This window comes from Bufo gargarizans, chromosome 3 (assembly GCF_014858855.1).
Source record: "Bufo gargarizans isolate SCDJY-AF-19 chromosome 3, ASM1485885v1, whole genome shotgun sequence".
NCBI classification, from domain to species: Eukaryota; Metazoa; Chordata; class Amphibia; order Anura; family Bufonidae; genus Bufo; species Bufo gargarizans.
The window spans coordinates 467,296,110-467,440,288 of NC_058082.1; the positions used below are offsets into that span (position 1 = coordinate 467,296,110).

At 44.0% G+C, this 144,179-nt stretch overlaps 1 protein-coding gene across 1 annotated transcript; it reads right to left on the reverse strand.

Annotated features, from left to right (window-relative positions):
• Positions 1-23,128: 23,128 nt before the first annotated feature.
• LOC122932391 (peroxisomal sarcosine oxidase-like) lies at positions 23,129-91,974 on the reverse strand. Its single transcript, XM_044286764.1, has 7 exons — positions 91,829-91,974; positions 43,759-43,972; positions 42,342-42,524; positions 36,357-36,509; positions 30,292-30,450; positions 24,333-24,408; positions 23,129-23,544 (listed from the first exon to the last, which is right to left on the reverse strand). The coding sequence occupies exons 1-7, from the start codon at positions 91,891-91,893 to the stop codon at positions 23,429-23,431; spliced, it is 966 nt and encodes a 321-aa protein (XP_044142699.1). The 5' UTR covers positions 91,894-91,974; the 3' UTR covers positions 23,129-23,428.
• Positions 91,975-144,179: the final 52,205 nt, after the last annotated feature.

Here is a 144,179-nt window from a genome sequence, read left to right on the forward strand (position 1 = left end):
CGATCTGAATTTCAGGATAAATTCGATTTGCCGCGAAGCAGAATTTCCTCATGCTTCATGGTAGAGAATCGATTTAACCTGAAATAGTGTAAAAAATAAAATAAAAATTATACTTACCTCCTCCTTTTGCTCGCGACTTGCCATCTACCGCCATCTTGATTGAAGATCTTGGCCGAAATCCTGTGCGCGGTGACATATGATGTCTCCACGCCAGCTGGTGTGACGACGTAATCTAGGCCCGCGCAAAATTTCACTCTAGATCTTCAAGCATGATGGCAGTGTAAATTTCACACCGTTTTTATTCTCAGATGCCTCAGATCATGTATGAACGTGGCATCTGAGGGGTACAATGATGGGGAGCAGTGCTTTCGCAGCTCCCTGTCATTACACCCGCCACTTACAAAAAAATGTGCTTCATGACGAAGTAATACTTCAAAAAAATTATTTCTTTTTTATTCAGAAAAGCAGCCAAATCGAATTTCCCAATAGTTCACTCATCACTAGTTGTCATCCATTTGAGCCATTTCCGTCCTGCATGCAGTACTTTTTTTCCTGTCTAAAAAATAGGATCTCAGACAGAAATGGTTCAAACGAATGACAACTGATACATCAGGATCCGGTTTTTTTTTCCAGGATGTTTTTTTTTTTTCCCTCTCTCTCTTCTGAAGGATCAGAAGAATGCAAAGCTGATATGATGTGATGTGAATGCACCCTTAAGTGTTAGGGGTTGGATCTTCCCAGAAAAAGGCATGGCCTAAGATGTTCCAAAAATGTCAGCCAACCAAGGGTCGGTATAGAGTCAGAGAATTGTGTCTGTCTCTGCACCCGATTTATCATACAGCCTGAGCCCCTGCCCCACAGTATTTTTTATGGCTTTTTAATTATTTATTTTTTAAATTCAGACAATTTTTAACATACATTTTTGAAGTCCTATAAAGAAGCCTACGGGAAGGCCATATTAAAAGATTGGATATTTTGACAGTAGTAGATGCAAAGAAGAATATAGAAGTATACATCTTTCCATTAAATTTGCCCTGTGCTTACAATCAAAATACTTTTGTAACATATTGACCAAATCTACGGTGTGTGAATAAGGTCTAAAGGGGTTGTCCACTCCTTTACAAGTGATGGACTATCCTCAGCATAGATCATCACTGTCTGATTGGCAGGGGTCTGACACCCCCCCCTGCTGAGCTGTTCTGCAGTAGCTCTACACAGCTCTGTCCATTGTATTGGAGTAGGTTACTGCAGTGCTGTCCCCATTGAAGTGAATGGTAACAGTTCTGCAGTAACCAGCTCCATTCATTGCACAAGAGAGTGAGCTGTGTAGTTTGGCACCGGAGACTATTGAAGCTACTGAACAGCTGATTGCTGTTGTTGGAGTCCCACCAATCAGATCACCTGGAAAGGAGTGGAGACCCCCTTTAAAGAGAGTCTGTCACTGTGAAAGTCACTATTAGACCAGACACAATGCCTTGTAGGGCTAGTTCAGATGAATGTAATGATACCTTTAACTTAGAGATCTATTGTTTCATTCTAGAGAAAAAGTACATTTAATCCATATACTGGCGCCTCTTTATATTTTTGGCGGATCCACCGTCAGCACACTGGGTTATTAAGACTGGCATCTAAAATGCGCTCTTAATACATGGCCCTCATAGTGTATTTCTGATAGACTCCAATGCTAATGCATTGAAGTCTATGAGAGAAGCAATCTAATGATTATTTGTTATATTTTCCTATGGAAAGTATTAAAAAGTGTAAAAATAGAAAAAAAATCAAATCACCCCCTTTCTCCAAAATCAAAATACATGAACAGTAAAAAAAAAAAACGGGCCACATGCGAAAACGCCTGTACTATTAAAATATAAACATACTACGGCAAACAGCAAAATGAAAAAAAGTCTAAATGGCCAACTTGCTGTTTTTTGGTTGCTTCACCTTCCACAAAAAAATGAATAAAAAGTGATCAAAAAGTCATACACACCCCAAAATGGTATCAATAAAAAGTACATATTGACCCAACTAAAAATTAGCCCTCACACAGCTCTGTACACATAAAAACAAAAACATTATCGGGGTCAGAATAAGCAAAAAGCAGACTGCAAATGCATCTGGAGCAAATGCATCCAACACTCACCTGGGATGACTGCCTTACGAAGGCACCTGGCCTCCTATCACCGAGCCCAGTGGGAGCAACACCGTCAGAACCCACAAAGCCACACTCCCAGCGCTCTACGTCCTGCCTCTTCTCCTTCTCCTCTCTCCTCCCATTTGTCCTCAACTCCACCTTCCACCGTGCCGTCATTGCGATCATCTGGCAAAAGGCAGGCTTCCGTGGCCCAAATGTTCGAACGTAAAAAGTTAATGACGCCGGATAACCCTCTTGCCCAACGGCTGACCGCAGGCTTGTCGGAACTGCTAGCCTGCCAACCACCTCTATATAAACTGGTGGACTCGGAGGCCTTTAAAAAATTTGTGGCCATTGGCACACTGCAATGAAGGTCCCCAGAAGCGTGCATTACGTCGTGTCATTGATCAAGCCGTCGAGGAACAGGAGCTGGAAGATGAGGAAGTCGCAATGCTGAAATAATTCCCAGGGGGGCTACTCCATCTGAGACAAGTCAGCAGGAATCTGAAGAGGAGTCAGAGGAGGATGGTGCCTGGGGGGAGGAAGAGGAGGAGGAGCAAGAAGAGCAGGCTTTAAACTTTTCGGGGATCCCTGGTGTTGTCCATGGATGGGGGGAGGTGACAGAGAACGATATTCTCCTGGGCGATGAGCAGGATGGTGTTGTCCATGGATGGGGGAGAAGACCGAGGATGACATTCTCCTGGGCGATGAGCAGGAGCCAGGGCGCTCCACCGCTTCCAATTTAGTGCAAATGGGGGCTTTCATGCTCCAGCGTTTGAAGAGGGACCCACGTATAAAAAGCATAAAGGGCAAGGATCAGTACTGGGTGGAAACATACTTAGACCCCGGGTACAAACACAAAATGGCGGACATGTTACCATCATCACAGAGGGCTGTCAGAATGCAGCAGTTCCAGGCCTTGCTGCGAGAGATGCTGCATTATGCTGTTGCGGGCGCTGGCAGAGGAATTTCCTCCCACCCAACCCATCGACAGCTGCCCTCTGGATCCATCCTCAGGGAACGCCTAGACCGACAGGTGTCCGACTACATTGGGCTATCGGCCGATGTGGACGCTCTGAGAAGTGAGGAACTCCTTGACTACTGGGTGTGCAGTCTTGACCTGTGACTACTGTGGGTGTGCAGTCTTGACCTGTGGACGCTCTGAGAAGTGAGGAACTCCTTGACTACTGGGTGTGCAGTCTTGACCTGTGGCCAGAGCTGGCACAATTTGCCATGGAACACCCAGAACAATAAATGGTCCCTGTCTTGTTTAAATACACCGGCATCAAAGGCGTTTTCTGTCCAGTGAATGCCTAATATTTGGGGCCAGGGAGGAATTCAACACCTGTGGTGACCATGTGTTATCGAATTTCAACTATTATCATTTGGGGTGTTTTCAAGAGGGGGGGGATTTCGTTAGCCATTTTTTTATCCAATTTAAAATTTTTAGTTCTTTTAAACATATGTATTTTACATGTATTTGTACTGGCCTGCAGTAAAATGTATATACAATGACCATCTAATATACCTCCAGTCCACCGGCCTGCAGTAAAATTGATATCCATTGGCCGTCTAATATACTTTCAGCCACATAATCGCTTGATGTCCATGTTGTGGGACGATTTGTGCACTTCTAGTAAGTATTTGGTGGCTGCAAATATGACCTGAAGGTTTTTTAGGTTCGCCTACCATTGAAGTGAATAGGGCTCACCGCGAACTTGCGGTTCACGAACATTTGATCGCATTCGCAAATCGTCCTGGCCGATGTTCGTCCATCACTACTGATCAGGCCTATACAAAACTGTTGGGATAATCCTACTCTGTAACATACCTCCTAACTGTGCCTTTTGCTGCTGTATAAACTTCTACTCCCATTATCTGTTCAGTAAAGAGAGGTTTTATTTATTGCACCTACCCTTGGCCATTCCCTGGCCCTCACTCTTCCTGACCTCCAGCCTTGCACACTTCCAAACATCTACCATCAAGGGCACCCCAACTATGATCATACAGGAGCCACGGAGAGTTAGGAAGTGCCCGAGAGAAGAAAGGGTGTGCTCCCCATGCACCCGACTGAAGACTGCCACCGTAACATAGTACATAACATAGTAACATAGCACATAATTCCGAAAAAAGACATTTGTCCATCCAGTTCGGCATGTCATCCTGCAAGTTGATCCAGAGGAAGGCAAAAAAAAAAACTGTGAGGTAGAAGCCAATTTTACCCACTTTAGGAGAATAAAAAATTCCTTCCCGACTCCAATCAGGCAATCAGAATAACTCCTTGGATCAACGAGTCCTCTCTAGTAGCTATAGCCTGTAATATTATTACGCTCCAGAAATACATCCAGGCCCCTCTTGAATTCCTTTATTGTACTCACAATCACCACCTCCTCAGGCAGAGAGTTCCATAGTCTCACTGCTCTTACCATAAAGAATCCTCTTCTATGTTTGTGTACAAACCTTCTTTCCTCCAGACGCAGAGGATGTCCCCTCGTCACAGTCAAAGTCCTGGGGATAAATAGATGATGGGAGAGATCTCTGTGCTGACCCCTGATATATTTATACATAGTAATTAGATCTCCCTTTAGTCTTTTTCTAAAGTGAATAACCCTAATTTTGATAATCTTTCAGGGTACTGTAGTTGCCCCATTCCAGTTATTACTTTAGTTGCCCTCCTCTGGACCCGCTCCAGCACTGCTATGTCTGCCGTGTTTACAGGAGCCCAGAACTGTACACAGTACTCCATGTGTGGTCTGACTAGCGATTTGTAAAGTGATAGGACTATTTTCTTATCACGAGCATCTATGCCCCTTTTGATGCAACCTATTATCTTATTGGCCTTGGCAGCAGCTGCCTGACACTGGTTTTTGCAGCTTAGTTTGCTGTTTATTAAAATTCCTAGATCCTTTTCCATGTCAGTGTTACCAAGTGTTTTACCATATAGTATGTACGGGTGACTTGCATTATTCCTTCCCATGTGCATAACCTTACATTTGCCAGTGTTAAACCTCATCTGTCACTTATCTGCCCAAGCCTCCAATCTATCCAGATCCCTCTGTAGTAGTATACTGTCCTCTTCAGTGTTAATTACTTTACACAGTTACTGTTGATACTTTACTATGCAAGCCTTCTACAAGATCATTAATAAATATATTGAAGAGAATAGGGCCCAATACTGACCCCTGAGGTACCCCACTAATGACAGTGACCCAATCTGAGTGTGTACCGTTAATAACCACCCTCTGTTTTCTATCATTGAGCCAGTTACTTACCCACTTACAGACATTTTCTCCCAGTCTAAGCACTCTCATTTTATATACTAACCTTTTATGTGGTACAGTGTGAAATGCTTTGGAGAAGTCCAGATATACGACATCCATTGATTTGCCGCTGTCAAGTCTAGAACTTACCTCCTCATAGAAACTGATGAAATTAGTTTGGCATGACCGATCCCTCATGAAGCCATGCTGATATGGCGTTATTTGATTATTTTCATTGAGATGCTCTAAGATAGCATCTCTTAGAAAACCTTCAAACTGTTTACCCACAACAGATGTTAAACTTACCGGCCTATAGTTTTCAGGCTCTGTTTTTGGACCCTTTTTAAATATTGGCACCGCATTTGCCATGCGCCAATCCTGTGCAACATTCCCTGTCAGTATAGAGTCCACAAATGTCAGAAATAAGGGTCTGGCTATGACATTACTTAAATCCCTTAGGATACGGGGGTGTATGCCATCTGGTCCTGGCGATTTGTCTATTTTAATCTTTTTAAGTCGCTGTTGTACTTCTTCCTGGGTCAGACAGGACACTTTTAATGGGGAATTTATTTTTACATTCTGCATGTCATCTGACAGTTCATTTTCCTCAGTGAACACATTGGAGAAAAAAATATTTAACAGTTTTGCTTTCTCCTTGTAGCTCTCTGCGACTCCCCCCTCATTACTCTTTAAAGGGCCAACACCTTCAGATTTATACTTTTTAACATTTATATAATTGAAGAACATTTTAGGGTTAGTTTTACTCACTTTGGCAATTAATCTCTCGGTCTCTAGATTGGCCGCTTTTATTTGTTTTTTACATGTTCTTTTTTTTCCTTATAGTTTTTTTTAGTGCTTCCGTGCTACTCTCCTGTTTTAGTGATTTATATGCTTTCTTTTTGTCATTTATTGCTTTCTTTACAGTTCTATTTATCCACATTGGTTTCTTTTTGTTCCTTAACCTTTTATTCCCATACGGTATATACCTCTCACAATGAGATTTTAGGATGCTATTAAAGATATCCCATTTTCTGGCTGTATTTTTATTTTTGAGGACTTTGTCCCAGTTAGTTAGGCCTATGGCCTCTCTTAGTTGGCTACATTTAGCTTTTTTGAAGTTTGGTATTTTTGTTCCTCCCTGTAGAAATGCTCTTTTGAATGATAATTGTAAAGTTATTACTTTATGTTCACTATTTCCCAGGTGTCCCCCAATCTACACTTCTGTTGTTCTGTCAGGCCTATTGGTTAATACTAAGTACTGTATGGGCGTTTCTCTAGTCGGGTCCTGAACCAGTTGGGAGAGGTAATTGTCTTTGGTTATTGCCAAGAACCTGTTTCCTTTATGAGATATACAATTTTCAGTTTCCCAGTCTATATCTGGGTAGTTGAAGTCCCCCATAATAACCACCTCATTATGATTTGCCGCCTTGTCTATCTCGTTTAGTAGTAGATTTTCTGTGGACTCTGGAATATTGGGTGGTTTATAGTAAACTCCTATTAGTAATTTATTATTGTTTTTAACTCCAAGTATCTCTACCCACAGTGACTCCACATATTCATGTCCCTCACATACAGTGGGGGAAATAATTATTTGACCCCTCACTGATTTTGTAAGTTTGTCCAATGACAAAGAAATGAAAAGTCTCAGAACAGTATCATTTCAATGGTAGGTTTATTGTAACAGTGGCAGATAGCACATCAAAAGGAAAATCGAAAAAATAACTTTAAATAAAAGATAGCAACTGATTTGCATTTCATTGAGTGAAATAAGTATTTGAACCCCTACCAACCATTAAGAGTTCTGGCTCCCACAGAGTGGTTAGACACTTCTACTCAATTAGTCACCCTCATTAAGGACACCTGTCTTAACTAGTCACCTGTATAAAAGACACCTGTCCACAGAATCAATCAATCAAGCAGACTCCAAACTCTCCAACATGGGAAAGACCAAAGAGCTGTCCAAGGATGTCAGAGACAAAATTGTAGACCTGCACAAGGCTGGAATGGGCTACAAAACCATTAGCAAGAAGCTGGGAGAGAAGGTGACAACTGTTGGTGCGATTGTTCGAAAATGGAAGGAGCACAAAATGACCATCAATCGACCTCGCTCTGGGGCTCCACGCAAGATCTCACCTCGTGGGGTGTCAATGGTTCTGAGAAAGGTGAAAAAGCATCCTAGAACTACACGGGAGGAGTTAGTTAATGACCTCAAATTAGCAGGGACCACAGTCACCAAGAAAACCATTGGAAACACATTACACCGCAATGGATTAAAATCCTGCAGGGCTCGCAAGGTCCCCCTGCTCAGGAAGGCACATGTGCAGGCCCGTCTGAAGTTTGCCAATGAACACCTGAATGATTCAGAGAGTGACTGGGAGAAGGTGCTGTGGTCTGATGAGACCAAAATAGAGCTCTTTGGCATTAACTCAACTCGCTGTGTTTGGAGGAAGAAAAATGCTGCCTATGACCCCCAAAACACCGTCCCCACCGTCAAGCATGGGGGTGGAAACATTTTGCTTTGGGGGTGTTTTTCTGCTAAGGGCACAGGACAACTTATTCGCATAAACGGGAAAATGGACGGAGCCATGTATCGTGAAATCCTGAGCGACAACCTCCTTCCCTCTGCCAGGAAACTGAAAATGGGTCGTGGATGGGTGTTCCAGCACGACAATGACCCAAAACATACAGCAAAGGCAACAAAGGAGTGGCTCAAGAAGAAGCACATTAAGGTCATGGAGTGGCCTAGTCAGTCTCCGGACCTTAATCCAATCGAAAACCTATGGAGGGAGCTCAAGCTCAGAGTTGCACAGAGACAGCCTCGAAACCTTAGGGATTTAGAGATGATCTGCAAAGAGGAGTGGACCAACATTCCTCCTAAAATGTGCGCAAACTTGGTCATCAATTACAAGAAACGTTTGACCTCTGTGCTTGCAAACAAGGGTTTTTCCACCAAGTATTAAGTCTTTTTTTGTTAGAGGGTTCAAATACTTATTTCACTCAATGAAATGCAAATCAGTTGCTATCTTTTATTTAAAGTTATTTTTTCGATTTTCCTTTTGAGGTGCTATCTGCCACTGTTACAATAAACCTACCATTGAAATGATACTGTTCTGAGACTTTTCATTTCTTTGTCATTGGACAAACTTACAAAATCAGTGAGGGGTCAAATAATTATTTCCCCCACTGTATATCTTCACGGAGTTTGGGCTTTCGACTTTACATAAAGGCAAACCCCTCCCCCTCTCCGGTTTTGACGATCCTTTCTAAACAGACTGTAACCTTTTACATTAATTGCCCAGTCATAGCTATCATCCAGCCATGTCTCAGTTATTCCCACTATGTCATAGTTCTCCTCACACATCACTAATGCCAGCTCCCCAGTTTTATTAGTCAGGCTTCTGGCCTTAGTATACATACATTTGAGAGGTTTAGGTATATTTTTTACCCTACATCTTTCCTTCTGAACTGTTCTAGTCTACTTCTATCTGTGTTACCACTATTCCTCTCGTTTTCCTCACAGCACTCTGCACTGGATGGCATTGGTGAAAACTCTGATGCCGTCAGTTTAACTCCTTAGATAGGGAGATCAATGATGACTGCGGCATCTAAGTGATTTACAGAGTGAGGGGCTCCCTCTCTCAACCCATCTGCTCCCTGCGATGCGATTGCTGGATGTCGATGGTTGCTGTGGTCTACCAGTTATGGAAGTCTGTCAGCCCCAGCCCCAGGTTGGTTCTAATAGGTGAAGTGTCAGCGTTAAACAGACACTTACAATGCATCACAATACAGTATATATTGTGATGCATTGTAAACGTTATGAGCCCCTTAAAAGTTGAATTCCCCTGGTGTGACTTATATAAAAAGTAAAAATTAAAATTAAATAGCATGTTTTATAAAAATAAAAGTTTTAAGTGTAAAAAAATCCTTTCCCCTCATCAAACCTTTTACTATTGCAAAAAAAATTGAAAGAAAATTTAAAAAAGACATATTTGGTATCATGTGTCCTTAAAGGGATATTCCCATCTTGCCATTTCATCCTCAACTTTAGCCAAGCCCTGGAGTTCACTTCCTGGTTTGCTGCTTCTAAGGCTGGGCGGGCTTAGGCAGTTTAAGTGAAGGCCAGCCACACCTCTTTATGACAAAGTGCCCAAAAACTATTCCAGTAAAATCCACACTCCAATGACCGTGTGGTGCTTCTTCCCTTCTGAGCCCTACTGTGTGCCCATGTAGCAGTTTATGACCACTTATAGGGTGTTTCTGTAAACTGCAGAATCATGGTTATCAATAGGGATGAGCGAACTCGAACTGTATAGTTCGGGTTCGTACCGAATTTTGGGGTGTCCGTGACACGGACCCGAACATTTTCGTAAAAGTCCGGGTTCGGGTTCGGTGTTCGTCGCTTTCTTGGCGCTTTTGTGACGCTTTCTTGGCGCTTTTTGAAAGGCTGCAAAGCAGCCAATCAACAAGCGTCATACTACTTGCCCCAAGAGGCCATCACAGCCATGCCTACTATTGGCATGGCTGTGATTGGCCAGAGCACCATGTGACCCAGCCTCTATTTAAGCTGGAGTCACATAGCGCCGCCCGTCACTCTGCTCTGATTAGCGTAGGGAGAGGTTGCGGCTGCGACAGTAGGGCGAGATTAGGCAGATTAACTCCTCCAAAGGACTTGATTAACTGATCGATCTGCAGCTGTGGATCATTGAGCTGCTGATCCTCAATTGCTCACTGTTTTTAGGCTGCCCAGACCGTTTGTCAGTCACATTTTTCTGGGGTGATCGGCGGCCATTTTGTGTCTTGTGGTGCGCCAGCACAAGCTGCGACCAAGTGCATTTAACCCTCAATGGTGTGGTTGTTTTTTGGCTAAAGCCTACATCAGGGTGAAGCTGTCACACCAAGTGCATTTAACCAGCAATAGTCTGTTTATTTTTTGGCCATATACTACATCAGGGGCAAGCTGCGCCTGTCACCAAGTGCATTTAACCCTCAATGGTGCGTTTGTTTTTTGGCTAAAGCCTACATCAGGGTGAAGCTGTCACACCAAGTGCATTTAACCAGCAATAGTCTGTTTATTTTTTGGCCATATACTACATCAGGGGCAAGCTGCGCCTGTCACCAAGTGCATTTAACCCTCAATGGTGCGTTTGTTTTTTGGCTAAAGCCTACATCAGGGTGAAGCTGTCACACCAAGTGCATTTAACCAGCAATAGTCTGTTTATTTTTTGGCCATATACTACATCAGGGGCAAGCTGCGCCCGTCACCAAGTGCATTAAACCCTCAGTAGTGTGGTTGGTCAAGCTATCACACCAAGTGCAATTAACCAGCAATAGTCTGTTCATTTTTTGGCCATATACTACATCAGGGGCAAGCTGCGCCCGTCACCAAGTGCATTTAACCCTCAGTAGTGTGGTTGGTCAAGCTGTGACACCAAGTGCATTTAACCAGCAATAGTCTGTTCATTTTTTGGCCATATACTACATCAGGGGCAAGCTGCGCCCGTCACCAAGTGCATTTAACCCTCAGTAGTGTGGTTGGTCAAGCTATCACACCAAGTGCATTTAACCAGCAATAGTCTGTTCACTTTTTGGCCATATACTACATCAGGGGCAAGCTGCGCCCGTCACCAAGTGCATTTAACCCTCAGTAGTGTGGTTGGTCAAGCTGTGACACCAAGTGCATTTAACCAGCAATAATCTGTTTATTTTTTGGCCATATACTACATCAGGGGCAAGCTGCGCCCGTCACCAAGTGCATTTAACCCTCAGTAGTGTGGTTGGTCAAGCTGTGACACCAAGTGCATTTAACCAGCAATAGTCTGTTTATTTTTTGGCCATATACTACATCAGGGGCAAGCTGCGCCAGTCACCAAGTGCATTTAACCCTCAGTAGTGTGGTTGGTCAAGCTGTGACACCAAGTGCATTTAACCAGCAATAGTCTGTTCATTTTTTGGCCATATACTACATCAGGGGCAAGCTGCGCCCGTCACCAAGTGCATTTAACCCTCAGTAGTGTGGTTGGTCAAGCTATCACACCAAGTGCATCTAACCAGCAATAGTCTGTTCATTTTTTGGCCATATACCAAATTAAGGGGCAAGCTGCGCCCGTCACCAAGTGCATTTAACCAGCAATAGTCTGTTCATTTTTTGGCCATATACTACATCAGGGGCAAGCTGCGCCCGTCACCAAGTGCATTTAACCCTCAGTAGTGTGGTTGGTCAAGCTATCACACCAAGTGCATTTAACCAGCAATAGTCTGTTCATTTTTTGGCCATATACTAAATCAGGGGCAAGCTGCGCCCGTCACCAAGTGCATTTAACCAGCAATAGTCTGTTCATTTTTTGGCCATATACTACATCAGGGGCAAGCTGCGCCCGTCACCAAGTGCATTTAACCCTCAGTAGTGTGGTTGGTCAAGCTGTGACACCAAGTGCTTTTAACCAGCAATAGTCTGTTCATTTTTTGGCCATATACTACATCAGGGGCAAGCTGCGCCCGTCACCAAGTGCATTTAACCAGCAATAGTGTGGTTATTTTTTGGCCATATCCCAGTCTAATTCTGTCACTAAATCCATACCGGTCACCCAGCGCCTAAATACTAGGCCTCAAATTTATATCCCGCTAAATCTGTCGTTATCGCTGTACTGTTGTGGCTGGGCAAGTTATTTAGTGTCCGTCAAAGCACATTTTTTGTTCTGGGTTGAAATACAATTCCCAATTTAGCAATTTCATAATTTAGTGGTTTCTGCTATATCAGAGCTATTTGAAATCTATCCCTAAAAGGGTATATAATATTCAAGGTGCACATAGGGTCATTCAGAATAACTTCACACACACACGCTACTGTGCATATCCCAGTCTAATTCTGTCACTAAATCCATACCGGTCACCCAGCGCCTAAATACTAGGCCTCAAATTTATATCCCGCTAAATCTGTCGTTACCGCTGTCCTGTTGTGGCTGGGCAAGTTATTTAGTGTCCGTCAAAGCACATTTTTTGTTCTGGGTTGAAATACAATTCCCAATTTAGCAATTTCATAATTTAGTGGTTTCTGCTATATCAGAGCTATTTGAAATCTATCCCTAAAAGGGTATATAATATTCAAGGTGCACATAGGGTCATTCAGAATAACTTCACACACACACGCTACTGTGCATATCCCAGTCTAATTCTGTCACTAAATCCATACCGGTCACCCAGCGCCTAAATACTAGGCCTCAAATTTATATCCCGCTAAATCTCTCGTTACCGCTGTCCTGTTGTGGCTGGGAAAGTTATTTAGTGTCCGTCAAAGCACATTTTTTGTTCTGGGTTGAAATACAATTCCCAATTTAGCAATTTCATAATTTAGTGGTTTCTGCTATATCAGAGCTATTTGAAATCTATCCCTAAAAGGGTATATAATATTCAAGGTGCACATAGGGTCATTCAGAATAACTTCACACACACACGCTACTGTGCATTTCCAAGTCCAATTCTGTTAGTAAATCCATACCGGTCACCCAGCGCCTAAATACTAGGCCTCAAATTTATATCCCGCTAAATCTCTCGTTACCGCTGTCCTGTTGTGGCTGGGAAAGTTATTTAGTGTCCGTCAAAGCACATTTTTTGTTCTGGGTTGAAATACAATTCCCAATTTAGCAATTTCATAATTTAGTGGTTTCTGCTATATCAGAGCTATTTGAAATCTATCCCTAAAAGGGTATATAATATTCAAGGTGCACATAGGGTCATTCAGAATAACTTCACACACACACGCTACTGTGCATATCCCAGTCTAATTCTGTCACTAAATCCATACCGGTCACCCAGCGCCTAAATACTAGGCCTCAAATTTATATCCCGCTAAATCTCTCGTTACCGCTGTCCTGTTGTGGCTGGGAAAGTTATTTAGTGTCCGTCAAAGCACATTTTTTGTTCTGGGTTGAAATACAATTCCCAATTTAGCAATTTCATAATTTAGTGGTTTCTGCTATATCAGAGCTATTTGAAATCTATCCCTAAAAGGATATATAATATTCAAGGTGCACATAGGGTCATTCAGAATAACTTCACACACACACGCTACTGTGCATATCCCAGTCTAATTCTGTCACTAAATCCATACCGGTCACCCAGCGCCTAAATACTAGGCCTCAAATTTATATCCCGCTAAATCTCTCGTTACCGCTGTCCTGTTGTGGCTGGGAAAGTTATTTAGTGTCCGTCAAAGCACATTTTTTGTTCTGGGTTGAAATACAATTCCCAATTTAGCAATTTCATAATTTAGTGGTTTCTGCTATATCAGAGCTATTTGAAATCTATCCCTAAAAGGGTATATAATATTCAAGGTGCACATAGGGTCATTCAGAATAACTTCACACACCCGCTACTGTGCATTTCCAAGTCTAATTCTGTCACTAAACCCATACCTGTAACCCAGCGCCTAAATACTAGGCCTCAAATTTATATCCAGCTGAATTTGAATACAATACATTGGGCCAAATAATATTTTTGTTGTTGTGGTGAACGATAACAATGAGGAAAACATCTAGTAAGGGACGCGGACATGGTCGTGGTGGTGTTAGTGGACCCTCTGGTGCTGGGAGAGGACGTGGCCGTTCTGCCACATCCACACGTCCTAGTGTACCAACTACCTCAGGTCCCAGTAGCCGCCAGAATTTACAGCGATATATGGTGGGGCCCAATGCCATTCTAAGGATGGTAAGGCCTGAGCAGGTACAGGCATTAGTCAATTGGGTGGCCGACAGTGGATCCAGCACGTTCACATTATCTCCCACCCAGTCTTCTGCAGAAAGCGCACAGATGGCGCCTGAAAACCAAGCCCATCAGTCTGTCACATCACCCCCATGCATACCAGGGAAACTGTCTCAGCCTCAAGTTATGCAGCAGTCTCTTATGCTGTTTGAAGATTCCGCTGGCAGGGTTTCCCAAGGGCATCCACCTAGCCCTTCCCCAGCGGTGAAAGACATAGAATGCACTGACGCACAACCACTTATGTTTCCTGATGATGAGGACATGGGAATACCACCTCAGCATGTCTCTGATGATGACGAAACACAGGAGCCAACTGCTGCGTCTTTCTGCAGTGTGCAGACTGAACAGGAGGTCAGGGATCAAGACTGGGTGGAAGACGATGCAGGGGACGATGAGGTCCTAGACCCCACATGGAATGAAGGTCGTGCCACTGACTTTCACAGTTCGGAGGAAGAGGCAGTGGTGAGACCGAGCCAACAGCGTAGCAAAAGAGGGAGCAGTGGGCAAAAGCAGAACACCCGCCGCCAAGAGACTTCGCCTGCTACTGACCGCCGCCATCTGGGACCGAGCACCCCAAAGGCAGCTTCAAGGAGTTCCCTGGCATGGCACTTCTTCAAACAATGTGCTGACGACAAGACCCGAGTGGTTTGCACGCTGTGCCATCAGAGCCTGAAGCGAGGCATTAACGTTCTGAACCTGAGCACAACCTGCATGAGCAGGCACCTGCATGCAAAGCATGAACTGCAGTGGAGTAAACACCTTAAAACCAAGGAAGTCACTCAGGCTCCCCCTGCTACCTCTTCTGCTGCTGCCGCCTCGGCCTATTCTGCTGCTGCCGCCTCGGCCTCTTCCTCCGCCTCTGGAGGAACGTTGGCACCTGCCGCCCAGCAAACAGGGGATGTACCACCAACACCACCACCACCACCTCCGTCACCAAGCGTCTCAACCATGTCACACGCCAGCGTTCAGCTCTCCATCTCACAAACATTTGATAGAAAGCGTAAATTCCCACCTAGCCACCCTCGATTCCTGGCCCTGAATGCCAGCATTTCTAAACTACTGGCCTATGAAATGCTGTCATTTAGGCTGGTGGACACAGACAGCTTCAAACAGCTCATGTCGCTTGCTGTCCCACAGTATGTTGTTCCCAGCCGGCACTACTTCTCCAAGAGAGCCGTGCCTTCCCTGCACAACCAAGTATCCGATAAAATCAAGTGTGCACTGCGCAACGCCATCTGTAGCAAGGTCCACCTAACCACAGATACGTGGACCAGTAAGCACGGCCAGGGACGCTATATCTCCCTAACTGCACACTGGGTAAATGTAGTGGCAGCTGGGCCCCAGGCGGAGAGCTGTTTGGCGCACGTCCTTCCGCCGCCAAGGATCGCAGGGCAACATTCTTTGCCTCCTGTTGCCACCTCCTCCTTCTCGGCTTCCTCCTCCTCTTCTTCCACCTGCTCATCCAGTCAGCCACACACCTTCACCACCAACTTCAGCACAGCCCGGGGTAAACGTCAGCAGGCCATTCTGAAACTCATATGTTTGGGGGACAGGCCCCACACCGCACAGGAGTTGTGGCGGGGTATAGAACAACAGACCGACGAGTGGTTGCTGCCGGTGAGCCTCAAGCCCGGCCTGGTGGTGTGTGATAATGGGCGAAATCTCGTTGCAGCTCTGGGACTAGCCAATTTGACGCACATCCCTTGCTTGGCGCATGTGCTGAATTTGGTGGTGCAGAAGTTCATTCACAACTACCCCGACATGTCAGAGCTGCTGCATAAAGTGCGGGCCGTCTGTTCGCGCTTCCGGCGTTCACATCCTGCTGCTGCTCGCCTGTCTGCGCTACAGCGTAACTTCGGCCTTCCCGCTCACCGCCTCATATGCGACGTGCCCACCAGGTGGAACTCCACCTTGCACATGCTGGACAGACTGTGCGAGCAGCAGCAGGCCATAGTGGAGTTTCAGCTGCAGCACGCACGGGTCAGTCGCACTACAGAACAGCACCACTTCACCACCAATGACTGGGCCTCCATGCGAGACCTGTGTGCCCTGTTGCGCTGTTTCGAGTACTCCACCAACATGGCCAGTGGCGATGACGCCGTTATCAGCGTTACAATACCACTTCTATGTCTCCTTGAGAAAACACTTAGGGCGATGATGCAAGAGGAGGTGGCCCAGGAGGAGGAGGAGGAGGAGGAGGAAGAGGGGTCATTTTTAGCACTTTCAGGCCAGTCTCTTCGAAGTGACTCAGAGGGAGGTTTTTGGCAACAGCAGAGGCCAGGTACAAATGTGGCCAGACAGGGCCCACTACTGGAGGACGAGGAGGACGAGGATGAGGAGGAGGTGGAGTAGGATGAGGATGAAGCATGGTCACAGCGGGGTGGCACCCAACGCAGCTCGGGTCCATCACTGGTGCGTGGCTGGGGGGAAAGGCAGGACGATGACGATACGCCTCCCACAGAGGACAGCTTGTCCTTACCCCTGGGCAGCCTGGCACACATGAGCGACTACATGCTGCAGTGCCTGCGCAACGACAGCAGAGTTTCCCACATTTTAACCTGTGCGGACTACTGGGTTGCCACCCTGCTGGATCCACGCTACAAAGACAATGTGCCCACCTTACTTCCTGCACTGGAGCGTGATAGGAAGATGCGCGAGTACAAGCGCACGTTGGTAGACGCGCTACTGAGAGCATTCCCAAATGTCACAGGGGAACAAGTGGAAGCCCAAGGCCAAGGCAGAGGAGGAGCAAGTGGTCGCCAAGGCAGCTGTGTCAATGCCAGCTCCTTTGAGGGCAGGGTTAGCATGGCAGAGATGTGGAAAACTTTTGTCAACACGCCACAGCTAACTGCACCACCACCTGATACGCAACGTGTTAGCAGGAGGCAACATTTCACTAACATGGTGGAACAGTACATGTGCACACCCCTCCACGTACTGACTGATGGTTCGGCCCCATTCAACTTCTGGGTCTCTAAATTGTCCACGTGGCCAGAGCTAGCCTTTTATGCCTTGGAGGTGCTGGCCTGCCCGGCAGCCAGCGTTTTGTCTGAACGTGTATTCAGCACGGCAGGGGGCGTCATTACAGACAAACGCAGCCGCCTGTCTACAGCCAATGTGGACAAGCTGACGTTCATAAAAATGAACCAGGCATGGATCCCACAGGATCTGTCCGTCCCTTGTCCAGATTAGACATTAACTACCTCCCCTTAACCATATATTATTGGACTCCACGGCACTTCCTCATTCAATCCTATTTTTATTTTCATTTTACCATTATATTGCGAGGCTACCCAAAGTTGAATGAACCTCTCCTCTGTCTGGGTGCCGGGGCCTAAATATATGCCAATGGACTGTTCCAATGTTGGGTGACGTGAAGCCTCATTCTCTGCTATGACATGCAAACTAATTCTCTGCTGACATGAAGCCAGATTGTCTGTTACGGGACCTCTCTCCTCTGCCTGTGTGCTGGGCCTAAATATATGCCAATGGACTGTTGCAGTGGTGGCTGACGTGAAGCCTCATTCTCTGCTATGACATGCAGACTAATTCTCTGCTGACATGAAGCCAGATTGTCTGTTACGGGACCTCTCTCCTCTGCCTGTGTGCTGGGCCTAAATATATGCCAATGGACTGTTGCAGTGGTGGCTGACGTGATGCCTCATTCTCTGCTATGACATGCAAACTAATTCTCTGCTGACATGAAGCCAGATTGTCTGTTACGGGACCTCTCTCCTCTGCCTGTGTGCTGGGCCTAAATATATGCCAATGGACTGTTGCAGTGGTGGCTGACGTGAAGCCTGATTCTCTGCTATGACATGCAGACTGATTCTCTGCTGACATGAAGCCAGATTGTCTGTTACGGGACCTCTCTCCTCTGCCTGTGTGCTGGGCCTAAATATATGCCAATGGACTGTTGCAGTGGTGGCTGACGTGAAGCCTCATTCTCTGCTATGACATGCAAACTAATTCTCTGCTGACATGAAGCCATATTGTCTGTTACGGGACCTCTCTCCTCTGCCTGTGTGCTGGGCCTAAATATATGCCAATGGACTGTTGCAGTGGTGGCTGACGTGAAGCCTCATTCTCTGCTATGACATGCAGACTGATTCTCTGCTGACATGAAGCCAGATTGTCTGTTACGGGACCTCTCTCCTCTGCCTGTGTGCTGGGCCTAAATATATGCCAATGGACTGTTGCAGTGGTGGCTGACGTGAAGCCTCATTCTCTGCTATGACATGCAAACTAATTCTCTGCTGACATGAAGCCAGATTGTCTGTTACGGGACCTCTCTCCTCTGCCTGTGTGCTGGGCCTAAATATATGCCAATGGACTGTTGCAGTGGTGGCTGACGTGAAGCCTCATTCTCTGCTATGACATGCAGACTGATTCTCTGCTGACATGAAGCCAGATTGTCTGTTACGGGACCTCTCTCCTCTGCCTGTGTGCTGGGCCTAAATATATGCCAATGGACTGTTGCAGTGGTGGCTGACGTGAAGCCTCATTCTCTGCTATGACATGCAGACTAATTCTCTGCTGACATGAAGCCAGATTGTCTGTTACGGGACCTCTCTCCTCTGCCTGTGTGCTGGGCCTAAATATATGCCAATGGACTGTTGCAGTGGTGGCTGACGTGAAGCCTGATTCTCTGCTATGACATGCAGACTGATTCTCTGCTGACATGAAGCCAGATTGTCTGTTACGGGACCTCTCTCCTCTGCCTGTGTGCTGGGCCTAAATATATGCCAATGGACTGTTGCAGTGGTGGCTGACGTGAAGCCTCATTCTCTGCTATGACATGCAAACTAATTCTCTGCTGACATGAAGCCAGATTGTCTGTTACGGGACCTCTCTCCTCTGCCTGGGTGCTGGGCCTAAATATATGCCAATGGACTGTTGCAGTGGTGGCTGACGTGAAGCCTCATTCTCTGCTATGACATGAAGACTGATTCTCTGCTGACATGAAGCCAGATTGTCTGTTACGGGACCTCTCTCCTCTGCCTGTGTGCTGGGCCTAAATATATGCCAATGGACTGTTGCAGTGGTGGCTGACGTGAAGCCTCATTCTCTGCTATGACATGCAGACTAATTCTCTGCTGACATGAAGCCAGATTCTCTGTTACGGGACCTCTCTCCTCTGCCTGGGTTCCGGGGCCTAAATATCTGAGAATGGACTGTTCCAGTGGTGGGTGACGGGAAGCCAGATTCTCTGCTATGGGACCTCTCTCCAATTGATTTTGGTTAATTTTTATTTATTAAATTTTTATTTTAATTCATTTCCCTATCCACATTTGTTTGCAGGGGATTTACCTACATGTTGCTGCCTTTTGCAGCCCTCTAGCCCTTTCCTGGGCTGTTTTACAGCCGTTTTAGTGCCGAAAAGTTCGGGTCCCCATTGACTTCAATGGGGTTCGGGTTCGGGACGAAGTTCGGATCGGGTTCGGATCCCGAACCCGAACATTTCCGGGAAGTTCGGCCGAACTTCTCGAACCCGAACATCCAGGTGTTCGCTCAACTCTAGTTATCAATATTAATTACAATCGGCTGTGCATTAATTTTTGGAAAACACCTGTGGCGTCAAAATTCTCACACCACCCCATGGTAAATTCTGTAAGGGGTGTGGTTTCCTAAATGAGGTCAGTTGTAGGGGGATTTTTTTAAATTTAACCTCTGCCGTCTCTGCAGTTGTCGTCCAGTGCTGTATAAATCACCACAATGTACTTTCTTCTTCTACAGTATGGCCACACAGCAGTTTAACTGAATAGGGGTTATTGTCATAGTCAAGTAAAATTATGGTACAAAATTTGGGGTGCATTTTCTCCTATTACCACACCGTCACTCTTCCATCCTCTCTCCCTCTGGGTGTCGATTATTTACTGAACCCCTGGCTCATCCACCCAGTTCATTAATCACTTTGCTGCCTGGCTGCCACACTTCTTGTCCTCAGAACTACTGAATCTCATTATAGACGACTTTAACATCCCCATAAACAGCCCTATGTTCCCATTTCTAACTTCCTCTTTTGTACTTTCAAAACTTCAAACTCTCAGACGCATAAAGAAGGTAACACACATGACCTGGTCTTTTTCCGACTATGCTCTATTTTCAACTTTCCTCTCCCGCATTCTGACCACAACCATCTCTCTTTCACTGTCACAAGTCCTCATCTCAGCACACTCCTACTTATCACTCATTCAGAAAATCTACATGCCACTAACAAACTTACAGACTCTCTTCAGTTATCACTGTTCCCAATCTCTTCCCTCTCCTGTCCATAAATTGCTGCAAAACACTATAATGACACCCACAGAAGCACCCTAGATGAAGTAGTGCCCCCTACAGTCAAAAACCTCCAAAAAGAGACAAAAGCAACCCTGGCTTACACCTCACACTTGCTTTCTCCAGTGATGCTCCAGAAGTGCTGAACGCCTATGGAGAAAAACACATGCCACAAGATTTCTTCCATTACAAATTTATGTTGACTGCTTAGAATTCTACCTTTCACCTCGTAAAACAGACATACTTCATGACTCTGATCTCACTATCCCATAATCCCAAAAAGTCTATGGCACATTTCACTCCTTTCTAAGTCCAAAAGTGCAGGTGCCTAGTACAGACCTCTGTGCTGAAGATCTAGCTACTTCAAAGAGAAAATATGAAATATACATTAGGAAATCAGTTCCCAGCCCCTAAATGTCATTGATCCCTCCCCTTCACTGCCCAGTTATAGAAGGATAAGTTTACAGGCTCCTCTCTTCTTCTCACCCCACCACATGCACCACTGACCCTATTCCCTCACACATCCTACAGACTCTCTGCCCAGCTGTCACCACTCAGCTAAAATCTTCAATCTCTCTTTCTCTTCTGGTATCTTTCCCGCTTGTTTCATACATTCTGTCATAACCATTATAAAAATAAAAAAAACTTCTCTTCACCTGTTCTGTGAAACTAACTATAGATCTGTCTCTAATCTCCCCTTCATCTCTAAACTCCTGGAGCTTTTGGGCTCACCATGCTCCAACCTATCGGCATTAAGGACACTGTTCTCTCTTGGTTTGCTTCCTATGTCTCTGGGCACTCCTTCAGTGTGTCATTTGCTGGTTCTACTTCCCCTCCTCTCCCTCTCGCTGTTGGTTTTCTCAGGGTTCAGTCCTCTCCTCTTTTCTCTCTACACAGCCCAATTGGACAGACTATTAGTAGATTTGGTTTTCACTACCATCTCTTTGCTGATGACATACACTTCATCCCGTGACATCACCCCTGCTATTCTACAAAACACCAGTGACTATCTGTCCACTGTCTCTAACATCATGTTTGCCCTCTATCTGAAACTGAATCTTTTCAAAACTGAACTTGTGGTGTTTTCTTCATCTACTTATCTACCTTAACCTAATATCTCCATCTCAGTGTGTCACTATTATCATGCCTAGGCAGCATGCTCGCTGTCTCTGTGTTATGTTTAATACTGATCTTTCCTTTACCTCCTCTTACTCTCGTCTCCAAGACTTCTCTAGATCTGCAGCAGTTCTCTGGAATGCCCTACCCCAAGCTATTAGGTTAATTCATAACATCCACAGTTTTAGGTGCTCCCTATCACATCCCCTGATCTAACTTTCTGCCATTCACCCCCCCCCCCCCTCCCCGATCATACCTTCAGCATCATTCTTTTGAACCCGATCCATTGGCAAATATCCACACCCCATGCACTCAGAAGCACTACAGATATCGTCTGGTGACTGGCTCATGCAGCCTTATATTTACTCCCCTAGTGTGTTAAGATGGCTGGAATATTGTACAAATCAATCCCTTATTACCTTCTGTGTCACTCCTATCTCCTTAAAGATTGTAAGCTCTTGCAAGCAGGTTCCTCACTCCTCTTGTTTTAGTTGTTGACTTGTTTGTTGCTATGTTATTTATGACTCTGTACATGAACCCTCGATTGTAAAGCGCTGTGGAATATGTTGGCACTGTATAAATAAAGATTATTATTATTGTGAAAATGAAACATTTTAAGCTAAAACTACCAATAGTTGAAATAAAATGCAATTTTTCATTTAATAACCCAATAAAATAAAAAATTCTGTGAAACACCTTTGGGGTCAAGGCAATCACTATACCTCTAGGTGAATTCCTTAAAGGGTTTAGTTTCAAAATGGGGTGAATATTTGGAGTTTTGTACTGGTACCTCCGGGACTCTGAAAACATGACAGTGTCAAACAAGCATTCCAATGAAATCTGCATGCCAAAAGTCCTGCGCTGGGCCCATGCAGCAATTAACGACCACATATGGGGTCTGACCATACTCAGGAGAAAATGGGTAACAAATTGTGGGGTTCTTTGTTTCCGTTACCTATTGTATATATTGACAATCTATATTGACAAAGCAAAATGTTATTGTAATTTTTTTTTTTTTCACAGCCAAGTATTTCTAAATTCTTGGAAATGCTTATGGAGTCAAAACACTCACTACACCCCTTGATAAATTCCTTGAGGGGTGTAGTTTCCAAAATAGGGTACATTTTTGGGGTTTTCCACCTTAGGGTTACCTGAGTCCCTTCAAATGGAACATGGTGCCCTAAAACTATTCAAGCAAAATCTGCCCTCCAAAAACCATATGGTGCTCCGTCTCTTCTGAGCCCTGCTGTGACTATAGAATCATGTTAATCAATATTGAATTTTTTTTTGTTTTTAACCTTTGCTTTGTTACAAGAAATTGTCCAATTTTAAATAAGTGTTTTTAATTGGTATATAGACTACTTAATGGATTATTGGGAAAGTGTTTTAGTTTGGTATTGATATTTATATCTTGCGTCACTCATATCTTTAATAGAATTAATACAGTACTATATTCTGTGTGGCACAGTACTAGCTTATGTATATCAAAACTGGCTTGCATACTTCAAAAGGATTGGGACCTCTGTTTTAGCTCTGATATGGTCTGTACACCGTTAGCAAAGAGAAAAATCTAATTCAGTTTTAGTCAGTATGTAGTTTATTTTTTCAGAAAATATTTTATTAATCATATAAGTATTGAAATGTCTGTTATTCACTAATCACAAATTTTGGAGACATGAAAACTCTATAGATGATTACAAGTTATAGTGTCGTCAACATGTTATCAGATATTATATGTCATCTTGAAAGCCATCATCATGGTTGCTTCTCTGTGCTGGGTTGTTATACATGTAGTTAGTTGTGCCTCTGGATATCATTCATTAATCTTAAATCAAAAATTCATCTTTTCTACTTCTGTTCTTAGTATTGCTTTATAAAAGTGAATCTATTGGTTCTTGAATCGACTTATATGGAACGGCTTGAGATCATATAGTGGCTGCTTCCCAATGCTGAGCTCACATAAGATCTTCCCAACCAGTGGCGAAAGTTTGAAACCATGACCTGTTACAAAAGAGCAAATGTTACAAAATTCTTCATGCACTTTAAGAAATATATGCAGAGTGTTTTTTTCTAGGACAGCCTCTGAGGGTTTAGTTCATAACCTCCTTTGAACCTCAAAGGAAGAGGTCATGTTCTGTCCCTAACAGTATGTGAACCGACCCTACCATGCAATTCACTGCAGTCCTAGAGTGTGTCCATGACCACCCAAAGCCTTTTATCCTAAGACACATGGGTTTGAATAGAGTCAAAATATGTCCCCTCATGAACCTATGATAGCAAAAGCGAAATATGCTGTGACATAAGATATAAAAGACTGAGTTACATTGTCAAGACCAAGACTCTATCCAGAATGATCCATTTTGGAGTGGGGACAACTCCACTGTTAGGCAGAAGTACTGCAGGGGAACAACAGGGACAAAATCTCTTGACCTGACCCCCATTACCACCCCGAGCCTTCAGCCATCACCTGGGATAAATGCACATTGTGAAAATTTTAAGAAACATACTCTGTATATGATTTCATGAACTGCCATCTAATCGAGACTAACAAATCTCCATGACATACTGGTTCATCCTAGCTCAATATCTAGTATCTACTATGAGATCTCTGCTTATCTGTAATTGTATATGGGTGCTTTAAGTATTTTTTTTTTAATCAAAAGTCAATTTGAATTAGGTGCCTTTTGTGGATTTGCAGTAAAATAAATCGACTGACACTAAGAAGAGGAATATCCTAGTAATATCCTAGTTATCTGTGACAATCTAAGATTCAGGACATTATCTCTTACCTGAAAATCCAGATCCTATGACAATGTTTTTGTGGACAGGATGGTAGTCCAAAATAAAATTGCAGTCTGGCGTATTCTAGGAAAGGAAAGGTTATTTAAAATCAGTGAGATAAAAGTTATATAGTATGTGTGTCCAGATAGACGTGTATCTGTGTGTATGTGTGTAAGGGGACTTAAATGGATTTCATATTGTATCACTTTGATTTAATTAACTACTTATTGCATTCAGTAAGAAAATGATATGCACCAAATTTATCACAGTCCTAGCTTTTTAGGATTAACCCCAGCTGTAATCATTGCAGATAGCCATGACCATGATATATAGATGTTGGATCTATATACTTGGCAGACAAATCTTAGACCTTATTCACATATCTGTGTCCATTTTTTATCCATAATAAAACGGTCAGTGTTTAATCCAAGATGTCTGTGAAAGGCTTATTTTTGGTCTCTGTGTCCATTTATTGCCCACCATGTGTTATACATATTCCACGTGCACTGCTAGGCTAAAAAAAAAAAAAGGTGTTTCCAGAGGATCTCCTTCCAATGGTCAGTGAAAAACACTGACAAAACATGGATGCTATCTGTCAGTGGTTTTCATAGATCCATATACTTGAATGGGTGTGTTTGGTCTGGACCAAAGTAATGTATGTCTTCATGGTTTTTCCACCCATGAAATACAAGGAGGTGTGAATGAACAGATTCAAATCAATGGATCTGACGGACCTTAATCACTGACGTGTGGAAAAGCCGTTAGGACTGATAAAAGATGGAGCTCAAGGTAGCATTTATTGTAAACGATGAGGTTGTAAAAACTGTATTACTTTGCACAATCTAGCAGGCGATTGTCGGGAGGGAAGCGTATCTTGCTCGTTAGTGGAGGAGACCCCTGCTATTACATGAAACAATCCCCTCCACAGCATGGGAAGGAGTGATCGTTATGCCATCGCTTGTCCCCATGCTGTCTAGTTGTTTACTGGCAGCAGATCGCGGTTACACAGCATGATCTGCTGCCAGTAAACGAGGATTTTTAAGCATGCTGAAAGCTTTAGATTGCCAGATGAGTGTTTGATCATTTATTGGGTAATCAGCGGCAGTATTGTTAACAATTGTTCCTGTGAACACTGGTTAACGATAAACTGGCCGACAATTGGCTAGTCTAATACAGCCATAACATTTCAGTTGACAGGAGTCCTTCATAGGCAACTCTGTGTGACCTGAAACATTTTTATTGATACAAATGTAGTGAGGCACAAGTCTTTTAAAGGGAGTCTGTCACCATGATCGTGGACCATTACCTGCAGTATTACATCAGTAGTACTCCAGATATGGAGTCAAGGTCAACATTCCATTCCCCCAAGGTGAGTGGTCAAAGTTGAGCTAAAATACACAGTCTGGACTGCTGTGTCGTGCTAACATAATGGAAAGGACTCCTGTGTGCATGCACAGCAGTCCTGACAATTTATTTCAGTGCATCTTTGAGCGCTGACAGTGGGGTAACGGGGGCCAGTAGGAAAATAAAATAAAGGGATCTGGAATACTTATGTGTTGTACTACTTATATAGTACTGTAGATAATAGTCCAAAATAGGGTTGACAGATTCCCTTTATACCAATGCCTTATGTACAGTATGCAACATAGAGGTAGGTATACTATAAATTATGCTGAGAAGCAGTTATTAGATAAAAGCATAGTATTCAGGATGTGCGATCCAGTTTCACTCTTATATTTTACATGTCCTGTAGAATCTATTCTTTTTTCGCCCTCTGGTATCCGCACTCCTCCCCATTCGGCCCAGGTAATTTTAATTAGCAGGAGACTGCATAAGGGTGTATAAATTCCTACTACCTCTCAGTTGGAGTTCCTGAGAGCATGTGATAAGGTGAGCTTTGACAACTGTTCACATGGTGCAGTGCTGTGCGGCGGCCATTGTTGCTCTGGTGCTGTGCTGGTGGGTCCCAGTGCCAGGGTGGCTCTGCCAGACAACAGGGGCATTGTTTGGCTGCTGGCCTGCTGCCTATTAGTGCAGTGCTGCGGCGCCGGTGGTTGCCGCACAGCGCCGCGCCAAATTTAGAGTAGGTTCCCACTCGAGGAGGCAACCTTGTCATGGTGAGTGGGCCTATGCTTTCTGATCAAATTGTATACCAATGCCTCATGTACAGTATGCAACATAGGGGTAGGTATACTATAAATTGCGCTGAGAAGTGATGTTAATTATGCTAAGAAGCAGTTATTAGATAAAAACATAGTATTGAGGATGTGCCATTCAGTTTCACTCTTATATTTTACAAATTCCCTTTAAGGCGTGCACCGTATATGCTCTTGTCATTGTCCTGTGCTGTGCTGCTGACATCTTACATTTAAACCTTAGAATTATCCAATCAGAGCAGTCGAGGCTTCTGTAGATGCTGTGTCCCCTCATTGTTCACATATGCACAGCAGCTATGCCATATGCCTGGTACTGAAGCTTGTCCAATTCATACGCAAGCCTTACAGCATGCTGATCACTCGGGTCCTAGAGGTTGGACTACTACTAATCAAACACTAACAATAGAATTAACATTAATGGGGTTGTCCAGTCTACTAAAAAGTTACAGCAATGTTGTTTTGTCTTAATAGAAAACTCTTACCCATCAGACTTTATTATTAGTTTTGGATCTGACACTGCCGCGATCAGCAGGGGGAAAGACGGGAGGAGGATGGGGATGAAGTTGTAGTAGTAGTTCATTGTGGCTGTCCTCACTTCAATGCTTCCTGGGGCTGTGCAGTGAATAGAGGATGCACCCTTTCTTCCTTTGGGGTATACATTTGTATTGGGACTCCTGCCTGGTGATGGCCAGACAGGACACCCTGGTAATGCAGGCAATGCAATGGTGACATAAGTGCAGATGTTGAGAGCAAGGCAACAAGGAGTCCAGTGTAAGATAGCAATGAGCGGGAGGTGCCATATTCGATTTCGCGATATTTCGCGAATATTCGTCAAAATCGAATATTCGCAATTATTTAATTTATCACGAATAATATGCGATTAAATTAATTGTGCGATTATTTTTATTTTTTTCTGTATAAGGCAATGTTCCTATGACTATGGCTAGGCTAATATGTGTATTTTACGAATATTCTTAATATTGCTCTAACATCGTCTTTTAGAATATTCGGAATATTCTAAAAGACGAAGTTAGAGCAATATTACGAATATTCGTAAAATGCACATATAGACTGTAATTTAGCTAATATAGTGCTATAATCTTTTTTTTTTTGTCAAATTTTTTTTGCCTCTTCTGAACTTCAGTTTTGGAAAATATATACACTATTAAAAAAATTATTATAGCACTATATTAGCTAAATTACAGTCTATATGTGTATTTTACGAATTTTCGTAATATTGCTCTAACTTCGTCTTTTAGAATATTACGAATATATTGCTGCTATATTCCATATTAGGCTAGAATTAACGAATATGGAATATAGCAGTACTAACTACTAAGTTGAAATCGCCATGCGATTACTTCGAGTTATATTAATCGCATCGCGATTTCAACTTGCTGCTGCTGGGTCTCAACTAAACCAGGTCCAAGTTGAAATCGCAATGCGATTAATTCAAGTTGCGATTTCAACTTAGCACTGCTATATTCCATATTAGGCTAACTAATATGGAATATAGCAGTGCTAAGTTGAAATCGCAATTCGATTATTATAACTTGAATTAATCGAATTGCGATTTCAACGTAATTCTCAAAATCCGACAGTACATTCTAGTATATGGTGACGTTCCCATGGTGATGGGGACGCTCCATGAGCACGGAAGTCGGCAGAAGCGGCAACGGGCACTGACTGGAGCAGCCAGGAAGCCAGGAATTCTAAGGACAGGTAAGAACAACTTTAGGGAAGTGGGAAAGAAAAAAATATAACAATAAAAAAAAAAAAAAAAGAATATTCGATTTCGCGAATATATAGAAATATATTCTAAATATTCGCGAAAGCTCAAAGTTATGATATTCGAGAAAAAAATTCGCAATTTGAATATTCACGCTCAACACTAGTGTAAGATAACAAGTCCAACAACTTTACTGAGGTATTCTTAGCAAATAACACTTGTCAGGATATACACACACAATCTTTCCAAGGCTAAATAGGGGAAAGTCGGCTATATTGTCTCTCTGTATTAAATCCAGACAATTTTCCAAATTGTCCATAGGTGTCCTGTTACCATAGACAGGGAAACACACACGCATAGTGAGCCCTAACTGGAAAACAACCTGCCTACTTGCAATGCAAGCCCTAAGCAGCAAGTCAACAACCATCCCTATGCTGGTTAAGTGCAGGAAGAAAGTCCAAGCACCCGTGGTAAAAACTGCAGGGACCTGTTCACACAGACAAACACACAGAGAATGGTCATACAGAAATGGGTCAAAACCAGGAAGACAACACAGTACCAAATCACAGCATGGAAAGGTAGTCAAAAATAGCCAAGCCAAAGGTCAAAACCAGACAGTTATCAATGTACAAAATCACTAGACAGAAGGAGGTAAAAGGCAAGCTGAAGTCAAATACAAACCAACAATCCACAATCCACAACACGCACAGGAGCAACCGGAGCAGAGAAAGGAAAAACCTATAACTTGCAAGGGTGTATTGCCTGCAGGGGATTTAAATAAAGCACTGAGTAACTGCATCAGAACCTGACAGGTTAAGGGACTCAGCGCCCCATTGGACCAGAATACAGGTAGTCCTGAGATAGGCAGGTTGAGCAGTCACACAGCTTGCATCATAAACATACACAGGTGATAGCTATGACTCATTAGTCTTCCCCAGTGAGCAAATGCTGCGGGGAGGAACAGAGCAAGTGGTCTGTTGATAGGGACATGCTCGCGTCATCAGGAGAAATGGCTTAGGTGGTAAGCCACTAGGGTGCAAGGCTTAGGCAGCAGGGGGCATGGCCTGGACTGCATGTTAACAGGGCATAGCTCGGCATCACATCTCACTCATCGCGGCCGCGTTGCAGCCACAGAGCAAGTCGCTGGAGCTGGCCAGGTAAGTTAATGACACGTGCACTTCCATTCTCATTGAAACTGCAGTTCCTACTGTGGTGTGCAGATCTTGGATCAAATGGGCAATCGCTCTCCTAGGTTTGGTGAGTGCAGAAGCAATATATCCTTTTCACAAGCAACAAAGTCAAAAGCATACATGTGTGTTACCCTTGCTATCCGACACTGTCCCTTATGGTCATAAATAACCTATAGTTTCTTTGCTTCCTTCTCTCAGAGGTTTGGCGCTTGGTTTCACCATGGAGGACACCTTGTAGTAGGCCTCACACTGCACAGACCCATGCAGCTCCTCAGACTTCAGCTGCCAAGGCAAGATTCACTGGCTGATGCTATCAAACTACACAGCTCCTCCCTCAGCTCTTGGAATCATATAACACAGATTTGAAAATACACTAACCCTTAGTTGTAGATATTCACCCCTTTAGCAGTGAATTAACTGATCCCCAAGATGTCCCATCTGCCCATCACATTATCTCTCCTCCAGCTTGGCTCCACCTGGGTTGCCTCACCCTCTTAAATGGAACATGATCACTGACGAAACTGTCTGTATGATGAATGCTGCCCCAGGCAAAGAGACACATTGCATGCTCATTTCTTCAGTAAAAGCACACTATAGTGCACCAAATGACCACTGCTTCATTTACTAATCCGAAGACTGCACTACTGATCCCATTCCATCTAAGTGGTGATGGTAGAAGCCAGAAGTGAGATCACATTATCAGCAGATGGGACACCTTGTCACAACACTAGAGGCTGTACTCTTCCGGTCACGTGACCCTCAGGGACAACAGGGATCAGAGTAAAAACTGATTGGCATTACTTCTCTATGATGCTGACAGACCGGACAACCACTTTAAAATCTTGATTTTAATAGAAGCTTAAATTCCACAAATTCAATAGCATATACTCACCGTATACATACACTGTTCTATCACGGCAGGCTCGGGGTGCAAATCCGGAAGGTACTGGCTAATAAAATTGCACAGTATTTTAATATCATCAATTTTGTTGGGTTTGTTCTGAAGCTCACGTTCTTCAGGGTCTGCCTCATTTCCACCATGAAAGCAAATCTGTGACAGAGGAATGGACATAAGACACAATCTAAACCACAGTGGGAATGACATGGTAGCACATGGGGCAGATAGAGTGGTGTGTTAGTGCTGTAAAGCTGTGCTAAAAACTGGTGACTTTCTTGTCCATATTTATCAAACTGCTGAGTTTTCTGTACTCTGACATCACTTAAAATATATTTTTTTATATTTTATGTTTTACAATACAAAATTGCATATAATTAGTCATTGATTCTTCAATAGTACCAAAAAAAACTGTTCTACTGTACAGTATGGAAACTCAGTTCCATTGACTAAGTCTGCCAGCAGTTTTGACCATGCTAAACTGCTGATAGTACTAGGTAGAGACTGGGGAACTTTTGTGGAGTTTTTCTCATCAGGAGTATGAAACATTATTTTGCTAGATTTTGCTCCAGAAAGTTGTTAGAGTGGGGCTTCGCCGTGAAGTTCTCTCTGTTCTCAGCTTCTTCAAAGCCTCTTGTCTCCACTCTAAGTAACAGCTGTAGCATCCAACCAGGAGTCCACTGCAGCTATCACTTATAGTAGAGATGAGGGACTGTAAAGCAGCTAAATGCAGAGAGCACTTGACACTGAAATTCCAGAGCACTGTCAAGAGGAGAATATGGCTGAATAAAAGTTCATATTATCACTACTCCTGATAAGAAAAGCTCCACAAAAGGACTGTGCTCCCTAGCCTCTTCTTGGTGCTCTCAACAGTTTAGCATGATCAAACATGCTGACAAACTCCTTTTAAAGTGATTGATAACCATAAATTATTAGCGGCATACAGTACCTACAGCTAGTATTAGGTGAAGTCCAATGGTTTAATATGCCTAATTCATGTGTATTAGCAGGTCTTTTTCCCTGCTTGCTGGTGCTGAGATTCCAAAATAGCCACTGATGGTCATATGGCCAGCCCCAGCTATCAGTGGCACCCAATAACTTATGCTGAGAACTAGCGATTGCAGTGCCATCAGGCAGGTAAAATGATCTGCTAATAAACATAAATTAGGCATACTAAACCATTGGACATTGGCACCAATGGTTTAATAACACCTGTTACTAACTGCATGTATGTGCTGTTCCCTGCCCATGTGTAGCTAGTAATATATAGTGTACAAGCACTTTTAAAAAGAGTTTAGATAAATTCTTAAAAGTAAACAACATTAATGCTTATGAAAATGTGTAGAAATCATTTCCTTCTGGGATTCGCGTCCCCACCTATCCCTTGGTTGAACTTTATGGACTTATGTCTTTTTTCAACCTTATTAACTATGTAACTATGTAAAAATAACACCTGCTACTAACTGCATGTATGTACTGTTCGCAGCCCATGTGCAGCTAGTAATATATAGGGGTTGTCCATGCTCTAGATATTGATGATCTATTCTCAGATCTATCCCAAGAATAAGTCCGATTAGAATAGCAGCCGCCGGTGAAATACCACAGTGGACGTAACTGGATGCAGACAGGTCTGTCCACTGTGTCATGGCTGTGCCTGGTTATTACATCTCAACTGCTCTTCAAGTGAATGGGAGCTGAGCTGCAGTATAGTGCAGAGAATCATTGCGGATCCAAGAGATCAGACCCCCACAATCTGTAAGGAATCTTACATCCTCCAATATGCCTTAACGTAAACGCTTCCAAGGATTTTAGCCTGTGAAGGATTTGGCAACACAGAAACAGAATTTAGTTTTAGCTTTGTCAATATTTCAGCCAGAATAACATTTCTGCAGATCCCTATAGGGTTAGATATAGACAATACAAACCTGTACTCATTAGTTAATTAGTTGAATAAATCATGGGCAATTATTATGTGTTAATATGTAATTATTTAATTTTCATGCTCATCTCTTTATTTACATACTATTCCGCCTTGAAAAGACACTGAGCTATTCTGTAAGCTCCTACAGGCTGCATTGCTTAAACCACTGCTGAGCGGAGAACCAACTAAATTTAAAGGGGTTATCCAATAAGTAATATCCAAAATGCAAATAGTACATGACAGCAGTGGCATAGCGCGGGTTGCCAGCACCTGGGGCAAGCCATGTATCGTGCCCCCCAACCTGTGGACAGGCCCCTTTTTACAGATAATGTAGCAGTCCTATGTAACACCACAGATAATACAGTGATAATTCTCTGAGTACAGATAATGTAATAGATGGGTGTGAGGCCCCAGAATTCAGAACACGCACAGTGTGACCTGAAGTCTGGGGCCAGGATGCGGCAGGGTGGGCCATATTCTCAATCCACCCCCCAACTACATACATCACTACAAAATATACAGTAGAATACAGCACAACATACCTCATCCATCCAGTGACATCTGATGATGTAGACTTTCCTCAGCGTCTTCATTCAGAGATAGGACCGTCACGACACCTTCTTTCAGCTGCGTCTCATCTCTTCAGAGTTTTATTATTATTAGTTATTATTATTATTATTATATATAATGGTCCACTCTGTAAAATGTATAATGGCCCCTCTGTAATATTAGGATATACAGTATAATGGGCCATTATATATCCTAATAATATGGAGGGGGCCATTATATATTATAATAACACTGGGGGGGCCATTATATCTAATAATTATACAGAGGGGCCATTATATCTAATAATTATACAGAGGGGCCATTATATGTTATAATTATACAGAGGGGCCATTATATATTATGCAGAGGATTCATTATATATTAAAATAACACTGGGGGGGTCATTATATCTAATAATTATACAGAGGGGCCATTATATATATGTAATAATAATACAGAGGGGGCCATTATATATCCTAATATTACAGAGGGGTCATTATATATTATAATTATACAGGGGGCCATTATATATAATAATTACAGTATACAGGGGGGCCATTATATATTTTAAATATACAGAGGGGCCATTATTAATGGGCCCTCTGTATAATTATAATATATAATGGCCCCTCTGTATAATATATAATGCCCCCTATATAATATTAGGACCCTCTGTACAGGAAGTGCAGAATTATTAGGCAAGTTGTATTTTTGAGGATTAATTTTATTATTGAACAACAACCATGTTCTCAATGAACCCAAAAAACTCATTAATATCAAAGCTGAATATTTTTGGAAGTAGTTTTTAGTTTGTTTTTAGTTTTAGCTATTTTAGGGGGATATCTGTGTGTGCAGGTGACTATTACTGTGCATAATTATTAGGCAACTTAACAAAAAACAAATATATACCCATTTCAATTATTTATTTTTACCAGTGAAACCAATATAGCATCTCAACATTCACAAATATACATTTCTCACATTCAAAAACAAAACAAAAACAAATCAGTGACCAATATAGCCACCTTTCTTTGCAAGGACACTCAAAAGCCTGCCATCCATGGATTCTGTCAGTGTTTTGATCTGTTCACCATCAACATTGCGTGCAGTAGCAACCACAGCCTCCCAGACACTGTTCAGAGAGGTGTACTGTTTTCCCTCCTTGTAAATCTCACATTTGATGATGGACCACAGGTTCTCAATGGGGTTCAGATCAGGTGAACAAGGAGGCCATGTCATTAGATTTTCTTCTTTTATACCCTTTCTTGCCAGCCACGCTGTGGAGTACTTGGACGCGTGTGATGGAGCATTGTCCTGCATGAAAATCATGTTTTTCTTGAAGGATGCAGACTTCTTCCTGTACCACTGCTTGAAGAAGGTGTCTTCCAGAAACTGGCAGTAGGACTGGGAGTTGAGCTTGACTCCATCCTCAACCCGAAAAGGCCCCACAAGCTCATCTTTGATGATACCAGCCCAAACCAGTACTCCACCTCCACCTTGCTGGCGTCTGAGTCGGACTGGAGCTCTCTGCCCTTTACCAATCCAGCCACGGGCCCATCCATCTGGCCCATCAAGACTCACTCTCATTTCATCAGTCCATAAAACCTTTGAAAAATCAGTCTTGAGATATTTCTTGGCCCAGTCTTGACGTTTCAGCTTGTGTGTCTTGTTCAGTGGTGGTCGTCTTTCAGCCTTTCTTACCTTGGCCATGTCTCTGAGTATTGCACACCTTGTGCTTTTGGGCACTCCAGTGATGTTGCAGCTCTGAAATATGGCCAAACTGGTGGCAAGTGGCATCTTGGCAGCTGCACGCTTGACTTTTCTCAGTTCAGTTGGTTTTTCCACACGCTTCTTGCGACCCTGTTGACTATTTTGAATGAAACGCTTGATTGTTCGATGATCACTCTTCAGAAGCTTTGCAATTTTAAGAGTGCTGCATCCCTCTGCAAGATATCTCACTATTTTTGACTTTTCTGAGCCTGTCAAGTCCTTCTTTTGACCCATTTTGCCAAAGGAAAGGAAGTTGCCTAATAATTATGCACACCTGATATAGGGTGTTGATGTCATTAGACCACACCCCTTCTCATTAAAGAGATGCACATCACCTAATATGCTTAATTGGTAGTAGGCTTTCGAGCCTATACAGCTTGGAGTAAGACAACATGCATAAAGAGGATGATGTGGTCAAAATACTCATTTGCCTAATAATTCTGCACTCCCTGTATAATATATAATGGTCCCCTGTATAATTATAATGGCCCCTCTGTATAATATATATTGGCCCCTCTGTATACTATGTAATGGCCCCTCTGTATAATATATATTGGCCCCCATTCTTCGGCGTCCTCAGGGGATAATGCAGTCCCTGAGGACGCCGAAGTTCGGCGAAACATGTAGGGATGTGGGAGCATTTACTTTTTAGTTCAGACTGAGCTAGTGAGCATCTAAAGCAGAGATTTATAGGCAACTAAATACAAAGTTGCTGCAGAGATACTGGCCATTAGGGCAAGCCCTGAGAAAGTTTATCAGGTGCTATCCTACTAAGTGATGTGTATTGAGAAGAGAAATACACAGTGGAAACCACAGTCTCACCGCTCACTCTGAGGAATTTAAAATTTAAAAATTAGAGTGATATTCGTTTTTATAATAGAATCAATAAAGGTATATGTTTTAATAAATAAAAATAAAAGATAGGCAGTAGGTGATCCAAGTCACGCTTTGGTCTCCTTGACCTCTGAAATTTTTGTTATATATTTAAATAGCGTGGCCACCTTCTGTAGGACCCATTTAGTCTGTCGTATGTATGTAGGAATGTCATATCACTACTGATCTGATATTGATGAACTATCCCAGTGGTCAAAAACCTATGGCATGGGTGCCAGAGGTGGCACTCAGAGCCTTCTCTGTGGGCACCTACGCCCTGGAAAAAGTTTAAGCCATTCCAATATGCCTTAGACTTTTCCTGCAATTCATCAGCACAGGGCGCTCTATAATTGGCACAAGCAGCACATTGAATGTAGGCAGGCTATCATAGCTAAATTGCAAAGTACATGGAAGATATGCTATATTAGACTGTAGTATTCAGGTTAAATCGCCGTGTTGGCACTTTGCGATAAATAAGTGGGTTGTAGGGTTGCAGTTTGGGTACACTGTCTCTAAAAGGTTAACCACCACTGACCTATCCTGATGACATATGGTGTTCTTACACAGGGGCCATTTGCTACCTGTGTCCGCCACTGGCCTTACATATCTTCTTTAAGTTCAAGTGAACACTTACATTGAACTATTACAAGCCCACTAGTGAGGCCTTACTGCATACACGTTTATACAGCTTCCACACTGAACGCAATGATAGGTATATCTTCAGTGAGCACCGTCTAGTGACGACAGCCAGCATCCAGAATTTTATCACTTATGCAGGGGATTTGGAATTGTGTAACTGAAAACAGTATATTGAGATATACCATGAAATCAAATAGCATAGAAGGCTATAGGTACACAGTAAAATATTGCTAAGCAGTAAACCTTACTTTGCAAATATACTCATAAAATAGGCAAACTTCCTACATGATGTCAACTTTTAAAGCTGCACCTTAAATAGCCCTGGATACTCCTGGGAGGGTAGTCCATACACCTCATGCTCTTCTCCATTCAGATTTACACCCAAGAACGTAGGGATGTTCTGCAGAATTCCAGATCTTCCAGGAATCTTCTCTTTCCAGTAACATACATTGATTCTCAGCGTCTGGGAATGAAGCACACTTAAATTAAAGAACATGAAACATCAGTATGCAATAGCGGTCCTGTCACGAAACATTAGAAGTAACGCATACAATGCATGATTTAATAAAGTCAGCTAAATAACTGCATTATAACTAAGTCATACACTGTTGTCATGTAACTACATTACTTAGTGTTATTTAGCGTACAATAATCACCATGCAACTGGCACAACCTAAATAATTTATTCTGTCATATGGTAATAAGGAAAGCTGCTTTCTCTTAGAGCCATTGTTTGATTGGAAGATTCAATAGAGTAAAAAAACTATGCAAATGGTACCAAGTTTTAGCAATATAGATGGTGCATGTTAATGTTCTGGATCTTAGGACCAAAACCGAGGAGGCAAATAGAAGAAAAGTGATGTGAAATAAGAAGGAATCTATTATGGGTTATAAATGACTGCAATGTATACATTTCTGCAGGATACCTGATCGTGACAGAGTTGATCATGTCCAATCCTAGTTACAATCTGCCATTTGTATACTGGTAACATCTATGTTATACAGTACAGCACAGATACAGACGTGGACAAAATTGTTGGTACCCTTTGGTCAATGAAAGAAAAAGTCACAATGGTCACAGAAATAACTTTAATCTGACAAAAGTAATAATAAATTAAAATTCTATAAATGTTAACCAATGAAAGTCAGACATTGTTTTTCAACCATGCTTCAACAGAATTATGTAAAAAAATAAACTCATGAAACAGGCATGGACAAAAATGATGGTACCCCTAGAAAACACAGAACATAATGTGACCAAAGGGACATGTTAATTCAAGGTGTGTCCACTAATTAGCATCACAGGTGTCTACAACCTTGTAATCAGCCATTGGGCCTATATATATGGCTCCAGGTAATCACTGTGTTGTTTGGTGATATGGTGTGTACCACACTCGACATGGACCAGAGGAAGCAAAGGAAAGAGCTGTCTCAAGAGATCAGAAAGAAAATTATAGACAAGCATGTTAAAGGTAAAGGCTATAAGACCATCTCCAAGCAACTAGATGTTCCTGTGAGTACAGTTGCACATATTATTCATAAGTTTAAGATCCATGGGACTGTAGCCAACCTCCCTGGACGTGGCCGCAGGAGGAAAATTGATGACAAATCTAAGAGACGGATAATCCGAATGGTAACAAAAGAGCCTAGAAAGACTTCTAAAGAGATTCAAGGTGAACTTCATGCTCAAGGAACATCAGTGTCAGATCGCACCATCCGTCGTTGTTTGAGCCAAAGTGGACTACATGGGAGACGACCAAGGAGGACACCATTGTTGAAAACGAATCATAAAAAAGCAAGACTGGAATATGCCAAACTACATGTTGACAAGCCACAAAGCTTCTGGGAGAATGTCCTGTGGACAGATGAGACAAAAATCGAAGTTTTTGCCAAGGCACATCAGCTGTATGTTCACAGACGAAAAAATGAAGCATATCAAGAAAAGAACACTGTCCCTACTGTGAAACATGGAGGAGGCTCTGTTATGTTCTGGGGCTGCTTTGCTGCGTCTGGCACAGGGTGTCTTGAATCTGTGCAGGGTACAATGAAATCTCAAGACTATCAAGGAATTCTAGAGAGAAATGTACTAGCCAGTGTCAGAAAGCTTGGTCTCAGTCGCAGGTCATGGGTCTTGCAACAGGACAATGACCCAAAACACACCGCTAAAAACACCCAAGAATGGCTAAGAGGAAAAAATTGGACTATTCTAAAGTGGCCTTCTATGAGCCCTGACCTCAATCCTATTGAGCATCTTTGGAAGGAGCTGAAACATGCAGTCTGGAAAAGGCACCCTTCAAACCGGACACAACTGGAGCAGTTTGCTCATGAGGAGTGGGCCAAAATACCTGCTGAGAGGTGCAGATGTCTCATTGACAGTTACAGGAAGCGTTTGATTGCAGTGATTGCCTCAAAAGGTTGCGCAACAAAATATTAAGTTAGGGGTACCATCATTTTTGTCCATGCCTGTTTCATGAGTTTATTTTTTTACATAATTCTGTTGAAGCATGGTTGAAAAACAATGTCTGACTTTCATTGGTTAACATTTATAGAATTTTAATTTATTATTACTTTTGTCAGATTAAAGTTATTTCTGTGACCATTGTGACTTTTTCTTTCATTGACCAAAGGGTACCAACAATTTTGTCCACGTCTGTACATCACCTAGCATCAAAGTACAGGATATCTGTCAAAAGACTGTTTATTATTAGGGCACCTATAATATACCAGCAGGGCACTAGGCTTAGGCTACTTTCACACATCCGTTTTTTGCGGATCCGTCATGGATCTGGTTGTATTATGTCTTATATAGCCAAGACGGATCCGTCATGAACTCCATTGAAAGTCAATAGGTGATGAATTTGTTTACTATTGTGTCAGAGAAAACGGATCCGTACCCACTGACTTACATTGTGTGTCAGGATGGATCCGTCTCGCTCCGCATCCAGGGACGGACAGAAAAACACTGCAGGCGGAGTTTTGGTGTCCACCTCCAGAGCGGAATCGTGACTGATCGTGGCAAACTGATGCATTCTGAGCGGATCCTTTTCGATTCAGAATGCATTAGGGCAAAACTGATCAGTTTTCTACCGCTTGTGAGAGCCAATGACGGATATCAGAAACGGAAAGCCAAAACGCTAGTGTGAAAGTAGCTATAGAGCAACTAAACCACCAGCTTGTCATTATGCAGCGGAGGTTTGATAGTGTGATTGGATGTTTTTACATCATTTTGTAAAAGAAGTTACCGGAGATGAGTCTGGGACTCATATCAAAGGGCCACCCGCACATGTGCAATATGAAGCTGAAGCCAACAACAGTATACAGTACAGTACCTGAACATTTTTGGTGGTCCCAATTAAAGGATTAGTGTAGTGGTGAAAAAGATCTTTAAAATGAGATATTAGTCGGTGCAACTTCTACCAACCACTACAGGACTTTTTTGATAGGGTCAGTCTGCTACATCTTAGGTAATAAAACTAAGAAATGTATTAGGCTACTTTCACACTAGCGTTCGGGGTTCCGCTTGTGAGTTCCGTTTGAAGGCTCTCACAAGCGGCCACGAACGGATCCGTACAGCCCAAATGCATTCTGAGTGGATGTGGATCCGCTCAGAATGCATCAGTCTGGCTCCGTTTGGCCTCCGTTCCGCTCAGCAGGCGGACACCCGAACGCAGCTTGCAGCGTTCGGGTGACCGCCGGGCCGTGCGGAGCCAAACGGATCCGTCCAGACTTACAATGGAAGTCAATGGGGACGGATCCGTTTGAAGTTGCCACAATATGGTGCAATTTCAAACGGATCCGTCCCCCATTGACTTTCAATGTAAAATCTGGACGGATCCGCCTGACTAACTTTCAGACTTAGAATTTTTTCTGAAATATAATGCAGACGGATCCGTTCTGAACGGATCCCATCGTCTGCATTATAGGAGCGGATCCGTCTGTGCAGACACCAGACGGATCCTCTCCGAACGCAAGTGTGAAAGTAGCCTTAAAGGTGAAAAAGCTAAATTTGATGTAGAAAAGTAGCACATTTTTGAGCACCTCTCAGTTTGTGCAAAAGTATGAGACTTTTTGCCCTTTTACAACCTGGCTCTCAATGTTTGTACTAAATGAGCAGGCATGGGTGGGAGTCTGCATGGTCTGACAGATTTAAGATGATGATTCTTTAGATATAAACCCATTGATTGGTCCCAAATCAATTCAGTTCACAGGGTATTGGGATTATAATGCCAACTCCTGTACTGCTGGTAGATCTCCTTGTACCTCATCATAGATCATCAGGGAGCACAATGGAGGTGAGAGCAACGGAAAAAGTGTTTAAATCGGTAGGAAGAATGATAACTGCATTGATCTGGTAGGACAGTTCAGATAAGGCCAACTTTACTTTTCCTATTGTAGGCTATTTCATTCCTTATCAGGCCAATAGTCCTCTGTTCTAGTGTGATCCTGTTCTTTGGCAAGGTATGAAATAATCTGAATCAATATAATATTTTAGTGTTCTCCAGTTCCCACACATCATTCAGTCGGCTGTAATTGTTTTATTATCACAGAGCAATTGAATACTATGTATATTCTGTAATGTTCTCTGTAATAGGCGGATGATTTGTGCAAATTAATATGAACAAAGGCTACAGGAGATGATGAGGGAGAAATGATGGAAGCTTTCTGATATATACAGATTCATGTAAATTTTAATGTAAAGTCATGATGGCTCCGTGCAATGAAATAGTTATTGTCAGAATGTATTGCAGTATGATGCATCATTCTATTGTTACCACTCTGATTTGTTACCCCAGGCATTATACGAAAAATGAATGTCATACATACAACTTGGAGGACATGGCAGAAAAGTAGAAAAGGAATTAAAAGAATAAAATTAATTATTTCAAGCAGAATGCAGCAGGTTATGCATTAACAACTCAAGGTTGTGCATTTAATTTTTTTTTCCATATATGTACCACAATCTGCAACTCCCCCCCGCCTCACACCAGGTCTAAAAAAGGGAGTGGGGAATAGAGTGGGTCAGCAGGCCAGTCTCATTTATTATTTTCTATGCCTGTCTTTGGCGTAGAAAATGTTCAACATCTACACCAGCAAGGAAGCTGGCGTAGATTTAGACTGGTGGTTGATGCGCCAAAGTTATGTAGATCCTGGCGCTGGAGGGGTTTTTAAGACTGGCATCACTGGCCTATGAAGAGGCTTCCCCTCATTGGAGAGCAGTGGTCTATGCAAACAGCTGATTGGTGGGGGTGCCAGGAGTGGTACCCCACAATCAAATATTGATTACCTATCTTGAGGATAGGCCATCCGTGGGGCTCCCACATCTGGCACTGGCCACCAATCAGCTGTTTGAAGAGACCATGGTGCTCCGGTCCCTTCACAGCACACCCAGCACAGTGCAGGACAATGTATAACGGCTGCACTTGGTATTGCAGCTCAGGTCCATTCACTTGAATGAGACTGAGTTGCACATAGGCCACGTGACCGATGAACGCGACATCACTGGCCTAAGAAACGGCCGCAGCGCTCACAACACAAGGGAGGAGTCGAGCCCCTGATCTGATATTGATGACCTATCCTGAGGATAGGCTATCAATATTGAAATACCTGAAAACCCTTTTAAAGGGGGTGTATACAATACCCATATATAACCAAATGTATGCAAAAAGAACATAATCTTGTGCGTGTACGCTCACAAATGAGAAAGACATTTATGTAATGTAACATCATTATCTGTGCCACCTATATTGCTGATCAAAGTGCTTTCAATCACTCTAAGAGCAGAGTCGTAGGAAGCGAGCATTGTCAGATCAATCTATAATAATTCACCTCTTTAGAGGAGGTTCATAAATTAGGAACTCATCTACAGTGTCTTGCTCATTTAATGGCAACCAGCACCGGTTAAGATAAACGACCCTGTTATTTCGCTATCTAGAGTGTTCATATAAAGGGAAAAGCAATCCCTAAAGGTGCTTGGAAATTGACAGGCTTACAACACTTGGGCTTTGTGTTGTTACTTATAAAGAATCTCAAGGCTGCTACTGGAAAAGAAACGGGACGGTAATATAAGCTGTTTGTTGGTGGAAGAGCTTCTAACACATTGCAGTGATATATATTGCCCTGGGGAGGATGACAGTCCCAGAAACCTTTTAAATGCAGTTCTGTTTCAAAGAATCATACTGTAAATCAAATGAAAAGGTAATAAGTAATTCCTCTACTCGCCTGCTTGAAAAAAAATGGTTTTATGATAGATGCCAAAATGTTTTAGCAGTAAGGCTCAGGAAATGTAATTTCTCACCTTCAGAGGTAGTTCAAGGCCAAGAGGGCTAAGCACTTTCTGGGCCCATGGGCCTGCAGTGATGACTAATTTTTCGGTTTCAAAAACACTAGAAGCAGTTGTCACAGTCACCACCTGTCCAGGCTGTACGTGCGTAACTTTTTCCCCATCTCGGATTACTCCACCCATTTTTTTAAACTGTTCCTGTAGAATCATAGAGACATTCATGTTTAGATAGTGTCAGACTGTGCACGGACACCCTCCTTCGCCAACTGGTAACACCCATCTGGACGCCGTGCGCTCCTGCTCTCAGCAGGAATCCAGCCCGTGGTTCCACGGACCGCTCACGGCCGTGTGCATTCGGCCTAAAACATATATATTCACTATATTAGGGAATCGTGTATAACTTTAATATATACATTTTTTACTTTTGCATTTCACATGTCTGTGATAAAAAGAACAATGTTGTTAAGAATACATTAGGGAATTGCTGTTTATGCAGATCTGTGCAGGAAGCTGAATGAAGGCAAACACAGTACAGAGCAGTAGGCACCCTGTGCGCCACTGTATGGCACTTTGCAGCACACTGGATTTTAGAGCTGCCCAAGCAGCAGTTTGACCCCATATACTTCTAGGCTGTATAGCATATAGCCATAATGTAGCCATGTGTGAATTTGACACCAATAGTTTGAACCTACAGTGCATTCAAGGCTGATAAAAAAAAAGTATACAACAATAATTCGTAAAAAAATGCAAAATCAGAATACTAGTTTTTTAATTTTTCATCCCATTTTTTACATCTTGTTGTCATGAAGATGCAAGAAGTGAGTCCTAATCTATTATCTTTGATATTCGTGGTGTAGATTGCAATCTACATGGCAGTCAGTATATTACAATCATATACAAGGAGCAAAGTGAAATTAAGCATAGAGACAACTCAAACATTTCTACATCAAATTATTACAAACAACCCTTTTAATTTGTCTGGGCGATTAATTACATATAGATCAAATATATTGTAAGGAAACGTGTTTACATTGATCCAGTTTATATTTTTTTCATTAGATGAACTCTGAGCAAGTGAAACAGAACTTGGCTGCAGTCTGGTTGAGTCTCTATAGAGTTATGTTGCTCTTTCCACCGTAAAACAAAGAATTATTTATGAACAAAGCAATTTCACACTTTGGATACGTTCTCTCTGTAGAATGAAGATACGTCTGCACTGAAAATTAGATTTTTTTTTTCTTAGGCATAAATATATTTTAATCATTAGCTAATCTAATTAGGGGAACGCTCCAATGTGTATGAAGCAGGGGACATGCAATGTTTATTTGTTAACTTGTATAAGGATGTATAATTATGTGCACATGACTTGATGTTCCATGTAGTCATTATGTAGCTCTCCGATGAATATCAATATGGGAAGTTTTTACCGTACCTGCACAGCCCGTAAGGCTTTGTCGGCGCTCAGAACTCCACCATCATGGTCACAGCAGACAACTTCTCCAGGCTTTAGTAAAAACCCTGGATAATGCTGCATGAATTCCTCTTGCGTCAGAGTGCCCCATGACATTTGTCTTTCTTCCATATTCTTACATATTAACTCAAATTCTTCATTTCCAGTTGGGGCTATGACGACAACGCCTGTTTTCCTGTGGACATATTATAAAATGGTCTAAAAACGCATAAAAAAATATAAATAAATCAGATTAGCTCTAGAAAAGCAATGTATGAAAAGTATTTTAGGAGCTTACAGATCAGCAGAAAAAAAAATATTGGACTTGAGATAGATTTATGTTTTTTTTTCCCAGACACCGTGGAATTCTTGTCCACAGGCTGTTTCTGGTATAGCAGCTTGGTCAGCCTTCACACTGCTTTTCGCCGTATGCTCCCAGCACGTATGACATATTTATCCTGAACACCTGACAAAGGACAAATAGTGTCCTTCTGGCCTCCGTCTGCCTTGTAGACATCAGTATAGTATTTTTCCTTTTGTATGTGCTGCACTATTCTATACAGAGGCATACAATCAAAAATATATATTACACACTATACAGTACCTTTTTTTAAAACAGTAGCATATGTCAGAGGCGTTCACTGGATGTATATACAGACGTGGACAAAATTGTTGGTACCCTTTGGTCAATGAAAGAAAAAGTCACAATGGTCACAGAAATAACTTTAATCTGACAAAAGTAATAATAAATTAAAATTCTATAAATGTTAACCAATGAAAGTCAGACATTGTTTTTCAACCATGCTTCAACAGAATTATGTAAAAAAATAAACTCATGAAACAGGCATGGACAAAAATGATGGTACCCCTAACTTAATATTTTGTTGCGCAACCTTTTGAGGCAATCACTGCAATCAAACGCTTCCTGTAACTGTCAATGAGACATCTGCACCTCTCAGCAGGTATTTTGGCCCACTCCTCATGAGCAAACTGCTCCAGTTGTGTCCGGTTTGAAGGGTGCCTTTTCCAGACTGCATGTTTCAGCTCCTTCCAAAGATGCTCAATAGGATTGAGGTCAGGGCTCATAGAAGGCCACTTTAGAATAGTCCAATTTTTTCCTCTTAGCCATTCTTGGGTGTTTTTAGCGGTGTGTTTTGGGTCATTGTCCTGTTGCAAGACCCATGACCTGCGACTGAGACCAAGCTTTCTGACACTGGCTAGTACATTTCTCTCTAGAATTCCTTGATAGTCTTGAGATTTCATTGTACCCTGCACAGATTCAAGACACCCTGTGCCAGACGCAGCAAAGCAGCCCCAGAACATAACAGAGCCTCCTCCATGTTTCACAGTAGGGACAGTGTTCTTTTCTTGATATGCTTCATTTTTTCGTCTGTGAACATACAGCTGATGTGCCTTGGCAAAAACTTCGATTTTTGTCTCATCTGTCCACAGGACATTCTCCCAGAAGCTTTGTGGCTTGTCAACATGTAGTTTGGCATATTCCAGTCTTGCTTTTTTATGATTCGTTTTCAACAATGGTGTCCTCCTTGGTCGTCTCCCATGTAGTCCACTTTGGCTCAAACAACGACGGATGGTGCGATCTGACACTGATGTTCCTTGAGCATGAAGTTCACCTTGAATCTCTTTAGAAGTCTTTCTAGGCTCTTTTGTTACCATTCGGATTATCCGTCTCTTAGATTTGTCATCAATTTTCCTCCTGCGGCCACGTCCAGGGAGGTTGGCTACAGTCCCATGGATCTTAAACTTATGAATAATATGTGCAACTGTACTCACAGGAACATCTAGTTGCTTGGAGATGGTCTTATAGCCTTTACCTTTAACATGCTTGTCTATAATTTTCTTTCTGATCTCTTGAGACAGCTCTTTCCTTTGCTTCCTCTGGTCCATGTCGAGTGTGGTACACACCATATCACCAAACAACACAGTGATTACCTGGAGCCATATATATAGGCCCAATGGCTGATTACAAGGTTGTAGACACCTGTGATGCTAATTAGTGGACACACCTTGAATTAACATGTCCCTTTGGTCACATTATGTTCTGTGTTTTCTAGGGGTACCATCATTTTTGTCCATGCCTGTTTCATGAGTTTATTTTTTTACATAATTCTGTTGAAGCATGGTTGAAAAACAATGTCTGACTTTCATTGGTTAACATTTATAGAATTTTAATTTATTATTACTTTTGTCAGATTAAAGTTATTTCTGTGACCATTGTGACTTTTTCTTTCATTGACCAAAGGGTACCAACAATTTTGTCCACGTCTGTATACATTGGGAAATCCTCTTGATGTATACTTCTAATGCACCCTCCGCTCTACTCACTTGTCTGGGGATCATGATCATGAGGTAGAGAACAAGAAACAAAATAATTTCCAATTTTATGAATTCTATGTGGTTGTATGATTTTATATATATTTTTATATATTTTTGTAATCAATTTTAAAATGTATAATTAGGGTGTATCTATATTTATTCCAATTTGGGTGTGCCTATTACTATATATGAATGTATTATGAGTTGACTGGCATTGGGTAACCCAGTGGATAGTGCACCCTCCGAAATATCAGTGATAGTGAGGTAAGCCACTATAATATCTATACAAAATATGACCCTATGTTGATGCATTACCTGCTCTTTCTTCCATTCTTATTAGCTTGTGCTGGGCTTTTTCCTCCCAAGAGACCAATTGCCAATGCGCTCTATGGCACAACTAACCTTGCCCTTGTTGGCAGCTGCAGAAATCAAGTCACCTGCTACAGTTTTTTATTTCATATGTATTACAATTGGATTCCAAAATATTTGCTCCAATATTGGTACATAATGATGATTTTTGCACCTAAACTGTATGTCATTGGCAGTTATTTGGCCCTGATTTACTAATCCTTAATATGGTGTAAGCATTGACTGGCTGTCTAGAAATGCACCTGATTTATCACAGGTACTCGGGCTGGATCATAAATGTCCAGCAGGAATAGACACTTTTCTCTTATTCTATACCAAATATTGGTTGGCCTACTTTCAGACGCCAGCATTATGTCATGCTTTGGTGTAGGAGGGAAACCTACACCAAACATAGGAGGGAAAGGGGTGAGGGGAAAAGACCTGGAAACTAGGGAAAGGAGCAGGTCACCTCCTAGAGAAACCCTAATCAAAGTCCTGACTAACTACAAGTATGAACTGACCCCTGAGGTACTGTAGGTGAGTTCATACACAGGAATCTAAAGTCCTAACTCACCCTGTAGTACCCTGGTACTAATGTCAGGACAAGAGACAACCTGTTCCATCAAACGGTAGGACGAACAGGAGTCTCCCTCAGGCCTAAACACAAATGACAGGGAAAAGAGCACCACAAGAAAACCCAAACAATAAACAAAAGGGGGAGATGACATTTAACTTCAAATGGCTACGGAAGCACAGGAACTCAGCCGAGAGCCAAACACCAGCAATCCACAACAAGACGGAAGCTTTAAACCGCACAGCATGGTGGGAGAAGCCACAATAAATAGGGAAGGTTAAATGACCAGATAAGTAACACCTGAGGCAAGGGGTGTGGCCATTACCAGAAACAACACAGACAAGAATTGAGCCACAAGGAACTTGTCAGATCAAACCATGTGTTGCCAGTCTCACTGATCTCCTGGCAGCTGTCACTGGAACGTCCGTAATACGACTGGCATTCACGTCGGATGCTGGTACCCACATCCTCTCCTCTGGTCCATAACCTTTCCAGTGAACAAGATACTGAAGAGATCTACGGAGGACTCGAGAGTCAATTATCTTGGCGATCAGAAATTCCAAACTGCTGTCCACCATGACAGGAGCGGGTGGCAAAAAAGATTCCAACATATCTCTTCAACAAAGATTTATGAAACATATTATGAATTTTTAGAGCTTGAGGAAGTTCAAGACGAAAAGCTACTGGATTAATAATGGCAGTTATCTTATGTGGACCAATAAGCCTTGGACCCAATTTCCAAGAAGGTACCTTCAACTTAATGTTTCTTGTGCACAATCACACAGAGACACCCACTCTTATGTCCGGACCATTCATACGTTTCATGTCAGCTATACGTTTATACTTATTGCCCATATTCCTCAAGTTATTTCGAATTTTGCAGTTTGCAAGTTTGCAGATGACACCAAGGTGATTGGTCTCATCACTGACAACGATGAGTCTGATTATAGGGAAGAGGTAAAGGACAAAAACCAGAAAAACAAAAGAGCTCATTGTGGTCTTTAGGAAGGAGAAGAAAGACACCCATGACCCCATCCACATAAATGGCACGGCTGTTGGATGGGTTTCCAGTTTTAAGTTCCTGGAGACCTACATCTCTGAGAATCGGTCCTGGTCAAGCAACATCTCTAGCCTGGTCAAGAAGGCACATCAGTGCCTCTTTTTTTTTTGAGGACACTGAAGTAAATCCACCTGTCTGCTGACATACTGGGTAACTTCTATTGATGTGCGATAGGGAGCATCCTGACCGACTGTGTTACAGTCTGGTATGGGAATTGCTCTGTTGCTGACCGCAAGGCACTGCAGCGGGTGGTGAAAACCACCCAATGCATCACAGGGACTTCACTTCCTACTATCAAGGATGTTCACAAGAAAAGATGTCTACGTCGGGCGCACATCGACCTTATGGACTCCTCTCATCCTGCGAATAAACTCTTCCAGTTACTTCCTTCAAGAAGGCGCTACAGGAACCTTCAGACTAAAACCAGCAGGTTTGGGAACAGTTTCTTCCCTACAGCTGTCACCCTACTGAACTCAGTACCCTGCTGAACCCTTTCATCCATACTCACTTCACCCTCTACACTCCTCTTCCCTCCATCCGTTCCTATGACCATGACTGTCATTCATTCATTCTCAACATTCACGGTATGTTCATATTAGTTACTGCTATAGTTGGGACACTGTCATAGTATAAGTCTCTGCTATAGTACGTACTTACACTACATTGTTCACTATTACAGTTTGTCCATAGCGCTACTCTTCCACTTCTGGAGCTATATTCATAGCATTCTGCTGTTTACTAATTACTATACATCTGTAAATTTGTATATACATAGCGCATATGTATAACGTGTTCATAGTACATCTGTATACTTTTTCATAGTGCATCTGTGTATTCGCTGTCTGTATAGCAATAGAACAGTTTTTCTGTATATATGTATATATAAGCACATCTGTATATCTATATGTGTAAGGCCGATTCATTGGTCTGTATTTGTGGGAGGGGCATGGCTGCCTACCTAAACAGCCAGCGTCCCTCTCACTCTGTACGTCGTTACAGCGTTTCCCCACCCACCCACCCTTACTATCCACTACTCTTAAAGGGGATGCCCTCTTTCAGGTGTCCCTACTATGGCGCGGTTGCGGCATAACTCTAACCGATTACAGGCAAGGTAGTCTCAGGTGGGACGGGGTGCATTCTCTTGGTTGCCACGACCACAAATATGTATACATCAGTACATCTGTATATTTGTCCATAGTACATTGTATATTTGCTCTCTATAAAGCAATATAAACACTTGTATACTTAACTTATTTGTACATAATCTGTACATAACTATTCCTACTTTCTACACTATCCTTATCTGTATGTAATTTGTTTTTATTGCACTGCTGCCCTTTGCACTTCTGATTAGATGCAAACTGTATTTCGTTACCCTGTATTTATAAATGTGTAATGACAATAAAGTTGAATCAAATCAAATTTTCCGCCATATAGATGACAATGATGACGAAAACCGTTCCTCCTCAGGAATACCAGAAGTATCAGAACCAGAAAATGTGTCAAACTGCGGGTGAAACCCATATGCCCCAAAAAACTGCGACTTATCAGTGGACTCCTGTCTGCGATTGTTTATGGAAAACTCTGCTAAAGACAAAAATGAAGACTACTCCTCCTGGTTCTCAGAGACAAAACATCTCAAGTAAGTCTCTAGACTCTGACTAGTGCGTTCTGTTTGTACGTTCAACTGAGGATTAAAAGCCGAAGAAAAGGACAGTTGTATTCTCAGTCGAGTACAGAACGCCTTCCAGAATTTGGAAACAAACTGAGTCACACGATCCGAGACCACGTCAGAGGGAATGCCATGTAGCTTCACAAGGTTATCAACAAACACTTGTGCAAGAGTTTTAGCATTAGGTAGGCCCGACAATGATATAAAGTGCACCATTTTACTAAAGTGATCAATTACCACCAGAATTACTGTCTTTCCTGAAGAATTAGATAGATCAGTGATAAAACCCATGGATAAAGGACGGGTGTCACCGCCAGATCTCTAAGAAGCTCTGACAGACGTTCTTCAGTACCTCTTGCTTGAGGTTCTTTTGTTTTGGTTTCGTTTTTGTCATCTCATTTCCCTCTCTCAGCTGTCATCTAGTTGCACTGATTGCATCCCTTTATATCCCCTCCCATACTACATCACTTTGTGGTTTATACAACTTCCTGGATTGTGCTCACTGCTAGATGCTCAACTGCTGGTTCCTCAGGTAAGTCTGTTCCTTTATTTGTGTTTTCCTGTTGGCTTGATTCTAGATGACCCTGACTCCCTCCGTATTAAGTGTAGGGAGCCGGTGGTCGTGTCCCCTCACTATTATAGGGTTTTCAGGTGTCACACAGTCTAGGTACGAGGGCATGCAATTATCTATCATAAAGATCTTTGCATGGGCTGAGCAGTCAGGGAGAGCTCTAGGACTTTTATAGGGCTCACCCTTATGTTCCTTAGTTTGTGATCAAGTCAGTCGGATCTTTATTTGTGTCTTCTAGTTTTCTGCAACACCATCCGTGACATTGGGATGGGCAACGGATGTAGAGATCCGGAACTCGGAAGGCCGAGTATGTGTCACCTTAGCTCATGCACAAGTGCTACAGGCTGACACATAGTCCTCAGCACACTTACCTTACCCCGGCTACCAAAATCTACAAGAAACAAGGTCAGCAGGGGATCTGCTCCCAGGGTGTCCCGTAAGAACCGTACAGTGATGTTCCTCAAACACCTTGTGACGCAATTCAGATGGAACAAATAAATTTCCCAGAGGGACAAGAATCTGGTGCGTCTCCCTGAGCCTCCAACACCTTCAGCTCTAAGTCAGGGTATAGAGCGGATATCACCACCCCCTCCGACAGTATCGGACTTGGATTTTTTAAATCACCACCTCCAGGAAAACTAGGTGACAAGGTATCTGCCTTGACGTTCTTAACCCCAGGACGATAAGTGACAAGAAATTGAATTTGGTGAAAAACAAAGACCATCTGGCCTGCCTCGGGTTCAGTCGTTTAGCCGATTCCAGATTTTTGCGATCTGTGAACACCATGATCAGATGAATCGCCCCTTCCAACCAATGACACCACTCCTCAAAAGTCAACTTAATGGCCAGCAACTCTCTGTTACATACATCGTAATTTCTCTCTGTTGCAGAGAGTTTTTTTTAAAGAAAAATGCACATGGGGGCCATTTACCAGGTGACAGGCCCTGCGATAAGACTACTTCTAACCCCACCTCAGACGCATCAACCTCCACAATGAAAGGCTGTGACACATTCGGCTGCAATATAGGGGCAGAAGCAAAACACTCCTTAACCGCAGAGAAGGCTTGCAATGCCGAATTGGACCACACAGACATCCGTTCCTTTCTTAGTCATGTGAGTTAAGGGTCTCACCACTGTCAAATAGTTCTTAATACATTTTCGGTAATAGTTGGTGAACCCCAAAAACCGCATAAGAGCCTTCACATTTTCGGGTCGATCCCAGTTCAATACAGCACAAACTTTCTCTGGATCCATTCGAAAATCCGAAGATGACAACGCATAGCCCAAGAACTGTATCTCCTGTACAGCAAAAACACACCTACAATTTTGCATACAATTGATTATCTCTTAGTATCTGTAACACCTGTCTAATGTGATGCTGATCCAATGTGTAATGTGATGTAATCCAAATACACGACAACAAACCTCCCCACCAGGTGATAAAAAATGTCTTTCACAAAATGCTGTAAAACCGCAGGAGCATTGATCAACCCAAAAGGCATGACCAGGTTCTCAAAGTGACCCTCTGGGGTATTAGAAGCCGTCTTGCAGTCATCCCCTGCCTTGATCCTGACCAGATTATATGCCCCCCTTAAGTCCAACTTGGAGAACACCTTTGCACCAACAATCTGGTTAAACAAATCAGGAATTAAAGGAAGGGGGTAAGGATCACTGACAGTAATCAGATTGAGCTAACGGAAATCCAGACATAGCCTAAGGGTTCCGTCCTGTTTTTTAACAAAGAAAAACCCTGCTGCCACTGGAGATTTGGAAGGTCTTATGTGTCATTTAGTCAAACTCTCGGTAATATGCTCTTTCATGGCCGTTCTTTCAGGTCCAGAAAGGTTATACAACCTAGATTTGGGCAAGTTGGCTTCGGGAATAAGGTTGATAGGACGATCATATTCCTGATGCGGAGGTAAATCCTGGCATCCACTTTCAGAAAATACATCGGAAAAATCTGATATAAAAGAGGGTAATGTTTTAGCGGTTAAAGCAGAAAAAGACGTATTCAGATAATTGTCAATGCAATAATCAGCCCAATCCAGAATCTGTCTAACTTGCCAATCGATAGTTGGATTATGCTTGCTTAACCATGGTAGACCCATAACTAACGGAGCAGGGAGACCTTCCATCACAAAACACGAGATGAACTCCTGATGAAAGTCACCCACTCTTAAGCCGATGTCATGCACCATCTGAGATAAACACTTCTGAGTTAGAGATGCAGAATCAATGGCAAAAACAGAAATATTTTTCTGTATTGCACTCGGTCACAACCCGTGCATACGGACGAACTGACCATCAATCAGATTCACTCCTGCCCCACTGACGATAAACACCTCAATCCCTAACAGTCTTGGACTCTAGTGCCACCTCGGCAGTCAGAAGAAATCGGGTACTACCAGTCAAAGACAAATGCACATTCTCTGACTCCCCTCTTACTCCTCCAATAGTCAGATGGGAATTAGTCATCCCCTTTTCTTTTTGACGCTGAATGCATGGACATACATTGATAAAATGTCCCTTTTGTCCACAGAAAAAACACACACCCTTCCTACGACTAATACTCCTGAAAGCAGATCCAGGAGCAGATCCACCTAATTGCATGGATTTGTCCCCAGACCTAAACTCAGGAGTATCTTTACCCAAATTGTCAGAGGAAGACGATACATTATGTGATAGTGCGTCTTGAGAGTGGGAGAACCTAGATCTCTCTCTCAATGCATACAGCAAGAGACATAGCTTCCAAAAGAGTCAGGATTCTCATGAAATGCCAAAGCGTCCTTCAGCCTCTCTAATAATCCTTGACAGAACTGACTACGGAGAGCCAGTTGCCAGTATCCGTAGCCCACCTCCTAAATTCAGAGCAATAGTTCTCAGCAGAACGATCTCTCCCTGGCGAAGGCCATGTAACTTGGTCTCGGCCAGGGAGGTCCAGTACAGATCACTCATCATACTCATCATAAATGAGACCCAGAGCTCTGAAAAATTCATCCACCGACCGGAGGGACTGCGATCCGGTCGGCAGAGAAAAAGCCCAAGACTGAGCGTCCCCTTTAACCAACGAAATAACCACACCAACTCTCTGACTCTCATCCCCAGATGAGTGTGGACATAGCTTAAAATAAAATTTGCACGCCTCTCTGAACAAAATAAAATGATCACTTCCCCCAGAGAATCTGTCCGGTAGGGCCACTTTTGGCTCAGGACAGGCCTGGTAACCACCACTAGGACCAGCAGCCTGTGGTCTCAGGATCTGCGAGACGGTCGTGCGGAGGTCAGCTACCTCCAAAGACAGCTTCTGCAGCTGTTCAGCCAGTGCAGCAATAGGATCCATGGCTGTATTGACACAAGCAAAAAAATTATGGTTTGGCGGTTTATAATGTCACACTTTGGTGTGGGAGGGAAACCCACACAGAACATAGGAGGGAAAGGGGTGAGGGAAAAAAAGCCTGGAAACTAGGGAACGGAGCAGGTCACCTCCTAGGGAAACCCTAAACAATCCTGACTGACTGCAAGTATAAAATGACCCCTGAGGTAGGAGAGTTCATACGCAGGAACCTAAAGTCCTAACTCAGCCTGTAGGACCCTGGTACTAATGTCAGGACAAGAGACAACCTGTCCCTTCAAACAGTAGGACTAACAGGAGTCTCCCTCAGGCCTAAACACAAATGACAGGGAAAAGAGCAACACAAACAATCGCACAGCATGGTGGGAGAAGCCACAGTAAATAGGGGAGGTTAAATAACTATATAAGCAACACCTGAGGCAAAGGGTGTGGCCATGACCAGAAACAACACAGACACGAATTGATCCACAAGGAACCTGTCAGATCAAACCACATGTTACCAGTCTCACTGATCTCCTGGCACCTGTCACAGGAACGTCCATGACACATTATGGCGAAAAATGGTGCATCTTAAGCAGTGTCAGACTGGGGTGCCTAGGGCCCACCAGTAAAATTTATTCTAAGCGCCAACTGTAAATCTACAAGCAAATACTACCTGCTTCCACAATGGCAGGCAGCAGTAAGATGCTTACGATGATTGATTATGGGGATCCCTGTAGCGGCAGGTCCTTGAGCAAAGAGTATATTGGCTGACCTGCCTCTGTGCCTAGAAGTCTTCTGGCCACCTGATGCATCTATAATAAACTGGAGAGTTTGTTAAATAATTTTCCAATGTTTTTTATATGGACATAAGCAGGTTGAAATTCTGTAGGCTGCATATCTGTATGTGGTGCAGTCAGTCTTCTGTGTTATGTGCAAGGGATGAGGGACTGAGGTTCCACCTTTTTCAGGGGCCCACCGGGTGATTCCCTTGTTCCCCTCTGCGCCAGTCCAAGCCTAATCTTAAGCCCTGCATCCTTCCAATGAAGCTCCCCTTTCCACTAAGCCCTGCTCCTTGTCAAGCATGTCGGAAAAAAGTGTGGACACCCTAGATGTCCTCTTTTTAGGCACAAACACTTTAGTAAATCTTGACCTCTCTAATTTTCATAGGATCATCCCATTTAAAATCCACTTAGGCACACATTTCCTATAGTGGGCGATTCTGCTGAAATATGGTTGTATAATCCAGCAATGGTTTGTTCTAGATTAATTTAATTGTCTAAAAATATGAATAGGTCCTGTTGGAGGTAAGGAGTTAACACTGTGTCTTTCTTTGGAAATTACTCAGTGTGGTCTCAAGAGACATTTATGTTGCATTCTGTGATATCCCTGAAGTGGCTTAAAATAGATGTATTGTTAGATGAAACACCGTGGAAGAAGCACAGCAACAGCCCTGTTTAGTAGGGGTGCGGGGGGCTACATTAGTGCATATGGAGACCTGTGAGTGGCAGCTTGGAAATGAAATATGGAAGGTGGGGTATGGGGGATATTTTTTTTTCCAAACAATTTTATCATAGAGGTGAAATTGCCCTTGACGGGGAGTCTGGGCTAGAAATAGCAATGTGCACACAAGAGACAAAGAACGTGCACAGTACATAGTGATTTTCATTTTAACGGTGAAATACAGCTGAAGACACCAGAAATAACTATTGTGTACTGGATACAGGCTCTGCAGATAGAAGACAATGAAAATAAAAATAATGAAAAAGACGACGCCTGCATAGGCTAACGCAAGCTAATGAGTAGAACACAATTACCTGGTCGAGGTCATGTGAATATCACATTGTCTCTGAAACTTTTACTCACGAGTAATTGTCTGTAAGTTTTAAATTTCTAATTGGACATGAATAAAATGTGTTTCTTATTTATGAGGAATTTATTTGAGCGAAATAGCTGCTAAACACATAGCCTTGCCCTGTTCTGCATTCACCATGGTCCCTCTCCTGTGCTGCAGAAGATATGCACTCCATTCAAATGAATGGATTTAAAATCTTTTCTGCACAGTTAAGCTTACTTACAGTAGACAAAATAAAGTGCTTTCCAGTTTGCTCGGCTCACGTGGAAGGAAGGAAATATTTCTAATCAGTGTTTTTCTTTCCGTGCTTATTGAAAACAATATATATATACACAATTATAGGGCAAGGGCTCCATAAACTAAAGCAACAGTGGGAAAGGAGAAAGAAATTAGAAAAACAAATGTACTACTTGACTTTAACTCACTTAAAATATTTCTTTCGGTGTACGCGTTTTGCATACAAAATGAAAGGTGGATAACTCCCTATGTATATGTATTACCATGGTAGTTTAACTCTGGGGCAGAATTGCCACTTTATCAGCTTTGATGTAATCATACTTTTCGCCTGGAAGCAACAGGATCATTTAAGAAATAGGCGAAGGAAACACAAATCAATTTATTCAACTTATTCCGGCCTCTTCGCATTTCTGTGCCTGAATAAGAAAATCATTAGGGGAAGACTAAGTGCAATAAAACACATTTCCTAGTTCTCCAATGTTCTTTGCAGTAACTTTTAGGCAGGCTGAGAAAATGGAAGAATTATGTTGTTGGACCTTATAGATTGTTAACTATGGCATTCATACTGGAAATTATACTATAATATCCCTAGTCAGGCTCGGAACAAAGTGGGCCCCTAATCCCACACTCCCTGCACAAGTGACACATGATACAGTAGACTAACTGCGCTAAATATTGATAGGCAGCACAGAGCTCTTCAACCAGCCTATATTCATATAAAACTGGGGAGATTATTTAGCAAACTTCCCAGTTTACTATTATAGAGGCATCAGGGGCTGGTAAGGAGGAAGGCCCGCCAGCATCTTCTTTGCCCAGGGACATCTATAATCAAACCATAATATTGTAGTATATTGCTGCTGTCTTCAGGTAATATTTGCATGTAGCTGTATAGTTGACAACAACTGTTTTCAACCCCAATAGAGGAATCCTAGGGATACTTTATTGTAATATACACAGTGATCAGTTAGATCACAAAAAATCCCACTAGGGATCCCTCAAAAATGCATTAAGAGTTAACCTTTATTTCATAAATTAAAACAAATGGTACCCAAAAAGAAACACCAGCAAAAGAAAAGGGAATATTAAAACTATCAGCTGACTGATGATGTCAGATAGTTTTAGAGGCCCTTCCAATTACAAGTACATGGGTATATCAGGACTTGGAGACTGGCTGGATAGCGGTAGTGTGTTTTTTAATCAGGATACAATGTTGTTTCTACATATATTGTTGCTAAATCAGCATCCACTACTTAGCCCGCTTGTTATAAACCACTATCCCCTGACTAAGCTTCATCTGCAGTGAAACAAGTTGGGAGGGTTACGCGATTTGTTTTAGGCTAGCTGACTATAAATCTAAGATCTATTATCGAGATCCCATATACAAATATGTATGAAAGATATTACAGGGGGAGACTGCATAGGTAGGGATAGAGTGTGTTTGAACGATGGATGCCTTTTTTGGATAGGAGTTCTACCACACGATTGAATAGGGCCTGTGACTCTGGCCTTTTTGAGTCTGCAGATAAATAAGCCATGACCCAGATATGTTGCTGAATGTAACGAAAATGGGATAATTGGTGGATGCTGATAATGCAACAATATATGTAGAACACAAGCGAGCTATGTAGTGGATGCTGATTTAGCAATAGTGATGAGCGGCAGGGGTCATATTCAAAATCGCAATATTTAGCGAATATTTTTTTGAATATTCATCGAATATTCGCTAAATTCAAATATTCGTTATATTCTAAATTTTTTTTACTTGAAAAATCTGCAAAGTAATGATTGTGTAATATGCGAATATTAAGGGATCAATACAGGCGTGGGTCAAAAACTAATATATAGCACTATAGAATATGGTTACTTAAGCAGGGAGGAATCATGACTTCAAATGGAAAAAAATTACGAATATTCTAAAAAACAAATATATAGAGCAATATAGCTAGTATAGTGCTATATTAGTTTTTCAGAATATTTGTAATATTCTAAAACAAGAATATATAGCAATATAGCAAATATTCGAAAAAAAAACGAATATAGAGCAATTTAGCTAATATAGTGCTATAATCTTTTTTTAATAGTCGTAATTTTTTTCCAATCTGATCTTCAGATGAGAAAAAAATTACAACTATTACACAAAGAAGATTATAGCACTATATTAGCTAAATTGCTCTACATTAGTTTTTTCGAATATGCGCTATATTGCTATATATTCTTGCTTTAGAATATTACGAATATAAAAAATAAATAATATATAGCACTATATCGAATATATTAGTTTTTTAGAATATTCGTCTTTTTTTTTCCAATCTGTACAGTTTTTCTACTTCGGCATACTCCTCCCCGACAAGCGTCCCCGTCACCATAGGAACGCTTGGATGTTAGAATATACCATCGGATCTGAGTTTTTGCGATCTCAGTGAGATCGTGAAAACTCAGATCGGATGGTATATTCTAACCCCCAGGCGTTCCCATGGTGACGGGGACGCTTGTCGGGGAGGAGTATGCCGAAGGGGAAAAACTGTACAAATTGGAAAAAAAAATACGAATATTCAAAAAAACAAATATATTCAATATAGTGCTATATATTCGTTTTTTTTTGAATATTCATAATTTTTCCCATCTAAAGTCATGATTCCTCTCTGCTTAAGTTGCTTGTGGGACAATGACTCATTGGCCCACAAGCAAGAAGCAGGGAGGAATTATGTCTTCAGATGGGAAAAAATTACGAATATTCACAATAACGAATATATAGCACTATATTCGAAATTCCCGAAGTTCCGATATTCAAGATAAAAATTCGCTATTCGAATATTCGCGCTCAACACTATTTAGCAACAATATATGTGGACACAATATTGTGTCCTGGTTAAAAAAAACACACTACCGCTATCCATCCAGCTGATAGTTTTAATATTCCCTTTTCTTTTGCTGGGGTTTCTATCGGGGGTCTATTTGTTTTAATTTATGAAATAAATGTTAAGTCTTAATGCATTTTTGAGGGGATCCCTAGTGGGATTTTTTGTGATCTAACTTAGCGATGCTTTACCTGCGGCCCTCCAGCTGTTGTAAAACTACAACTCCCACAATGTCCTGCTGTAGGCTGATAGCTGTAGACTGTCTGGGAATGCTGGGAGTGCCACAGGTTGAGCATGCCTGATCTAACTGATCATTGTGTATATTACAATAGCTGTATAGTTGACCCCCAGAAAGAATTTTGCTGTTGAGCCCTAGGCACCCGAGTCTGACACTGTCTCTTGTAGCTAAAGATGAGTGAATAAAATTTAAACTAATCAGCTTTGAACTTAATTTTCAAAAAAGTTGGGTCAAATCAAATCTGAATGTTAGGCAATTCGGGCACATTTCTCAATATTCATTACCCATTTTTCAGATCAAAAGACAGGAAAGATGAAGGAGGTTTAACTTAGTCAGTGTGTGTGGGCATACACATTGGCATCGATTTGCTGCCAAAACCGAAAATTTGGGGGGCCAGTTTTTTGAAAATGTGAAATATTTTACAGTGCAGTTTCTTGGTAAAGAGGCTGTTTGATACCACCAGCAGGCTTACACTTAGCCCTCTCTGTATAGTGTCACTTTAAGATTACTGCCTTGGTATTAAAAAGTTTGAAATGAGTTGTATACAGTCCTAAGAGACCACAGAGTGCCATAACCAACTTTTCAGGGCAACTGGAGCACTGTCGATTTGGGTCAAATTTTTTCAGGCCCAAATCAAATGGTCAGCCCAATTTGGCCAATAAAATTTAATAAATTAGTCATAAAATAAAACATAAGGGAAACATTCCTACTTAAAGGGTTTCTCTGGGATTAACAAATACAAGATAGTGAAAGGCAACCTGTCAAACTAATATGGTGTCTGAGCTAAAGGCAGAATATTATAGGAATAGAGGAGCTGCGCAGATTGATATATAGTTTTGTGGGAAAGAATTCAGTATAACTTGTAATTTATTCATTTATGGTTTTATATCCATGCTCAATGAGGGCTTTGAAGTCCAGGAGGCGGTCCTATCAGTTATTGATAGCCTTGCTTCTATGACTGTGTGTACAGAGCTAGCTGTCAATCACCGATAGTGTAACAGCAGATGCTGTGCGCCGCTGTTCCACTGCTTACTGCCGCGATCCCGGGCGCCGTGATCTTCAGCCAGTGCTTCCCATTCACCGCTGCAGTCCTGGTCTCTGTCTGTGTGGGTGCTGTTGTTCTGGGATCCGCTCCACAGTTTGCTCTCAGCCCTGGCCACAGCATGCTTGCTGCTTGTTTCCTGCAGAACTTCCTTAAGGGCCAGCATGCATCACTTCCTGGACTTTATGGGTTAGGTCATGTGACCTTGCTGACCTATCCTAGCCCTCCTGCGCATATATATGTTGCTCAGCCCCCTTCCCAGATGCCTCAGTGTCAAGGTCCTTTTGTCCTGCTAAGGTTCCTGTTTTCAGCTTGAGTTCTTGACTTGTATTTGTATTGTCTGTAACAGACAATAGACTCAGCAACCTGTAATATCCCTACCTGCTTGCCTTGACTCTCCTGTTGCCAACCCGGAGTGTCTGAACTGTACCTGTGCCGCCTGACCTTTTGCCTGTCTGACTACGCCTCTGCCTCATCCTTCGGTCCTGCACCTCTGATATGATTCTCAGGTACCTTCTGGTCCACCTGGACCAGCTGCCTCATGTGCCTATCCTCCTCAAGAGGTAGCGACCTGGTGTTCCCCTCGGGAAAGTCTATCCCCACCATCAGGGGTACTGTGAGGATCCAGGGGTTCACTTAGACAATGCCCTTAGAGGAGGTAGGACACATGGCACAGTGGGTTCACATTCGCTGGTTCGTGACAGATAGGACCGGCCTCCTGGACTTCAAAGCCCGGAATGAGCAGGAATTTAGATTCATAATGTTGTTGGACCTTATAGATTGTTAACTATGGCATTTTTACTAAATCTTTTCCCACAAAACTGTATACCAATCTGCTCAGCTCTTCCTGCTCTATAACATGCAGTGGGCAGATTAAATTGCATTTTCATGGTGAAAGGTTTTCTTGAAGTAAAAACATGTAGATATTTTATGCTGAAGGCAGATCTCTAGAATAATAATGGTTACGGGAACTTATTTGACTTGGACATGATAAGCTTTTAAAATTGAACAATTTGTACGTAGGGTTGATCATGATTAATGTACTTCAAGTAAGAGAACACAGGAGGGCCTGTAGCGATGTACCCAATAATTGCCCTTCAGGACCAAATTTCTTTATTGGATTCATTATAAAGTTTGGGTTTGTTGCAAGCTCTCTGCATACTTTTCTGTATGTAAACCCCATGGCCATCTATCAATTGATTTTACTGGTAGAAGCAGCTATTGCATTTGAAAAACAGGATCAAAATGCTAAATGTGAGTATTCATGGAAATATTATATCATTAAATCCTTAACTATAAAGAAGCTTACATGCCTGGAGGCAAAGAGCCAAATGTGGGCCCTGAGACATAGTTTGGAGAACATTGTGCTGCACTACATCTGTTACATAATCAGGGTATACATACATAGACATAAAGTTGTATTTTGTCCCTTGGAAAACATTACCATAACATCAGATATAAGCCTAGTTTGCCATTCTTGAGAGACCATGATTTTCGTGCACACTGATGAAGTAATTATGGAAGGCACTGATACATAAACTTTTGGTATTTCACTAGGGTTTAGACACTTGAATATGATTTATTTGCTTCTTGTCAGGGTCAGAGCTTGTAATCTACAGTAATAACTTGCTGCAATACTCTATAGACCTACGCCTGGGTAAAGGCTGATATTGGAATCAGTAGAGTGATTAGGTTACAGCTTGGGAATGGGCATTGGGCCATATGGCCATGTATATTCCCTTCTCGTCATTCATTTAGTTTTTTTTATGTTTCCCATAGAAATGCCTATTTTATTTTTGTTCTGGTTTGCTTTATTGTTTCCTACATCTTCACTACAACACACAACTGACATGTCACATTTTCACGTCCATGTATATTTGAGAAAAAATAGGAATAGATCTTGAGAGGCAAGATTTTATCAGTCCCTTTTTGACAGAGGTGGGGTAGGCTTCAATTACCTTGGGAAGAGATTCCGTTCTCTGACCTAGCTCTTTGAAAGTACACTGTAGTACTTGGTAGATCTGAAAACCCAGGCCATAGCAACATTGCCTGTCAGAGCCCTTTGGTACCCAGCACACCCTAAAGAGGTAATGACCACTGCTCCAAATATCTCTTTATTGCAGTTGTGCAGTGAGCAGGTATGGGACCTGCATTTTACTGATTGGTGTGGGTCCCATTGGTGAGGTGTCAGGCAATCAGACATTTATCACTTACCCTGTGGATTGAAGAGGAAAATCATACCACTCCATACAGTATTTCAGGGAGGTACTGGCAGTAGTTTCCCAAACCAGTTGATAATTAAAATGTGTACACATTCCTAACTTGTGTTCAAAATGTTAATTTTTTTCTGTTTATCATCTTTTAAGGGGCAAATCAGATTATAGGCAGCTGTTATGAGCAACACAGATTTCTCTGTTGCCCCTTGCTTTCCTTTTTGCTAGCATTGTTGAGGCAGTTGTGTTGCAATTGCCTTTCATTTGAGTCTGGGTTAGGCTATCACCTAGTTTGGCCTGATTAATTTAGGTTTGAGCTTTTTATTGCTTAGCTTTTAAATGTCCAGGCCTTTTGCTTCTCTACTTGCTGGGGATAGCGTATACCCTGTGAATTTGTTTACAAATTCAGTACCTTCAGAACTGTCTATTGTGTTGTTTTAGTGTATCCTGGGACCTTTTGTCCTCAGATTTTTTTAAATTGTTCCCAGCATTGAAGTTTATTTGTTTGCTGAGTTGGTTTTTTATTCGTCTTGGCTGTCTTGCTGGGATACACTTTAGAGCAGGGCCAATGTTCCGTGTATCTTTCTTTCTTATCTCTGCCATTCACTCGCTCTCAACCTGTATGCTATCACCATCTCCTACCTACTCCATTGCTGGACTCCCATATCCTCCATCAATGGCTATTATTAATGATAAGCGAAGTCATGATATATCAAGTATACCCAGGCCACTCTCCCTAATCATATTCATCCCGCTTGGTAGCTCAATCTCAAGGTGAAGGCGTGGAAGTTAAACTGACGTTAGACCACCCTTTAATAATGAAGGTACCTTTACACGTGTAGATGATTGGTATGATTGAGCGACGAACAAATCGTTTCTCGGTGTAGTGAATGCTTCAATAAAGACCCTTTATACGTGGCGATTATCGTTCACAAAATCGTAATTTTCGATTGCATATTCCTTAGTTTGTAAAGCAGACAGTTGCATTTACACAAAGTGATAACCCACGGTGTAATCATCTGTACCTCGTGTAAAGGTACCTTGAGGCACAGTAAGTCAATCAGTAAAGTAACCGGTAATAGATTAACTATGAATGTTGCAGCAGTTGAACAAGATAAACGTGGCAAATTCACTCAACCTGCAGTCTCCCTGCTGTCTCCCTAGGCTTTCCCTACAGTCTAAAAAACCTCTCTGTACAATCTCCCTACACTGCCCCTGCACTCTTCCTATTTAATATTCTTTTTTAAACTGTTTTCAGCGAGAGTATATTAGTGTCATGGCAGTGTTGATAAGTGCTTCATATATGTTTCTTCTGACCATTCAGGTGTTATGCAAATAAGCCCTACTGTAAGTCCTGTAGGTGTCTGCGTACCAAGACACATTGTTAGTACTTGAGAAAGGTGACTGCTGTAGATGGAGTCCAGTTCAGTACTGTGGTCTTGAAAACAGCTAGCACAGTTACAGCAGTAAACATTCATCAGGCACCCTGAGGAAAGTACAGCAATGTTATTGCTCTGGTGATTCTGAATGATTTAACCACCATTATCTCCTTATGTCTCATTGTCCGGGAAATCAGAAGGCCCGAAGAAGGCCTACTGACCGACTATGTTTGCTGTCTATAATCTTATTTGCACCTTAAAAGGTGATAAACCAATGGAAAGGTCTTGGACACTAGTTTTGAGTTTGCAGAACTTTCAATTATTATCTATCTTTGGATAGATGATTAGTGTAATTCAGGTGACGACCCCTTTGACTGTTAGCTAAACCTATGATCTCTACAATGCACATGAAAATCTTACAGCTTGTGCCCCATTCAGTCAATCTGTGTTGCAGGTCCTTGCATAGTGGTATAGTGCTGCTGTGCAGAAAAACTGCTGAGGGGTACGTCTGTCCCATTCTTTGAGGGATCTGTGCAGATACAACTGGTTGGAGTACAAGCAATCACAATATTAGGAATATTCTTTGGATATGTCATAACATGGGAATACCCTATTAAAAATCAAGGATGGGCATTTACACCTACCTTTATGCCACTATTGTGGCGTAAGAAAGTCACGAATTGTGGTGTGTGCCATAATTTGCGACCTTTGCAGCTTCTCACCACTTTTATGAAGAGAAAAGGGGTGGGGCTTAATAGGAAGGGTGGGGATTTACTATAACTGGCCCCAGAAACTGGCAACTTTATGCCATCTCCTGGCTGGTGTAGACTTGAGTTTCTGGTTCATGGAGGGCCAGAGATGGGTCTAATTTATTAGGAGCATTTGCCTCTTAATAAATTAAGGGCATCTTACTCCAGTGCGGGGGATAAAGATTGGTCTATGGGATTGCCAGTGTTTTGGTAGAGTACCACAAGTCAGAAAAACTCCAGTTGTAAATTTACAATGATTACATGCTGCAATATCTACAGCAATGTTGCATAAAGATCTGGAATAAACAGTTAAAAATGTATCTCCTATCGAAGAATTTGGCTTATTGTCTTGAAGATCCATCATAACCTGTAACTCGTGTGACCTTTGGATTTATGAACATAACAGCCTGCTATAATGAAAGGTGTGGGGATCCCTTGGGCAGCATGGAGGCTCAGTGGTTAGCAGTAGTGCCTTGTAGCACTGGGGTTCTAGGTTTTGCATGAAGTTTATATGTTCTGCCTGTGTTGGTGTGGGTTTACTTTGGGTTTCCCGAAATCCTCACACACTCCGAGAAGATATACTGATAGGGAACATAGATTGTGAGCTCCATTGGAGACAGCAAGTGAAAACATTGTCTGTTGAGCACTGCAGAATATGCCAGTAAGTGAGAACAATAATAATAATAATAATAATAATCTTCCACCATTTACAACCACTGCCACTAGGAAAATCTAGAAAAATCTAGAACTACTGACATCTACAATTATTTACTTTCTAGTTCTATACATGCTTTATGGTCTTTAGGTGCTTGAACTGAAGATGGTCCTTAAGTGAACCAAAACATCAGTGTCTATTTAAAGTGTAAAACAGTATAATGCCTATATTTATTTATTTTAAAGCTGGGAGTCAATGGTCTCCTGCAGACATGCCGGCTTGCATCGAATATACTTATATTTTTTAATAATGAAATACTTTCCCAGTTGTATGAAGACAGTGTGTATTAAATATTAATTCCAGTGCTGGAAGAAGAAAATGTTCCTATATCATATTCTAGTGCGACTGATACTTCTTCATACTGATACATCTCCTCATGGACTTTACACATAATAGTGAATGTGCAAGTAACAAAAGGTGTGTTACCTGTTAATTATAAACCCAATCGAATTGTTGGGCTAAAAGCTATTTAGCTGCAATGTATGGAGCCCTGCTGAGGCGTTCATGGTAATAAAAATATAAAAATTTACCATGCTGCATAGCAGCTCCTCAAGACCTTTACCGATATCTCAAAACATGTTACCGGCAAAATTTAAATGTTGAAAAAGGAATCAATTTAACATTTGTATAAAGTATACAGTATGTGGCACCTAACAAATACAGTTTCAGATCCAGGGCCCAATGTACCATAAATTCCATCATCAGCAAGTTTGGAACATGAGCATGAACATTTTGGTCTTCATTGTATCTATTCCTCCTTTCTTTATTTTAAAGGTTATGTAAAAAAAATATATATATATTTTTGTCTTCCAGCCGACTGTTCCTGTGGAAAAATCCATATGCACCTACAGATGTAGCAGGGTTAGCACTCCCGCTGTTAACTCAAATTTCTTAACTCATTTCATTATCTTGAGACAAAAGCCATTGACAAACAATTGAAGGTGTTTGCTTAGATTAGATAACCAAACTCAGAAATCTCAGAAAAAAGGAGTGCTAACCATGCTACATGGCGGCTGTGGCTTAGACTGAGACTGCCGATACTGACTTGTGGCCGAGACTCGTGGCTGTGGCTGAGATTGCTGGCTGTGGCTTGTGGTTGAGACTGCTAGCGCTGACTGGTGGCTGTGGCTTAGACTGCTGGCCTTGATCGCTTGGTATTACACTTTTTGTGATGTAAGGTGATAAAAAATGTCTTTTTTGGCACATTTTTATTTTATTTTTTTATGGCGTTCACCAGACGTGAATTTTTTTTATAGAGCAGAGATTTATATAGCTGTGGTTGACCAGACTCTTGGCTACAGAGACTGGACTTGGTGGAAGATAGGGAGGGTGGTGCTTAACTGACTGTAAGCTTCAGCAATCCAACCGACCAACTGTTCGCACTGGTCCGACTTGGACAGTGTTGTCCTGCGCCGCCCAGCTAAGTTGGACATGAAGCTGGGAACGGTGGATGTTTTTTTTTTCTGGTGCACTGGCAGCAGGCACAGTTTCATTGCGCCTAGGGCCATCGCCTCTGCGTGCACCATCAGCATCACGCCAACTTCCCCATCTCTAAGTGCTCGCCTTCTTCATAATAATGGTTTTGTCACTAGATGTGGCGCAGATTGTTTTAAAGTCTGCTAAAAACCCACAGAATATGGACACTATATTAGGCCCAGATTAGTTAAATTTGCCCTAAAGAAACAGTTTTCATATGGCGTACTGTATATGTCACAGAAACCCACAGAATATGGACCCTAAATTAGACCCAGATTGGTTACGTTTGCCCTAAAGAAACAGTTTTCGGATGGCATACTGTATATGTCACAGAAAGCCACACACTATGGACACTAGATTAGGCCCAGATTATTGGAATTTGCACTAAAGAAACAGTTTTTGGATGGCGTATTGTATATGTGACAGAAAACAACACACTATGGACACTAGATTAGGCCCAGATTATTGGAATTTATGCGAAAGAAACAGTTTTCTGATGGAGTACTGTATATGTCACGGATGTGTATTACACACACACACACTACAGAGACAATAGATGAGGACTGGCCTCTGATTATTTAAATTTACACTAAAGAAACAGTTTTCGGATGGCGTACTTTATATGTCACAGAAAGCCACACACTATGGACACTAGATTAGGCCATAAATGTGGACACTAGATTAGGCAATAAATGTGGCGCTAATTATTTGAATTTACGCAAAAAGACACAGTCTGCGGATGATGTACAGTATACGTCACTAATAAGTATTAAAGAAAAATCTTGCTTCTGTCAAACACTTACACAGTAGTCCTTAAAAGGACTTTGGGGTCTTTCAAAAGCTTTTGGTAGTAAAGAAAGCAAATTTCTCTCCCTGCACTCATCTGTCCCTTCCTCAGCACGGATGTCCCTGAGACTGATCAATTTAGCGCAGGTAAACATATATTGCTGCTCTAAAACACACACTAGTCCTTAAAAGGACTTTTGGCTCTTTGAAAAGCTTTCTTCGAATAATAACGGAGAATTTCGCTCCCTACACTGCCTTTCCCTTCCTACCCTCTGCTCTCCCTGACTATGACTGATCCGAGCACGTGTCATAGGGTGCTATATAGCACCCAATGACGCGATCCGGCCAGCCAATCACTTTAATGCCAGCAGCCAACATGGCTACTGGCATTACAGTGATGGCAGTTCTTACCTGCACGTTTATTGGCTGCATAGAAGCCGCGAAATGTGCGGGAAGGAGACTCGAGCATGAACAGGTATTTGGCCGAGCATGCTCGCTCATCACTACTCTCCGCTTATCAGAGAGTAAAATAATAGGTCCATAAAACTAGCATTGCCAACTTCCTTTTGTGTTTTCTAAGCTCTAGTAACACTGGAAGCATGATGGTGTCTTCAATCTGTAATTCTCCCTCTCAGCAATGCAGTTTGCCAGAAAAGGGTGGCTTCATCCTGTATTCCCTTTTTGTGCAATCAGTCCTAAAATTGCTCAAACGCGGATTCACCTTGAAGACTAATTGGTAGTCCATTTTCCCTGTCTCATGTGTTTCCTTAAATTGGTGCACAGTACTTGTAAGGTTTGCTGTAAGTATTGTTAAAGTGTTGATTTTACTATTCTTATCCACAGGATTATAATCTGTATGATTCATTTCAGATATATCTATAAAAATTCTGACCATCTATGATTTCAACAAAGTTGTAAGAAAAAACAAAGAAAAATGGAGCTTGGTAAACTTGGTGATAATTTAACGTGGTAACTTTTGGTGAAAACCTTATGACTAATTGGTTTGGCAGTCATCCCTTGTGAATGTGATCTATAGACTTGTGCATACGTGGCTTACTTACAGTACCAGCAAGGTTGGTTTTCCCTGATAATTATTTACCTGCAGACTATAATGGCACTACAAGCTCACAATATTTGCCTTTTTGCTGATTTTTGATCCTAGTTTTCAAAATCTTTTGCTCATTCATTTTGAGTCAGGACTGTGCTATTCTCATGAATTATTCTTTCAAGTGTCTAAATTATCCCAGCAGAATAATTACCTATTCTGAGTAAAGCATCTCTCAATGTAGAAAGTTTATTAAACACAAGTGCACTACAAAGCACTGCTTTCATTTTTCTGTATAATACACTAACAGTTTTGTTCTTCCAAAATAAGTCGGTTAAGGCTAAAGCTCAAAAGTAATTACCCCCCTTGACTTTTTTTGTATTTTGGTACATTACAGCCTTAAGTTAAATGTTTTGTTAATCTGAATTTTATGTGATGGATCAGAACAAAATAGTCTAAAGTTGGTGAAGTGAAATGAGAAAAATATATAAATAAAACTATTGTTTAGAAATAGAAAATAGAAAATTGGCATGTGCGTATGTATTCACCCCCTTTGTTAGGAAGCCCATAAAAAGCTCTGGTGCAACCAATTACCTTAAGAAGTCACATGATTAGTGAAATGTGTGCAATCTAAGTGTCACATAATCTGTCATTACATATACACACCTTTTTTTGAAAGGCCCCATAGGCTGCAACACCTAAGCAAGAGGCATCACTAACCAAACACTGCCAGGAAGACCAAGTCAGGGTTAGGTTAAAAAAAAATCCAAATCTATGATGATCCCCAGGAGCACCATCAAATCTATCATTACCAAATGGAAAGAACATGGCACAACAGCAAAACTGCCAAGAGACGGCCGCCCACCAAAACTCACAGACTGGGCAAGGAGGGCATTAATCAGAGAGGCAACACAGAGTACTAAGTTAACCCTGGAGGAGCTGCAGAGTTCCACAGCAGAGACTGGAGTATCTGTACATAGGATGAAAATAATCTGTACGCTCCATAGAGTTGGGCTTTATGGCAGAGTGGCCAGAAGAAAGCCATTAATTTCAGCTAAAAACAAAAAGGCACGTTGTGAGTTTGTGAAAAGGCATGTGGGAGACTCCCAAAATGTATGGAGGAAGATGCTCTGGTCTGAGGAGACTAAAATTAAACTTTTCGTCCATCAAAGAAAACGCTATGTCTGGCGCAAACCCAACACATCACCCAAAGAACACCATCCCCACAGTGAAACATGGTGTCACGGATGGTGTTTCAGAAAGCTGGAACTTATAAATAAACATCCGACTGGCTTGATCCCAAACTAAGGAGCATATGGGTGAGACCTATAAAACCTCTAGAGCTCTTCCTGACTGTGCCCGACGCATGCGCATAAAGCAGACGCGCGATGCGATCCCGGCCAGTGAGGGTGCCGGGCGCATGCGCTGAAGATGGCCGGGGACACTAGTACAGCGCTTCAGAGTAGCCGCCCAGCTCAGTGAATATTGATGAGCTGGGCGGCGCTTCAAACGGCAGTTGTGGCGAGGCTGGCTGGGCGCAAATTGATATGAAGCACCGCCCCTTGGGCAGATTGAACGCCAGGAAAGCAGGTTATAAAACTTATTTTTACTGTATTTATGAGGCGGACAGGGGGGATACTTAGATGATTCTAATACCCTTTATAAGACCTATACTGTCATATATACCCCTAAATATGCTTTTTGGGCCTGTCAGTGTCCCTTTAAGGTCTTCCCATTATTCAATTTATTTCAAAGATATATTTACTTAAGGCCCTCTGAGATACCTCCTCTACATACAGGGGTTTAAATTAGGCATTTGAAATACAGCCATTTTGTGCAAAGATATATTTACTTCGGACCTACAGAGGTTCAAGCCCTCTGAGATACCACCTCTACATACAGGGGTTTGAATTAGGCATTTGAAATAAAGCCATTTGAAAAACAGCCATTTTGTGCAAAGATATATTTACTTCAGGCCTACACTGATTCAAGGCGTGTGTGATCCCCCCTATACATACAGTGGTTTGATTCAGCCATTTGAAATACAGCCATTTTGTGCAAATAAATCTTTACTTCAGGCCTACGCTGATTCAGGGCGTGTGTGAGCCCCCCTATACATACAGTGGTTTGAATTAGGCATTTGAAATACAGCCATTTGAAATACAGCCATTTTGTGCAAAGAATTCTTTAATTGAGGCCTAGTCTAGTTCAGGCCGTGTGAGATACAACCTTTACATACTGTCGTTCTTTTCTACTATTAATTAAACATCCATTTAGGGCGAGATCCTAAATTCGAAAAATATGAGGAGAGCGTCATATAGGGCACGTGGCCCAGGTCGTGGTGCTGCTGGTGGAGCTCCTGTTGCAGGGAGAGGACGTGGTCGATCTGTGCCAGCTACACGCACAAGTGAAACCCCTTCCTCAGGTGCGAGTAGGCGACAAAACCTACAGCGGTATTTGGTCGGGCCTAATGCTGCTCTACAAATGATGAGGCCTATACAAGTACAGGCGATAGTAGATTGGGTTGCTGACAGTGCCTCCAGTTCCTTCACATTGTCTCCCACCCAGTGTCCTGCTAAAAGCTCAAAGTTGGCACCTGCAGCCGATGTCCATCAGTTTTTCACCTCACCCCCTTGCAAATCAGCCAAGCAGTCTGAGCCCCAAGTCATGCAGCAGTCTCTTCTGCTTTTTGATGACTCTGTTAGCAGGGTTTCCCAGGGCCATCCACCTAGCCCTGCCCCAGAAGTGGAAGAGATTGAGTGCACCGATGCCCAACCACTTATTTTGCAAGATGAGTACATGGCAGGACCATCACAGCATGTCTAGGATGATGACGAAACACAGGTGCCAACTGCTGGGGCTTTCGAAAGTGTGCAGACTGACAAGGAAGTCATGGGTAAAGACTGGGTGGAAGATGATGTGGAGGATGATGAGGTCCTCGACCCCACATGGAATCAAGGTCATGAGAGTGACCTATGTAGTTTGGAGGAAGAGGCGGTGGTCGCACAGAGCCACCAGCACAGCAGAAAAGGGAGCAGGGTGCAAAAGCGGAGCGGCCGTCCTCTGGACAGTACGCCTCCTACTGCCCACCGCAGCAAGGGACCGAGCACACCAAAGCCAGCTCCAAGGAGTTCCCTGGCGTGGCAGTTCTTCAGACAATGTGCTTACGACAAGACACGAGTGGTTTGCACGCTGTGCAATCAGAGCCTGAAGCGAGGCATAAACGTTCTCAACCTGAGCACAACCTGCATAACCAGGCATTTAAGTGCAAAGCACGAGCTGCAGTGGAGTAGACACCTCAAAAACCAAGAAAGGTCTCTGGCTCCTCCTGCTTTCTCTTCTGCTGCAGCCGCGGCCTCTTCATCCACCTCTGGAGTGACAGTGCCACCTGGCACCCCACAAACAGAGGATCTGCCAGCAACACCAAAATCTGGGTCACCAAGCATCTCCACAATGTCCCACAGAAGCTTTCAGCTCTCCATATCCCAAACGCTGGAGAGGAAGAGGAAGTACCCCCCTACCCACCCGCGATCCCTAGCCCTGAATGCCAGCATTTCTAAATTACTTGCCTTTGAAATGCTGTCATTCCGTCTGGTGGAGACGGATAGTTTTAAAGGCCTTATGGCGGTGGCTGTCCCACAGTACGTCGTGCCCAGCCGCCACTACTTTTCAAGGCGAGCCATTCCTTCCCTTCACAATCACAACCAAGTAGGGGACAAAATCAGGTGTGCACTGCGCAACGCCATCTGTGGCAAGGTGCACCTGACTACGGATCCGTGGACCAGTAAGCACGGTCAGGGCCGTTATATCTCCATAACAGCACACTGGGTAAATGCAATGGCGGCTGGGCCTGAGACGGATAGCAGTTTGGCGCATGTCCTTCCACCACCGAGGATTGCAGGGTGCTTCAGTTTGCCTCCTGTTGCTTCCTCCTCCTACTCTGCTTCCTCATCCTCTACCAGCTCCTCATCCGGTCAGTGTAACACCTTCACCACCAACTTCAGCATAGCCAGGGGTAAACGACAGCAGGCAGTTTTAAAACTTATCTGTTTTGGGGACAAACCCCACACCGCGCAGGAGCTGTGGACGGGCCTTGAACAACAGACCGATGAGTGGTTTGTGCCAGTCAGCCTCAAGCCTGGGGGTGTGCGATAATGGGCGAAATCACCTAGCAGCTCTGGAACTAGCCGGTTTGACGCACATCCCTTGCCTGGCGCATGTGCTGAATTTGGTGGTGCAGAGATTCCTTAAAAATTACCCCAACATGTTAGAGCTGCTGCATAAAGTGCGTGCCGTCTGTGCGCGCTTTTGGCGTTCTCACCCTGCTGCTGCTCGCCTGTCAGCGCTGCAACGTAACTTTGGCCTTCCCGCTCATCACCTCATATGTGACGTGCCCACAAGGTGGAACTCCACCTTCCACAGGCAATAGTGGAGTTTCAGCTGCAGCACGCACGGGTGAGTCGCTCGGCGGAACAGCACCGCTTCACCACCAATGACTGGGCCTCCATGCGAGACCTGTGTTCCTTTTTGCACTGTTTCGAGTACTCCACCAACATGGCCAGTGCCGATAACGCTGTTCTCAGTGTTACTATCCCACTTCTGTGCCTCCTTGAAAAAACGCTCCTGGCGATGATGAACGAGGATGAGGCACAGGAGGAGGAGGAGGAAGAGGGATAATTTTGTAGGGTTTCCAGACAGTCATTCCCAAGTGGCTCCTAGGTGGATTCTGCTGTGGCACCCAGACCAGCTCATGGCCATCACTGGTGCGTGGCTGGTGGGATACAGAGGACACAGACGATACACCTCCCACAGAGGACAGCTTTTTGTTGCCTTTGGGCAGCCTGGCACACATGAGCGATTACATGCTGCAGTGTCTATCCAACGACCGCCGATTTGCCCACATTCTAACTTGTGCTGATTACTGGGTGGCCACGCTGGTGGATCACGTTACAAGGACAACTTACCGTCTTTAATTCCGTCACTGGAGCGTGATCGTAAGATGCGCGAGTACAAGCGCACGCTGGTAGACGCGCTGCTGGTGGCATTCCCACCTGACAGCGGGGGCACAGTGGAAGCACAAGGCGAAGGCAGAGGACAAGGAAGAGGTCGCTAACGCAGCTGGGGCACCACCATTACCCCAGAAGGCAGGGTTAGCATGACCGAAATGTGGAAAAGCTTTGTCAGCACGCCACAACAACCAGCACCACCAGCTGATATGGAACGTCTTAGCAGGAGGCAGCATTTCACCAACATGGGTGAGCAGTATGTGTGCACACGCCTACACGTACTGAATGACGGGTCTGCCCCCTTCAACTTCTGGGTCTCCAAATTGGGCACATGGCCTGAGCTTGCCCTTTACGCCTTGGAGGTGCTGGCCTGCCCTGCAGCCATTGTATTATCTGAACATGTGTTTAGCACGGCAGGGGGCGTCATCACAGACAAGCGCAGCCGCCTGTCCACAGCCAACGTGGACAAGCTCACGTTCATTAAAATGAACCAGGCTTGGATCCCACAAGACTTGTCTGTACATTGTGCAGAATAGACATTTATAGCACCATCAAACATACATTCTTGTACTCAAGTCAAGTTCAATGATTCTTTGTTTTATTTTTTATTTTTTATTTGTCCCAATATTTTGGGGGCTAGCTACCCCAATAAAAAAAAAAAATAAACATTGTTGGCTACCTCCTCCTCCTCCATTGCTGCCTCCACCTACAGCACCACATTCACCGCCTCCTCAACCTCCGACTCCATATACACCTCCTTCTCTGTTGCAGGTTAATAAGTTGTAATTTTTTGTTATTTTATTTTATTTTAAGTTATTTCCCTATCCACATTTGTTTGCAGAGCAGTTGCCATGCTCTTAAGCACATTTTACTGCCTTTTATATACCTCTAGCCTTTTTAAGGACTATTTTAGAGCCATTTTAATGCAAAAAAGTGCAAATTTTAGTGCCCTAAATTAAAAACATTCTTATTTTTTAATTGTCGGGTGACATTTTACCATTTTTGGCGTATACAAACCCCTGCTGTGCCTGGGTGACAGGGGCCTAAATCTCTCAAAATCCTCTCTTCTATTGCTGAGTGACAAGAACCCACTTTTGCTGTGAATGAACCCCTGCTGTGCCTGGGTGACAGGGGCCTAAATCTCTCAAAATCCTCTCTTCTATTGCTGGGTGACAAGAACCCACTTTTGCTGTGAATGAACCCCTGCTGTGCCTGGGTGACAGGGGCCTAAATCTCTCAAAATCCTCTCTTCTATTGCTGGGTGACAAGAACCCACTTTTGCTGTGAATGAACCCCTGCTGTGCCTGGGTGACAGGGGCCTAAATCTCTCAAAATCCTCAGCCTGGCACACATGAGCGATTACATGCTGCAGTGTCTCTGCAACGACCGCCGATTTGCCCACATTCTAACTTGTGCTGATTACTGGGTGGCCACGCTGGTAGATCACCGTTACAAGGACAACTTACCATCTTTAATTCCGTCACTGGAGCGTGATCGTAAGATGCGCGAGTACAAGCGCACGCTGGTAGACACGCTGCTGGCGGCATTCCCACCTGACAGCGGGGGCACAGTGGAAGCACAAGGCGAAGGCAGAGGACAAGGAAGAGGTCGCTAACGCAGCTGGGGCACCACCAGCACCTCAGAAGGCAGGGTTAGCATGGCCGAAATGTGGAAAAGCTTTGTCAGCAAGCCACAACAACCAGCACCACCAGCTGATATGGAACGTCTTAGCAGGAGGCAGCATTTCACCAACATGGTGGAGTAGTATGTGTGCACACGCCTACACGTACTGAATGACAGGTCTTCCCCCTTCAACTTCTGGGTCTCCAAATTGGGCACATGGCCTGAGCTTGCCCTTTGCGCCTTGGAGGTGCTGGCCTGCCCTGCAGCGAGGGTATTATCTGAACATGTGTTTAGCATGGCAGGGGGCGTCATCACAGACAAGTGCAGCCGCCTGTCCACAGCCAATGTGGACAAGCTCACGTTCATTAAAATGAACCAGGCATGGATCCCTCAGGACTTGTCCGTACCTTGTGCAGAATAAACATGTATACCGGCACTAACCAGCCATTGTTATACTGCAGCACAATTGATCATTCTGTATTTTGGATATTTCACACTCTTTTAGAGAGTGTACCCTAATTTTATAAAATTAAATTAAAACCAAAAACCTGTGCTGGCTACCTCGTCCTCCTCCACCGCTTCCACCTATACCGCTACGTCCACCGCCTCCTCAAATTCCTACTCCATATGGAACTCCACCTTATAAATCAATTTTTTTTAATTTGTACGTATTTTATTTTAGATAATTTCACTACTTTGTTAGTTACATTTTCGGGTGAAATTTAGCAATTTTTGGGTGTATAGTACCACTGCTATACCAAGTAGACAGGTTTAAAAAATCAAAATAAAAGTCATTTACATTTTCGGGTGAAATTCCCCAATTTTTGGGTGTATAGTATCACTGTAGTAGACCGGAAAAAATAAATAAATTGTCAGTTACATTTTCCGGTGAAATTCACCAATTATTGGGTGTGATGTACCACTGCTGTACCTAGTAGACAGGTTTAAAAAATAAAAATTGTCAGTTAAATGTTTGGGGGAAATTCACCAATTTTTGGGTGTAATATAACCCTCCTCTACCTAGTTGACAGCTTAATAAATTTCAATAATTTTTCTGCTACATTCTTGGGTTAACATTATACAATTTTAGACGTAAATAAACACCTGCTATGCATAGGTGACAGGGAATAAAATTTTATAAATTATTATTCAGCAATTAATGCGCGCCACATCCTTTTATTCAATGCTCTATAATTTTAAATTTGAAAAAAGTTAATCCTCCCTTGGATGTGGTCTCTCTTTCTCACGCTCCCTCTTAGGCCTGGAACCCTGATTCGCCGCCACCCGTGATCACCATGGTAGGCGCATAAAAGAACATCGAAAGTTGATAGAGCAGATATCAAATTGGATCGTGAACATCACAGGGATGTGCGACTTGATGGGGCACTAAGTGTGCACACGCCTACACGAACTGACTGACAGGGGTCAGCCCCTGCAACTTCTGGGTCTCCATATTGGGCACATGGCCTGAGCTTGCCCTTTACCCCTTGGAGGTTCTGGCCTGCCCTGCTGCCAGTATATTGTCTGAACGTGTGTTTAGCATGACTGGAGGGGGTTATCAAAGGTTATATTTTCCAATGTTTTGGAGTGTCCCTAATTTTAAAAATAAAATTTAAAACCGAAAAGCAGTGTAGGCTACCTCCTCCTCCACCGACGCTTCCACCTACACCGCCACATCCACCGCCTCCTAAACCTCCTACTCCATATGGACCTTGTCCTCCTAGATCAAGATTATTATTTTTTATTTTTACCTATTTTATGTTATTTAAAATAATTTCCCTATCCACATTTGTTTGCAGAGCACTTGCCATGCTCTTAACCACATTTTGATGCCATTTTCAGCCCTCTAGCCCTTTCCATGACATTTTTACAGCCATTTTAGTGCTCAAAAGTTCGGGCCCCATTGACTTCAATGGGTTCGTGTTCGGGGTCAAGTTCGGGTCCCGAACTCGAACTTTTTTCCAAAGTTCGGCCGAACCCGTCTAACCCGAACATCCAGGTGTCCGCTCAACTAAAAGCCGATGTGGGCGCTCTGAGAAGCGAGAAACCCCTGGACTACTGGTGTGCAGGCTTGACCTGTGGCTAGAGCTGGCACAATTTGCCATGGAACTCTTGGCTTGCCCCTCGTCGAGTGTCTTTCCTGAAAGGACGTTTAGCGCAGCAGGGGGGATCGTGACTGATAAGCACACTCGCCTAGCTGACGACAGTGTGGACTACCTCACATTTTAAAAAATGAATGAGGCATGGATCTTGGAGGATTTCAACACCTGAGACGACCACGTGTAATTTAATTTAATCATGCCAGCCACACATATCCGCCACCACCCAGAACAAAGATTGGTCTTTGTCTTATGTATATACAGAGGCATAAAAGGCCTTTTCTCTCAGGTGAATAACTCATTTTTGGGGCCTGTACTCCAGTGGCCTACAGTAAAAGTTTTATCCAGTGACCGCCTAATGTACCTCCAGCCACATCATCACAAGTTCTTTTCTGTCAGGCGAATGCCTAATTTTTGGGTCCTGTACTCCAGTGGCCTACAGTAAAATCTTTATCCAGTGACTGCCTAATGTACCTCCAGCCACATAATTACAAGTACTTTTCTGTTAGATGAATTGCTAATTTTTGGGGCCTGTACTGGCTTACAGTAAATTTTTTATCCAGTGACCGCCTAATGTACCTCCAGCCACATCATCACAAGTTCTTTTCTGTCAGGTGAATGCCTAATTTTTGGTGCGTGTACTCCAGTGGCCTACAGTAAAATCTTTATCCAGTGACAACCTAATGTACCTTCTGCCACATCATAACAAGTTATTTTCTTTCAGGTGAATGCCTAATTTTTGTGGCCTGTACTGACCTACAGTAAAATTTTTATCCAGTGACCGCCTAATGTACCTCCAGCCACATCATCACAAGTTATTTTCTGTCAGGTGAATGCCTAATTTTTGGTGCGTGTACTCCAGTGGCCTACAGTAAAATCTTTATCCAGTGACAACCTAATGTACCTTCTGCCACATCATAACAAGTTATTTTCTTTCAGGTGAATGCCTAATTTTTGGGGCCTGTACTGACCTACAGTAAAGTTTTTATCCAGTGACCGCCTAATGTACCTCCAGCCACATAATCACAAGTTCTTTAATGTCAGGGGAATGCCCAATTTTTGGGGCCTGTACTCCCGTGGCCTACAGTAACATTTTTCCCAGTGACCGCCTAATGTACCCCCAGCCACATCATCACAAGTTCTTTTCTGTCAGGTGAATGCCAAATTTCTTGGGCCTGTACACCAGTGGCCCACAGTAAAAATGTTACCCAGTGACCGCCTAATGTACCTCCAGCCACATCATCACAAGTTCTTTTCTGCCAGGTGAATGCCAAATTTTTGGGGCCTGTACACCAGTGGCCCACAGTAAAAAGGTTACCCAGTGACCGCCTAATGTACCTCCAGCCACATCATCACAAATTCTTTTCTGTCAGTTAAATGCCTAATTTTTGGGGCCTGTACTCCGGTGGCCTAAATTTAATTTTGAGAGTTTCCCTTTAAGACGCATAAAAATGGCCCCTGATTAAAATACATATTTTTGTTGGAATTTTTGTTAATGTTCCCCCTCTGGTATGTCACTGTCTATGTTGTGGGACTATTTGTGCACTTCTAGTAAGTATTTGGTGGCTGCAAATATGACCTGAAGGTTTTTCAGGTTCGCCTGCCATTAAAGTCAATGGGGCCTGTCCTGAACGCCCGGTTCGTGAACATTTGATCACGAACGCGTGTTCGCAAACAGTCCCGGCCGATGTTCGTCCATCACTATGCAGATGAGCCTTTAGAGGCAACGGGGCGTTGCTGTTACACCTAGAGGCTCTTCTTTCTCTGCAACTGGCACATCCTCTCCACTTTGATTGACAGGGGCAGATGTTATGATTAGGGATGAGCGAACCCGAAGTGTATAGTTCGGGTTCGTACCGAATTTTGGGGTGTCCGTGACACGGACCCGAACATTTTCGTAAAAGTCCGGGTTCGGGTTCGGTGTTCGTCGCTTTCTTGGCGCTTTTGTGACGCTTTCTTGGCGCTTTTTGAAAGGCTGCAAAGCAGCCAATCAACAAGCGTCATACTACTTGCCCCAAGAGGCCGTCACAGCCATGCCTACTATTGGCATGGCTGTGATTGGCCAGAGCACCATGTGACCCAGCCTCTATTTATGCTGGAGTCACATAGCGCCGCCCGTCACTCTGCTCTGATTAGCGTAGGGAGAGGTTGCGGCTGCGACAGTAGGGCGAGCTTAGGCAGATTAACTTCTCCAAAGAACTTGATTAATCGATCGATCTGCAGCTGTGCATCATTGAGCTGCTGAAATTCAATTGCTCACTGTTTTTAGGCTGCCCAGACCGTTTGTCAGTCACTTTTTTCTGGGGTGATCGGCGGCCATTTTGTGTCTTGTGGTGCGCCAGCACAAGCTGCAACCAAGTGCATTTAACCCTCAATGGTGTGGTTGTTTTTTGGCTAAATCCTACATCAGGGTGAAGCTGTCACACCAAGTGCATTTAACCAGCAATAGTCTGTTTATTTTTTGGCCATATACTACATCAGGGGCAAGCTGCGCCTGTCACCAAGTGCATTTAACCCTCAATGGTGTGGTTGTTTTTTGGCTAAAGCCTACATCAGGGTGAAGCTGTCACACCAAGTGCATTTAACCAGCAATAGTCTGTTTATTTTTTGGCCATATACTACATCAGGGGCAAGCTGCGCCCCTCACCAAGTGCATTTAACCCTCAGTAGTGTGGTTGGTCAAGCTGTCACACCAAGTCCATTTAACCAGCAATAGTCTGTTCATTTTTTGGCCATATACTACATCAGGGGCAAGCTGCGCCCGTCACCAAGTGCATTTAACCCTCAGTAGTGTGGTTGGTTAAGCTGTCACACCAAGTGCATTTAACCAGCAATAGTGTGGTTATTTTTTGGCCATATCCCAGTCTAATTCTGTCAGTAAATCCATACCGGTCACCCAGCGCCTAAATACTAGGCCTCAAATGTATATCCCGCTAAATCTGTCGTTACCGCTGTACTGTTCTGGCTGGGCAAGTTATTTAGTGTCCGTCAAAGCACATTTTTTGTTCTGGGTTGAAAAACAATTCCCAATTTAGCAATTTCCTAATTTAGTGGTTTCTGCTGTATCAGAGCTATTTGAAATCTATCCCTAAAAGGGTATATAATATTCAAGGTGCACATAGGGTCATTCAGAATAACTTCACACACACGCTACTGTGCATTTCCAAGTCTAATTCTGTCAGTAAATCCATACCGGTCACCCAGCGCCTAAATACTAGGCCTCAAATTTATATCCCGCTAAATTTGTCTTTACCGCTGTACTGTTCTGGCTGGGCAAGTTATTTAGTGTCCGTCAAAGCACATTTTTTGTTCTGGGTTGAAAAACAATTCCCAATTTAGCAATTTCCTAATTTAGTGGTTTCTGCTGTATCAGAGCTATTTGAAATCTATCCCTAAAAGGGTATGTAATATTCAAGGTGCACATAGGGTCATTCAGAATAACTTCACACACACGCTACTGTGCATTTCCAAGTCTAATTCTGTCAGTAAATCCATACCGTCACCCAGCGCCTAAATACTAAGCCTCAAATTTATATCCCGCTAAATCTGTCGTTACCGCTGTACTGTTCTGGCTGGGCAAGTTATTTAGTGTCCGTCAAAGCACATTTTTTGTTCTGGGTTGAAAAACAATTCCCAATTTAGCAATTTCCTAATTTAGTGGTTTCTGCTGTATCAGAGCTATTTGAAATCTATCCCTAAAAGGGTATGTAATATTCAAGGTGCACATAGGGTCATTCAGAATAACTTCACACACACGCTACTGTGCATTTCCAAGTCTAATTCTGTCAGTAAATCCATACCGGTCACCCAGCGCCTAAATACTAGGCCTCAAATTTATATCCCGCTAAATCTGTCTTTACCGCTGTACTGTTCTGGCTGGGCAAGTTATTTAGTGTCCGTCAAAGCACATTTTTTGTTCTGGGTTGAAAAACAATTCCCAATTTAGCAATTTCATAATTTAGTGGTTTCTGCTATATCAGAGCTATTTGAAATCTATCCCTAAAAGGGTATGTAATATTCAAGGTGCACATAGGGTCATTCAGAATAACTTCACACACACGCTACTGTGCATTTCCAAGTCTAATTCTGTCAGTAAATCCATACCGTCACCCAGCGCCTAAATACTAAGCCTCAAATTTATATCCCGCTAAATCTGTCGTTACCGCTGTACTGTTCTGGCTGGGCAAGTTATTTAGTGTCCGTCAAAGCACATTTTTTGTTCTGGGTTGAAAAACAATTCCCAATTTAGCAATTTCATAATTTAGTGGTTTCTGCTATATCAGAGCTATTTGAAATCTATCCCTAAAAGGGTATATAATATTCAAGGTGCACATAGGGTCATTCAGAATAACTTCACACACACGCTACTGTGCATTTCCAAGTCTAATTCTGTCAGTAAATCCATACCGGTCACCCAGCGCCTAAATACTAGGCCTCAAATTTATATCCTGCTAAATCTGTCTTTACCGCTGTACTGTTCTGGCTGGGCAAGTTATTTAGTGTCCGTCAAAGCACATTTTTTGTTCTGGGTTGAAATACAATTCCCAATTTAGCAATTTCATAATTTAGTGGTTTCTGCTGTATCAGAGCTATTTGAAATCTATCCCTAAAAGGGTATATAATATTCAAGGTGCACATAGGGTCATTCAGAATAACTTCACACACACGCTACTGTGCATTTCCAAGTCTAATTCTGTCAGTAAATCCATACCGGTCACCCAGCGCCTAAATACTAGGCCTCAAATTTATATTCAGCTGAATTTGAATACAATACATTGGGCCAAATAATATTTTAGTTGTTGTGGTGAACCATAACAATGAGGAAAACATCTAGTAAGGGACGCGGACGTGGACATGGTCGTGGTGGTGTTAGTGGACCCTCTGGTGCTGGGAGAGGACGTGGCCGTTCTGCCACATCCACACGTCCTAGTGTACCAACTACCTCAGGTCCCAGTAGCCGCCAGAATTTACAGCGATATATGGTGGGGCCCAATGCCGTTCTAAGGATGGTAAGGCCTGAGCAGGTACAGGCATTAGTCAATTGGGTGGCCGACAGTGGATCCAGCACGTTCACATTATCTCCCACCCAGTCTTCTGCAGAAAGCGCACAGATGGCGCCTGAAAACCAACCCCATCAGTCTGTCACATCACCCCCATGCATACCAGGGAAACTGTCTCAGCCTCAAGTTATGCAGCAGTCTCTTATGCTGTTTGAAGACTCCGCTGGCAGGGTTTCCCAAGGGCATCCACCTAGCCCTTCCCCAGCGGTGAAAGACATAGAATGCACTGACGCACAACCACTTATGTTTCCTGATGATGAGGACATCATCTTCCACCTGCTCATCTAGTCAGCCACACACCTTCACCACCAACTTCAGCACAGCCCGGGGTAAACGTCAGCAGGCCATTCTGAAACTCATATGTTTGGGGGACAGGCCCCACACCGCACAGGAGTTGTGGCAGGGTATAGAACAACAGACCGACGAGTGGTTGCTGCCGGTGAGCCTCAAGCCCGGCCTGGTGGTGTGTGACAATGGGCGAAATCTCGTTGCAGCTCTGGGGCTAGCCAGTTTGACGCACATCCCTTGCTTGGCGCATGTGCTGAATTTGGTGGTGCAGAAGTTCATTCACAACTACCCCGACAAGTCAGAGCTGCTGCATAAAGTGCGGGCCGTCTGTTCGCGCTTCCGGCGTTCACATCCTGCTGCTGCTCGCCTGTCTGCGCTACAGCGTAACTTCGGCCTTCCCGCTCACCGCCTCATATGCGACGTGCCCACCAGGTGGAACTCCACCTTGCACATGCTGGACAGACTGTGCGAGCAGCAGCAGGCCATAGTGGAGTTTCAGCTGCAGCACGCACGGGTCAGTCGCACTACAGAACAGCACCACTTCACCACCAATGACTGGGCCTCCATGCGAGACCTGTGTGCCCTGTTGCGCTGTTTCGAGTACTCCACCAACATGGCCAGTGGCGATGACGCCGTTATCAGCGTTACAATACCACTTCTATGTCTCCTTGAGAAAACACTTAGGGCGATGATGTAAGAGGAGGTGGCCCAGGAGGAGGAGGAGGAAGAGGGGTCATTTTTAGCACTTTCAGGCCAGTCTCTTCGAAGTGACTCAGAGGGAGGTTTTTGGCAACAGCAGAGGCCAGGTACAAATGTGGCCAGCCAGGGCCCACTACTGGAGGACGAGGATGAGGAGGAGGTGGAGGAGGATGAAGCATGGTCACAGCGGGGTGGCACCCAACGCAGCTCGGGTCCATCACTGGTGCGTGGCTGGGGGAAAAGGCAGGACGATGACGATACGCCTCCCACAGAGGACAGCTTGTCCTTACCCCTGGGCAGCCTGGCACACATGAGCGACTACATGCTGCAGTGCCTGCGCAACGACAGTAGAGTTGCCCACATTTTAACGTGTGCGGACTACTGGGTTGCCACCCTGCTGGATCCACGCTACAAAGACAATGTGCCCACCTTACTTCCTGCACTGGAGCGTGATAGGAAGATGTGCGAGTACAAGCGCACGTTGGTAGACGCGCTACTGAGAGAATTCCCAAATGTCACAGGGGAACAAGTGGAAGCCCAAGGCCAAGGCAGAGGAGGAGCAAGAGGTCGCCAAGGCAGCTGTGTCACGGCCAGCTCCTCTGAGGGCAGGGTTAGCATGGCAGAGATGTGGAAAAGTTTTGTCAACACGCCACAGCTAACTGCACCACCACCTGATACGCAACGTGTTAGCAGGAGGCAACATTTCACTAACATGGTGGAACAGTACGTGTGCACACCCCTCCACGTACTGACTGATGGTTCGGCCCCATTCAACTACTGGTTCTCTAAATTGTCCACGTGGCCAGAGCTAGCCTTTTATGCCTTGGAGGTGCTGGCCTGCCCGGCGGCCAGCGTTTTGTCTGAACGTGTATTCAGCACGGCAGGGGGTGTCATTACAGACAAACGCAGCCGCCTGTCTACAGCCAATGTGGACAAGCTGACGTTCATAAAAATGAACCAGGCATGGATCCCACAGGACCTGTCCGTCCCTTGTCCAGATTAGACATTAACTACCTCCCCTTAACCATATATTATTGTACTCCAGGGCACTTCCTCATTTAATCCTATTTTTATTTTCATTTTACCATTATATTGCGAGGCTACCCAAATTTGAATGAACCTCTCCTCTGTCTGGGTGCCGGGGCCTAAATATATGCCAATGGACTGTTCCAATGTTGGGTGACGTGAAGCCTGATTCTCTGCTATGACATGCAGACTAATTCTCTGCTGACATGAAGCCAGATTCTCTGTTACGGGACCTCTCTCCTCTGCCTGGGTGCTGGGCCTAAATATATGCCAATGGACTGTTGCACTGGTGGCTGACGTGAAGCCTGATTGTCTGTTACGGGACCTCTCTCCTCTGCCTGGGTGCTGGGCCTAAATATCTGACAATGGACTGTTGCATTGGTGGCTGATGTGAAGCCTGATTCTCTGCTATGATATGAAGACTAATTCTCTGCTGACATGAAGCCAGATTGTCTGTTACGGGACCTCTCTCCCCTCCCTGGGTGCTGGGCCTAAATTTATGAAAATGGACTCTTACAGTGGTGGGTGACGTGAAGCCTGATTCTCTGCTATGATATGAAGACTGATTCTCTGCTGACATGAAGCCAGATTGTCTGTTATGGGACCTCTCTCCTCTGCCTGGGTGCTGGGCCTAAATTTATGACAATGGACTGTTGCAGTGGTGGCTGACGTGAAGCCTCATTCTCTGCTATGACATGCAGACTGATTCTCTGCTGACATGAAGCCAGATTGTCTGTTACGGGACCTCTCTCCTCTGCCTGGGTGCTGGGCCTAAATTTATGAAAATGGACTCTTACAGTGGTGGGTGACGTGAAGCCTGATTCTCTGCTATGATATGAAGACTGATTCTCTGCTGACATGAAGCCAGATTGTCTGTTACGGGACCTCTCTCCTCTGCCTGGGTGCTGGGCCTAAATTTATGACAATGGACTGTTGCAGTGGTGGCTGACGTGAAGCCTGATTCTCTTCTATGACATGCAGACTGATTCTCTGCTGACATGAAGACAGATTCTCTGTTACGGGACCTCTCTCCTCTGCCTGGGTGCCGGGGCCTAAATATCTGAGAATGGACTGTTCCAGTGGTGGGTGACGTGAAGCCAGATTCTCTGCTATGGGACCTCTCTCCAATTGATTTTGGTTAATTTTTATTTATTTAATTTTTATTTTAATTCATTTCCCTATCCACATTTGTTTGCAGGGGATTTACCTACATGTTACTGCCTTTTGCAGCCCTCTAGCCCTTTCCTGGGCTGTTTTACAGCCTTTTTAGTACCGAAAAGTTCGGGTCCCCATTGACTTCAATGGGGTTCGGGTTCGGGACGAAGTTCGGATCGGGTTCGGATCCCGAACCCGAACATTTCCGGGAAGATCGGCCGAACTTCTCGAACCCGAACATCCAGGTGTTCGCTCAACTCTAGTTATGATGTTTTTACTGCCTGGCCTGGTTAATCAATGTGGAAAGGGCGCAGCAGTTGCAGAAACACCAGAGCCTCTAAGTGTAACGGCAATACCCCTACTGCTCCTAGAAGTTTATTTGCATATATCCAAACTTCATTTTTCTTAGCAAAGTGGGCACATAAGAACATGGGACCAACACAGATGCCTTCAGTTGCCAAGCTCACATGCAACAGGTCAGCCAGTTTTATAGGTACAAATCTGCTGAAAGGCTATGGACACCTTTGGGGGCAATCACTCAGAGCATTGATCTCTGCTTCACACTGAATCTATCAGGGATATGCTCTGATGGCTTGATCTGTACTGCTTATCTCTAAAATCCTGACAGCTCATAAACATTTATTATAGATAAATGCTTATCAAATTGATACTGTAAGAAGATGAATTTAATGAGTGTTTATAAACTGTCACCAATTCAGAGATAAGGGCTACAAATTATGGCTCTGTACTGCTGCAGATGCGGGGAGGCTATCGGACACCGCATGCACATGAGAAGACCTCTCTATAGATTGCATCGTAATATATCTGCAGTCTACATATACGTATTGGGCCCATATATATATTTATGTATCAACTATAAGTCGGCTGAGATACATGTGAAGCACTATTAAGTCTCTCTGAGTACCGGACCCCGGCAACATAATCTGTATTGGATATACACTACAGACACGTCTTCTTGCATGTTACAATCTGAGGCCAGCCTCAATCAGGTGACTGTTACTGTGGGAAGATATTGGGTATATTTCCCACGTCCGTGTTACGCAAGTAACCAAATTTCTATCAATGTCACATACTACCAATTTAAATATCATCTAAATATTAAGGCACTATCTATACCCCTATCATTCTGTGTGTAATTTGTCCCCTGATGAACTCAAAGACAATAAGGGTGAAACGCGTTGGAATGAGAAGGTCATCAATTTAGTTGGCATCCTAATGTTCTTGAATTAAAGGGATATTGATGTCACCAATTCTGGTTGACGCGAAACACTCTGCTAAATTAGAGGATGGGATTTTGTGCTATTTGACAATTGACAATGAGCATCTATGATTACAATTAGGAGATAGATTGATTATCACATAACCTATCTTTGAATCTCTGTTTTAATATTATTATTATAATTTTTTTTCATGGTATATCTGTTTTTTGCAATTATAGTTGCTAGGTATAACAATGATGGTTTATTAATAGGATAGCATACATTAGCTATCAGGGACATCCCTAATCAGGGCCATCCGAGGGTACCCAGGAGGTTCCTGATACGGGATCGCCCCTATCGGGGCGGCTATTCCGTATATAGGCAGGGCATAAATAGCAAGAGGATCAGCTATAGAGAGAGAGCCCATAGCTTAATATTAAGCCCTACCCCTGACATGTATTAAACCCAACAAGTACCAACCTAGCGCCATTTTTTTAATTTATTTTTTGTGTGTTTGTTGATCTTTTTGTTCTATGTTGGAGGGTCTTTTGTGTAAGTTTTAGATAACATTAAATGCTAAGTTTTAAGGGTGGTAGCCTGTGAACTACAAATTAAGTCTTCAGAACAGTGCCTGATGGATTCAGTGTGAGGCAGAGACCAGTCTTCTGTAGATGTAATGAAAGTGAAAGCTGTAGAGGAAAAAAAGTGTAGAAAATGTTAAATATATTTATTTTATGCACTTATATAGCGCTGCTATATTCCACTGCGCTTTACAGACATTAGCATTAAGCTGTCCCCCATGAGGCTCACAATCTAAGTTCCCTATCAGTAAGTCTTTGGAGTGTGGGAGGAAACCAGAGTAAACCCATGCAAGCACAGGGAAAATATACAAACTCCATGCAGATGTTGTCCATGGTTGGATTTAAGCATAGGACCCCAGTGCTGCAAGGCACCAGTGCTAACCACTGAGCGACGGTGCTGCCCAGCCAATTAAAAAAATATGGTATTTTAGTCCACAATAAGTTAAATGCAATAGTTTAAAAAAATAAAATGCCCCAAAGTGTCCATAATTCTCAGTCTATTCATTTCTTTATATACAGTGGCATGCAAAAGTTTGTGCACCCCTGATCAAAATTACTGCTACTGTGAACAGATACACAAGTTGAATATGAAATCATCTCCAAAAAGGCACAAAGTTAAAGGTGAAACACAATCTTCGACTTTTCAAACAATATCAGTGTTTTATTTTCATTTTGTACAATTTATAGTGAAAAAAGGAAAGGAGTACCTTGCAAAAGTATGGAAACCCAAGGAGATTTGAGCATTCAGATAACTTTGGCCGAGGTCTCAGACCTTATATAGCCTGTTAGGGTTACATGAGTTGTCTCTCTTCAGCAAATAGCAACTGTTCTACTGTTCACTAACACCTCAAAGAAAACCTCTCCTGCGGCCTCTCCACAAAATTCCATGTCAGAAGTTTGCAAAAGAACATCTAAACAAGCCTGATACATTTTGGAAACAAGTCCTATGGACCGATGAGTAGTGATGGACAAACATCGGCCGAGACAGTTCACGAACGCGATCACGCAAACGGGATTAAATGTTCGCGAACCACAAGTTTGCGTCGGACCCCATTTACTTTAATGGCAGGCGAACCTGAAAAACCTTCAGCTCATATTTGCAGCCACCAAATACTTAGAAGTGTACAAATAGTCCCACAACATGGACAGTGACATACTAGAGGGGGATCAATTACAAAAATTCCAACAAAAAATATGTATCTTAATCAGGGCCCATTTTTATGCGTCTTAAATGGAAATTCTCTGAAATGTGACCTGACATAAAAGAAATTGTGATTATGTGGCTCGAGGTACATTCAGTGCGTTCACTGAATAACATCTTTACTGTAGCCCACTTTTTTTCCACTTTTTTTGGGGGGGGCAACTGGTATATCACACCAGTAGAAATTATTTGTTCCAATGGTGTTTGTCACTATCTGTAGCTGCGGTAACGCAGCTAAACCGCAAACAAATGCTGCACTACCCAAATGCACTATATAGAAAGTATATAATTGGTATATAACACCTCTGCTTCAATCAGTTTTTGGGGGGGGCAACTGGTATATCACACCAGTAAAAATTATTTGTTCCAATAGCGTTTTGGCACTCTGTGTAGCTGCAGTATCGCAGCAGAACCGCACACAACTGCTGCACAATACAAATGCCCTATAATATACTTTCTATGTTAGAAAGTATAAGTATATCACACCCCTCTGTATATCACCCCTATCGATAGCACACCTATACCAGTCCTTAAAAGGACTTTTGTGGCCCTATTAGCTAGCATTTGGTGTCCTTAACAGTCTGTCCCTGCTCCACACAGTAACCTCTCCCTACACTGGCAAAAGACTGAATGTAATATCTATGGCGGCCTGATCAGGTTTATTTATAAGGTAGGGGGTGTGTCCATGTGCTGAAACGTCTCAATTGGCTGTCCTGCACCACCTGATGGATGCGTCATGGGTCAAAGTTCTTCAGAATGTAAAAGAATATGGCGCCGGCGGATATCGCCATATGTTCACCCGTCGGCGAACCGCGAACGAGCAAACTTCGCCACGAAACAACCGCTGGGCGAAACTCAAGGCCATCTCTAAAGATGAGGGTAAAATATGACTTTTTGGCCCCAAAGAGCAACCATATCTTTGGAGAAAAAAAAGGCACAGCATTTCATGAAAAGAACACCTCTCTAACCATTAAGCATGGGGTGGATCAGCCATTCTTTGGGGTGTGTTGCAGCCAATGTGCTAGAGGATATGTCTCTGCTGAGGCCAGTGATTGGCTGCAGCAGTGCATGTGACCATGGGCAGGGCATCACAGGTGTTAAATAGGTGAGTCCATTTTTTCCTTTTGTTAAAAGCTTTCCCAGCTGACGCTATAATTTGCTTTGGGGTTAACAACCCTTTAACTCAATAACAAGGCTATTTGCAATATACTTTTATGCTCCTTCTAGTAGTGGCAGCATTAACTTAAATTGTATCTTTAATTCTATGTCAGGGGTGCATAATGTGTGGCCAGTAGGCCACATGTGGCTGACAGTGCTGTTCTGTGTGGCCCACAGCTATCTACACACAGAAAAGCATGTGTGACTGTTCACATGTAATTTCCATATTAGAGTGATTTCCATTTCAGAGAGATAAGCAGTGGCACACAGCTCCGCAGGGATTGGCAAGTACTAATGGTTAACTGTGATGTCCCTGAGACCACTGAAAAAGGCACTTTAGAATTGAGTATACAAGTTAGATGCCTCCTATGCATGTTGCTCTCTCCATTGTAGGTTATAGGAGTTGTGAAATTCCAGGCTGTTACCACAACACCCAGAATGTTCATGTTCTCCCCCTGTGAGGTACAGATTAGCAAGAAGGAGATCCCTATTATCCCAATAGACGGAAGTCTTAGAAGTGGGACCTGCCCTTTGGAAACACCAAAAATCTGTTTGCTAATACCGATTTAAATCAAATGTATTATGATTGTCCATATTGCCTCCATTGCTGACCTGATTCATTTTTCCATCACATTGTGCACGGCTCGTATACAGGGGTTATGCCCACCCTGCACTGCACCATCGGTGGCCATGCTTGCACACTATAGGAAAAATTGCAGGGTGGCCATAACTCCTGCACAGGAGCAGGGTATAATCTGATTGAAAAATGAATCAAGCCAGCAAAGGAGGTAATATGGACAATCACAATACATTATTAAGTGGCTTGTATTAATGTTCTCTACATGAAAAATGTAATTTGCTGAAGTGAGACAACCCCTTTTACGTTGAGATTTCAGCCATGTGAACCCCTGTTCTAGATTTACACAGGTGATACAGAGCTCTGTTTGGGAAAAATAAAAAATAAAAAAAATAAGATATATTAAGAAATCTTCAGGCAATATCAATAGCAATATCTCCAATTTTTACTTTTACGCAGTTTAAAAGCCTTTGCATTACATTTGTCAATACTTTTTATAAAATAAAAATTTCTGGCATCAAGTACATTGAAATCAATGTCGACAACAACTTGTCAAGGACAAGATAAGCTGAATTCAGCAATAAGGAGATCCTTTTTCTTGGCGCTCTGAGCTAGGTGAGTGACAATGCTACAAGCCGTGCCTTTGTCAATGATTGTACAAACTGCTGTGGGTATATGGAGGGCGGCTGAAGGTCAGAGCAGTACAGAACTCATCGGCACAGTAGGATTGCTTTGTGTCCCCTTTGTGTATCATGATACAGGCAGATGATAAATCTGCCATTAGCCAGCCCGAGCAAATGAGAGAGACATATTAATGGAAGGAGTCACGTGCCAATGGAACAAAAGAGTATGTACTTTGTGAGAGCAGCTGAAACCAACTGGGATAATTAATAAAAAAGAAGTTAATTTGGGTGAGAGAGGATGACAGAATTAGAATAATTAATACCTAATGATAGACTGCTGGAGTCCTCTGTCCTTTATCTGAAACCCTTGATGGCTAGAAAATAATTATCTCACACAACACATTACTAGTGTGCAGCATAGCTGTGGAGAACCATCACAAGACTTGGAGAGCTTCAGAAATAGAGGGACATCAGTCTTGTAGGGTTCTGTTGAATAAGCGGTGTACACAGAAATGGTGGAACAATATAGCACAAAATAAACTAATTTGCCCTTTTAAAGTAGAATATGATGATCTATCCTCAGGGTACATAATCAATATCAAATTAGTGAGGGCCCAGCACCGGTGAATGCTGGAGTCTCCTCATAGAATACTAAGCACAGTGCTGAACATTGTATGGTGGCTGTGTTTGTTATCGCAGCCCTTGCCTATTCACTTCAATGAGACTGAGCTACACCTAGGCCATGTGACCGATGAACATGACATCACTGGCCAAGGATGAGGCCACAGTGCTCAACAGAGCACCATGACCTCTTCAAACAGCTGATCAACAGGGGTCCCTGGAGTTAGAACCCTACCGACTTGACCCCCTCTAAAAGACAAAGCAAAGAGCCAATAAAGCAAACTTGTCCAAACATGAGATTGCTCTATACCAGGGGTGCACAACCTGTGGCCATTGATACCATTTTGTGTGCGGGCCCTAACCATCTGGTAACAAACATGTGTGTCTATGTCTTGTGGCTGCTCGCATGTATTTTTCAAGTATTCTCCCATTAGATGGGAGTACTAGAAGTGTAACTAGACATTAATGATATATACTGTATGTTCAGTATGCCATAAATATAGTATTTCAGTTGTTAATACCCCTTTAAATTTTATTTTTGGCCCTTGACGTTGGTTCAGTCTGACAATGTGGCCCCCACCCAGAAAACGTTGTGCACCCCTGCTCTAAACCAATTTTTTATATTTTACCTGTACAGTTGGATTCCAGACTCTTTCTCCAACTCTGCCCAAAGCTGGTAACTCTCTTCCATCATGTTGGTGTAAAAATCTTCTCCATAAGCTCTACGAATAATTCTTGTCTGCCCATGAGAGCTGCCTCTGGAGTGGGGAAGGGGGAACTGAAAGAAGAATAACATTTTTACAAAAAAACTTTATTCCAGCCAGAAGAACAATATACTGGTTCTTTTTTATGTAAAAGTGTTGTACATGTCTCTGTACTTTCTATTCCTGCTAATTATAGTCATAGCATTCATTCATGGTGACCAGATGTCTTCTCATGTCTCAAAAGAGATTTGACGTTCGGCAGAAGACAGTCTCATGACTGGCAAGTGATCTCATTATGCTCCAGTCTCATTGTCTTGGTGTATACTGCTGTGGCAAAATGCATTAGCATATTAAAATGGATAACTTCCAGTCCTATTTTCCATCAGAAGACTCAATTGCCTTCTATGCTCGGCTCCCTGGTGAGCAAAGTTCAAGGTCAAATACATATTTAAGTAAAATAATAATCCCTTTACCACCCAACTTCTTTCTTCTAAGTGTGGCATACACAGATATTTTTCCATATGTTTGCAATCCTAGGTATTATGGATAAGTGATATGGTTATCCCAAAAAGAGAAATTTTCACCTCTCACTATCCCTGATATATATACAGTGTATACTTCCATAAAAGTACATGTGGCTATTCTATGTATTTATTTTTAAAGAGGACAGATATCTTTTAGGATATATTTTTAAGTTACTTCTGTCTAGAGTCTGTAGCTTCTTCTCTGTCTAGACTGTCTCTTTTTGTCAGACCATCAGTCAGACCAGGGAGGAGTGAGCTTCCTCTCTGTCTAGACTGTTAGATTTACTTTAACTCTTTTTGTCAGACCATCAGTCAGACCAGGGAGGCGTGAGGGATGGTGACTCAACTAGAGCACCTCACCTCCACTATGCTATCCCAGTAGTAAGGCTGGTCAGCACTTCTTACATGATCCTAATGAATGCACTGCACCTCTGTTTGCATGTTTATTTAGGCATATGAAGAGAATAGAGCTGTCATACTGTCAGTCATTCCAATCCTCCACGTATTATTCTAATGAGAATTACTCTATAGATACATCCTTTCTTGTACAGCCGTGCTGTAAAAGGAGATTACTATGTTATCCTATCCAGGGCCTTCATACCTCTACGAATACTGCTATAGAAGAACTATATTGTGTATTTAATATTCAAAGTCTGCCAAAATAAAAAAGCAAAAATAAAAAAGTAAAAAAAATAGTTTTCTATGAAAGTTGAGTTAAATTTGTGATGGAACTGTTACTTTAAAAACAGAAAGCTGGTCAATAAACGATGGGACACATTTATTAAGACCGGCATTTTAAACCATTTTCTACGCCTAAAACAGGCATAGAAAATGGTGAATGTGACAGGCCCAACCCATTCCCCGCCCACTCCTAACCCACAATTTTAAACCTGGCGTGAGCAGGGAAAAGTTGCAGATAGTGGCACAACTAACCGTTGCGCCGCCATCGGCATCTGAAATACACCAAATTTTATTTCTGAATAGTAAATGACCCCCTATGTGGCTACTTTTTTCTATCTGACATAATAAACCATGGGTTCATCATCTGATTGGGTGACATTCTTCTGCCAGCATCCTGTATGGAATGGATGGTTTCAGTTGAAGTTGTATTTCTACATATTGAGCTATTATTTAAAATCTGAAGAAAGCAATGGGTATTGATAACTCACAGAATTTCAGCAAATGCTCATAGAATAACTGGTAAGATAATGTTATGGTCAGATAAAGGAAGCAATGGTGATCATCTAAAACACTGCTTTAAGCCTCATTCACATGTCAGTGTCCGTGCTAAATCCGTGAAATTGTGGTCAGTGATGCCTACATGAAGATGACCGTGATGGATCCGTGTGTCCGTTTTTTGCTGTCCGTGTGTCATCCGTGTTTCACTGACACTGCATAGCTGAAAAATAATTTTGAAAGCATCTCTTTCTAATGATCCATGAAACACCAATGGCATCCGTGGTTATCACAAACCCATAGACTATAATGGGCTGGATCCGTGAACACGGACAAAATAGAGCATGTTTCCGTGCTAAAAACACAGATCCATGGACCGTGCTAAAACACTGATCTGTGAATACACACATGAATGGGGACATGCGCTGTCCATGGAGAACACGTACAGCACATGTCTGTGGAGCACTGATGTGTGAATGAGGCTTTAAAAGCAATTTTTCATTTTCACTGCAAATTGCAAAAACACAGAGTTGTTCATTCACTTTAGAATAGTGGACAGACCCATACAAATCACTGTGAGGGTCAGCTGAAGAGATGTTTTATCAACAGGAAATGCTGAGGGATGATCTGCTGCCCCTCTAAATATGAGAGTCTCACAGAGGAAGCTATTGTCAAGGCAGACTGTGGAGCATAGTACTGCTTTTATATCATCTACTGAAATAAATATTCCTTTTGAAAATAATGAGTGATGGAAGACAATTGGATTTTATTTAACACCCGAGGGAGAATTTATTATGACGGGAATTTTTGTAGGCAGTTTTTCTAGAGTCTGTGTTGGCGTAATTTGAGCCAAATTTACTAAATGCTTTACCATTGTTAGCTAAATTTGGTGTCTCTTTAAACATGACTCTTGTCTAAAGATGTCACTCCTGTTTTTTATGCCAGTCTCCTACTGGAGTAAGATTGTGGCTTTTTTTTAGATTATTATTATTTTTTTAAGTTGCCTTTCATAAATCTGGCTTAAATCAGCTTGACAGGCTAACCACATTCACTTTCTCATCCACTATGCAAAACTGGAGTAAATTATATAAAAATGAAAAATGTCTCAAAGTTTTGAGCCAATGAGCCCAAAACCTTGCCAAGCCCAATTTTGATACTTTTTGAAGCCAGAAGGCAGAGGAAGTAGGGATGAAATTGGATGACACAGTATATACTGTTTGCAACAAGAATGACATTTTACCTTGTACGATCAAAAGGAGATTTAAAGAAAATGGTAAGAAGAATGAGTCGGAATCTGATCTGGATTTATCAGTTTTGACAAATATTCCCCTATATGTTCTTGATAAGTGAAGTAAACCAACTGCTTTCTAGTAATTGTGGAATGTGGCCTTCAACATTTTAACAATCCAATGGGATCTTTGTAGACTTTAGGGGTCATTTATTAAGACCGGCATTTTAGACGCTGGTGTTAATAACCCTTGCACTGGCAGTGGATCCGCCAAAGCCTCTACATAACTTTGGTGCATCCACTGCCATTCTAAATCTACGCTAGCTTCCTTGCTGGCGTACAATTAGAATATTTTCTCCGCCATTCATGATAAATTAATGAGTGTTGAGCGAATCGAAGCATCAGAACCAGAATTCGATCTGAAGTTTAGGAAAAATTTGATTCACTGGGAAGCCGAATTTCCTCGTGCTTCATGGTAATGAATCAATTTTTCCTAAAATGGTTGCTAAAAAACATTACATTCACCTCCTCCACTTGATCACGGAGAGGCCATCCACTCTCGTCTGAAAAAACCCACCAAAGGACCTGCGGCGAGCGTGAAGACGCCACCACGAGATTACACTGGCCGTGTTGAAGTGAGTTTAAGTTTTTTTATTAACCCCAGATTAATCCCCTGGGCACCTGAATGTGAGTCTCAGATGCTGCAATCAGAGTTGAATGTGGCATCTGAGTGGTTAAATGACAGGGTGCTGCGCAATCACTGTTCCCTGTCATTGTGCCCGCTCCATACAATGACAAAGTAGCTCGTAATAATTTAAATTTCTTGCTGAAGTTCAGCAAAGCTGTCAATTCAAATTTTTTAAAACTTCGCTCATCTCTACTGCCCACCTTTGTACAATGGCCAGATTTATGAACAGTTAAGACAGTTTAGGCCAAGGCTACATGGCCTGCAAAACAACTAATGAAAGTGAATGTGAATGCATCAAATCAAATCAATTCTGTAACATAGCACCCCATCTGCCATGCGCCATTTATAAGAGCGGTGTCTTATGTGGCGGATGGACCTCCAGGCCCCCATAGACACCAGTGCCCAAATGTCACTGCTGACCCTGCATCCCCAATACTCCAAACCATGTCAGTAAACACCCTCTGTAAGTTGGGGACGAATAATTCTTAACTAAGCAGAACATTTTTGTCATTTACTTTTCAGTCGACTTATTTTTCAAACTAAATACAAAAGACATTAAACCAGGAGGTAAAGGAAGCCAGTCCCTAAGAATTACTTCAGGATAGCCATATATCTCAGAAATATGCAGGCTTGAATATACATTAATCTCTAATGCTTGCTAAGCACCATTACACTTTTTATATTAACTATGAAAATACACTTGAAGAATTATTCCTCACTTTTGCTCTTGAAGCACTATTGTAATTAATCTTTCGAAAATGGAAATCTAAAAATATCTGATCCCTTCCTCACATGAACTTATAAAAAAAGACCCAGAACACTGAAAAAAATGAAAAAGTAATATTTTGAAGGACTTCCTTGAAAAGGAACACAGAAGAGTTTAATTATAGTAAAACATAACTTGCCCTTGTCAATTTGATAATTTCATTAGATTTGAGACATACCGTATATGTGATATCATCATACTGAATTGAATGGCTCTATTTTACCATGGTAACTAGAGATGAGCGAATTGAAGCTGACGAAGTGGAATTTGTTTCGAATTTCAGGAAAAAATTTGATTTGCAACAAATTTCCTCGCGCTTCGTGGTAACGAATCACATTTTTCCTAAAATGGCAGCTACACATGTGAGGACTGAGGACATGGGGCAAGGAACTATGGGAAGGCGGGATCACTCTGATTGACATGCCTGCATGCAGCCAATCAGCAGCCAGCCCTGTGATGTCACAGCCCTATAAATACGGCAGCCATTTTAGATTCTGCCATTTTCCAGCATTCAGAGTGCAGGACAGACATGTGAAGGTGCTAGGGACAGCTATTGGAAAAACTATTGTGAAAAAAAAAAGACAGAAAAAAGGATTTATAACTGCAGGGAAAGGATAGGGAGGAATCATTTCACAGCATCTTAGTTCGAGAGATGTCAGAAGGCGCTAGGGACATTGATAGGAAAGTGATTTACAAGTGCAGGGAACGATTATTTGGGGATTCAAATAGTCATTAGATAGCTCTGTCATTCAAGCTTTTTGTTATTAGGCTACAAGTCTTATGTTGAAAAGCCTTTAGAGGCTTATGTCTTAGTATCTTATTTAGAAGTACTACAAGAAAAATATATATGCATTTCACTTCTGCAGTTATTCCTGTTGGAAGCGTATAGGGGCGTATTTCAGTAACAAAGAAAAATATATATGCACTAGACTGTTGCAGTTGTTTCTGGTGAAAGCGCATAGGGGCGTATTTCAGTACAACAAGAAATATATATACGTACTGCACTGTTGCAGTTATTTCTGGTGAAAGCGTATAGGGGAGTATTTCATAAAAAAAAAAGAATATATACGCACTGCACTGTTGCAGTTATTTCTGGTGAAAGCGTATAGGGGTGTATTTCAGTAAAATAAGAAAAATATATATGCACTGCACTGTTGCAGTTATTTCTGGTAAAAGCGTATAGGGGCATATTATAGTAAAAAATGAAAAATATATTCTCAATGCATTTCTGCAGTTAATTCTGGTGAAAGAGTAAATGGGGGTATTTAAGTAAAATAAGAAAAATATACAGGCACTGCACTGTTGCAGTTATTTCTGTTGAAAGCGTGTAGGGGAGTATTTCAGTAAAGTAAGAAAAAATATATATGTGTAGGCACTGCACTGTTGCAGTTATTTCTGGTAAAAGCGTATAGGGGCATATTACATTAAAAAAATAAAAATATATTCTCAGTGCATTTCTGCAGTTAATTCTGGTGAAAGCGTATGGGGTGCATTGCAGTAAAATAAAAAATATATATACGTACTGCACTGTTGCAGTTATTTCTGGTGAAAGAGTATAGGGGCATATTTCAGTAAAATAAGAAAAACATATACACACTGCACTGTTGCAGTTATTTCTGGTGAAAGCATATAGGGGCGTATTACAGTAAAAAAAAAGAAAAATATATTCTCAGTGCATTTCTGCAGTTAATTCTGGTGAAAGCATATAGGGGCGTATTTCAGTAAAATAAGAAAAATATATTCACACTGCACTGTTGCAGTTATTTCTAGTGAAAGAGTATAGGGGCGTATTACAGTAAAAAAAAAAATATATATTTTCAGTGCATTTCTGCAGTTAATTCTGGTAAAAGCATATAGTTGTCTATTTCAGTCCAACAAGAAAAATACATGCTCAGTTCACTTCTGCAGTTATTTCTGTTAAAAGCCTATAGGGGCGTATTACAGTAAAAGAAGAAAAATATATACGCATTTCACTGGTGCACTTATTTGTGGCGAAAGCGTTTTGTGGCCTATATCAATACAGAAAGAAAAATATATACGCACTTCACTGGTACATTTACAGTATATCTGCTGTTATTTCTGGTGAAAGTGTATTACAGTAAAAAACTAAAAATATATTCTTAGTGCATTTCTGCAGTTAATTCTGGTGAAAGCCTATATGGGCGTATTTCAGTAAAATAAGAAAAATATATACGCCCTGCACTGTTGCAGTTATTTTAGTCCAACAAGAAAAATATAAACGCATTTCACGTCTGCAGTTATTTCTGGTGAAAGCGTATAGGGGCGTATTTCAGTAAAATAAAAAATATATATACCAACTGCACTGTTGCAGTTATTTCTGTTGAAAGCGTATAGGGGTGTATTATAGTAAAAAAAGAAAAATATATTCTCAGTGCATTTCTGCAGTTAATTCTGCTGAAAGCGTGTAGGGGCGTATTTGAGTAAAATAAGAAAAATATATATGCACTGCACTGTTGCAGTTATTTCTGTTGAAAGCGTATAGGGGCGTATTATAGTAAAAAAAGAAAAATATATTCTCAGTGCATTTCTGCAGTTAATTCTGGTGAAAGCGTATAGGGGCGTATTTCAGTAAAATAAGAAAAATATATGTGCACTGTACTGTTGCAGTTATTTTAGTCCAACAAGAAAAATAAATACGCATTTCACTTCTGCAGTTATTTTTGGTGAAAGCATATAGGGGCGTATTTCAGTAAAATAAAAAAAATATATACGCACTGCACTGTTGCAGTTATTTCTAGTGAAAGCGTGCGGTTAGATGTGTTGAAAGCGTTTAATGGATTATTTCAATACTAAAAGAAAAATACATTCTCAGTTCATGTCGGCGGTTATAAGTGTTGAAAGCGTTTAGTGGCCTATTTCAGTACAATCAGAAAAATGCATTCTCAGTTCACGTCGGTGGCGGTTAGATGTGTTGAAAGCATTTCAGTGGCCTATTTCAGTACAAACAGAAAAATGCATTCTCAGTTCACGTCGATGGCGGTTAGATGAGTTAAAAGCGTTTAATGGATTATTTCAATAATAACACAAAAATACATTCTCAGTTCATGTCGGCGGCGGTTATAAGTGTTGAAAGCGTTTAGTGGCCTATTTCAGTACAAATGGAAAAATGCATTCTCAGTTCACGTTAGCAGTTATATGTGTTGAAAGCCTGGCTGGGATTCAGCAGGGTGGCAGAAGTGGGAGGTCAGGAGCCAAAAGTGCCCGGGGTAGAGCTTCGCAGCAGCCTACCTACCTGGGAAGTAGCAGGGGTTCACGGAAGTAGCGTCAATAGCAGTCAGTCAGTGCGGCGATTATATGTGGTAAAATCTTTATTGAAGTATTTCGGTTGAAAAACAAAATGTATTCAGCGGTCAGCTCTGTGGTTATATGCAGTTAAATATCCATGATGTCTCCATGATAAATCTGCAGCGTGGGGGTCCCGTGTTTCTACAGCGTGGGGGCTTCTACACACTTTTAAAATAGTCCTTCAGCGGAGCGAATAGATGCCGGATGACTGGGACGCTCCATGACCTTCCGATGAGCTGCTGTCGGGAGCAGCAGTCGATTTCTGAGACGTCCGCATAGTGCGGGGGGAATCCGAAGACCCTTTCCATCTCCTTGCTACTTTTAAAATAATCCTTCAGCGTAACGAATAGATGCCGGATGACCGGGACGCTCTATGACCTTCCCAGGAGCTGCTGTCGTGAGCAGCAGTTCATTTTTAAGACGTCCGTATAGTGCGGGGGGAATCCGAAGACCCTTTCCATCTCCGTGCTCTGTTATAACATGTGGTAAAATCTTTATTGAAGTATTTTGGTGGGAAAAAGGAATGTTATTCACCGTTCAACTCTGCACTTATATGCGTTAAAATCTTTTGTGAATTATTTCGGTGGAAAAACTAATTTCATTCAGCTTTGAGCTCTGCAGTTATATGTGGTAAAATCTTTTGTGACTTATTTCAGTGGAATTTTTTTTTGAAATTTGTATTCAGCGCTAAGCGCTGCATTTATATGCTGTAAAATCTTTTGTGACTTTGTTCGGTGGAAAAACTAATTTCATTCAGCGTTTAGTGCTGCAGTTATATGTGGTAAATAGGGATGAGCGAACTCGAACTGTATAGTTCGGGTTCGTACCGAATTTTGGGGTGTCCGTGACACGGACCCGAACCCGGACATTTTCGTAAAAGTCCGGGTTCGGGTTCGGTGTTCGTCGCTTTCTTCGCGCTTTTGTGACGCTTTCTTGGCGCTTTTTGAAAGGCTGCAAAGCAGCCAATCAACAAGCGTCATACTACTTGCCCCAAGAGGCCATCACAGCCATGCCTACTATTGGCATGGCTGTGATTGGCCAGAGCACCATGTGACCCAGCCTCTATTTAAGCTGGAGTCACATAGCGCCGCCCGTCACTCTGCTCTGATTAGCGTAGGGAGAGGTTGCGGCTGCGACAGTAGGGCGAGATTAGGCAGATTAACTCCTCCAAAGGACTTGATTAACTGATCGATCTGCAGCTGTGGATCATTGAGCTGCTGATCCTCAATTGCTCACTGTTTTTAGGCTGCCCAGACCGTTTGTCAGTCACATTTTTCTGGGGTGATCGGCGGCTATTTTGTGTCTTGTGGTGCGCCAGCACAAGCTGCGACCAAGTGCATTTAACCCTCAATGGTGTGGTTGTTTTTTGGCTAAAGCCTACATCAGGGTGAAGCTGTCACACCAAGTGCATTTAACCAGCAATAGTCTGTTTATTTTTTGGCCATATACTACATCAGGGGCAAGCTGCGCCTGTCACCAAGTGCATTTAACCCTCAATGGTGCGTTTGTTTTTTGGCTAAAGCCTACATCAGGGTGAAGCTGTCACACCAAGTGCATTTAACCAGCAATAGTCTGTTTATTTTTTGGCCATATACTACATCAGGGGCAAGCTGCGCCCGTCACCAAGTGCATTTAACCCTCAGTAGTGTGGTTGGTCAAGCTATCACACCAAGTGCATTTAACCAGCAATAGTCTGTTCATTTTTTGGCCATATACTAAATCAGGGGCAAGCTGCGCCCGTCACCAAGTGCATTTAACCAGCAATAGTCTGTTCATTTTTTGGCCATATACTACATCAGGGGCAAGCTGCGCCCGTCACCAAGTGCATTTAACCCTCAGTAGTGTGGTTGGTCAAGCTGTGACACCAAGTGCATTTAACCAGCAATAGTCTGTTCATTTTTTGGCCATATACTACATCAGGGGCAAGCTGCGCCCATCACCAAGTGCATTTAACCAGCAATAGTGTGGTTATTTTTTGGCCATATCCCAGTCTAATTCTGTCACTAAATCCATACCGGTCACCCAGCGCCTAAATACTAGGCCTCAAATTTATATCCCGCTAAATCTCTCGTTACCGCTGTACTGTTGTTGCTGGGCAAGATATTTAGTGTCCGTCAAAGCACATTTTTTGTTCTGGGTTGAAGTACAATTCCCAATTTAGCAATTTCATAATTTAGTGGTTTCTGCTATATCAGAGCTATTTGAAATCTATCCCTAAAAGGGTATATAATATTCAAGGTGCACATAGGGTCATTCAGAATAACTTCACACACCCGCTACTGTGCATTTCCAAGTCTAATTCTGTCACTAAACCCATACCTGTCACCCAGCGCCTAAATACTAGGCCTCAAATTCAAATCCAGCTAAATCTGTCGTTAGTGCTGTAGCTGGGCGAGTTATTTAGTGTCCGTTCAAGCACATTTCTTGTTCTGGGTTGAAATACAATTCCCAATTTAGCAATTTAAAAATGTAGTGGTTTCTGCTGTATCAGAGCTATTTGAAATCTATCCCTAAAAGGGTAGATCATATTGAAGGTGCACATAGGGACATTCAGAATAACTTCACACACCCGCTACTGTGCATTTCCAAGTCTAATTCTGCCACTAAACCCATACCTGTCACCCAGCGCCTAAATACTAGGCCTCAAATTTATATCCAGCTAAATCTGTCCTTAGTGCTGTAGCTGGGCGAGTTATTTAGTGTCCGTTCAAGCACATTTCTTGTTCTGGGTTGAAATACAATTCCCAATTTAGCAATTTCATAATTTAGTGGTTTCTGCTATATCAGAGCTATTTGAAATCTATCCCTAAAAGGGTATATAATATTCAAGGTGCACATTGGGTCATTCAGAATAACTTCACACACACCCGCTACTGTGTATTTCCAAGTCTAATTCTGTCACTAAACCCATACCTGTCACCCAGCGCCTAAATACTAGGCCTCAAATTTATATCCTGCTAAATCTCTCGTTACCGCTGTCCTGTTGTGGCTGGGAAAGTTATTTAGTGTCCGTCAAAGCACATTTTTTGTTCTGGGTTGAAATACAATTCCCAATTTAGCAATTTCATAATTTAGTGGTTTCTGCTATATCAGAGCTATTTGAAATCTATCCCTAAAAGGGTATATAATATTCAAGGTGCACATTGGGTCATTCAGAATAACTTCACACACACCCGCTACTGTGTATTTCCAAGTCTAATTCTGTCACTAAACCCATACCTGTCACCCAGCGCCTAAATACTAGGCCTCAAATTTATATCCAGCTAAATCTGTCCTTAGTGCTGTAGCTGGGCGAGTTATTTAGTGTCCGTTCAAGCACATTTCTTGTTCTGGGTTGAAATACAATTCCCAATTTAGCAATTTCATAATTTAGTGGTTTCTGCTATATCAGAGCTATTTGAAATCTATCCCTAAAAGGGTAGATCATATTGAAGGTGCACATAGGGACATTCAGAATAACTTCACACACCCGCTACTGTGCATTTCCAAGTCTAATTCTGTCACTAAACCCATACCTGTCACCCAGCGCCTAAATACTAGGCCTCAAATTTATATCCAGCTAAATCTGTCCTTAGTGCTGTAGCTGGGCGAGTTATTTCGTGTCCGTTCAAGCACATTTCTTGTTCTGGGTTGAAATACAATTCCCAATTTAGCAATTTCATAATTTAGTGGTTTCTGCTATATCAGAGCTATTTGAAATCTATCCCTAAAAGGGTATATAATATTCAAGGTGCACATTGGGTCATTCAGAATAACTTCACACACACCCGCTACTGTGTATTTCCAAGTCTAATTCTGTCACTAAACCCATACCTGTCACCCAGCGCCTAAATACTAGGCCTCAAATTTATATCCAGCTAAATCTGTCCTTAGTGCTGTAGCTGGGCGAGTTATTTAGTGTCCGTTCAAGCACATTTCTTGTTCTGGGTTGAAATACAATTCCCAATTTAGCAATTTAAAAATGTAGTGGTTTCTGCTGTATCAGAGCTATTTGAAATCTATCCCTAAAAGGGTAGATCATATTGAAGGTGCACATAGGGACATTCAGAATAACTTCACACACCCGCTACTGTGCATTTCCAAGTCTAATTCTGTCACTAAACCCATACCTGTCACCCAGCGCCTAAATACTAGGCCTCAAATTTATATCCAGCTAAATCTGTCCTTAGTGCTGTAGCTGGGCGAGTTATTTAGTGTCCGTTCAAGCACATTTCTTGTTCTGGGTTGAAATACAATTCCCAATTTAGCAATTTAAAAATTTAGTGGTTTCTGCTGTATCAGAGCTATTTGAAATCTATCCCTAAAAGGGTAGATCATATTGAAGGTGCACATAGGGACATTCAGAATAACTTCACACACCCGCTACTGTGCATTTCCAAGTCTAATTCTGTCACTAAACCCATACCTGTCACCCAGCGCCTAAATACTAGGCCTCAAATTCATATCCAGCTAAATCTGTCCTTAGTGCTGTAGCTGGGCGAGTTATTTAGTGTCCGTTCAAGCACATTTCTTGTTCTGGGTTGAAATACAATTCCCAATTTAGCAATTTAAAAATTTAGTGGTTTCTGCTGTATCAGAGCTATTTGAAATCTATCCCTAAAAGGGTAGATCATATTGAAGGTGCACATAGGGACATTCAGAATAACTTCACACACCCGCTACTGTGCATTTCCAAGTCTAATTCTGTCACTAAACCCATACCTGTCACCCAGCGCCTAAATACTAGGCCTCAAATTTATATCCAGCTAAATCTGTCCTTAGTGCTGTAGCTGGGCGAGTTATTTAGTGTCCGTTCAAGCACATTTCTTGTTCTGGGTTGAAATACAATTCCCAATTTAGCAATTTCATAATTTAGTGGTTTCTGCTATATCAGAGCTATTTGAAATCTATCCCTAAAAGGGTAGATCATATTGAAGGTGCACATAGGGACATTCAGAATAACTTCACACACCCGCTACTGTGCATTTCCAAGTCTAATTCTGTCACTAAACCCATACCTGTCACCCAGCGCCTAAATACTAGGCCTCAAATTTATATCCAGCTAAATCTGTCCTTAGTGCTGTAGCTGGGCGAGTTATTTAGTGTCCGTTCAAGCACATTTCTTGTTCTGGGTTGAAATACAATTCCCAATTTAGCAATTTCATAATTTAGTGGTTTCTGCTATATCAGAGCTATTTGAAATCTATCCCTAAAAGGGTATATAATATTCAAGGTGCACATTGGGTCATTCAGAATAACTTCACACACACCCGCTACTGTGTATTTCCAAGTCTAATTCTGTCACTAAACCCATACCTGTCACCCAGCGCCTAAATACTAGGCCTCAAATTTATATCCAGCTAAATCTGTCCTTAGTGCTGTAGCTGGGCGAGTTATTTAGTGTCCGTTCAAGCACATTTCTTGTTCTGGGTTGAAATACAATTCCCAATTTAGCAATTTCATAATTTAGTGGTTTCTGCTATATCAGAGCTATTTGAAATCTATCCCTAAAAGGGTAGATCATATTGAAGGTGCACATAGGGACATTCAGAATAACTTCACACACCCGCTACTGTGCATTTCCAAGTCTAATTCTGTCACTAAACCCATACCTGTCACCCAGCGCCTAAATACTAGGTCTCAAATTCATATCCAGCTAAATCTGTCCTTAGTGCTGTAGCTGGGCGAGTTATTTAGTGTCCGTTCAAGCACATTTCTTGTTCTGGGTTGAAATACAATTCCCAATTTAGCAATTTAAAAATTTAGTGGTTTCTGCTGTATCAGAGCTATTTGAAATCTATCCCTAAAAGGGTAGATCATATTGAAGGTGCACATAGGGACATTCAGAATAACTTCACACATCCGCTACTGTGCATTTCCAAGTCTAATTCTGTCACTAAACCCATACCTGTCACCCAGCGCCTAAATACTAGGCCTCAAATTTATATCCAGCTAAATCTGTCCTTAGTGCTGTAGCTGGGCGAGTTATTTAGTGTCCGTTCAAGCACATTTCTTGTTCTGGGTTGAAATACAATTCCCAATTTAGCAATTTCATAATTTAGTGGTTTCTGCTATATCAGAGCTATTTGAAATCTATCCCTAAAAGGGTAGATCATATTGAAGGTGCACATAGGGACATTCAGAATAACTTCACACACCCGCTACTGTGCATTTCCAAGTCTAATTCTGTCACTAAACCCATACCTGTCACCCAGCGCCTAAATACTAGGCCTCAAATTTATATCCAGCTAAATCTGTCCTTAGTGCTGTAGCTGGGCGAGTTATTTAGTGTCCGTTCAAGCACATTTCTTGTTCTGGGTTGAAATACAATTCCCAATTTAGCAATTTCATAATTTAGTGGTTTCTGCTATATCAGAGCTATTTGAAATCTATCCCTAAAAGGGTATATAATATTCAAGGTGCACATTGGGTCATTCAGAATAACTTCACACACACCCGCTACTGTGTATTTCCAAGTCTAATTCTGTCACTAAACCCATACCTGTCACCCAGCGCCTAAATACTAGGCCTCAAATTTATATCCAGCTAAATCTGTCCTTAGTGCTGTAGCTGGGCGAGTTATTTAGTGTCCGTTCAAGCACATTTCTTGTTCTGGGTTGAAATACAATTCCCAATTTAGCAATTTCATAATTTAGTGGTTTCTGCTATATCAGAGCTATTTGAAATCTATCCCTAAAAGGGTAGATCATATTGAAGGTGCACATAGGGACATTCAGAATAACTTCACACACCCGCTACTGTGCATTTCCAAGTCTAATTCTGTCACTAAACCCATACCTGTCACCCAGCGCCTAAATACTAGGCCTCAAATTTATATCCAGCTAAATCTGTCCTTAGTGCTGTAGCTGGGCGAGTTATTTAGTGTCCGTTCAAGCACATTTCTTGTTCTGGGTTGAAATACAATTCCCAATTTAGCAATTTCATAATTTAGTGGTTTCTGCTATATCAGAGCTATTTGAAATCTATCCCTAAAAGGGTATATAATATTGAAGGTGCACATAGGGTCATTCAGAATAACTTCACACACACGCTTCTGTGCATTTCCAAGTCTAATTCTGTCACTAAATCCATACCGGTCACCCAGCGCCTAAATACTAGGCCTCAAATTTATATCCCGCTGAATTTGAATACAATACATTGGGCCAAATAATATATTTGTTGTTGTGGTGAACCATAACAATGAGAAAAACATCTAGTAAGGGACGCGGACGTGGACATTGTCGTGGTGGTGTTAGTGGACCCTCTGGTGCTGGGAGAGGACGTGGCCGTTCTGCCACATCCACACGTCCTAGTGTACCAACTACCTCAGGTCCCAGTAGCCGCCAGAATTTACAGCGATATATGGTGGGGCCCAATGCCGTTCTAAGGATGGTAAGGCCTGAGCAGGTACAGGCATTAGTCAATTGGGTGGCCGACAGTGGATCCAGCACGTTCACATTATCTCCCACCCAGTCTTCTGCAGAAAGCGCACAGATGGCGCCTGAAAACCAACCCCATCAGTCTGTCACATCACCCCCATGCATACCAGGGAAACTGTCTCAGCCTCAAGTTATGCAGCAGTCTCTTATGCTGTTTGAAGACTCCGCTGGCAGGGTTTCCCAAGGGCATCCACCTAGCCCTTCCCCAGCGGTGAAAGACATAGAATGCACTGACGCACAACCACTTATGTTTCCTGATGATGAGGACATGGGAATACCACCTCAGCATGTCTCTGATGATGACGAAACACAGGTGCCAACTGCTGCGTCTTTCTGCAGTGTGCAGACTGAACAGGAGGTCAGGGATCAAGACTGGGTGGAAGACGATGCAGGGGACGATGAGGTCCTAGACCCCACATGGAATGAAGGTCGTGCCACTGACTTTCACAGTTCGGAGGAAGAGGCAGTGGTGAGACCGAGCCAACAGTGTAGCAAAAGAGGGAGCAGTGGGCAAAAGCAGAACACCCGCCGCCAAGAGACTCCGCCTGCTACTGACCGCCGCCATCTGGGACCGAGCACCCCAAAGGCAGCTTCAAGGAGTTCCCTGGCATGGCACTTCTTCAAACAATGTGCTGACGACAAGACCCGAGTGGTTTGCACGCTGTGCCATCAGAGCCTGAAGCGAGGCATTAACGTTCTGAACCTGAGCACAACCTGCATGACCAGGCACCTGCATGCAAAGCATGAACTGCAGTGGAGTAAACACCTTAAAACCAAGGAAGTCACTCAGGCTCCCCCTGCTACCTCTTCTGCTGCTGCCGCCTCGGCCTATTCTGCTGCTGCCGCCTCGGCCTCTTCCTCCGCCTCTGGAGGAACGTTGGCACCTGCCGCCCAGCAAACAGGGGATGTACCACCAACACCACCACCACCACCTCCGTCACCAAGCGTCTCAACCATGTCACACGCCAGCGTTCAGCTCTCCATCTCACAAACATTTGATAGAAAGCGTAAATTCCCACCTAGCCACCCTCGATCCCTGGCCCTGAATGCCAGCATTTCTAAACTACTGGCCTATGAAATGCTGTCATTTAGGCTGGTGGACACAGACAGCTTCAAACAGCTCATGTCGCTTGCTGTCCCACAGTATGTTGTTCCCAGCCGGCACTACTTCTCCAAGAGAGCCGTGCCTTCCCTGCACAACCAAGTATCCGATAAAATCAAGTGTGCACTGCGCAACGCCATCTGTAGCAAGGTCCACCTAACCACAGATACGTGGACCAGTAAGCACGGCCAGGGACGCTATATCTCCCTAACTGCACACTGGGTAAATGTAGTGGCAGCTGGGCCCCAGGCGGAGAGCTGTTTGGCGCACGTCCTTCCGCCGCCAAGGATCGCAGGGCAACATTCTTTGCCTCCTGTTGCCACCTCCTCCTTCTCGGCTTCCTCCTCCTCTTCTTCCACCTGCTCATCCAGTCAGCCACACACCTTCACCACCAACTTCAGCACAGCCCGGGGTAAACGTCAGCAGGCCATTCTGAAACTCATATGTTTGGGGGACAGGCCCCACACCGCACAGGAGTTGTGGCGGGGTATAGAACAACAGACCGACGAGTGGTTGCTGCCGGTGAGCCTCAAGCCCGGCCTGGTGGTGTGTGATAATGGGCGAAATCTCGTTGCAGCTCTGGGACTAGCCAATTTGACGCACATCCCTTGCTTGGCGCATGTGCTGAATTTGGTGGTGCAGAAGTTCATTCACAACTACCCCGACATGTCAGAGCTGCTGCATAAAGTGCGGGCCGTCTGTTCGCGCTTCCGGCGTTCACATCCTGCTGCTGCTCGCCTGTCTGCGCTACAGCGTAACTTCGGCCTTCCCGCTCACCGCCTCATATGCGACGTGCCCACCAGGTGGAACTCCACCTTGCACATGCTGGACAGACTGTGCGAGCAGCAGCAGGCCATAGTGGAGTTTCAGCTGCAGCACGCACGGGTCAGTCGCACTACAGAACAGCACCACTTCACCACCAATGACTGGGCCTCCATGCGAGACCTGTGTGCCCTGTTGCGCTGTTTCGAGTACTCCACCAACATGGCCAGTGGCGATGACACCGTTATCAGCGTTACAATACCACTTCTATGTCTCCTTGAGAAAACACTTAGGGCGATGATGGAAGAGGAGGTGGCCCAGGAGGAGGAGGAGGAGGAAGAGGGGTCATTTTTAGCACTTTCAGGCCAGTCTCTTCGAAGTGACTCAGAGGGAGGTTTTTGGCAACAGCAGAGGCCAGGTACAAATGTGGCCAGCCAGGGCCCACTACTGGAGGACGAGGAGGACGAGGATGAGGAGGAGGTGGAGGAGGATGAGGATGAAGCATGGTCACAGCGGGGTGGCACCCAACGCAGCTCGGGTCCATCACTGGTGCGTGGCTGGGGGGAAAGGCAGGACGATGACGATACGCCTCCCACAGAGGACAGCTTGTCCTTACCCCTGGGCAGCCTGGCACACATGAGCGACTACATGCTGCAGTGCCTGCGCAACGACAGCAGAGTTGCCCACATTTTAACCTGTGCGGACTACTGGGTTGCCACCCTGCTGGATCCACGCTACAAAGACAATGTGCCCACCTTACTTCCTGCACTGGAGCGTGATAGGAAGATGCGCGAGTACAAGCGCACGTTGGTAGACGCGCTACTGAGAGCATTCCCAAATGTCACAGGGGAACAAGTGGAAGCCCAAGGCCAAGGCAGAGGAGGAGCAAGAGGTCGCCAAGGCAGCTGTGTCACGGCCAGCTCCTCTGAGGGCAGGGTTAGCATGGCAGAGATGTGGAAAACTTTTGTCAACACGCCACAGCTAACTGCACCACCACCTGATACGCAACGTGTTAGCAGGAGGCAACATTTCACTAACATGGTGGAACAGTACGTGTGCACACCCCTCCACGTACTGACTGATGGTTCGGCCCCATTCAACTTCTGGGTCTCTAAATTGTCCACGTGGCCAGAGCTAGCCTTTTATGCCTTGGAGGTGCTGGCCTGCCCGGCAGCCAGCGTTTTGTCTGAACGTGTATTCAGCACGGCAGGGGGCGTCATTACAGACAAACGCAGCCGCCTGTCTACAGCCAATGTGGACAAGCTGACGTTCATAAAAATGAACCAGGCATGGATCCCACAGGACCTGTCCGTCCCTTGTCCAGATTAGACATTAACTACCTCCCCATAACCATATATTATTGGACTCCAGGGCACTTCCTCATTCAATCCTATTTTTATTTTCATTTTACCATTATATTGCGAGTAGAGTTGAGCGAACACCTGGATGTTCGGGTTCGAGAAGTTCGGCCGAACTTCCCGAAAATGTTCGGGTTCGGGATCCGAACCCGATCCGAACTTCGTCCCGAACCCGAACCCCATTGAAGTCAATGGGGACCCGAACTTTTCGGCACTAAAAAGGCTGTAAAACAGCCCAGGAAAGGGCTAGAGGGCTGCAAAAGGCAGCAACATGTAGGTAAATCCCCTGCAAACAAATGTGGATAGGGAAATGAATAAAAATAAAAATTAAATAAATAAAAATGAACCAAAATCTATTGGAGAGAGGTCCCATAGCAGAGAATCTGGCTTCCCGTCACCCACCACTGGAACAGTCCATTCTCAGATATTTAGGCCCCGGAACCCAGGCAGAGGAGAGAGGTCCCGTAACAGAGAATCTGTCTTCATGTCAGCAGAGAATTAGTCTGCATGTCATAGCAGAGAATGAGGCTTCACGTCAGCCACCACTGCAACAGTCCATTGGCATATATTTAGGCCCAGCACCCAGGCAGAGGAGAGAGGTCCCGTAACAGACAATCTGGCTTCATGTCAGCAGAGAATCAGTCTGCATGTCATAGCAGAGAATCAGGCTTCACGTCACCCACCACTGCAACAGTCCATTGTCATAAATTTAGGCCCAGCACTAGTGTTGAGCGGCATGTCCCATATTCGAATTCGCGAAATTTTGTGAATATTCGAAAGAATATTCGTAAAATATTCGCGATTATTCAAATTCGTTATTATTTCGCATATGCGATAATTCGAATTTTCGCATCGCATAATACATATGCTATGCAAAATTCACATGTGCGCTAATGAAATCGCCTTACGAAGATTCGCAACTCAATTCAATCACTAATGTATGAATGCAATGCCCTTTGCCTCTGTTCTGGGACAAGTGTAGATATTCGCATGTGCGCTAATAAAATCGCCTTACGAAGATTCGCACCTCAATCACTTTCTAGGGAATGTGAGACTTTTGGGAATCAATCGAGATACAGTGGGGGGTGATGACAGTAGTTGACAGAGTACAGATCAATGTAATCTGTAAGGTGGAAAGTAAAATAAAAAATACGAATATTCGTAAATCGAATTTTACGAAGTTCTACGTATTCGCGAATATGGTGCTATACTATATGAATGCACAGGCCTTTGCCTCTCTGTTCTGGGGACAAGTGTAGATATTTGCATTTGCGTTAATAAAATCGCCTTATGAAGATTCGCAGCTCAATTCAATCACTAATGTATGAATGCAAAGCCCTTTGCCTCTGTTCTGGGACGTGCCGATATTCGCATGTGCGCTAATAAAATCGCCTTACGAAGATTCGCGCCTCAATCACTTTCTAGGCAATGTGAGTAAGATCTGAGCTGTTGGACCTTTGGGAAACAATCAATTATATGTGTACTGTAATTTTGTGGGGGGGGGGGGGAAAACAAAAAACGAATATTCGTTTTTACGAATATATAGCACTATATTCGAAATATTCGCGAAATCGCGAAGTTGCGATATTCGCGAAAAAAATTTGCTTTTCGAATATTCGCGCTCAACACTACCCAGCACCCAGGCAGAGGAGAGGTTCATTCAACTTTGGGTAGCCTCGCAATATAATGGTAAAATGAAAATAAAAATAGGATTGAATGAGGAAGTGCCCTGGAGTCCAATAATATATGGTTAAGGGGAGGTAGTTAATGTCTAATCTGGACAAGGGACGGACAGATCCTGTGGGATCCATGCCTGGTTCATTTTTATGAACGTCAGCTTGTCCACATTGGCTGTAGACAGGCGGCTGCGTTTGTCTGTAATGACGCCCCCTGCCGTGCTGAATACACGTTCAGACAAAACGCTGGCCGCCGGGCAGGCCAGCACCTCCAAGGCATAAAAGGCTAGCTCTGGCCACGTGGACAATTTAGAGACCCAGAAGTTGAATGGGGCCGAACCATCAGTCAGTACGTGGAGGGGTGTGCACACGTACTGTTCCACCATGTTAGTGAAATGTTGCCTCCTGCTAACACGTTGCGTATCAGGTGGTGGTGCAGTTAGCTGTGGCGTGTTGACAAAAGTTTTCCACATCTCTGCCATGCTAACCCTGCCCTCAGAGGAGCTGGCCGTGACACAGCTGCCTTGGCGACCTCTTGCTCCTCCTCTGCCTTGGCCTTGGGCTTCCACTTGTTCCCCTGTGACATTTGGGAATGCTCTCAGTAGCGCGTCTACCAACGTGCGCTTGTACTCGCGCATCTTCCTATCACGCTCCAGTGCAGGAAGTAAGGTGGGCACATTGTCTTTGTAGCGTGGATCCAGCAGGGTGGCAACCCAGTAGTCCGCACAGGTTAAAATGTGGGCAACTCTGCTGTCGTTGCGCAGGCACTGCAGCATGTAGTCGCTCATGTGTGCCAGGCTGCCCAGGGGTAAGGACAAGCTGTCCTCTGTGGGAGGCGTATCGTCATCGTCCTGCCTTTCCCCCCAGCCACGCACCAGTGATGGACCCGAGCTGCGTTGGGTGCCACCCCGCTGTGACCATGCTTCATCCTCATCCTCCTCCACCTCCTCCTCATCCTCGTCCTCCTCGTCCTCCAGTAGTGGGCCCTGGCTGGCCACATTTGTACCTGGCCTCTGCTGTTGCCAAAAACCTCCCTCTGAGTCACTTCGAAGAGACTGGCCTGAAAGTGCTAAAAATTACCCCTCTTCCTCCTCCTCCTCCTCCTCCTCCTGGGCCACCTCCTCTTCCATCATCGCCCTAAGTGTTTTCTCAAGGAGACATAGAAGTGGTATTGTAACGCTGATAACGGTGTCATCGCCACTGGCCATGTTGGTGGAGTACTCGAAACAGCGCAACAGGGCACACAGGTCTCGCATGGAGGCCCAGTCATTGGTGGTGAAGTGGTGCTGTTCTGTAGTGCGACTGACCCGTGCGTGCTGCAGCTGAAACTCCACTATGGCCTGCTGCTGCTCGCACAGTCTGTCCAGCATGTGCAAGGTGGAGTTCCACCTGGTGGGCACGTCGCATATGAGGCGGTGAGCGGGAAGGCCGAAGTTACGCTGTAGCGCAGACAGGCGAGCAGCAGCAGGATGTGAACGCCGGAAGCGCGAACAGACGGCCCGCACTTTATGCAGCAGCTCTGACATGTCGGGGTAGTTGTGAATGAACTTCTGCACCACCAAATTCAGCACATGCGCCAAGCAAGGGATGTGCGTCAAATTGGCTAGTCCCAGAGCTGCAACGAGATTTCGCCCATTATCACACACCACCAGGCCGGGCTTGAGGCTCACCGGCAGCAACCACTCGTCGGTCTGTTGTTCTATACCCCGCCACAACTCCTGTGCGGTGTGGGGCCTGTCCCCCAAACATATGAGTTTCAGAATGGCCTGCTGACGTTTACCCCGGGCTGTGCTGAAGTTGGTGGTGAAGGTGTGTGGCTGACTGGATGAGCAGGTGGAAGAAGAGGAGGAGGAAGCCGAGAAGGAGGAGGTGGCAACAGGAGGCAAAGAATGTTGCCCTGCGATCCTTGGCGGCGGAAGGACGTGCGCCAAACAGCTCTCCGCCTGGGGCCCAGCTGCCACTACATTTACCCAGTGTGCAGTTAGGGAGATATAGCGTCCCTGGCCGTGCTTACTGGTCCACGTATCTGTGGTTAGGTGGACCTTGCTACAGATGGCGTTGCGCAGTGCACACTTGATTTTATCGGATACTTGGTTGTGCAGGGAAGGCACGGCTCTCTTGGAGAAGTAGTGCCGGCTGGGAACAACATACTGTGGGACAGCAAGCGACATGAGCTGTTTGAAGCTGTCTGTGTCCACCAGCCTAAATGACAGCATTTCATAGGCCAGTAGTTTAGAAATGCTGGCATTCAGGGCCAGGGATCGAGGGTGGCTAGGTGGGAATTTACGCTTTCTATCAAATGTTTGTGAGATGGAGAGCTGAACGCTGGCGTGTGACATGGTTGAGACGCTTGGTGACGGAGGTGGTGGTGGTGGTGTTGGTGGTACATCCCCTGTTTGCTGGGCGGCAGGTGCCAACGTTCCTCCAGAGGCGGAGGAAGAGGCCGAGGCGGCAGCAGCAGAATAGGCCGAGGCGGCAGCAGCAGAAGAGGTAGCAGGGGGAGCCTGAGTGACTTCCTTGGTTTTAAGGTGTTTACTCCACTGCAGTTCATGCTTTGCATGCAGGTGCCTGGTCATGCAGGTTGTGCTCAGGTTCAGAACGTTAATGCCTCGCTTCAGGCTCTGATGGCACAGCGTGCAAACCACTCGGGTCTTGTCGTCAGCACATTGTTTGAAGAAGTGCCATGCCAGGGAACTCCTTGAAGCTGCCTTTGGGGTGCTCGGTCCCAGATGGCGGCGGTCAGTAGCAGGCGGAGTCTCTTGGCGGCGGGTGTTCTGCTTTTGCCCACTGCTCCCTCTTTTGCTACGCTGTTGGCTCGGTCTCACCACTGCCTCTTCCTCCGAACTGTGAAAGTCAGTGGCACGACCTTCATTCCATGTGGGGTCTAGGACCTCATCGTCCCCTGCATCGTCTTCCACCCAGTCTTGATCCCTGACCTCCTGTTCAGTCTGCACACTGCAGAAAGACGCAGCAGTTGGCACCTGTGTTTCGTCATCATCAGAGACATGCTGAGGTGGTATTCCCATGTCCTCATCATCAGGAAACATAAGTGGTTGTGCGTCAGTGCATTCTATGTCTTTCACCGCTGGGGAAGGGCTAGGTGGATTCCCTTGGGAAACCCTGCCAGCGGAGTCTTCAAACAGCATAAGAGACTGCTGCATAACTTGAGGCTGAGACAGTTTCCCTGGTATGCATGGGGGTGATGTGACAGACTGATGGGGTTGGTTTTCAGGCGCCATCTGTGCGCTTTCTGCAGAAGACTGGGTGGGAGATAATGTGAACGTGCTGGATCCACTGTCGGCCACCCAATTGACTAATGCCTGTACCTGCTCAGGCCTTACCATCCTTAGAACGGCATTGGGCCCCACCATATATCGCTGTAAATTCTGGCGGCTACTGGGACCTGAGGTAGTTGGTACACTAGGACGTGTGGATGTGGCAGAACGGCCACGTCCTCTCCCAGCACCAGAGGGTCCACTAACACCACCACGACCATGTCCACGTCCGCGTCCCTTACTAGATGTTTTTCTCATTGTTATGGTTCACCACAACAACAAATATATTATTTGGCCCAATGTATTGTATTCAAATTCAGCGGGATATAAATTTGAGGCCTAGTATTTAGGCGCTGGGTGACCGGTATGGACTTAGTGACAGAATTAGACTTGGAAATGCACAGAAGCGTGTGTGTGAAGTTATTCTGAATGACCCTATGTGCACCTTGAATATTATATACCCTTTTAGGGATAGATTTCAAATAGCTCTGATATAGCAGAAACCACTAAATTTTTAAATTGCTAAATTGGGAATTGTATTTCAACCCAGAACAAGAAATGTGCTTGAACGGACACTAAATAACTCGCCCAGCTACAGCACTAAGGACAGATTTAGCTGGATATAAATTTGAGGCCTAGTATTTAGGCGCTGGGTGACAGGTATGGGTTTAGTGACAGAATTAGACTTGGAAATGCACAGTAGCGGGTGTGTGAAGTTATTCTGAATGTCCCTATGTGCACCTTGAATATTATATACCCTTTTAGGGATAGATTTCAAATAGCTCTGATATAGCAGAAACCACTAAATTATGAAATTGCTAAATTGGGAATTGTATTTCAACCCAGAACAAGAAATGTGCTTGAACGGACACTAAATAACTCGCCCAGCTACAGCACTAAGGACAGATTTAGCTGGATATAAATTTGAGGCCTAGTATTTAGGCGCTGGGTGACAGGTATGGATTTAGTGACAGAATTAGACTTGGAAATGCACAGTAGCGGGTGTGTGAAGTTATTCTGAATGTCCCTATGTGCACCTTCAATATTATATACCCTTTTAGGGATAGATTTCAAATAGCTCTGATATAGCAGAAACCACTAAATTATGAAATTGCTAAATTGGGAATTGTATTTCAACCCAGAACAAGAAATGTGCTTGAACGGACACTAAATAACTCGCCCAGCTACAGCACTAAGGACAGATTTAGCTGGATATAAATTTGAGGCCTAGTATTTAGGCGCTGGGTGACAGGTATGGGTTTAGTGACAGAATTAGACTTGGAAATGCACAGTAGCGGGTGTGTGAAGTTATTCTGAATGTCCCTATGTGCACCTTCAATATGATCTACCCTTTTAGGGATAGATTTCAAATAGCTCTGATACAGCAGAAACCACTAAATTTTTAAATTGCTAAATTGGGAATTGTATTTCAACCCAGAACAAGAAATGTGCTTGAACGGACACTAAATAACTCGCCCAGCTACAGCACTAAGGACAGATTTAGCTGGATATAAATTTGAGGCCTAGTATTTAGGCGCTGGGTGACAGGTATGGGTTTAGTGACAGAATTAGACTTGGAAATGCACAGTAGCGGGTGTGTGAAGTTATTCTGAATGTCCCTATGTGCACCTTCAATATTATATACCCTTTTAGGGATAGATTTCAAATAGCTCTGATATAGCAGAAACCACTAAATTATGAAATTGCTAAATTGGGAATTGTATTTCAACCCAGAACAAGAAATGTGCTTGAACGGACACTAAATAACTCGCCCAGCTACAGCACTAAGGACAGATTTAGCTGGATATAAATTTGAGGCCTAGTATTTAGGCGCTGGGTGACAGGTATGGGTTTAGTGACAGAATTAGACTTGGAAATGCACAGTAGCGGGTGTGTGAAGTTATTCTGAATGTCCCTATGTGCACCTTCAATATGATCTACCCTTTTAGGGATAGATTTCAAATAGCTCTGATACAGCAGAAACCACTAAATTTTTAAATTGCTAAATTGGGAATTGTATTTCAACCCAGAACAAGAAATGTGCTTGAACGGACACTAAATAACTCGCCCAGCTACAGCACTAAGGACAGATTTAGCTGGATATAAATTTGAGGCCTAGTATTTAGGCGCTGGGTGACAGGTATGGGTTTAGTGACAGAATTAGACTTGGAAATGCACAGTAGCGGGTGTGTGAAGTTATTCTGAATGTCCCTATGTGCACCTTCAATATGATCTACCCTTTTAGGGATAGATTTCAAATAGCTCTGATACAGCAGAAACCACTACATTTTTAAATTGCTAAATTGGGAATTGTATTTCAACCCAGAACAAGAAATGTGCTTGAACGGACACTAAATAACTCGCCCAGCTACAGCACTAAGGACAGATTTAGCTGGATATAAATTTGAGGCCTAGTATTTAGGCGCTGGGTGACAGGTATGGGTTTAGTGACAGTATTAGACTTGGAAATGCACAGTAGCGGGTGTGTGAAGTTATTCTGAATGTCCCTATGTGCACCTTCAATATGATCTACCCTTTTAGGGATAGATTTCAAATAGCTCTGATACAGCAGAAACCACTACATTTTTAAATTGCTAAATTGGGAATTGTATTTCAACCCAGAACAAGAAATGTGCTTGAACGGACACTAAATAACTCGCCCAGCTACAGCACTAACGACAGATTTAGCTGGATATGAATTTGAGGCCTAGTATTTAGGCGCTGGGTGACAGGTATGGGTTTAGTGACAGAATTAGACTTGGAAATACACAGTAGCGGGTGTGTGAAGTTATTCTGAATGACCCTATGTGCACCTTGAATATTATATACCCTTTTAGGGATAGATTTCAAATAGCTCTGATACAGCAGAAACCACTAAATTTTTAAATTGCTAAATTGGGAATTGTATTTCAACCCAGAACAAAAAATGTGCTTTGACGGACACTAAATAACTTTCCCAGCCACAACAGGACAGCGGTAACGAGAGATTTAGCGGGATATAAATTTGAGGCCTAGTATTTAGGCGCTGGGTGACCGGTATGGATTTAGTGACAGAATTAGACTGGGATATGGCCAAAAAATAACCACACTATTGCTGGTTAAATGCACTTGGTGATGGGCGCAGCTTGCCCCTGATGTAGTATATGGCCAAGAAATGAACAGACTATTGCTGGTTAAATGCACTTGGTGTCACAGCTTGACCAACCACACTACTGAGGGTTAAATGCACTTGGTGACGGGCGCAGCTTGCCCCTGATGTAGTATATGGCCAAAAAATGAACAGACTATTGCTGGTTAAATGCACTTGGTGACGGGCGCAGCTTGCCCCTGATTTAGTATATGGCCAAAAAATGAACAGACTATTGCTGGTTAAATGCACTTGGTGTGATAGCTTGACCAACCACACTACTGAGGGTTAAATGCACTTGGTGACGGGCGCAGCTTGCCCCTGATGTAGTATATGGCCAAAAAATAAACAGACTATTGCTGGTTAAATGCACTTGGTGTGACAGCTTCACCCTGATGTAGGCTTTAGCCAAAAAACAAACGCACTATTGAGGGTTAAATGCACTTGGTGACAGGCGCAGCTTGCCCCTGATGTAGTATATGGCCAAAAAATAAACAGACTATTGCTGGTTAAATGCACTTGGTGTGACAGCTTCACCCTGATGTAGGCTTTAGCCAAAAAACAACCACACCATTGAGGGTTAAATGCACTTGGTCGCAGCTTGTGCTGGCGCACCACAAGACACAAAATGGCCGCCGATCACCCCAGAAAAATGTGACTGACAAACGGTCTGGGCAGCCTAAAAACAGTGAGCAATTGAGGATCAGCAGCTCAATGATCCACAGCTGCAGATCGATCAGTTAATCAAGTCCTTTGGAGGAGTTAATCTGCCTAATCTCGCCCTACTGTCGCAGCCGCAACCTCTCCCTACGCTAATCAGAGCAGAGTGACGGGCGGCGCTATGTGACTCCAGCTTAAATAGAGGCTGGGTCACATGGTGCTCTGGCCAATCACAGCCATGCCAATAGTAGGCATGGCTGTGATGGCCTCTTGGGGCAAGTAGTATGACGCTTGTTGATTGGCTGCTTTGCAGCCTTTCAAAAAGCGCCAAGAAAGCGTCACAAAAGCGCGAAGAAAGCGACGAACACCGAACCCGAACCCGGACTTTTACGAAAATGTCCGGGTTCGGGTCCGTGTCACGGACACCCCAAAATTCGGTACGAACCCGAACTATACAGTTCGAGTTCGCTCATCCCTAATTGCGAGGCTACCCAAAGTTGAATGAACCTCTCCTCTGCCTGTGTGCTAGGCCTAAATATATGCCAATGGACTGTTGCAGTGGTGGCTGACATGAAGCCTGATTCTCTGCTATGACATGCAGACTAATTCTCTGCTGACATGAAGCCAGATTGTCTGTTACGGGACCTCTCTCCTCTGCCTGGGTGCTGGGCCTAAATTTATGACAATGGACTGTTGCAGTGGTGGCTGACGTGAAGCCTGATTCTCTGCTATGACATGCAGACTGATTCTCTGCTGACATGAAGCCAGATCCTCTGTTACGGGACCTCTCTCCTCTGCCTGTGTGTGTGCTGGGCCTAAATATATGCCAATGGACTGTTGCAGTGGTGGCTGACGTGAAGCCTCATTCTCTGCTATGACATGCAGACTGATTCTCTGCTGACATGAAGCCAGATTCTCTGTTATGGGACCTCTCTCCTCTGCCTGTGTGTGTGCTGGGCCTAAATATATGCCAATGGACTGTTGCAGTGGTGGCTGACGTGAAGCCTCATTCTCTGCTATGACATGCAGACTGATTCTCTGCTGACATGAAGCCAGATTCTCTGTTACGGGACCTCTCTCCTCTGCCTGTGTGTGTGCTGGGCCTAAATATATGCCAATGGACTGTTGCAGTGGTGGCTGACGTGAAGCCTCATTCTCTGCTATGACATGCAGACTGATTCTCTGCTGACATGAAGCCAGATTCTCTGTTACGGGACCTCTCTCCTCTGCCTGTGTGTGTGCTGGGCCTAAATATATGCCAATGGACTGTTGCAGTGGTGGCTGACGTGAAGCCTCATTCTCTGCTATGACATGCAGACTAATTCTCTGCTGACATGAAGACAGATTCTCTGTTACGGGACCTCCCTCCTCTGCCTGGGTGCTGGGCCTAAATATATGCCAATGGACTGTTGCAGTGGTGGCTGACGTGAAGCCTCATTCTCTGCTATGACATGCAGACTGATTCTCTGCTGACATGAAGCCAGATTGTCTGTTACGGGACCTCTCTCCTCTGCCTGTGTGTGTGCTGGGCCTAAATATATGCCAATGGACTGTTGCAGTGGTGGCTGACGTGAAGCCTCATTCTCTGCTATGACATGCAGACTGATTCTCTGCTGACATGAAGCCAGATTCTCTGTTACGGGACCTCTCTCCTCTGCCTGTGTGTGTGCTGGGCCTAAATATATGCCAATGGACTGTTGCAGTGGTGGCTGACGTGAAGCCTCATTCTCTGCTATGACATGCAGACTGATTCTCTGCTGACATGAAGCCAGATTCTCTGTTACGGGACCTCTCTCCTCTGCCTGTGTGTGTGCTGGGCCTAAATATATGACAATGGACTGTTGCAGTGGTGGCTGACGTGAAGCCTCATTCTCTGCTATGACATGCAGACTAATTCTCTGCTGACATGAAGACAGATTCTCTGTTACGGGACCTCCCTCCTCTGCCTGGGTGCTGGGCCTAAATATATGCCAATGGACTGTTGCAGTGGTGGCTGACGTGAAGCCTCATTCTCTGCTATGACATGCAGACTAATTCTCTGCTGACATGAAGACAGATTCTCTGTTACGGGACCTCTCTCCTCTGCCTGGGTGCCGGGGCCTAAATATCTGAGAATGGACTGTTCCAGTGGTGGGTGACGGGAAGCCAGATTCTCTGCTATGGAACCTCTCTCCAATTGATTTTGGTTAATTTTTATTTATTTAATTTTTATTTTAATTCATTTCCCTATCCACATTTGTTTGCAGGGGATTTACCTACATGTTGCTGCCTTTTGCAGCCCTCTAGCTCTTTCCTGGGCTGTTTTACAGCCTTTTTAGTGCCGAAAAGTTCGGGTCCCCATTGACTTCAATGGGGTTCGGGTTCGGGACGAAGTTCGGATCGGGTTCGGATCCCGAACCCGAACATTTCCGGGATGTTCGGCCGAACTTCTCGAACCCGAACATCCAGGTGTTCGCTCAACTCTAGTGGTAAAATCTTTTGTGAATTATTTTGGTGGAAAAACAAATTTCCACCTCCTCCATTAACTTCCTCCTCTCTTCCTTCTCATTCTCAACACACACACTGATTTTACCCCCCCTCCCCCCCGACCCCCCGATATATAAATATATATTTAGTGCCAGCACCACCTAGGGGCGAATAAAGGTAAATGACACTGCCAGCATGTTAAAGGGAATTACAACATGATACTACAATACATTTGATATGACATTTAGCAACAGTTTAAAGTGCCCACATATAGCACATAGTGGAAAACAGCATCAAGATGAATCAGGCGTGGATCAGCCAGGATTTACACACACCAATGCCTGATGCATCAGACTATATCCATGGTGCCACACAAACAATTTGACAAAAGAGACCGGTTTCTTTTGGCTACCTGCCTCAGCTACTATTCTGATGCTGCAACCTGCCTGATGCCACACATCTGATGCCAAGTGCTACTTCTTGCACCCACTTTCGTCAGCTGGTACTGGTGTTGCCACCCACTGCTCCACTCTGTTACCAGGTCACTTTGTGGTCTCCCAATGCAGCTGCTGCTGCCATCTCCAAACTATGTCACCTTGCTACTCGGTGGGCTCCTGATGCTGCTGCTTCTGCTACTGCCATCTTCACATTATGTCACCTTGCCACTCTGTGGTCTCCTCATGCTGCTGCCATCTCCACACTATGTCACCTTGCCACTCTGTGGTCTCCTGGAGCTGCTGCTGCCATCTCCACACTATGTCACCTTGCCACTCTGTGCTCTCCTCATGCTGCTGCCACTGCCACATTATGTCACCTTGTCACTCTGTGGTCTCCTCATGCTGCTGCCATCTCTACACTATGTCACCTTTCCACTCTGTGGTCTCTGGATGCTGCCACCACCTCCAAACTATGTCACCTTGCCACTGGATGGCCTCATCATACTACTGCCATCTACAGACTCTGTCATTGTGAAACTTTTTCAAAGTGTTTTTTTTTTCAGTAAAAATGATGGGTGACTGAAAAACTCCTTTTGCTGTTTGGACCGAATGAAAGTATGAGGAAAATATATATTATGAAACAACAAATATACAAAAAGTACATGAAAACAATGACAATCTTCTGATGCTGCCGCTACCTCCAGACTTAGTTATTGTGCCACTTGGTGGGCTCCTCATACTATGGGCTAATACAGGGGTGTCAAACTCAAATTCATCGGGGGCCGCATCAGCAGTTTGGTCATCCTCAAAGGGCCGGTTGTATCGGACTTATGGGGGATCTGTGGGGGGATCTGTGGGTGACACTTATGGGGGATCTGTGGGTGACACTTATGTGGGATCTGCCCACCCCTAGAACCGCCCCCTAAAACCGCCCCTTTAGAGAACAGGGATGCAAGTAAAATTTGGGGGGGCTATAAAAGTCCAGCCCAGCAAAGAAACCCCCCAGATGGGGATGGCACTGTTAATGGGGGATCTGGGGATGGCATCCACAGATCCCCCATCCTATAACAGTGCCATCCACAGACCCCCCCATCCTATAACAGTGCCATCCACAGACCCCCCCCACCCCATAACAGTGCCATCCACAGACCCCCCCACCCCATAACGGTGCCATCCACAGACCCCCCCACCCCATAAGTGCCACCTACAGACCCCCCACCCCATAACAGTGCCATCCACAGACCCCCCACCCCATAACGGTGCCATCCACAGACCCCCCACCCCAAAACGGTGCCATCCACAGATCCCCCACCCCATAACAGTGCCATCCACAGACCCCCCCACCCCATAACAGTGCCATCCACAGACCCCCCACCCCATAACAGTGCCGTACACAGACCCCCCCACCTCATAACAGTGCCATCCACAGACCCCCCACCCCATAACAGTGCCATCCACAGACCCCCCACCCCATAAGAGTGCCATACACAGACTCCCCACCCCATAACAGTGCCATCCACAGACCCCCCACCCCATAACAGTGCCATCCATAGACCCCCACCCCATAACAGTGCCATACACAGACCCCCCCACCTCATAACAGTGCCATCCACAAACCCCCACCCACCCCATAACAGTGCCATCCACATACCCCCCCACCTCATAACAGTGCCATCCACAGACCCCCACCCACCCCATAACAGTGCCATCCACAGACCCCCCCCATTGCCGCTCCAGTACAGACTAGTTATAAAATGTGTACAATTAATAAGGATTCTATTCATGAGGCCCCCTCTGCAGTAGAACATTCAATATAGGCACATCCTACTCACAGGGCTGTTATCTTAATGCTGGCCGGCCGGGCAGACGAGCGGCAGCGTCACGACTGACGTCACATGCCTGCGCCGCCTCCTTCATTCAGAAAGTAGGCCGGGCACATGACGTCAATCGTGACGCTGCCGCTCGTCTGCCCGGCCGGCCAGCATTAAGATAACAGCCCTGTGAGTAGGATGTGGCTATATTGAATGTTCTACTGCAGATGGGGCCTCATGAATAGAATCCTTATTAATTGTACACATTTTATAACTACTGGAGCTGGGGGCCGGAGCACAGTGAACGCACCGGCCCCCAGCTCCTCCTCCCAGTCCCTTCCCGCTGATACATCGCAGCCTGCGATGCTGGAGCATGGCAGGCTGCGATGTCAAAAGGTGGCGGAACGCCGTTCCGGTGCGTTCCGCCAGAAAAAAAGCCCTGCCGCTCATTATGCGATTTATTATCACTTCCTGCAGGGGCCGGAAGGCTGGCGGCCGGCGGTGGCTACGCGGGCCACATGACTAGGTCTGGCGGGCCGGATTCGGCCCGCGGGCCTTGTGTTTGACACCCGTGGGCTAATACATTATTATTTTTTTTATATATCTCTGGAACAGTACGTCCTAGAGAGCTGAGACCTGCTCTAAAACCTTCCCGGACACCGAATGTACCTGTGTGCCAAATTTTGTGATTGTAAATGCGACGGTGCGGATTCCTTTAGGGGACATACACATACACTCAGCTTTATATATATTATATATATATATTTGTGGTCGAGGCTACAGCCGAGAGCCAGAGCTATGACGAACCGGGAACCTGTCAGAGAGGAACCTGTTACCTGACTAAAATGGCTGGAGGTGTGCCCTTAGCCATGCCGAGGGTAGACCTAAAAGGGGGCATACCCTGATGAACAAGGAGAGAAAAGGAGAGGGAGGGTGGGGCACCGAAAACGCACGCAAGTGAAGGAGGGGGCGTGCTCCCTTTTAAGCGAGCCTACGCCCCTCCCACAAATGCAGGCTGACATGTCAGCCTTTTACTACTTGTGGTCGAGGCTACAGCCGAGAGCCAGAGCTATGACGAACCGGGAACCTGTCAGAGAGGAACCTGTTACCTGACTAAAATGGCTGGAGGTGTGCCCTTAGCCATGCCGAGGGTAGACCTAAAAGGGGGCAAAAACCACACCTGAGTAGGAGGAGAGACCTTTATTGTAATGACCAATTACAGTACCAAACTGTGAAAAGCCCGTGAAATCTCAGCTTGGGGGTTCGGTATGTAGCGAGTGAAGCAAGAGGAGCGCCAGCGGCCCATTCTCCGGATGACGTGGCCGGGCACGTTATGCTTGGAAGCCGCGGATGCTGCCCCAATACGGAAGGAGTGCCCTGAAATGGCCTTTGGGTCGAAACCCAAACCCGAAGCCAGAGTGCGCACGTGCGAGACGAACTGGGAGGTTGTGAGGGGCAAGGCCTTGAACGGGAGCAACGGGCTGTCCGGGCCCGCGACTCCCAAGGCTGCTAGCAAACTCCCCAGCACCTGGACCGGGCACCAAGCGTTGGCCGATTGGTAGAAGCGTACCTCCACCGGTGGACCTACCTGCATGGTTTTGGACGTGAGGAGGTACAAGGAGAAATGGTCGTCATGCCAGGCCAGCTGACCCCTGGTTAAACCCTTGGCCCTGGCTGAACTACGGGTGAATTCACCGGGTCTTAAGAACCCGTAAAAACCGAGGTACATTGCTGCCTTGATGACTGTGCTGGAAAGGAGCCCAAAAGGAAAGGCGTCTAGGGAGGAGGAAAGCCTTCTGAACAAATCCCCTGACACCGGCTGCCTGGACGGGATGGTCACGAGGTTGTTTTTCTGAACGCCCCTGAGGGTTGCCCTGACTGCCTGGGAAAGGAAAACCGACCTGCTTTCGGGGTCTTCTAACATGGCGAAATGTTGGACCCCGGATAAGTACAATTTGATGGTGTTGAAGGATAGCTTGAGATCCTGGTGACAGTAGGCAATGAAAGCTGTGATGTACGTGGTCATATCGGTGTCTCGTCTCGGATGCAGACCCGTGAACCTGTTGAAGGTGTTCAACGCGGTCCTGTAGTTTCTGGCGGTGTTACGAGATAAAGACTCCTGCATCAGAGATTTAGCTGAATCAATGAGAAAGTTTAATCCATCACCAGGTTTTGGTACAACGGAGGAGATAGCCCCACCCGGTCTGCCTCCGGCATGACCTGAAAGAAAGTGTCGAAATTAAAGCGTGACAAGGCGTCCGCGGCCACATTATGCACTCCTTGAATGTGTCTGCAAGCCACATGGAAGTTATGTTCCAATGAAAGCCAGACTAACCTGCGGACGAAGGACATGATCTGGGGAGACTGGGATCTGCCCCTGGTGACTATGTCCACCACTGCCTGACTGTCGGTTACAAACACTACTGAAGAGTTGGCCCACGTACTGCCCCAAACCTGGGCCGCTGCTACAATCGGGTACACTTCCAGCAAGGGGGAAGATTGCAATGCGGCTCTAGCGGATGACACCTCTGCTGGCCAGGCACCCGCGAACCATTGGTTTCCACAGATAGCCGCGAAACCTCTAGAGGCGGCGGCGTCCGAAAAAACCAATGTGGAAGCTGGGCCCGGCTGAGGTATGAACAAGGAGACCCCATTCCATGAGGCCATGAAGTCCTGCCACATGGCCAGGTCGGCCAAGGCTTGGGTGTCCAAGGTGACGAGGCTGTCTTGCTCGGGGGCAGAAGGGAGTAGTTGCAGGAGTCTGGACATGAAGGCCCTGCCCTGGGGCATGACTCTGGTGGCGAAATTGAGCATGCCGAGCAGGGACTGCAACTCTACCTTGGTGCAAGTCCTGCTACCCGCTGACCTGGCAATGGCTTCCCTGATTTTTTCCAACTTTACAGCTGGCAACCTAGCTTCCATCCTCCCTGTATCCAGGATTATGCCCAGGAAAGTGATTACCGTCGCCGGACCTTCTGTTTTGGAGGATGCCACCGGAACGTTGAGTTGGTCAAACAGCTGAAGCAGCGCCTGGAGCTTGCTTGGCCGGCAGTCTGGGCTTTCAATTAACAGAAAGTCATCCAAGTAATGGATGACCAGAGGGCAACCGCAGTGGTTGACCAGGATCCAATGTAATGCCTGAGCGAACTGGTCGAACAGCCAGGGGCTGCTCTTGGACCCGAACGTTAGGCGATTGGCAAAGAAAAACTGATCTTCCCACCGGATGCCGTAGAACCTCCAGAGCTGTGGATAAATGGGCAGTAATTTAAAGGCATCGGCGATGTCCGCCTTCGCCAACCACGCCCCCCGACCTACTTTGAGGATCAACTGAATGGCTTCATCTATGGTGGCGTAGCTCATTGAAAACTCCTCGGAGGGCACCAAAGAATTCAGACTGGGTGTGCTGGAGCCATGTGGAGCGGACAAATCGTAAATTAAGCGTTTTTTATTAGAAAACTGTTTGGACACGATGCCCACGGGGTTTATCCTCCAAAGGTCAAAGGGTATGAAGGAAAAGGGGCCGATGAGGAACCCCTTTTCTACTTCAGACCTGATCAGCGCACCCACCGGCTCAGGATCACTGGTTGCCGACAGCAGGTTGGGCCCTTCCCAAGAAGCTTGAGGGAGAGCTATCAGGCCTGTGTGGAACCCTGCTGTGAACCCGGAAACCAGGAACTGTACGAACTGAGGGTTGTGATGGTTCTGTAGCAGGGATGCTAGAAGAACCACATTGACGCTGCTTAGTCAGGATGGCCTGGACCTTTGAGGACAAGCCAACTGGGGGTGAGCCCTGAAACAGCCCGCGCAAACGTGAAGGGCCCTGCATTTATTGTAATAACACGCGTTCTGATTAAAGTTATTACATACCTGGCTGTTGCCCAGGAACACTATCGGCCGCCCTAGCTTGTCTGTGGATGGGCCAGACCGCTGAGGGGCCCCCGAGCTGCCGGGGAGGGACCTGCCCTGGGACGTGGAGGGACCTGAGTTGGGGCACCACTCTGCGGAGTGGGCAATTGATTGGCAGGAGGCGCATGCTGGGGCCCTGAGCCCAGCGAAATGCCGGCAAAAAAGCTCCATGTCCATAGCGGCCCAATTCGTGATATGCTTGAATTGAACCAGCGCGGCTGCCGCTCTGGCCGAAAAGGAGCGATGGTAATCGTAGAAGGCGTGCCCCCCGTACCTGTGGCCCAAGTCCGTGACCCTGTAAAGATAAGTATCTAACTCCTCCCGCCTCTCAGGATGGACAGAACAGATGACATCCCTGAACAAGCTAAAGGCCAGGACGAACTCCGTGATGGATAGCTTCCTGTTGAGGCGGGGATCCCTAGCTTTGAGAACAATTGACATGTCGCCGCAGGCTATGGTCTTGCTCTCTATCGTGTCATGAGTAGCTATTAGGATGGACGCCAGATTGACGTCCTTGCCCTCTAGAATGTCCTTTTTGATGCTGCCGGGGATGAAGTATGCCGGAGCTACCTCGGGAGCGCAAGGGACCCTACCTGGGGGAACGAGCCCGGAAGTGGAGGCTACAGGCAAAGGAGACCCTGGATGGACGGATGCCAGCCCCTGATGAGACTCGACAGCCAGGAGCCTGGACTGCACGTCCGAGACTGAGGAGGCAATAGTGTTCATCATGGCGTGCAGCTGCGTCAATGACACCTGCAATGTGGACATAGAGACTTGCTCCAAGTCCGGGGCAGCCGGTTCTGCCATGAGCAGCCTATATAATTCGGCTTTCCGGGCGGAAGCCGGGTGTTGAATCCCTCTTCTGTTTAACTCTGCGATCAATTTTACAATAGTCCAACTCCTTAGAGATGAGGAGCTGGGCTGCTCGGATGCGGGCGTCTCGGGGATGGATGAGGCCTCCTCGATGTTGGAGATATGCGACATGCTGCAGCTGTGGGGTGACAACCAAAACAAAGGAACAAGGAGCTGAGCTGGAGGCCCCGTACTGACAGGCAACACCCGAGGCGTGACTGGTGAATGAGGAGTTTAAGGTGGCTAGTGCCTAGTACTACAAACGGCGTTACCGTGGGGGACCCTGCCCGACTAAGGTGTGCAGTGGCGTACCAGCTACCAGGCCGTGTAATTAACCCCTTTGTTATAAAATTATTATTATTTTTTTTTAAAACATCAAACCTGGATTAGTACCGACGAGACAATTGGAACGAGTCTGAAACGTAAAAGCGACAGAATTGGTAAATAACGAAGCAATGCTGATACGCAACAGTTTGCCAAAAACAAAACATGAACGTAAGCCTGGTGCAGAACGGGCACAAGACAGATGACAGTCATGGTACGTTAGCCATGAGAGCCTGACCCGAGAGCGAGATAGCAATCGCGGGGTTTTGGTACCTGAGCCTAAATGTAACAGGTAGTAGATGATGATGATAAATGTAAAACATAACCTGCAGCGTGACAGGTAACGGATAACAAATTATCTTAACCCTGAAACGAGACAGATAGCCCACCTGGAAAGGAAAACGTAAGCCTGAAGCGTAACAGGCCGCAGATTATGAAAAAACAACCGTAAGCCTGAAACGTAACAGGCAACAGATAACAAATACACATTTTTTTTTATTTTTTTTTTGAACCGAGAACGGCACCCAACCTGGAAGAAAAACGTAAGCCTGAAGCGTAACAGGCCGCAAATTATGAAAAAACAACCGTAAGCCTGAAGCGTAACAGGCAACAGATAACAAATACACAAAATTTTTTTTTTTTTTTTTTTTTGTATCGGGATGGCACCTCAGCCTGGAAGAAAAACGTAAGCCTGAAGCGTACCAGGCCGCAGATTTATGAATAACAACGTAAGCCTGAAGCGTAACCGGCAACAGATTATGAAAACAAACAAAATAACGGTATTTTACCAAAACTCCGTGGAACGTGAAGTGACAGAGCGACGGACGGCTCGGACTGGATCGAGTGAGAGCAAAAAGGGTTAATGCGCACCGAAAAAGCGTGGCACCTGTGGTGTGGGAAAGAATTAGAAGCCGTGAGGGGGAGAACCGTGGACCTGCACGCGTCCACCCAGTTAACAACAACAAGCCTCCTTTAAATCTATTTTTTTTTATTTTTTTTTGGAAATGACGCCTGCCAGCCAGGAGGGGGCGCTTCAAGCATGCCGCGGGGCAGGGTGCCGAGGCAACGAAGCCTCCGCCTGGAGAATCAGCCTGCCCACCCCCGGGCCCGCCTGGCCGGAACGCCGCCCCCGGCGTGAGAACAGCCGGGGACCGGAGGCGCGGCCGCATGAGTGCCTCATTTTTCGCCGGCTCCGACCCCCATGCCAAGGGCGCCGGGCCATGGAATGCACCGGCGCCTTGATGGGAGAAACGCACGCCGCGCGACACCCACCAGCTCCCACGTGACCCCGGCCAAACAGGAAGCGCGGAGAGACCCGCGGGAGCTGACAGAGACGCCGGCTTGTTGTGCGGCAACGAGGACGCTGAGCCGCGAACCCGCATGGCGACCCACGTGACCGGCGCCGGAAGTGGAGACAGCGCCGGCCGCCAGGCCGAGGGCCGAAGCGGAGGCGAGGAGGAACAGCGGAGGTGATGGAGCGGGCGGGCAGGCAAGCCGGGGGGGGGGGGGGGCTCCGGGTGGCTGTGAAAGCAACGCTGAAATGAGACGCAGATTACTTACCCGTAACAGCCGAATGGGCAGGCGAGCCTCGGGGGAGCAGGGAGACACTTACCTAACGAGCAGCGCGGCAGCAAGGGGCGTGACGCTTCAGGGCGGGAAAAGCACCGAAAACGCACGCAAGTGAAGGAGGGGGCGTGCTCCCTTTTAAGCGAGCCTACGCCCCTCCCACAAATGCAGGCTGACATGTCAGCCTTTTACTACATATATATATATATATATCCAGAAAATGGACGGCACTCCAGCTAGATGAAAGTGAAAGGTTCCTTTATTCAACCATACGGTGCCACGTTTCGGCTCCAAAAATGAGCCTTTTTCAAAGGCTTTGAAAAAGGCTCATTTTTGGAGCCGAAACGTTGCACCGTATGGTTGAATAAAGGAACCTTTTACTTTCATCTAGCTGGAGTGCCGTCCATTTTCTGGATACATTGAATGGGGTAAGAGGTCGATTCCCCTGGAGCGTGCACCCATTTTCTCTGATAGCAGTCAGTGCCGCCATTTTTCTCATATACATATATATATATATATATACAGACGTGGACAAAATTGTTGGTACCCTTTGGTCAATGAAAGAAAAAGTCACAATGGTCACAGAAATAACTTTAATCTGACAAAAGTAATAATAAATTAAAATTCTATAAATGTTAACCAATGAAAGTCAGACATTGTTTTTCAACCATGCTTCAACAGAATTATGTAAAAAAATAAACTCATGAAACAGGCATGGACAAAAATGATGGTACCCCTAACTTAATATTTTGTTGCGCAACCTTTTGAGGCAATCACTGCAATCAAACGCTTCCTGTAACTGTCAATGAGACATCTGCACCTCTCAGCAGGTATTTTGGCCCACTCCTCATGAGCAAACTGCTCCAGTTGTGTCCGGTTTGAAGGGTGCCTTTTCCAGACTGCATGTTTCAGCTCCTTCCAAAGATGCTCAATAGGATTGAGGTCAGGGCTCATAGAAGGCCACTTTAGAATAGTCCAATTTTTTCCTCTTAGCCATTCTTGGGTGTTTTTAGCGGTGTGTTTTGGGTCATTGTCCTGTTGCAAGACCCATGACCTGCGACTGAGACCAAGCTTTCTGACACTGGCTAGTACATTTCTCTCTAGAATTCCTTGATAGTCTTGAGATTTCATTGTACCCTGCACAGATTCAAGACACCCTGTGCCAGACGCAGCAAAGCAGCCCCAGAACATAACAGAGCCTCCTCCATGTTTCACAGTAGGGACAGTGTTCTTTTCTTGATATGCTTCATTTTTTCGTCTGTGAACATACAGCTGATGTGCCTTGGCAAAAACTTCGATTTTTGTCTCATCTGTCCACAGGACATTCTCCCAGAAGCTTTGTGGCTTGTCAACATGTAGTTTGGCATATTCCAGTCTTGCTTTTTTATGATTCGTTTTCAACAATGGTGTCCTCCTTGGTCGTCTCCCATGTAGTCCACTTTGGCTCAAACAACGACGGATGGTGCGATCTGACACTGATGTTCCTTGAGCATGAAGTTCACCTTGAATCTCTTTAGAAGTCTTTCTAGGCTCTTTTGTTACCATTCGGATTATCCGTCTCTTAGATTTGTCATCAATTTTCCTCCTGCGGCCACGTCCAGGGAGGTTGGCTACAGTCCCATGGATCTTAAACTTATGAATAATATGTGCAACTGTACTCACAGGAACATCTAGTTGCTTGGAGATGGTCTTATAGCCTTTACCTTTAACATGCTTGTCTATAATTTTCTTTCTGATCTCTTGAGACAGCTCTTTCCTTTGCTTCCTCTGGTCCATGTCGAGTGTGGTACACACCATATCACCAAACAACACAGTGATTACCTGGAGCCATATATATAGGCCCAATGGCTGATTACAAGGTTGTAGACACCTGTGATGCTAATTAGTGGACACACCTTGAATTAACATGTCCCTTTGGTCACATTATGTTCTGTGTTTTCTAGGGGTACCATCATTTTTGTCCATGCCTGTTTCATGAGTTTATTTTTTTACATAATTCTGTTGAAGCATGGTTGAAAAACAATGTCTGACTTTCATTGGTTAACATTTATAGAATTTTAATTTATTATTACTTTTGTCAGATTAAAGTTATTTCTGTGACCATTGTGACTTTTTCTTTCATTGACCAAAGGGTACCAACAATTTTGTCCACGTCTGTATATAGTGTAAGGGACCGCCCTCTCTCAGGGGTCAGCAATGACAGACTTCTGATCAAACAGGGGGTTTTAAAGCTCAAACAGTGCTTTTTTTGTCGCACAGCACATCACACTTCCAAGTTTGGTGTCACTTGGCACAATGAAGTCACAGCTTTACATCACAATGTGTTACATCAACACAAAACAATAAACCCTTGCCCGGCTAGACACTCACTATACAGAGGTCTCCCTAACGCACCTCTAGCTCGGTGTTCACACTGCGGTATTCAGCTTCGGTCAGACAGCCTCGTAGCCGTCACCAGTGCAACCCACCAGTCCTCCTGTTGGAAGCAGCGAAATACCTTGGGGGATTATGGTCCAGCAGTCTTCCTGACTCTGATGTGCAGCATCTCTCTTCTTCAGGTGTCACTGGGCCCCCCCTAACTCAGGCTTCCTCAGTCTTGTGGCCGCCCACCCCTTCTGGCTGGGACCACACAGAGCCTCTGCAGGTCTGTTACCTGGGGCCTCACTCCTCCTCTCACACACTGAGGATTGCTTTATCCTCAAGCGATTATCGCACCTCACCTCAGGCCAGGTGATCATGGGGAAAACACAGCAAATCATACCATACATTTCCTCTTATAGGTTTCCTGCAACATTCTAGGAGACGCATATCTTCCCTCTTCATATATAAGGCCTTTCACTGCCTCACATCCCCCCCCCCCCCCGTTCAAACCTGTGTGGGTGAACACTTGCACCAAAACATGATGCTCGTGACAGGGCATCCACATTACTATCCACTTTTCCAGCTCAATGTTCCCCCCGGAAGATGTGGCCAGTGTCACACTTTGCCTGAACATTTACCACAGTGGGTTCCCTCAGCTGTGTGCTACCAACATTAGCAATCAGCATTTTCAAATCACATACATTTTTACCAACAGGGGGAGCTTCTTTCCCTATCACAACCTGCATAGGAAAGGAGGTGTCATCATCATAATTAGAGATGAGCGAACCCGAACTGTATAGTTCGGGTTCGTACCGAATTTTGGGGTGTCCGTGACACGGACCCGAACCCGAACATTTTCGTAAAAGTTCGGGTTCGGTGTTCGTCGCTTTCTTGGCGCTTTTTGAAAGGCTGCAAAGCAGCCAATCAACAAACGTCATACTACTTGCCCCAAGAGGCCGTCACAGCCATGCCTACTATTGGCATGGCTGTGATTGGCCAGTGCAGCATGTGACCCAGCCTCTATTTAAGCTGGAGTCACGTAGCGCCGCCCGTCACTCTGCTCTGATCAGTGTAGCGAGAGGTTGCAGCTGCGACGTTAGGGCGAGATTAGGCAGTGATTAACTCATCCAAAAGACTTCATTCAGTGATCGATCTGCAGCTGTGGATCATTGAACTGCTGCTATTCAATTGCTCACTGTTTTTAGGCTGCCCAGAGCGTTTTTCATTCACTTTTTTCTGGGGTGATCGGCGGCCATTTTGTGTCTTGTGGTGCGCCAGCACAAGCTGCCACCAAGTGCATTTAACCCTCAATAGTGTGGTTGTTTTTTAGCTAAATCCTACATCAGGGTCAAGCTGTCACACCAAGTGCATTTAACCATCAATAGTGTGGTTATTTTTTGGCCATATACTACATCAGGGGCAAGCTGAGCCTGTCACCAAGTGCATTTAACCCTCAATAGTGTGGTTGGTCAAGCTGTCACACCAAGTGCATTTAACCATCAATAGTGTGGTTATTTTTTGGCCATATCCCAGTCTAATTCTGTCTGTAAACCTATACCTGTCACCCAGCACCTAAATAATAGGCCTCAAATTTATAGTCAGCTAAATCTGTGGTTATTGCTGTGGCTGGGCAAGTTATTTAGTGTCCGTCAAAGCACAGTTTTTGTTCTGGGTTGAAATACAATTCCCAATTTAGCAATTCTCTAAATTAGTGGTTTCTGCTGTATCAGGCCTACTTTAAATTTATCCCTAAAAGGGTATATTAGATTCAAGGTGCTGATAGGGTCATGCTCAATAACTTCACACACACGCTACTGTGCATATCCCAGTCTAATTCTGTCTGTAAACGTATACCTGTCACCCAGCGCCTAAATAATAGGCCTCAAATTTATAGTCAGCTAAATCTGTGGTTATTGCTGTGGCTGGGCAAGTTATTTAGTGTCCGTCAAAGCACAGTTTTTGTTCTGGGTTGAAATACAATTCCCAATTTAGCAATTCTCTAAATTAGTGGTTTCTGCTGTATCAGGCCTACTTTATATTTATCCCTAAAAGGGTATATTAGATTCAAGGTGCTGATAGGGTCATTCTCAATAACTTCACACACACGCTACTGTGCATATCCCAGTCTAATTCTGTCCGTAAACGTAGACCTGTCACCCAGCGCATAAATAATAGGCCTCAAATTTATAGTCAGCTAAATCTGTGGTTATTGCTGTAGCTGGTCAAGTTATTTTGTGTCCGTCAAAGCACAGTTTTTGTTCTGGGTTGAAATACAATTCCCAATTTAGCAATTCTCTAAATTAGTGGTTTCTGCTGTATCAGGCCTACTTTAAATCTATCCCTAAAAGGGTATATTAGATTCAAGGTGCTGATAGGGTCATTCTCAATAACTTCACACACACGCTACTGTGCATATCCCAGTCTAATTCTGTCTGTAAACGTATACAAGTCACCCAGCGCCTAAATAATAGGCCTCAAATTTATAGTCAGCTAAATCTGTGGTTATTGCTGTGGCTGGGCAAGTTATTTAGTGTCCGTCAAAGCACAGTTTTTTTTTCTGGGTTGAAGTACAATTCCCAATTTAGCAATTCTCTAAATTAGTGGTTTCTGCTGTATCAAGCCTACTTTAAATTTATCCCTAAAAGGGTATATTAGATTCAAGGTGCTGATAGGGTCATTCTCAATAACTTCACACACACGCTACTGTGCATATCCCAGTCTAATTCTGTCTGTAAACATATACCTGTCACCCAGCGCCTAAATAATAGGCCTCAAATTTATAGTCAGCTAAATCTGTGGTTATTGCTGTGGCTGGGCAAGTTATTTAGTGTCCGTCAAAGCACAGTTTTTTTTCTGGGTTGAAATACAATTCCCAATTTAGCAATTCTCTAAATTAGTGGTTTCTGCTGTATCAAGCCTACTTTAAATTTATCCCTAAAAGGGTATATTAGATTCAAGGTGCTGATAGGGTCATTCTCAATAACTTCACACACACGCTACTGTGCATATCCCAGTCTAATTCTGTCTGTAAACGTATACCTGTCACCCAGCGCCTAAATAATAGGCCTAAAATTTATAGTCAGCTAAATCTGTGGTTATTGCTGTGGCTGGGCAAGTTATTTAGTGTCCGTCAAAGCACAGTTTTTGTTCTGGGTTGAAATACAATTCCCAATTTAGCAATTCTCTAAATTAGTGGTTTCTGCTGTATCAGGCCTACTTTAAAATTATCCCTAAAAGGGTATATTAGATTCAAGGTGCTGATAGGGTTATTCTCAATAACTTCACACACACGCTACTGTGCATATCCAAGTCTAATTCTGTCTGTAAACGTATACCTGTCACCCAGCGCCTAAATAATAGGCCTCAAATTTATAGTCAGCTAAATCTGTGGTTATTGCTGTGGCTGGGCAAGTTATTTAGTGTCCGTCAAAGCACAATTTTTGTTCTGGGTTGAAATACAATTCCCAATTTAGCAATTCTCTAAATTAGTGGTTTCTGCTGTATCAGGCCTACTTAAAATTATCCCTAAAAGGGTATATTAGATTCAAGGTGCTGATAGGGTCATTCTCAATAACTTCACACACACGCTACTGTGCATATCCCAGTCTAATTCTGTCCGTAAACGTATACCTGTCACCCAGCGCCTAAATAATAAGCCTCAAATTTATAGTCAGCTAAATCTGTGGTTATTGCTGTGGCTGGGCAAGTTATTTAGTGTCCGTCAAAGCACAGTTTTTGTTCTGGGTTGAAATACAATTCCCAATTTAGCAATTCTCTAAATTAGTGGTTTCTGCTGTATCAGGCCTACTTTAAATTTATCCCTAAAAGGGTATATTAGATTCAAGGTGCTGATAGGGTCATTCTCAATAACTTCACATACACGCTACTGTGCATATCCAAGTCTAATTCTGTCTGTAAACGTATACCTGTCACCCAGCGCCTAAATAATAGGCCTCAAATTTATAGTCAGCTAAATCTGTGGTTATTGCTGTGGCTGGGCAAGTTATTTAGTGTCCGTCAAAGCACAGTTTTTGTTCTGGGTTGAAATACAATTCCCAATTTAGCAATTCTCTAAATTAGTGGTTTCTGCTGTATCAGGCCTACTTTAAAATTATCCCTAAAAGGGTATATTAGATTCAAGGTGCTGATAGGGTCATTCTCAATAACTTCACACACACGCTACTGTGCATATCCAAGTCTAATTCTGTCTGTAAACGTATACCTGTCACCCAGCGCCTAAATAATAGGCCTCAAATTTATAGTCAGCTAAATCTGTGGTTATTGCTGTGGCTGGGCAAGTTATTTAGTGTCCGTCAAAGCACAATTTTTGTTCTGGGTTGAAATACAATTCCCAATTTAGCAATTCTCTAAATTAGTGGTTTCTGCTGTATCAGGCCTACTTTAAATGTATCCCTAAAAGGGTATATTAGATTCAAGGTGCTGATAGGGTCATTCTCAATAACTTCACACACACGCTACTGTGCATATCCCAGTCTAATTCTGTCCGTAAACGTATACCTGTCACCCAGCGCCTAAATAATAGCCTCAAATTTATAGTCAGCTAAATCTGTGGTTATTGCTGTGGCTGGGCAAGTTATTTAGTGTCCGTCAAAGCACAGTTTTTGTTCTGGGTTGAAATACAATTCCCAATTTAGCAATTCTCTAAATTAGTGGTTTCTGCTGTATCAGGCCTACTTTAAATTTATCCCTAAAAGGGTATATTAGATTCAAGGTGCTGATAGGGTCATGCTCAATAACTTCACACACACGCTACTGTGCATATCCCAGTCTAATTCTGTCTGTAAACGTATACCTGTCACCCAGCGCCTAAATAATAGGCCTCAAATTTATAGTCAGCTAAATCTGTGGTTATTGCTGTGGCTGGGCAAGTTATTTAGTGTCCGTCAAAGCACAGTTTTTGTTCTGGGTTGAAATACAATTCCCAATTTAGCAATTCTCTAAATTAGTGGTTTCTGCTGTATCAGGCCTACTTTATATTTATCCCTAAAAGGGTATATTAGATTCAAGGTGCTGATAGGGTCATTCTCAATAACTTCACACACACGCTACTGTGCATATCCCAGTCTAATTCTGTCCGTAAACGTAGACCTGTCACCCAGCGCATAAATAATAGGCCTCAAATTTATAGTCAGCTAAATCTGTGGTTATTGCTGTAGCTGGTCAAGTTATTTGTGTCCGTCAAAGCACAGTTTTTGTTCTGGGTTGAAATACAATTCCCAATTTAGCAATTCTCTAAATTAGTGGTTTCTGCTGTATCAGGCCTACTTTAAATCTATCCCTAAAAGGGTATATTAGATTCAAGGTGCTGATAGGGTCATTCTCAATAACTTCACACACACGCTACTGTGCATATCCCAGTCTAATTCTGTCTGTAAACGTATACAAGTCACCCAGCGCCTAAATAATAGGCCTCAAATTTATAGTCAGCTAAATCTGTGGTTATTGCTGTGGCTGGGCAAGTTATTTAGTGTCCGTCAAAGCACAGTTTTTTTTTTCTGGGTTGAAGTACAATTCCCAATTTAGCAATTCTCTAAATTAGTGGTTTCTGCTGTATCAAGCCTACTTTAAATTTATCCCTAAAAGGGTATATTAGATTCAAGGTGCTGATAGGGTCATTCTCAATAACTTCACACACACGCTACTGTGCATATCCCAGTCTAATTCTGTCTGTAAACATATACCTGTCACCCAGCGCCTAAATAATAGGCCTCAAATTTATAGTCAGCTAAATCTGTGGTTATTGCTGTGGCTGGGCAAGTTATTTAGTGTCCGTCAAAGCACAGTTTTTTTTCTGGGTTGAAATACAATTCCCAATTTAGCAATTCTCTAAATTAGTGGTTTCTGCTGTATCAAGCCTACTTTAAATTTATCCCTAAAAGGGTATATTAGATTCAAGGTGCTGATAGGGTCATTCTCAATAACTTCACACACACGCTACTGTGCATATCCCAGTCTAATTCTGTCTGTAAACGTATACCTGTCACCCAGCGCCTAAATAATAGGCCTAAAATTTATAGTCAGCTAAATCTGTGGTTATTGCTGTGGCTGGGCAAGTTATTTAGTGTCCGTCAAAGCACAGTTTTTGTTCTGGGTTGAAATACAATTCCCAATTTAGCAATTCTCTAAATTAGTGGTTTCTGCTGTATCAGGCCTACTTTAAAATTATCCCTAAAAGGGTATATTAGATTCAAGGTGCTGATAGGGTTATTCTCAATAACTTCACACACACGCTACTGTGCATATCCAAGTCTAATTCTGTCTGTAAACGTATACCTGTCACCCAGCGCCTAAATAATAGGCCTCAAATTTATAGTCAGCTAAATCTGTGGTTATTGCTGTGGCTGGGCAAGTTATTTAGTGTCCGTCAAAGCACAATTTTTGTTCTGGGTTGAAATACAATTCCCAATTTAGCAATTCTCTAAATTAGTGGTTTCTGCTGTATCAGGCCTACTTTAAATTTATCCCTAAAAGGGTATATTAGATTCAAGGTGCTGATAGGGTCATTCTCAATAACTTCACACACACGCTACTGTGCATATCCCAGTCTAATTCTGTCCGTAAACGTATACCTGTCACCCAGCGCCTAAATAATAAGCCTCAAATTTATAGTCAGCTAAATCTGTGGTTATTGCTGTGGCTGGGCAAGTTATTTAGTGTCCGTCAAAGCACAGTTTTTGTTCTGGGTTGAAATACAATTCCCAATTTAGCAATTCTCTAAATTAGTGGTTTCTGCTGTATCAGGCCTACTTTAAATTTATCCCTAAAAGGGTATATTAGATTCAAGGTGCTGATAGGGTCATTCTCAATAACTTCACATACACGCTACTGTGCATATCCAAGTCTAATTCTGTCTGTAAACGTATACCTGTCACCCAGCGCCTAAATAATAGGCCTCAAATTTATAGTCAGCTAAATCTGTGGTTATTGCTGTGGCTGGGCAAGTTATTTAGTGTCCGTCAAAGCACAGTTTTTGTTCTGGGTTGAAATACAATTCCCAATTTAGCAATTCTCTAAATTAGTGGTTTCTGCTGTATCAGGCCTACTTTAAAATTATCCCTAAAAGGGTATATTAGATTCAAGGTGCTGATAGGGTCATTCTCAATAACTTCACACACACGCTACTGTGCATATCCAAGTCTAATTCTGTCTGTAAACGTATACCTGTCACCCAGCGCCTAAATAATAGGCCTCAAATTTATAGTCAGCTAAATCTGTGGTTATTGCTGTGGCTGGGCAAGTTGTTTAGTGTCCGTCAAAGCACAATTTTTGTTCTGGGTTGAAATACAATTCCCAATTTAGCAATTCTCTAAATTAGTGGTTTCTGCTGTATCAGGCCTACTTTAAATGTATCCCTAAAAGGGTATATTAGATTCAAGGTGCTGATAGGGTCATTCTCAATAACTTCACACACACGCTACTGTGCATATCCCAGTCTAATTCTGTCCGTAAACGTATACCTGTCACCCAGCGCCTAAATAATAAGCCTCAAATTTATAGTCAGCTAAATCTGTGGTTATTGCTGTGGCTGGGCAAGTTATTTAGTGTCCGTCAAAGCACAGTTTTTGTTCTGGGTTGAAATACAATTCCCAATTTAGCAATTCTCTAAATTAGTGGTTTCTGCTGTATCAGGCCTACTTTAAATTTATCCCTAAAAGGGTATATTAGATCCAAGGTGCTGATAGGGTCATTCTCAATAACTTCACACACACGCTACTGTGCATATCCAAGTCTAATTCTGTCTGTAAACGTATACCTGTCACCCAGCGCCTAAATAATAGGCCTCAAATTTATATTCAGCTAAATCTGTGGTTACTGCTGTGCCTGTATTAGTGTAATACGGTACCTAAATAGATAGCCAGATAGTGTTAGGTGTCTGTAAAAAAAGGCCTGAATTTGAATTCAATACATTGGGCCAAATAATATTTTTGTTGTTGTGGTGAACGATAATAATGAGGAAAACATCTAGTAAAGAATGCGGACATGGTCGTGGTGGTGTTAGTGGACCCTCTGGTGCTGGGAGAGGACGTGGCCGTTCTGCCACAGCCACACGTCCTAGTGTACTAACTACCTCAGGTCCCAGTAGCCGCCATAATTTACAGCGATATTTGGTGGGGTCCAATGCCGTTCTAAGGATGGTAAGGCCTGAGCAGGTACAGGCATTAGTCAATTGGGTGGCCGACAGTGGATCCAGCACGTTCACATTATCTCCCACCCAGTCTTCTGCAGAAAGCGCACAGATGGCGCCTGAAAACCAAGCCCATCAGTCTGTCACATCACCCCCATGCATACCAGGGAAACTGTCTGAGCCTCAAGATATGCAGCAGTCTCTTATGCTGTTTGAAGACTCCGCTGGCAGGGTTTCCCAAGGGCATCCACCTAGCCCTTCCCCAGCGGTGGAAGACATAGAATGCACTGACGCACAACCACTTATGTTTCCTGATGATGAGGACATGGGAATACCACCTCAGCAGGTCTCTGATGATGATGAAACACAGGTGCCAACTGCTGCGTCTTTCTGCAGTGTGCAGACTGAACAGGAGGTCAGGGATCAAGACTGGGTGGAAGACGATGCAGGGGACGATGATGTCCTAGACCCCACATGGAATGAAGGTCGTGCCACTGACTTTCACAGTTTGGAGGAAGTGGCAGTGGAACCCACCTTGCACATGCTGGACAGACTGTGCGAGCAGCAGCAGGCCATAGTGGAGTTTTAGCTGCAGCACACACGGTTCAGTCACACTGCGGAACAGCACCACTTTACCACCAATGACTGGGCCTCCATGCGAGACCTGTGTGCCCTGTTGCGCTGTTTCGAGTACTCCACCAACATGGCCAGTGGCGATGACGCCGTTATCAGCGTTACAATACCACTTCTATGTCTCCTTGAGAAAACACTTAGGGCGATGATGGAAGAGGAGGTGGCCCAGGAGGAGGAAGAGGAAGAGGGGTCATTTTCAGCACTTTCAGGCCAGTCTCTTAGAAGTGACTCAGAGGGAGGGTTTTGCAACAGCAGAGGCCAGGTACAAATGTGGCCAGCCAGGGCCCACTACTGGAGGACGAGGAGGACGAGGATGAGGAGGAGGTGGAGGAGGATGAGGATGAGGCATGGTCACAGCGGGGTGGCACCCAACGCAGCTCGGGCCCATCACTGGTGCGTGGCTGGGGGGAAACGCATGACGATACGCCTCCCACAGAGGACAGCTTGTCCTTACCTCTGGGCAGCCTGGCACACATGAGCGACTACATGCAGCAGTGCCTGCGCAACATTTTAACGTGTGCGGACTACTGGGTTGCCACCCTGCTGGATCCAAGGTACAAAGACAATGTGCCCACCTTACTTCCTGCACTGGAGCGTGATAGGAAGATGCGCGAGTACAAGCGCACGTTGGTAGACGCGCTACTGAGAGCATTCCCAAATGTCACAGGGGAACAAGTGGAAGCCCAAGGCCAAGGCAGAGGAGGAGCAAGAGGTCGCCAAGGCAGCTGTGTCACGGCCAGCTCCTCTGAGGGCAGGGTTAGCATGGCAGAGATGTAGAAAAGTTTTGTAAACACGCCACAGCTAACTGCACCACCACCTGATACGCAACGTGTTAGCAGGAGGCAACATTTCACTAACATGGTGGAACAGTACGTGTGCACACCCCTCCACGTACTGACTGATGGTTCGGCCCCATTCAACTTCTGGGTCTCTAAATTGTCCACGTGGCCAGAGCTAGCCTTTTATGCCTTGGAGGTGCTGGCCTGCCCGGCGGCCAGCGTTTTGTCTGATCGTGTATTCAGCACGGCAGGGGGCGTCATTACAGACAAACGCAGCCGCCTGTCTACAGCCAATGTGGACAAGCTGACGTTCATAAAAATGAACCAGGCATGGATCCCACAGGACCTGTCCATCCCTTGTGCAGATTAGACATTAACTACCTCCCCTTAACCATATATTATTATACTCCAGGGCACTTCCTCATTCAATCCTATTTTTATTTTCATTTTACCATTATATTGCGGGGCAACCCAAAGTTGAATGAACCTCTCCTCTGTCTGGGTGCCGGGGCCTAAATTTATGACAATGGACTGTTCCAGTGTTGGGTGACGTGAAGCCTGATTCTCTGCTATGACATGAAGACTGATTCTCTGGTGACATGAAGCCAGATTCTCTGTTACGGGACCTCTCTCCTCTGCCTGGGTGCCGGGGCCTAAATTTATGACAATGGACTGTTACGGTGGTGGGTGACGTGAAGCATGATTCTCTGCTATGACATGCAGACTGATTCTCTGCTGACATGAAGCCAGATTCTCTGTTACGGGACCTCTCTCCTCTGCCTGGGTCTAAATATCTGACAATGGACTGTTCCAGTGTTGGGTGACGTGAAGCATGATTCTCTGCTATGATATGAAGACTGATTCTCTGCTGACATGAAGCCAGATTCTCTGTTACAGGACCTCTCTCCTCTGCCTGGGTGCCGGGGCCTAAATTTATGACAATGGACTGTTCCAGTGGTGGGTGACGTGAAGCATGATTCTCTGCTATGATATGAAGACTGATTCTCTGCTGACATGAAGCCAGATTCTCTGTTATGGGACCTCTCTCCTCTGCCTGGGTGCCGGGGCCTAAATTTATGACAATGGACTGTTACAGTGGTGGGTGACATGAAGCCTGATTCTATGCTATGACATGAAGACTGATTCTCTGGTGACATGAAGCCAGATTCTCTGTTACGGGACCTCTCTCCTCTGCCTGGGTGCCTGGGCCTAAATATCTGACAATGGACTGTTCCAGTGTTGGGTGACGTGAAACATGATTCTCTGCTATGATATGAAGACTGATTCTCTGCTGACATGAAGCCAGATTCTCTGTTACGGGACCTCTCTCCTCTGTCTGGGTGCCGGGGCCTAAATTTATGACAATGGACTGTTACAGTGGTGGGTGACGTGAAGCATGATTCTCTGCTATGACATGAAGACTGATTCTCTGGTGACATGAAGCCAGATTCTCTGTTACGGGGCCTCTCTCCTCTGCCTGGGTGCCTGGGCCTAAATATCTGACAATGGACTGTTCCAGTGTTGGGTCACGTGAAGCATGATTCTCTGCTATGATATGAAGACTGATTCTCTGCTGACATGAAGCCAGATTCTCTGTTACGGGACCTCTCTCCTCTGCCTGGGTGCCGGGGCCTAAATTTATGACAATGGACTGTTACAGTGGTAGGTGACGTGAAGCATAATTCTATGCTATGACATGAAGACTGATTCTCTGGTGACATGAAGCCAAATTCTCTGTTACGGGACCTCTCTCCTCTGCCTGGGTGCCGGAGCCTAAATTTATGACAATGGACTGTTACAGTGGTGGGTGACGTGACGCCTGATTCTATGCTATGACATGAAGACTGATTCTCTGGTGACATGAAGCCAGATTCTCTGTTACGGGACCTCTCTCCTCTGCCTGGGTGCCTGGGCCTAAATATATGACAA

Excerpts from the sequence above, each read along its gene's own strand:
- LOC122932391 (XM_044286764.1), bottom strand. The coding sequence starts at position 91,893 with ATGATGGAAGAGAGTTACCAGCTTTGGGCAGAGTTGGAGAAAGAGTCT. Across the intron at positions 36,510-42,341 it reads GCCTTGAACTACCTCTGAAG|ACGCTGAGAATCAATGTATG; the intron begins GTGAGAAATTAC and ends CTTCATTCCCAG. Across the intron at positions 30,451-36,356 it reads AGTATCCAGGGCTATTTAAG|ATTTGCTTTCATGGTGGAAA; the intron begins GTGCAGCTTTAA and ends CCTCTGTCACAG.